Source organism: Python bivittatus, unplaced genomic scaffold, assembly GCF_059951505.1.
Source record: "Python bivittatus isolate LINGU-HERP-01145 unplaced genomic scaffold, Pbiv_v1 ctg000190_np1212, whole genome shotgun sequence".
NCBI classification, from domain to species: Eukaryota; Metazoa; Chordata; class Lepidosauria; order Squamata; family Pythonidae; genus Python; species Python bivittatus.
Genome location: NW_028277042.1, coordinates 5,398,752 through 5,542,471, shown reverse-complemented (window position 1 = coordinate 5,542,471; position 143,720 = coordinate 5,398,752). Strand labels below are relative to the sequence as shown.

Sequence of the window (143,720 nt, the reverse complement as noted above, 5' to 3'; positions counted from 1 at the left end):
GTCTCAACAAGTGGACAACTTTGTAACAGGAGGGGTAGTCCCGTAGATATCCAGGTCATTCAACTTTCCCTCCTCCATGGATTAAGTAAACTACAGTTGTTAACTACAAGTTATTAGGTTGTATTAACATGTTTTTGTTTGTGTATTTGTATAAAACTATTGCAGTAGTTCAAAGCTTTTAATGTAATAAAATTGGTAACTTTAAATAAATCTATATATTTCCATTGCTAAAGTTGGTGATTAGACATAAGTTAGTAGCCTTAGTAATTTAGTTAGTATCTTTTTATGGGAGATAATCACTGGTGGGTTTTTCACACAAATTATCTCCCATAAAAAGATAGTAAACTCAACTAAACTCTGAAGTGACTGAGTGAATGAAAACAACTTTCTTGAAGTACATAGATAGCAATATCTCACAGAATCTTTTGAAGTACACAAATAAGATAATGTAAAGTGAAACCTCATTTTTAGGGACTAATTGTGAAGAAAGGATGTCCCTTATTAGAAATGTTGAGTGTAAAAGTACATTATTTCAGCAAATTTTCACCATGCGTAATGGAATCATTAGGAAAATGACATAAATGGAAGCAGTGTAAATCACAACAAAAATTTGGTCACTTTTATGAGAAATCCATTGTATGGAGGTCAGTTAAACCATGGATGTGTTGTATTGCAAAAAGATGACTGTAGAGCAGACAAGTGTTATTCAAATCAATTATAGTTCTGTTTGCTATTAATTGTGGGCTACAGATATAATTTGGTTTACATAATGATTCCGCAAAATTTCAGTGACATTCATGTCTATGCAATGCTAATTGGTTTCATGCCTTATAATGTTCTATAATACTTCTATCTCAATGAAATCATAATGCATAAAATTGTAATATTGCTCATAACTTATTGTCTTGAAGAAGAACCATGCAACTATCAAAGATGCGGCACAGTTAGACATAATTTGTAAGTAGAATATTACTTTTATATATATATATATATATAGTAAACAGTCTTTTTTCTTTCGTCTAAATCAGTTATTTTTTATAAGCTCTAAATTTGTTTGATGAGATTGATATTTATTTTGTCTGTGATATAATTTTAAAAGCACTTTTACCTTTTTAAAAATACAAGATTATTCTCATTGCACAACAATACAATGTAATGTTTTGGCAGGAGATGGAATAGATTTCTCCAATCCATTGTTGGTAATTAAATTTATCAAGTAAACAATCCCAAAATAAATTGTTATTGCAATTTAAAATCTAAATTCTTAATAGACAAAAGAGGGATTGTTCTTTCTACACCAATTGTTTATTCATTCAGAGATTCTACATTTGAAGTTTGCTTATTCCCACATAATAATGGTCAGAATTACAGGGCATTTTATACCTGCATTTTATATAGTTCATAAGTTTAAGTTTGAATGTTTAGCTAACTGAGAAAACAATTAGCAGACCAGGTTATCTGAGGGGCCACCTCTCCCCGTTTGCATCTGCCCATCCTACCAGATCCAGCAGAGAGGGTATGATATGGGTCTTGTCAGCTGGGGAGCTACTTTTGGCGGGCCCCAGGCGGTGGGCCTTCTCTGCTGTGGCACCTGCTCCATGGAATATCCTTCCCCCAAAAGGGAGGCTGGCTTCATCACTTTTGATTTTTTGCAGGTCCCTCAAAACCTGATTGTGCCATTAGGCCTGGGGACCCCAGGGGACAGTGAATTATTGAGGTGGCTATGTTGTTATTAACATCTCTTCACCTAATATTCCTTCTTTTTTTAGTTTTTTGATGTTTTTAATCATGTGTTTTTAATAATTATTATTAAAAACAGAAATTACAAAACTAAAATATAAAAACTAAAAACAGACAGTTAATAAATACTAAACAATCAATGTTATAATTTGATTGTTTAGTATTTATTAACTATCTGTTTTTAGTTTTGTTGTATGCCACCCAGAATCACTTGTCATGAGATGGGCGGCTATATAAATTTGATAAATAAATAAAATAATTCCCTTGGATTTGATTCTGATTTTTGGCTTGTTCACCTTTTTCAAAAGTTGCATTATCCCCTAATCTAATGACCTCTCAACCTAAAAACACATAGTTCAGTCTTCTGTTGGATGTTATCAAAACTTATTTGTGAGGAAGTACGGACTATTTATAGCCTCAAAGACAATGAGTAAAGAGTAGAGATTAGCTCCCATTAATCTGAAAATATGCTAAATGTAATAAATAGCAATACTGGTATTCCTAAAGTTCCTTTTATAGAGGTAGGGCTTTGTCATGATAACCTTTATTAAGTTAGTAGCCACTCAGTTTGTGATCTTTTTTCTTAGACAACTACACCTATCAAGACAAAAAGATCTGGACTGTTTACCAAATGACTAGAGAAGGTAAGTACCTGCAATAAATAAATAAATAAACTTACCTTCAGTTATTCTGAAAATAACTGACATACTTTGAATATATTGAAATGTCTCCTCATGTTTTGAATTAATATAGTAGAATTCTTTCCATCATGTTATTTTGAAACCTATTTTGAAACAGTGAGAATACTAGGGTTTCTTCTTAACTGTGGTAGTCACATTTTCATTAGTATATCTGATTCATCAACCTTCTATCTTAGTTTTCAGTTCAGTTGCTAGTAAATGAATTAAATGATAAAAAATTGAGTGAATATCCTTACACATTTACACGTGCACCCTCCTTTTAGTGATTCCTACTACACCTGAAAACCAATGTGGTCTAGTAGTTAAGGTTTCGGATTAGGGAGACAAATTTCAAATTCACCCTCAGCTAAGCAGATTCACTAAGTGATGTTACACCAGTCACATACTCTCAGCCCAGGTTTGTGAAGATAAAATGGAGATTTCCATGTAAGCTGCCTTTAGCTTCTGGGAAAAAAGATGGAATATAAATCAAACAAATAAATACATGCTATTGAAAGAAAGTTCACAGCACAAAAACCAGGGCATTAGCCAAAAGATAAGGTGGGTTAAAATCAGGTATGTAATTTTTTTTCCCCATTGTCTAGGCATGCTTAAGGCATTTGCTAACCAGATGTCTCTAACTTTGGTATTCCTTGTAGCAACAGGAATAAAATAAACTGCCTGGAGACTTGTACTTAGTCTTGTGACCGAAGGATAAAACAAGCTTGAGCTTCAGTTGCCTTCCTATCAATCTCATGCATTGACTTGTGCTGATATATCTATGCCAGTATTTCTCAACCTTGGTAACTCGAAGGTGTGTGGACTTCAACTCCCAGAATTCCCCAGCCAGCTGGGAATTGAAGTCCACACACCTTAGAGTTGCCGAGGTAGAGAAACACTGGTCTAAGCTGTGGCTGCTGACTTGTTCTAAAGCAAAATCAGTTGGCATGTGACATTTCAAAGATTGAAATATGAGTTATGTCATTCATCAGCATTCTTCTGCTTGGTAACCTCCTGATGTACTGACAGTTTCTGAGGCACACCAGAAATGTACAGTAGTTCAGAACATCTAGCAATCATCAAGTTGGTGAAAGTTGATTTTCATAAACATGAATGGTCTTGAATCAACTTTATCGTTGTTAAAAGTAATGGAAAATTACAGCCATCAACGTAAAAATCACCTTTTACCTTGTTTTGTAAAAATTATACAAGTGTGTTGAATGACACTTTTTAATATTACTTGCAGGTAATGAAGATTCGGTCATTTTTAACTGGACAAATTTCAAAAGGCAGTTTAAATACACTCTGCTATCAGTTCTGAAAAATGTAAGAATAATCCATGAAAATATTTAGTCTCTAAATTTAAGAGATTATACTTAACCTGTTCTACTAAATCATGTAAATATAAAACAATTTGAAATTAGAGAGAAAACACCTTCATATTTATTTAGAAATAAGCCTTATCTTTTGAACTGGCTATCCTTGCAATGTAAGGAGTACATTGACAAAGTGTAAAATGGGCTTGATCATAATATTCAGAAGTTAATCAGCTATGAAATGTAGCATATACCATTCTGTATGTGAGCTAATAGAACTAGTATTTTAAAAGCAATTTAACTGTGTTCGCTACAGCTGTGCAGTGGTTTGGACACATGGGGGCATAGGTTTAGCACTTCTTAAGCGGTTGCATAAGCTATAGACAGGAGTTCATACATGGTTTTAAACTAAAAGCAAACCCATTATGACTTAGTGTTCTTTGTGAAGCAGGCTATTGTGTTTGTTTTCTCTGTAATGGACATGTGAGAAACAGTTATGTCTGTTTCTGTATACAGTGTTTAATTATGGTGTAAATAAGCCAAATTGCATTTTTCCCTTTCTCTTAAATCAGGCAACTATCAGCTTTAAAGAATGTGAAGACAATGCAGTATGGATTCGAATTGCATGGGGAACACAGTATACAAGGCCTAATCAATACAAGCCAACCTATGTCGTTTACCATTCACAAACTCCTTATGTCTTTATAGCCAATTCTAAGTTTAGGAGTAATGTATCCTTGCTTTTTCAGGTAAATGTACTTTGCATTCTAATTATTTATCTCAGTTCTTTCAACATCATTTTTTGATATAACAAGAATCAATTGATATTTTGGTTTTCTGAACTACTGTATTATATAATGTATACATGCTTAAATATTAATTTATAATTGTAAAATGGGGAGATAATGTAGAAGAGCGAGACATTTCAGTTTCAATTAAAAATTGCCTCCATTTTCATTTGAAGGCTCTGTTGGCTGCTGCCAGTTACAAAAACATCCATGAAATGGACCTCCGAAGCCGTTGTTTAGACTCTCTTAAAGTTATTTTATTTAAAGGATATTGCCAGGTGAGTTTCTTCACTATTCTATTCTGAGCCAAATGTTGGGGTTGTGTTTTTTGTTTTGTTTTAGGCCTGTTTCTAAACTTCCCAATTCATGGGGAATGTGGCTTCTTCAAAGAGATCACATTACAGTTCTACAAAGCTGGACAGTCTCTCAACAAGGTAAATTTAACCCTGTGGGTAGAACTAATGTTTCGTCTTTTGCTTTTTGAAAAATCCCTCAGGACTCAATCAATAGCATAACCATACATGGGATTTTTTACATATTTTATACTACTATTTCAAGTTTAGCAACTGATAAGCATTAATTTTCAGTTTTAACTGGCAGCTCAGCATGTGCACTCTTCAGATGTTATTCTTGAACAGGGAATGTCAACATGCATGTGCAATACAGAGCCATGTGTACTCCCTTATTGCCACCTTCTCCACCTCTGCCCTGCTTCTGCTAGTTAAAGAGATCTTAGCGGCTTCTGTAGGTATTCAGCTAAATGCATAAAAACCTTTCCACAATTCAGATTTGTACGTATCAGTGTGATAAGGTTGAGAATGGAGAAGCAAATGGATTTGCAGATACAAAAATGATGAGGGTAAAGCATACTTTGGGCTTCCATATTCGGTCACGATGTACCAAGATTAATGTATCAACTTGCAGTATTTCTGCACTAGCTCACTGTTTCCTTTTGTTTTTAAAAAAGGAAGTTGCTACACTTAGGGTTTGTTTGTTTGTTTAAATATTTCTAACCATCACTCATAATAAAGGAAAGTACACTAAGTTAACTTTTTGGTATTAATTTTTTTCCTTATTTCTTTCTCAGAACTTTCAGACTTATCTCCCTCGACCTATACAAGAAAAAAACAGTGTTCTGGAAAATGGTATTTAATCTATCTTGTTAATTTGTTTTAAATCAAAACGATTTCTTTAAATTGGAGGCAGATGAACCATGCTCAGTGCCCGGCCATCTCTGTGGAGCTGCCCTTGTCCCCTTGCCACCTAGAGTCGCTTTCTGTGAGATGGGCAGCTATGTAAATGTGACATATAAATAAATAAATACTGAGCATGCACACTGTATCTAATATAGGAAGATTCGGTTTTCCCGTGGGCTGGTTCCTTAACATTTTGACATTTGGGCGTAAATGGAATGTAGAACTATATTGCAGTTTTGAGGTAAGCAAGCTTTCAATGCATTGATGTGTTTGTAACGTGTTTTCCAGTTGATCCAAGGATAATTCTGGAAGACAAACATGAAAAGGACAGAATTCAGAGAGTTAATCGGGAAGCTTTTGGTGATGGTCCTCAGCCAAAGCTAGAATTTGCACAATACAAGGTTAATTTGTACTTCACATAGACATTGGCAATATTTATTTTGGCCTATTTTTACTTACTTACTGCAGATTCCATGAGTATTCTAATTTTCTATGCTTGATTGAATTGATTTCCAGAGACTCTGAGCCATTTACAGTATTAATATCAGAAGATTAAAACAAATCAGTTAATACAACTATAACTAAGGCGTCCAATGTGCCACCATTTGGGGTTGCATGAATTTACTCGTCCTAAAATCCTCTCTCCTAGATCTTACTGGATGGACAGATTCAACTAAAAGAATGTAGTCACTGAGATAGTCAGTCCATGAGCCCTATAGGGCTTTAAAGGTGCCAACCAGCACCTTGAATTGCACCTGGAAACTATCTTGCTTCCACTGCAACACCTGGAGTAGCGGTGTTACATGGGTGAACTTTGGTACAAACACAACTGTCTGGGCCACTGCTTATAGTCGCAGTTGAAGCTTTTGAATGGTCCCTGGGAGCAGCCCCTTGCAATAATTCCGCCATGAGGTGAGAAGCACCTGAGCGACTGCTACTGTTGGCACATAACATCTAGTTATGCAAAGGTCCTCATGGCCACAGCCTCTACCTGCTGTTCAAACGGGCCGCGATCCCTGGCTTCTCAAGTTGTGAGCCAGCTCTATCCCATGCAGTGCTAAAGATGGATTCTCCCTGGATTTAGTCAGCTGCTGAATGCTCAACCACATCGTGTTGGTAGGATTCAGTCTAAGCCTATTTCTCCCTATTCAGACCCTAACAGCCTCCAGTCACCAGGGTTGGGACCTCCACTGCATCTCCTGCTCAGCCAGGGATGAAGATATATTGTTGGGTATTATTAGCATATTGATAAGAGAGAGAAAGAGGATGTCAATCCACTGCAGGGTGAAAGCCTCTTCACTGAAGGTTATGGACCATAATCTATATGCTGGTCTAGTATGGATCAGTAGATAGATTTTCTTTTTTAACTTCCCAATCTAGGACTTCTAATGCAATCAGTAACAATGCTGAATAAATTAGTGTATTTAAATTACAGAATAGTTCCAGTTGTTGTTTTGATTGTGTGCTTGCTTTAAGCCAACCAGACAGTTCTTCCACAAGAGGGCACCCTTTGATTTTTCATGTGCATATTTCTTAACAGTTGTATTTAATATTATAATAATAAATAATGTTTGGATAAAATAGTTACAGCATATGGAAGGAACTCTAAACAGATGCCAAGGAGTTTTTGTTAATCAAATTAACATTGTGATGTATTGTTTTGAAGAAAAGAAAAGTTATTGCAAATTTTGGGAATGTTGACTAAAGTTTTTTATATAAGAATGCTGCATTTTAAAATGTCTTTATAATGAAGCAGTTAAGATACTTGACTTGGATCAGGTCAGGAAGACTGAGGTTCATGTTCCCACTCAGCCATAGAAATCACAGGTAATTTTTGGGTCGGTCCTTTTTTTTTTTTCTTTTAGCTCATCCTAACTCACAGGATTGCTTATGGGGATAAAATTGGGGGAACATAGTATTGTAAGCTCTCTAGCATGTTGGGCCAAAAATAAAGTAAATTTAGGGATTCATGATATAAATATGATTTATTATATTGTTTTATTTATTTGTTAGATGTATATCCCTTCATTTTATCCCCACAACAGCAACCATGTGAGGTAGACTGGGCTGAGAGAGAGGAGCTGGCCCAAAGTTATCCAGTGACTTTCCATGGATAAAGGAGGATTTGAATGTGAGTCTCCCTGGCCCTAGCCCAGGGCCTTAGCTGCCTTACCAGACTGGTCTGTTTACAGTTTCCCTCTGTTTGGCTTACAGCTTGAAACAGTATTTAAAAGTGAAGAAGAAAACAGCATCTTGAATACTAATGAGCCATTTAGATGTATGATCAAATTTTCTAGTCCTCATCTACTAGAAGCACTTAGGTCCCTAGGACCTTCCGGTAAGTATTCCAATTATGGCAGAACCTAGAAGCCATTATTATATCATATTTGTACAGTATAAAAGTGTGGTAAACAGTGATTCTCTTCATAGTGATGTGTACTGTTCAGTTCAGTGCATCCCCTGCCAACTAATTTAGATACACTGTATTTTAAAAATTAGTGTAGGAATGGTTGGGCTAATCCTATATGTCAATTAGACATTTGATAAAAGAAACTATACTATATTGAAATGCTAATATTTTAATTCAGTGATGGTTGATTCATTCCAGTATTAATTAAAATAAGCCAAAAGTCCCTTTTAGGCTGCTCATTACCCTAGCTGTCCCTCAATTCCCAGTGTGAATGAGCAGAGCCTGTTCTCATTCTGGATGGATATCATACCTGAGTTCTTGAATGGGAGTGCCAAAATCTCATGAGTTTTCAACAACTTTAGGCAAGATCTCATGCAAGGTTTGGGACATTTAAAAAAATCATGAGGATGGTAGCTGAAAGTGTCATGTTGCTGATCCTTGCCTGATAACAGATTTTCACCTCAAGCCATTGTGGCATGCTGTTATATATGGATTTGGACAATGCTATTAAGGGATACTAAATCCCTGAACTGTCCTCTGTATGTGCCAAATGTGCTTACAGAGCTATAAAGGATCATATATTACTGATTTTTTTTATTTGATTTTTTTTTTTTAATACTAGGAATAGCAGATGCTCCTCTTTCACCATTACTCACCTGCATCACCCAAAAAGCCAGGAATTATTTTAAAATCAGAGAGAGAAAAGATGTTTTTTCACAAAGCTGTGCAGACCAGTGATACCCTTAAGGTAAATTAAAGAACAAACATTTCTTTCCCTGTTGTTTCATTTTGCTGAGAAGGATGTGGAGTCACCCTCTCCCAAGCTTCCTACATCTTCATATTACTGTATGGTTTGCAGAAAGTTAGAGTTTATAACTTGGAGGGGCCTGTCGACAAGATACTCCCTGTGTTATAACTAGTAGCTTTTCATAGACATGTCACATTCTTCTGAAGCCAACCATACAAAAAAGATTTTAGAAATCGAACGATTCATAGTATTATCTGGGAGATTTCATAAAACAATTATCGGTGTGGAGGTTTGTGTATTCCTAGAATGTAATTAATAAAAGTGGCACAGAAAATGACAATTTGATTTTAAATATTTTAGTTAACTGATGCATGTGAAATAAATAAGCCTATTGATTACATTGTAATAACTGCATGTAATTTTCAGACAAGAGTAGATAATAAAGCTATTCAAGATGACAGCACTCTATGCTGGAGTCAGCCTCTTACAAAATAAGACTATCCCAAGGAAATCCATAAGCAAAGCGAGTGGACAGGAGGAGGAGGAGGAATCTTTTCATCCATCCTTTACTAATCCCTCACTTCACCCTGACTTGTTGAACATAAATTTACTTTCCATACTAGTTTGAAAGGTGAGCATTCTATGTGACATTAAGGAGAAGGCACTTGCCCTTTTTCATGGCCAGCATCAATATGCAGGCCGATATGTTTAAAAAAATGTCTGGGTTTCTCTAGTAGGCTTATTTATATGCCAGTGCAGATGCTACCAGTGTACAATCAATATTGTCTAATTAAAATGAAATACTAACCTAGTTATATAATCCAATTATGTTAACTATTCGTTTTGGAGAAGTTGCTGTGAAGACAGTTGGAATGCACTCTGTAAAAACGTTGCTGGTAGATATTCAATTATACTAAACTGAATTTTAAACTGAAATTTTAGTGAAACGTGTATATTTTTAAATTGTATTGCCTTATATGTACTTGGATATCCATGACAAAAAGGGAATACATGTTAGCTGTGTATTGCAGAATGTCAGGGTTCTGACAATGTAGACAGCTATTTTAAGAAGTTTTTAATTGTCACACCTTTGTAAATATAAATAAAGCTATTTATAAAAATGTGTTTCGCTTTATTCCTGCTACTTTATTCCAAGTATGTGCTGTTGCTTGAGGAGTTTAGTGTGGCATATTGTCCCCTCATCAGTTTTACCTGCATTTTGTCTTAACCACAATTTAACCTGTGGTTGCAGACCTTACACTAAATCAGACTGTTCCATGGTTTAATATATCGTCCAAGCCCCATCTTACTCTTAAATTATTTGTACTTAATTAGAGCCTAAACTAGGTGTGATCTTTACCCATTATGCAATATCTAAAAATTAGTTAAATGTATTATAACATAAGCTACTGGGCAGTGAAGTCTCAAATTCAGAAAATATATTTAGTTGAATACTTTACATCTGAGTTTGAAAAAAATGAGATGGGATGTTAAGTGTTATTGTTGTAAGATGCCTAGAATCTAATGAGTAGGTGGCATAGAAATCTTTATAAATGAATAAAACTTCGCAAGGTTTTTGCTGTAATAGAATTACAAAGATCCTATCCAGTTATATTAATGCTGTTTAGAAAGTGGGCAGTAAGGAAGACCTGTGTCCATTTAACAGATGAATTTAGAATATAAATTCTGATTTTTCACAATAGCTATAGGTTTATAGATGTATTTTGTCCAAATCTTATCTTTTTTTCTTCTTCTTCTCTAAAATGGGAATAATCAAGCTTTAGCTCAAAATGTTAGTGGCTGCAGTTCATGAGTCATGTTAAGTCATGATTCTATATACTGAAAATGTTAGATAATGTTAAATAAAAGTTGGTTGCAACTGCATTCCAGTTGACTTTGTAGTTCAGCAGTTGGAATACTCGTGCTTTGGGCTTGTCCTATTACCCCTGTTTCAGTCTGAAATTAATAGGATTCTTCTGTATTTGGAGTCTGGAATTTATGAAGGCATTGAGAATCATGGAAAATCTAAGGAAGAGGTAGCTAAAATAATTTTCCTTAGACAAAATGTATACCTAATTTGCAGTAGAGGGTTGCTGGTTTTTTTTAAACACGCAAATACGTGGTCGGCAGTTTTGACTTCTGCCTATGATACAAAATGACTTTTCTTAAATTTTATATACAGTATTAGGTCTGTTAAATTAGATCTTATTAATCCTGAAATAATTTGATATTTCTATTGTTTTGGGGTTTTGTTTAACTATGGTCGGTAGTCTGGATCATGGGCTGGGCTGTGTTACCTTGATGTGAAACCAGTCAGTCAGAAGACAAAACGTTCAAATGATGTTGTAATTTCATGCCAATTTCAGAGGAACCTCAGAACACATTAGAAGCAACTTTAAACCCGCATTCTCCCCAGAAACCTGCAAAGTAAAAACCCCGCTCCTCAAAAAAAAAAAAAAAAAAAGAGCCGCCCAAAGTCGTACTAGTGAAATGGGCGGTCCTATAAATCGGGATGGATTGATCGATTGATGCGTCGCAGGCGGTCTCGTTCACAGGCCTGTAGTTGGAACAGTCCCACGTGACAGCAAGCCGGGCGAAAAGGAGGGAGGGCGGGGCTTGTGCCGCTGTTTCCCAAGCGTCCCTCATGAATATGGAAAACGGCGGTCCTAAATATTCAATGAGCCGCCCGACCGGAAGTACCCGACTGGTTGGTTTGGGAACGGCCGCGAGGAACATGGCGGCGGCGGATCCTCCACCTCCTCCTCCGCAGCGGCCGGCTCAGCGCGGGGACCCCGGCCCGGGGCTCGGGCGTCCCCGCCGGCCAGCGCCCCGCGGCGTCCGCGAGCCCCCGGCCAGCCCACGGGAGCTGGTGACGCCCTCCGTGACGGAGCTCTCGCGGGCCGTCCGCAGCAACATCCTGTGTACGGTGCCCGGCTGCGGCAAGGTGCTGCCCAACCCGCCGGCGCTGAGCATGCACCTCGGCAAGGCCCACCGCCTGCAGCAGGTAGGCCTGGCCCGGCCGCGGTGGAGCCGCGCGCGGAGACCCTTTCTGCCTGCCTGCCTGCCTGCCTGCCTGCCTGCCTGCCTGCCTGCCGGGCCCTCCTCCTCCTCCTCCTCTCTGCTCATGATCTGTGCCCCGAATCCTCTCCTCTCCTCTCTTCCCTTCGGTGCGGCCAAGCCCCCGCCTTGCCTCCTCTCGGGTCTCGCTGGGGGCCCTTTGCCAGGTTCCTCTTCCTCCTTTTCTCTCGGGCCTTCCGCGTCAAGGTTTCTTCAACTTTTTCCCCCCAGGAGCTTTTGTCTGTTTGGCTTCAGTTGATCGATATTTACCATAGTAAAGCTGAAAATGGGTGCATCCCCTGCCGCCTCTCAGCATTGTGCAATGGGATTTTAATGTTGTATTATTGTGGAGTCCTTGGGGTTCTCTGAGCTTGGTTCTTTTCTTGCAAACGTTTCATTACCCGGCTGGGTAACATCTTCAGTGCTAAAATGGGATGGGGTTTGCTCCACCAGGCACACAATCAAGCAGCAAACATATGCTAATCAAAGAACTACCAGAGGAGCAAAACAAAACCCCCACCCTTACCAGCACTGGCAAGGCAGGCCACAGCACATAAATAGAGAGCAAACCCCATCCCATTTTAGCCCTGAAGATGTTCCCTAGCCGGGTATTGAAATGTTTGCAAGAAAAGAACCAAGCTCAGAGAACCCCAAGGACTCTACAGTTCAACCCTGAGCTACGCATATTCACCTCTATTAATATTGCATTATTCTCCAACATAGGCTGGCAAATCATTTTGATTTTGAGGACCCTTGAGGGGATCCTGGGGGATCCCCAGGAGTCCTAGGACCATGCTGTTCTTGGTGACCCCTTTCTCGCCTCTATCAGGTCACCTGGGAGACCCCCTCCAGTGTTTTCTTTTGGAAATATCTTTCTCCAGGGATCTTTCAGGGAGAACCTCTCATTCTTCTGGCTCTCCAGGTCAAGTGTTCTTCGGGGGGGGGCTTCTTTCTCCACCATCCAAGAAACTGAACACCTGGGTGCGGTAGGGCCGGCAGAGCACAGCATGGTGGGGGTGGCTGGGGCTTGGCACTGGGGTGACTGGCCCCAGAGCAGAGCTTGAGGCAGCACTCCTTGGTGGTACTGAGCTGAAGAAGAGACCCAGGGGCAGCAGTGGCCAGCTGAGACTACTGAAGGCCCTGGGCCTCTACGTCAGCCCTGGTGCTGCCACCACTGCTGAGGACTGCTGCTGTGTAGGGTGGCCAAAAGGGCAAAGATGAGAGGAGATAGGGGAGTTGAAGAGGAGGCAGTCCCTTACCTTACCAAGACTCAGAGCTGGGAGGGACCAAGCTGGGAATGGCTTGGATCAGGGTGGGTCCTCACCTAACGACCAGTGGGATTCCATTGATGATGGCAACAGGGACTGTCAGGATTGCCCTCACTAAGTGTTGCAGTCACGTGACATCATGGTTTATAACCACATCGCTTAGCAACAGAAATTCTGGTCCTAATTACTGTGATAACTTGAGGACTACCTATACTTATGCACACATATAGATCACCTAAATAGAACTGTTTTGTTGATCAAAATGAAATGTGGAGAATGGTGTTTTAAAGTAATAATAATAATAATATAACATTTAAGCATATACCATACCAAATGTTTTTTGATAGCCCTTTGTGTATTTATAAGTAAACAAGTCCGATAGAGTGCTTTGCAATCTTAAAAGGCTTCTGCCCTTGCTGGTTTGGGTGATGCAAGCAAAGAGGGTGTGAATTTTAGGAAATATTAGGAAAAGATCTGTAGCTGAACCAAAGTACACCTTCCATATACATAAAGGATTAGGCCCAGTTTTGGATAAGAATGATATTAGGGCAAGTTCATACTGGTCACTGTAAACATATAGTCAGTGGTACTGATTTTATGTAAAATAGAATTGATCTTCCTTTTGCACCATAAACAGAAGCCTAAATGCCATTTTGGGCTATTTTGTTTTTAATTGGCTCTTAGCCTAATCTGCTCCATGGGATGGTTCTGAAGGTAAAATAGGGGTATAATGGATCCTGTCATTTGTGCAAATTAAGCAAATCTATAAGAGTTGCTAATCTGTTTATTTTGTGTAATTCTGTATTCACTAGTGAAAGAGAAAAGCAAAGGTACTCCGAAGCCTTCTCCCAAAATGTAGGGATTATGTAAGCTAGTTTTGGACACTTCAGCAAGCATTTCACAAACTCTTCAGCTGTATCTTTATTGTCAAAGGACAAGGAACCCAACACAGAATGTAAGATGGCACAAACTTTATATCTCATCAGATACAGTGATCGAAGGGCTTCCCTGGTTTGATTCACTGGATCATGGTTATGGTTCTACATCTGGTAAAAAAATTCTCCCTAGCTTCAGACTTTATTGATTCTAAATTCAGTTCTTTCACTCTGAACCCATTTAAATGAAATAGTTGGATTTAAGCATTTAGCTTTGTTTGTACTGTGGGATATTTCTATTTTCTATATTATCCTACTTAGGCCTAATAAATAACCCTTGTGTTCAGCATTTCTCAGCCTCAGAAATTTATAGATCATTCTAGTTTTCTTTTAAGATATACATGGAAAAATATGACAATCATGGTTAGATCAGATATTAAACCAATATAAAAGACATAAAACCATGTTTTAAGTTTTAAACTATTTTAATCCTGATGGCTAGAAATCATGACTGTCTGAAGATGTTGTTGCTTATAGTAGCGTACCTAAAAGGAGAGAGATCATGTGGGAATGGAGCAGATGAGCTTTTGATTGGAATTATTTCCCTTAATTGGACTGAAGTTTGAAGTTAAAGACATCAGGAAAAAACTGTCTGTATCTTGGCTTTTTAGCTGAGTTGACCATCAAACAAGAGCTGTCAGTTTTCAGGTCTCTCTTGAGTAATCAAATAATCAGAGTCATTTGAGATGGAATCTACCAAGAATTCCATCTCAATTTTATTTCTGCAAAATAATAGGAACAAATTCTGATGATTATGGACCTTGGATTTAATAATAATATAAAATGTTGAATAACCCAAAATTCAGTTTATTTTCCAGTTCCTTCTAAATTCTAAATATGTGTTTCTTTTTAATAATATGTGCTGCTTCAGGATGGAAAAATATGTCCTGCAATGAGGAAAGATTTGAAAACATCACAGAAATACTACTGCTGTCCAATTGAAGGCTGTCCTAGAGGACCAGAAAGGCCTTTTTCACAGTTTTCTCTTGTAAGGCAGGTATGGAACATAACTACATTATTTAAAGATAAATTAATTGAAGTTACAGTGGATGGAATGCCATCTCAAAGAGTTATGCATTTTTCTGAATTACAATTTTTTATGTGAAAATATTACATTCATATGTATAACAAATCTGCATGCAAATGCCAGATCTAATTGTAAATTAAATACTTACTGTGGGATCAACACATGAAATAAGAGCTACCTTGATTCAAATGAAAGAACAAGCAGCAGAGGCATGAATATTCCAGAAAGTTCATTTTCAGATCCTTAGCATCTTTTGGAATCTAAACTTGTAGGGTGGCAGTGAGTGAACTTTCTGTTAAATAAGTTACAAATCTTTCTTTGGTTATCATGAACCTAAATAAGACGAGTAGAGTTTTGTTCTTGGACTCCAATTATTTTGTGGCATTTAGGTAAACTGTTAAATTTTCTTAAAGTTTCTGTACTGTATAGTTCAAAAATGTACTCAGAATTATTGATAATTATCCATGGTAAACAGGTATGCCTGTTAAGAAATAGGCCTAATCAAAATTAGGGGACCTGATTTGCAAGAAGACCCACTTTTAGTCCCCAACATCTCCAGCTACGTCTTAGAAAGATTTCAGTCTAAAACTCTGGAAATCCAATGGACATCTCCTAACATAGAAAATGCTGAAAGATAATGTGACCCGTGATCTCATTTGTTGTAAGCTGCTTCTCTGTATTCCTACAATTTCAGCACTTTATGAAAATGCACGCTGAAAAGAAGCATAAATGTGATAAATGTACCAATTCATATGGCACTATATGGGATTTGAAGCGGCATATTGCGGAGTGTGGCAAGACTTTCCAGTGCACCTGTGGGTGTCCCTATGCTAGCAGGACAGCATTGTTATCTCACATTTATAGGACACAACATGAGATCCCCATTGAACACAGGTATGGCAACATTTTCCAATGTATATGCATCTATTAAGATGGGGGACTCAGAAGTTGGAGAGGCTCAGTGTTGATATCTGCCAGTGATGGCCCCTCTTCTCTGACTCTTGGTTTCATTACTGCTTATAACACAATGGGCATGTATTTTTCCAGATCTTACATCCAGGTATCAAATAGGCTACCACTAGCTAAGTCTTTAAACTCTCTAATGCTGCACAGTGCTCTGTGTAATTTTCTTATTCCTTAGAAGTGCAAATGTGGCCATTGCTCATGAAGTGCTTCATCAGAATGGTTAGCACATGGGCTTTTGAAGGCTGCATGAGTTAGGGAGAGCATGGGGTTGAAGGCTGTCAAGAGCACAGCACAAACTTTGTATGACATTAATATTATTGGGCCCACAGTTCATTACATACTTGCTGATCAAAGACAGAAATAAAAGTACATTCAGGCTTGCAAGATTGACCAGTCAGGAAGCACACCCAGATGAACTACTTATATTTTATTTTGTAAGGTTACATTAACAGAATCTTGCAGGTCTGAAAGTACGTTTCTCCCCGTCATCTTTACAGCCCAAGAAACTAGGGAGGGTCCCTTCTGAGACGTTTGCCATGCCCACATTCCTTTTGCGGGCTAAGCTGCCTTTTATCTGACCATTCCCCTGCCTGTGGCTCTTCCTGCTGTTTCCCAAGATCATTCTCACATACCATTATAGTGATGGGCTATGTGCTTTCATCTTCCTGAAGTCTTTTTCTTGAATTGGAAGCAACCTGGAGACTGTGCTGCAGTTGAACCGCATTTCTAATGATTTATTCGTGTTTACAGGGATCCACCTAGTAAGAAAAGGAAAACTGAAACTTCACCAACTAATTGCCTGGTGGAAAAAGAAACAGTGAACGAGACCTCAGCCAACATCCACAGCAGATGTACCAGCACTGAAGATTTGGAGACCTCTGAAATCAAATTGGCAGCTTCCTTTGATGATCCCAACCATTCTTATACTACTAAGCAATCACAAGCACAGCCCAGAAATGCACCAAAGTTTCTCTTGCCTAAGCCTAAAGTGGGCTTGGTTAAACTCCCTGTAGTGCAGCTTACCCAGTTGCCTATCTTGGTGTCAGCACCAAGCTCTTCTGTCAAGCCCATTGTAGTGGCTGTGGATGAGAAAGGTTCTGTTATGAGTACTGTTCACTTAATGCCTGTGCCAGTGGGAATTATGATACCTGCACTGGAGACTGAAACCCTTGCACTGAAACCCCTCTCAGCTGTTTCCAGAGCCAAAATGGCAGATGGTACAAAGGCAGTTAGCACAGGCATTCAGGTGAATTTAGGTAAAGCTACTTCACATAATCCGGTCCAAGATTTAGAAGCTCTATGCTATAAAAATGGAATCTGTTCCACAAATGTTCAGACTGACCTGTCGTACATTTCACAGAACTTTGTGCCTTCTGCACCTTGGCCTCCTGATTCCTCAGTGTCCTCTTGTTCTCAGACTGACCTGACTTTCAGTTCCCAAATGTTGCTTCCAGTTAGCGTAGAGACACAAACCCTGTTACCCAGTTCAAAACTGACTTCCTCCATAGCTGCTCAGACAGATGTGCTTGCTCAAGCTTGCTTTCAGTCCTGTGGGATTTCTCGGGAGACTCAGACCAGTAGGTTACAAAAAGGTATTGATGGGAACATACAAATGGACCAGACCGTAACATGCAGCAATCTTTTCAACAGTGTTAGTTCGGTGTTTCCTGATTCAAGCCCAGTGACCCATCCTGGGGGGCCCTTGATGGCAGCGAGCCTGGGTCAGAATTTGCTACAGCAAGGAAACTGCAAAGCTTTGACCCCAGACACAAAGTGTGAGCCCATGATCAGCTTCAGCACACAAAATGGTATTCTTCCCCAGCAAATTATGACAGACAATCAGACCCAAACCATGGAACTACTGAACGATCTTGAAACAATTTTTTCAAATAACTCAGCAGGTCACTCATTGGATAACCGTAGTCTTTTAACAGATACTCACTCCAGTGTTGGCATCGCCTTGAGCTCTGGCCCTACCCAGAATGCAGGAATAGATTTTGATATAGAGGATTTCTTTACAGCCTCCAACATCCAAACTCAAACTGAAGAGGCTGAATTTGGCAGCTTGAACTCTGTGCCAGTTTTGGAGTCACTAGATATTGAAACTCAAACGGATTTATTTTCAGACCATGCTACCCAATCCTATACCTCTCGAGGTAATTCTAATTTCTTAGGCTCAGAAATGTTTGATACGCAGACCCAGACAGACTTAAATTTCTTTTTAGATACTCCCTACCTGCCTTTGGGGAACATCTTGAAGCCCTCTGCCTTTTTGATGAGCGCAGACTCTTCCGATACAGAAACACAAACAGAAATGAAGTGCCCTGAGAGGGATGTGTCTGATCATATGGCAGAAGGCAAAGTCCAGCTGAATAGTGCTGAAACACAAACCATGGATAGCTGCCTTGAAACTCTAGGCAGTTTATTTCTCACCAGCAATGAGACTCAAACCGTTGTGGATGATTTTCTTTTGGCTGACTTGGCCTGGAATACAATGGAGTCACAGTTTAGTTCAGTAGAGACACAAACGTGTGCAGAATTGTGCTCTTTGTTTCAGGGCTCTGATAAAGTAAGCCATTGAGTGCTGTTTGCAGACTTTAGCATCTTTGAGGGTTAAGTTATATCGGGGGGGCGGTGAGGAACACCTGACCCGCGCTAGCTTTGCTGAACGTAACTGACTGTACACAGTTGGCTTACACACCTTGTCAGATTGCAAGGTACTTTCACTGTTACGTATTGTGATTAATTTAAACGCTGTTGCATATGATTACAGTAGTACGTTATGGTTGAACACTTCATAAGGCATCTGCTGCTTGCCTCTGCTGCCCTGAATGACTGTTCATAAACCCAGAGTTCTTAGTTCATCAGTTTTAATCATGTCTGTCATCTGACCTTGATGCTGCTGCTGAAGCTGCCTTCTTTGGGAATAACAGTGGGACTTCTCAGTAAATACAATTCTACCCCGAATTCTAACTCTGTAACTTTCCTTTGTTTTGCTGCCTATACTGGTGTTGGTTGCATCTGTTTACAAGAAGTTTATATCATAGAGGTGTCCAGCGAGTCCTGTGAATTCATTCTTCAGCATATTGATTTGTTACAATCGACCAGTTCTGCAATCATGTCAGTTCCAGTGTTAAATGTAATTTTCTAAGAAAAGCAGCCAAAGTCTATAAACCAGATTTTCTTTAACTTTTGTCTGTGTGTTTCTCACTGCGGGGAAGTAGACAACATTATCTCATAGGCACTGTCAACAAGATATCACACGGTTCATGTTTGGAACAGGTGCAGCTTTTTTTCTGAGGAAATGAGAATTTGTAGCCCGATTTTTTTTTTTAAAAAAAAAGCCTCTTGTGTAATCTCAGCAGGTATCACAGTTTTGGAACTGAACTCAGTAATTCTAAAATCTCTGCCAAGTACAAAAAATGAAAAAAGGCACCCATGCAGAAATGAGAAAGGAATCACCTAAAGGCATGCCGTGAAACTCCTTATTCAGTTGAACGCAGGTTGAATTTAACAGGTCTTCAAAGGCTGCGATTAAAACGTCTTCTGCGCTGTCCGAGGCTGCTGCTTTTCAAACCTTATTTCTGGTGGACTTAATTCTTTCCACCCCACCTTTTAGAGATCCTGCACACTGTTTCTAGAGACACATAGGTCAGCTGATACTGAAATAGTTGCTTCAGAAACACTGATTTAAGACAATTCTTTAGAAAGCCCAGGTTATCAGTTCAACAAAGTCATTTGGTGCATCTACAATACTGGAGGAGAACAGTCTATCAGAGGGCCAGGTGACTCGTATGCAGTTATAGTTCTTTACCAAATATCTCAACACACTATTGGACTACATTGGTGGGGGTGAGTAGATTCTTTGATTTTCTGTCAAACCCTGGATTCTCCAAGTGATTTTATTTATTCTAGCTCTTACACTAATTGGGCAAAATGAAAAGAACTGCTTAACATATTTCTGTTGGGAGGTTTCCACAAAGTTTGGTTTAGGATCAAGAGTTTATTAAAGAGAAATACTACATTTCATTAAATCCCTGCAGGCCTTATTCCCTCTAAAGTTTCTTTAGTTAAGATTGCATATCTCTTTGACAGGCTGCCTTGGAAGAGCCGCTGAACTTCCAAGTTAGTGTAGCCCAGTAGTTGAATCGCTTATCTAATTATTTAAGATAAACAATGGCAAATTGGTAAAAAGTCTGTGTAATTCAGAACTGTGTGGCTCACCCTCCAAAGGATGCTTTCCTTGGCATTGTTTTACATGTGGAAATGAAGAACTCAGATGAGACATAGATTTGTCCAAGTGTCTGACAGCAGAAACGTAATGACAGCGTTAGTACGTAAGCATTGTATATGTGTTTTTACTGTAGATTTGGGAGAAGTCAGGATGTACAACAAAATCATCTAATCTCGCTAAAGCATCGAGCTGACACTTGTGCTTCCAAGCTAGTGCAGTCTAGCTTGCAAAACTATATAGCCCAGTAGTTAGAATTCAGAATGCAATGGCTTTACTGCACGTTTGATAGAAGTGCTAACAGGCTCCCTGGATCTGCCAAATGTGTCTGTGTTTCGATATACCCAAATATGTGTGCATTAATCTGAGTGCCCTTACAGAGCTTTTGCTCAAAAGATCAGATAGCTATCCTGCTATTTAAAAATAGCAGCATTGATTCAGTGGAAATCATGTTGATGTATAATCCGTTCCTTGAGGATTGTTTTAAGGAGCTATTTATAGAAATAAAACTATTTCTGGTACTGGCCAGGTTTTGACTTCTGTGCCCTTTTGGATCCTTTTCAGCTGCTGTGTTAATCAACCCATACATTTGTTCTTAAGGTTGGGGAAAAGGGAGAGTTTCATTCTTCTGTGTTCATTGAGCTAGACTTGTAGTCTATGACTATGACTACAGTCTATGGCCGTATAGCCACAACTCTTGGGTATAGATTTACATATTGTCGCATTTTTTGCTGTCTTGCTTTCTTGTAATAGGTAACCCAAAATGGTTTGGTAAAAAGAAAATGAATTATTTACAAAAAAGACTTGATTCTTGAGTGGGTTGGCAACATCTGATCCTCCAGATGTTGCTGTATTGTAGCTTCCATTATCCCTCACTATTAGCCATGCTGATTAGAACTGAAGGGATTTCAGCAAGATTTGGAGATCACACATTATCAATATCTGCTTTATCAGGTACTAGGAAAAGAAGTTGAGTTTGTTCCAGAAATGGGTATCTTCCATCACTGCACACAGTTTTATACAAGAACATCATCCTTGCGTGAGACTAATAAGAGTTTATTGAAGGGAGTTTGGTGTCTAAACTTCTGCTTCGGCCTTTGGTTTTGTAGTTCTGGAATCATTTCTAGCCATGTGTTGGTCTTACCTTCCAGTGAGAAATATTCTAGACCCCCCCCCCCAAAATCAGTATGATGGTTATATAGGTATTTGGTAAGATCCAAGTGTGCCGTACTTGGTTTCATGGCATATTATCAGGATAGTTTTAGGAAGATAAATTTCTGCAAGCACAAGCCACCTGATCCGAATAGAAGTTTTGATATCATAGGCAATTGTTCCTTTTTCCTGAGCTGTAGTTCATCTTTTTTTCAATTAAAACACCGAGCCCTTAAAAAAAATTGCATTCAATTTATTGTTGACAAAAACAAGCTAAGCATGTCACAACTATTCTTTTGAAATGCCAGCTGATGTTCTGATGTTTGTGGTTTTAATCCTAAATGTTACAGTGTTGAAATACAAGACCTATTTCTTTCCTATTGACGCTCATGTATGGCAGTGGTCTTGTTTGCAGCCGTTGTTTCAATACATGTACATTCCATATAATAAATGCAACTTTTATCCACTCCTAAGTTTAATCTTAAGGGATCTAGTTTTATTTCAATGCATGATCAGAATTAATCAGGGCTAAAACCCTAATTTAATGTTTGTTTAGACATCAAACATGAATACAGTCCTACAAGTTGCTATCCAACCAAGGCTGTAACAAAGAACAGTTGCAAGCAACAACATGATAAATTTTTGCTCCCAAGGTTTTAGTGCTTGCTTTCTCACAGAAAGGAGGGCTATCCCAGATAGTCCCTTCTCCACAGTTTCCAGAGGGCTGTCCCAGATGTTTTAAATATTCGAAGACAGGGCTTCACAGTCACTATATTTAAAATGTGGTAGGGCAAGAGATGGTTAAAAGATAGGAGATGAAGACAGGACCTCTGCAGCCACTGAAAGGAGATGTGGAAAGCAGGTTGGAGAAGTGAAGTGAACAAAAAGTAGAAATCAGCATCTAATGTGTAGGAAGTAACTTTGGGTAATATTTTGGCATGAGAAAACAATGCTGTTGTATTGTTCAGAGGAGGCTTTGAGATCACAGTTAATCCAGCGCAGGATGCAGGATATTACCGTCATGTCCACTTAGGGGCCAGACATTCTTTTCGTTTGTTTGCAAAGTTGCCAGAAGAGTTTTAAGTGTCAGCTATAGACTCCATTTTGATTACACACCTGAAGTGACCTGTAATGCCTGTTCAATTGAACCTCATCCTTCAGTCCTCTGCTTTTGTGAAAACTGACTAGGATGCGATTCTGAGTAAGCCGATTGGGCTCTGGAGGAAGTAACACAGAGGCTCTCCCTGCAGCTCGCATGTCTGAATGCACTTCTGTACAAACACCTTCAGCTTAGAAAGCTGGTTTGTTGGTGAACAGGTTCAACAACTAGCTTTCTATAGACAGGGAGTTATTTAGGGGGAGGAACATTTATTCGATAAAGTGAGCACCCCTCTGCAGGTTGAAATTTAGTCTAGTCAGAAGCTTGCTTTGTTGGGCAATGCCTGTGAACTGTGGGTTTTCACCCATTGCTAAGTGCCTGAGAAGTGATGCATCCACCCAGTTTATCCATTAGAAGTGAGACTTACACTGTCAGCCAGTAACTTTTTTTTTTTTTTTGGTCAGGAAACACTGCAGTTTCATCACCGAGAAGTGGGAGAAGGGATCAGGTGATAGAAAAATTACCAGTAAAATAACAGTTGTGGCCTCTTCCTTTTATTAAAGGGAGTTTTGAGCTCTTGGTGGTGGTGCCCTAGAGGTGACTTCATTTTTGTTTGCTTTTCACTGCTGCTTCCCTTCTGCCAGGTTTTGGGCATGCATTAGTCTTATTTCCCTTTGGGGCTAGAAAAAGAATTGAGTTTGCTGCTTCAGCTTGGGGCTTGGCTTCCTGAAGCTCAGATAGGACTGTAACTGTTAAATCTGTCTGTTGAAATTGCACAAGCTTCTGTTTTTTTATGCTTAGATACAGGCACATCCACCTGGAGCCAGCTCATCAAGATGAATTGCAAAGAGGAAACATCAGATATTCACACAACTATCTGATATTTTAATGCTTTTGACCCAGTGTACAAGTGCAGAGTTTCCTCTTTCACGCTTTTCTCAGTAAAATTGTTAAACTGAACATTTGGTGTGCATTAGAGGTTTACATGTTGTATACATTGCAAATATATTGAGTGTAAGTAGCCCTAGATGAAACTGATTGAGAAGGGCCCCCACTTGCATGTGATGAAATGCGTATTTCCCAAACAAATAAAAATGTTTCTGTCTTAACATACCAAAGTTTTCCTGCCTTTCTTGAAAAAGCGAATGTTATTCCCTAGTACTCATTCTTGTTTATTCTGTATGTGTCTTCTGTAAAAAAAAAAAGGCGGGGGTGGATCTGGAAAGGGAATTAAAACATGTCGGGAGGAGAATATTTGAACACTTGGTCACTAGTCACTATTAAATACTTTTATGGGAATAGTGGCCATTACATTCGCTGGGGACTGAATTCTGTATAGATGTAATAGATGGTATTTTAGAGGAACAGTTATAGCTTTTTGAATGGGGATTCTCTTGTTTTAAATGTTGGGAAGTAATCAGTCATGCTGGCATGTCGTGTAATACAGTGTTCTACTACTTGGGAATTCACGTGTTAGCTAGACGTTTGAGGAGGTACAGTCCCAATATATCTGGAAAACACCATATTAAGGAAGGCTCCTTAAATACCTCAAGGAAGTACTAACCTTACATAAGAACTGCAACTAGATAAATGAATATCAGAGATGTCTGTGAAAAAAATATTTATCATGTTCTTCGGTAAAAATGTTTTCTGATCAAAATCTTCATAGAAATAAAAATGGCCAAACAAAACATCGCTAAGATTCCAGTATTTTCTAGGTATTATTCAAAGATAATGTGCACTATAAAGCAGTTTTATTTTCCACCTTTAAACAGCATCCTCTTGAAAAATGCAAATGCTTGAGATAATTTATCAGTGGAGACATTAATCTACCACATGCATAAACATTTCGTGCATTCTTAACCCCTATTTTCATATTGTTTTCATACAGGTATCCTAGACCTGTACATTTTTATACCATTGTATTAAGCAAAAATATTAATGGAAGCTTTTACAAATCTGTACAGTCTGAATAAGTTAAATATATTTAATTTCTAACAAATTTTAGATTATGATCAACCTGTTTTCACTGTTCAGGAAATTTTGGTATTTTAAAATCCCGTTATTTTCAAGAAGTCCACAGAATATGCTGGGCATTTGGTGGGGCAGAAGGCTATCAGATAACAGTAACGAGGCCATGAGTATCACAGATACGTATGACATCTATACAACTGCCATTGACCTGTATGTCGGGAAAGGAATAAGTAATTCTAAAATATTTTTAATAAGCCCCAAGTGTTAGAAAAATCTCTGTGGTCCTTCAGAACAAGCATGAAAGAGCAACCGAATATAGTGTGTCAAGCCAAGGCTCCCTGTTACCATAAAAAGACTGTTCATGACATGTTTCAACATGCCACATGATGGGTTTAGCGCTGTAATTACCCCAGTGTTGCAAGAACACTCAGGGTTGGCAAGTTACTCTACAGTAGAGTGCCTTATTTATTGGATTCAAGATTTCAGTATGATAATATATTGTAAAGCAAGTGTGCTCTCTCTATTTCTCCCCATTACTGTACCTCACTTAATTGCATAATTCTGTTAACCTGTTTAAGGTGTCTCTCCCTTGCAAAACAAATGCCATTTTCAAGTTAAATTTAGCAGTACAGTCCCTGAGGATTCTGCAGTAATGTCTGAACCGCTGTATTCCATGATTTAGTCTTGGGTTTTTAGCATGCTATAGACTTGGAAGTTTGGCTTCTTCTTGAAGATATTTGGCATAATCGAAACTGAGTTACTGAATTATCCAAACTCTATCCTTTGATGATTAGCTGGGGGGAAAGTGTATTAAGTATAGCAGTTATCTTTCTGAATGGATTCATGATTCATTGAAATTCCATTCAGTGTCTCCTGAGGCATATGGATCTTACAAATGTTTCCATGGAGGAAGAGGCAGGGTTTCCTTCTGCAGTAGCTCCTTGTATCTTGAAGAATACCGCTCACCTCAGCCCTTAAATGAAAGGGGAACTTTTCAAGGGACATGGGAATCTGAAATGTTTCAGCACCCAAGAAGGTGACTGCTTAATGCTTTGGGTTCTACAGCTCTTTGGATTCTCTGATTAATATTGACACCTGCCAGTTATTACTCTCATGTTAATAATTCTGTCAATTAAAAGTCAGGGCCTGCTACTGATGCTGTTGTCCTTGTAAATAATATCTGTGTTTCTGAGGACAATGCAGGGAATTATATTGTGTAGCCAACAGAGTAGCAATGGCTTTGTAATGTATGTTTGTTTTGTTTTTCTGTGCTGTGGAAAGAAGTCACGATTGAGGACAAGACAAAATATGTGAGCATCATGGACAAATCGGAGGCCGGTACATGAGTTTTGTATTTCCTTTTTCACCATATTATCCGTACCTACTTTCTTTTCATTCTTTTCCTTTACTTCTGTAGCAGCATAACGAGGAGAGATGGTTTTGGCTGAAGCACTGCCCCCCTTGTCCGTTCTCTTGACTGCAGCTGCTGTAGGTTTGGAAGGGGGCTCCAGATGCAAATTGATCACACCAGCTTCTGGCCTGAAGACTAACAGTGCATTTAAAGTGATACAGCCCAAGCTGTTGGGAGAATTGCCTTGGATCACTTTTGGCACGCTCAGGACTTCCCGCTCTGGGTGCTGAGAGTACTTGATTTCATATTCCTTTATCGGCAAGGTCCTTTTTTCACCTAGGAATGTCTGAATAGAGTCTAATTTTCCTCTTACCCTTTCTCCCTCGGCATTGGAAGTCATCATTGGGATGTAGCTGTAGGACTTGGTGCAGGAAACTCCAGTCTTTCTGTTGCTTGAGATGGGCTCTTCGTCAATGAATGTGCAGTCCATGGTTGGCTGTGTTACCCACGTCATGTTTTTCTTAAGAGCCTGTGACATATTCTGGTGAGATAGACTTGTTTTAGTTATTCTTGGCTGCTTGCGCTGTTTCTGGATCTTACAGCATGTGAAAGGAGTAGCTCTTCCCCAGCTTTGTTTCTAGTGGAAAAAAGAGGGAGCCTTTTTTATTAGGGTATAGAAACTTTTGGCTGTACCAAAACTATGGTTTTTCAGACCTTAATTTGATGCATTTGGGTAAACTTTAAACTGGACAAAGTTTCAACTTTTGCCATAGTATCTTAAGACATTTCCCCATGCCACAAGGATTTCACTTGAAAAATGCAACCTCTCTACTGCCTTGAAGTTCTATATTGACTAGAACTAGTTGATAGTGGTTAATGGATCTCAAGAAACTGAGGAAATAATAATGTTCTCTTAGTGAGCCCCCAAATTAAGTATGCTAACACAAAGGCCTTACATTAATCACTTGTGTGATTAACTGTATATATAAAATATATCTTTTTGTGTACAAGGATTTTCTCTCCTTGTCCCATGCCATACTACAAATTGCTCTGGACATTTCTCAATTTAGGATTGGTCTCTTTATTTATAGTCAAATACTGAAACCTCTCTGTTTGCTTATTTAATTTTTCCCTAGTTAGTATGGGAGGTTATTGTCAGGAAAAACAAGTCCTCAGCTTTACAGAACTGGTTTCCATCCATAGTCAATGTTCTCAAATTTGTTAATACAGGTAGTCCCATTTAAGAACAAGTTCCATTCCCAAGGTTGTCCTTAAGTCAGATTTGTGTGTAAGCCGGAACAGTATTATTGTATAATACTGTATAAGTAGTATTGTGTAATGAACTTGAACCATTATGCATTTAACTCAAATTTTGCTACAGTAGGCTCCGTTCTTAACTATGGGTCATCTGTAACCCAGGCTTTCTTAACCCGGGAACTACCTATACATCTAAAAAGGAGCTGTAGATTTTGCCATTCTGCATATTGTAGGTTTTTTTCCCCTTTTTTCTTATGTAAGAATGCCTATGGATTCTTTTAAAAACAATAGAAACTCATTTGCTATGTTAAAATCTAGTTAATTTTCAGAATTGAAAAGTGTGTGTGTATACTGCTGAAAGTAAGGCATTTGCTATGGATTGTATATGTAGATTTTAAATAAGTATTTTACTTTAAAATCTAATTAGCTCTGTAGCAACATAAATTGTAAATGTTTTTTGGAGAGCAGGAAAAGAATAATAGGGGCTTCAACTAAACAGTGTTAGGTACCTCTAATTCCCACTGTTTCCATATCATAACAGATGTATGTTTATTTAGAAATCAGTCAAATTGGATGTTTTACACCAAACAAGTCTATAGAAAATTGCCACCTTAAACCCTCTCCCAAAGAAATGAGATATCTAAGCTAATCCTAAACATGCTTTAATCTAGGAGTAAGTCGCACTTTAAATATTCTTTTTGTCAGATCCCCTGATTTTTTTTTATTGTTCATACTAAAAACTATAAACTCTTAAGCTTGGTTCCCTAATTTGGCTTTATTTAATATGTATGTAAAGCAAAACATTTTTTTTCATTTTTTATTTCTGGACAGCTGCTACTATTTTATTTTTCATCTCTCATCCATGATGTCAGTTCAGTTATAATTTCTGACCTTTTTTTTTCCCCCTCAAAAATAGATTATCTCACTCTTGAGATTGCTATGGCCAGTTTTGTAACATACCAAGGGCAGGCCTTGATTTTCCTCGTCAAGTGTAACGTAGGATCTTACTGCTCATTGAGACAGATAGCAAGCATTGTGGCAGATCCCGGAGTATGGTAGCTGCAGTGTCAGCCAGTGCATTTTATCAACCAAGCCTGCATGTTTTCTTTATCCTTTTCTTGGGGTATAACCATGCAACTTTCAAATGGGCATAAGCCCTCCAAGTGCATGCTTCTAAGACTGTATTCATCTCTTTAAACCTAAGAGAAGGGCTTCTTGGCAAGATCTTTCTGAGAATTACTTTAAAGGCTTTCTGACAGCTGATTGAATATAAATGGATCCCCCAAATCAGGGTATTAGAATGAGATTAGGGACTCTTGCAGTTTGATATCCAGAAATCTCATTACCTTCCTGTTATTCCAAATACATCAGGTAAGGTATAAGATAATTATGGCAGTTGTTGACAAGAAAATCTCTTGAACTGAAATACTGAGGAACATGCTGTCATTGTGCATACAGAAAAGTGTTTTATTGAAGCCATCTAGGCTAAAAAACAAGTGTAATTTGGCATGGGAAGAAAAATCCTAAGCAAGGTATCTAAGTCAAAATTACATACAAAATAACCACAACAACAACAACAGAAAGACAAAAAACCCAACATGCAAATATTTTGTTCACATATTGACTTATCTACAAATTGTTTAAACATTTAAATCAGAAGGCAGGTATAAACTAATTTCCTAACAGCACCTAAAAGTGGCTAAGGTTTCTACCTAAAGATGGGAGGGCATTTTTCTAGGTTCTGTTTGGTGAAGCACTGCCCAGTTTGACCCACCAAGATGAGCAGACCTCATAAACCACATATGACAACTTACCAGGCACTTGGCAGTGGTCAAACTTAGGAGCTGCGTTTGTCTCGGAGACTCTTAAGTGTGCAGCTTTAAACCGAGGCAAGATTTGAGTCAAAGACACTTACAAGGGACAAAGCCTATGATCCTGTTGATCCTGCAATGATCCTCCCCACGTATGTGGCCCAATGACTACAGTACAATCTGAATCAGTTTATAGTTACACTCCCTCTTCAGTATCCTAAATGAGCAGGGTGGGTAAGCTTTTAACCATGACAAATATTGCAATGAGGTGTCTCCTGACAGCACAGCACTTCAAGGCTGAGAGTCTGTAAGTTTAACAACATACATTTAAAGTTCTACAGTAATCATTGTTATAGAGTAACAGACCAGCAGACAGTTAATTTTTGTACAGAAGGAGATGTTGCCTCTGACATTGATGATGATAATAATAATAATAAATAATAATAATAATCCAGTCTGCTTAACAGTGAACCTTCAGTATTTGTTCTCGTACGGAGTGCACAAACCAAATATATTAACATCTCAACACTAAATTACAATTTAAGAAGTCAGGTCAGCCTAGAAGGCAATGCTGTTAGTGCAACACGGCTGACCGTTAAGGAAGGGAATAGTCCAGAAAGCAGTGGGATCTCCTGAGATTTTGCCTGATTTCCTTGCTGGCTTCCACTGTAACTCCTGCTTCTAATTTCATTGGCTTTGCTGGCGTGTGTTCCTTTGGCATGCAGGAAACGGGTGCCGTGGAGATGATTGCGTCTTCTCAGCGCAACTGAATTTGTCAAGGTTACACTTTTTCTATCTGGCAAAAAGCCACAGTGCCAGTAGCCCCGATCCAAATTCCTTGAGATGAATGAAGTCTTGGAAAGCCTTGGGACAAAGGAGGCTATCTCATGCATTTTTATTTGCTCCTTCACTGCCTCGCACATGGCGTCTATCCTTGGCTCACACTTTGGCTCCTTGGGTTTAAAAAACTGAGGGCAGGAAACCGTCTCTGCAAAAGCATGGAACATTTTCTCATTTGCCTGGGAATTAACTATCTTACTTTTCTTTGGAGAATTATCCAGGCTGTTTTTGAGAGCTGTATCCTTCAGAGGCGGCAGTACCAGTGACGATTTAGCAGTAATTTCAGGGCCAGCCTGATTACACAGAAGAGACTCGTGGCTCCTCATCTCTTTGCCCTTGACTATTTCTAGACTTTGGTGCTTTCCTGGAGGCAGAATATTATACTCCTTTATTGGCACTGTTTTCTTTTCTACTGGGAATAGCGGATTCTCTTTCATTATAAATAACTTTTTTTCACTTAGAGAAGCTTGGGCTTCTTTGAAGATCATTTTTTTCTTTTCTCCTTGGGACAACTGAATAGAGTGCATTTTGCTATAATCTCTTTCTTTCTTAGGCTCATCGATTGCAGAAGAAGCAGTCGTAGCTGTACTAGAATAAAGCAAAGTCTGTTGTTTTTCTGGAGGGCTACCTGTGGCAGCACTTGCATTGAATTTGAAATCAGATTTCACTTGAACTATTGTCTTGGGCTCTTGTTCCACACCTTGCATCAGATCTAAGCAATAGAGGCATCCATTGACAGACTCACTTGGCCTTGTCTTTCTGGCTCTCTTTTGTAACTGAAGGTAAGCAAAAGGGGCTGTTTTGCTCCAGCTTTGGACCTGAAGAAGCAAAAGGAGGGATACTCAGCAAAAAGGCACGGGGGCAAACACTATTAGGAAATGGCATATCATTAACTAATGAAATTGCTATTTTAAATGATGAAATGACTAGACATGCTGGTAAAGGCACTATGCATTCAAAATGCAAGTCAAGTGTGGAGAAATAGATTCTTTATTTGAAAAGATGCAGTGAGAACGAAGTTCTCAGACCATTCAGAAGCACTTCTCTTTATCCAGTGAAGCGTTTAGCAACCTATTTGGCAGATCTGGAATGAGTCACTGTTCAGGATTTGACAGTGGCTCCAGCATAACGCTCTCGTGACTTTTGTCCTCCCTCTTTCTACTGAAAATCATGCCTATCACCTTGCACCGACACTTTAGGCTCTTCCAGGGAGGAAGGGAAGCACAGTGTCCTTGGAACGTCCCCTGAAAGACTATGCCAAAAGGAAGTGGTTGGATCACCGCACACAACCATTTTTGTTCTCTGGATCACAATCGATGATTTGCCTGTACTATGTCCTCCCTTTCATATACAACTGGAGGAATCTGAAATTGTCCACTGTATTATAAAAATCCAGGGCGCGCTCTGACAGTGTTCAACAATCACAGACTGCTTCTATTTGTATTCATTTGGCTTTTATTAATTTTGTTTGAAATATTTTCATCCCACATTTCAATACGTGGAGCCACTGGCAGTTTAAAAACAACCCCTGTCAAAAAAGATAAAAAATGCTGCCTCAATAAAAGGCACCTCTAGCAATAGCAAAGGGAAACCTATGTCCTTCCTTACAAGCCCAGCAGAACAGTCCTTATATATCTGTTGGGGAAAAAAAGTTTTCAGAATAGATTCCAGACCTGTGTCCCTGGAAATAATATTCTATAGCCAAGAAACTGCTATCTCTCTGTTCACCCTCGTAGCCTCTGAAGTAGGGGGCATCTGAAGCAAAACTTTGTTAATGTTATAATGTTTGGGCAGGATCATATGTGTAAGGGGGTGGACTTCAGATTTCCTAGTCAGAAACTACAAGGGGATGGGGGTGTAATCTTAATTACACATCACCAGTTGAATAGCTTCTATAATGTGGCTAGTCACAGAATGGCTGTCGTAAGGGCCTGGCTGTATGTGGAAGGCAGAATACTTTTTCAAGACATTGTATACAAGGGAGAGACTAGGAGTACTGCTCTAGGTGCTGTAATGGTATGTGAGAAAGACCTTGGGAGACTGAGCGAAGAGACGCTGCCAAGGGAACGGTCAGATAAAAGACGACAAAGCCCACAATTAGACAATGGGCGGGACAACAGGCTCAGAAGAGACCCTCCCTAGTTTCTCAGACTGTAAAGGAGATAGGTGGCAGGGGCAGAATTGCAAATTCTGTCAACGTAGCTTTGCAATAAAGTAGAAATAGCTCATCTAGTTGTGGTTCCTATCTGGTTTACCCCATGAGGCTGACGTCAATCTTGCAAGTATGAAAGTACAATTCTCGCTGCTCTCCCCCAGTCTCCTTTACATTAATCCTTTACAATTAAATCATTCCCGATGGGGACGATTTCCATTTTTTTTTCTGCAGGAGATAAGCTACAAGCATATGGGAACAATAGATTATGACTTATTAGGCTAAGGTAACAACTGAAACAGTTCAAAGGCTTAGTGGCATGTATTGATGGAGTGCATTATTTTTGCACGTTCTTTTTTAAAAGGAAACCCTGCTGATCAACAGTAAGAATTGCTACCCCCTAAATTCTCACTTACTGCTTCCTCCCATCCTGTTCCATTCACACACTCCAGGGGTCTTTCCTCTTGCTCCTTTACACTATTACTGATGCTCAGAAGTGTGTAAATCTGATTCCTCTCCCGCCTCTCATTCGGGTAGATGCAGCAAGTCTCAATTTCCACATTTCTCGTCTTCGTAGTGGCTTTTTCGGAATAGCTCTCACTTTGGTTTTGTCCAGAGGAATTCATAACAGTTGCTGTCACTCCAGGTTGCACGCCTTCTGCCTGCAGGTGGATGATTATGGATTTTATATAAATAAATGAACTAAAACAGGTATTACATTTCTGCTGTTGCTGTTGTTTTAATTGACTGGGTTTTGTTGACGCATAGATTGTCTGCTAACCTTTGTCTGCTTTACTCTGTCTTAATAGCCTCATGGGCTAACAAACGCGCTGAATGATGTTTATCATAGGAGCCTGTTACTCTTGTGTTTCATCTCAAGAAAAATCTATCTAGCACAGTTTAGCTGACTATCCCATAACCCCCCCAGCCACCCCCACCCCTGAGCGATAAAAGGACAGATCTCCTGCCCCCTTTCAGCATTGATGTGGATGAAATAAGGCTTCCTTTCCATGAGTCTGGAAAATCCAAATCCAGGACAGGGACATCCCAAGAAGACCACAGGCCCCTCTTCTGGGCTGGGGACATCCCAAGGTCTTCCTTGCCCCATCCTCCCTTAAACTGACATCCCCACTGTAATGCAAAGCATTGTTCTCGAGGGACAGAGCAAAGCACTGGTTCTGAATGCTTTGGATTGGTCACATCTGGCTCAGCCCTCCTTGTGTTGCTTCTCCCACCTCATTCTTCCTCCTAGCTCAGCGGTCCTCCCTTCCGATGCTTCTGCCCTCCCATCGCAGGAGGGCCTTCAGGGGCAGCCCCTCTTTGACCCTCCAAACCTCCACTGGCCACCTGGCCTTCTCATCCTCCCACATCTTACCACAGCCCCGGGCACAAATGGCAAATCCTTGAACTGATGCCCCCCCTGGTTAGCACTAGGGGAGGGTGGTCCATCGAAGCTGGAGGGTGCCAGGGCAGAACATGTGGAGGGCCACAAGCCCCCTCCCCCCCGTTTCTGGGAGCGTGGCCAGAGGCCCTCTTGCCTTTGAACTCCCTTGCCCTTTGCCCGGGGACTCTTTAGCTCCCCCTTGCTGCGGGGAAGGCACTCTGCACCTGCTCAGGAGCATCCTGTCTTCCGGCGGCTGGAGGGAAAGGGGCCGCATTTTGTCTCCGGCTTTCCTCGGAAGCCGTGCCGGGCGGGGCCGGGGCCGCCGTTGCCTTGGCGGCACTCTTCCCCTGCTCGGGAGCATCTCGTCTCCGGCGGCTTTCTGCGCGCGGCCGGTTAACCGTTATCCCGGCGCCCCCGCTGCCAAGACGGGGCGGCCCTCTGCCCGTGCTCAGAGCCCCGGGAGCCGGGCTGCGCGGGTCGGGGCGCCTCCGTCTTCGGAGGAAGCGGGGGGGGGCGGCGCTCTGCACCCGCCCAGGGGCGGCTCGCCCCCCGGACTCACCCCATAATCCCGCGTGCCGTCCAGCCGATCCTCGAGCTTTGCCCCCTTCCCTTCCCTCCCCGTCCGCAACGCCCGTGTCCCGCCGCCGAGAGCTCCGCCGCCGAGGAGGAGGACGAGGACGAGGACGGGCTCGGCTGGCGTCGTGCGCCGGCGCTGCCGGGGGAGATGGAGCCGCCGATGCGATCACAGTCCCGCGCTGCCCCCCGCCTCTGTCGTCGCCGCGGTCCCCGCCGTTGCCGGGCGACGCGAGCAGCCGACGGGCCAGGAGGAGGGGCCGAGCCCCTCACTGGGGGGGGCTTTCGGAGGCGAGGAGGAGGAGGAGGAGGAGGTCTCCCCCTCCTCATCCTCATCCCCATTCCTTGACGGGGCATCTTCAGAGCGCCTCTTTGCAACCCGGGTAGTCCCGGGCGCCGAAGGATCCGGAGCCCCGGGGTTGGATTAGGAGAGATGGGCGGCTGTCAGGAATCGGGGCTTCAGCTGATCGATGTACCTAGGTCTGCAAATACCCATTTTTTAAAATGCTTTTGTTCTCTGTTTTAGTTTTCCTCTTTTATAATTTTGTGTGCACCCTTTTTTTCCTTAGTTTTTTTTTGGGAGGGAGGGAGGAAGGAAGGATAAGAAGAGAGAGGAAGGGGAGGAGGAAGGGAGATGAGAAAGGAAAGGAGGGAAAGGGAAAGGGAAAGGGAAGGAAAGGAAAGGAAAGGAAAGGAAAGGAAAGGAAAGGAAAGGAAAGGAAAGGAAAGGAAAGGAAAGGAAAGGAAAGGAAAGGAAAGGAAAGGGTGTGCCTTTTAATAAAATGGATTAGCAGGAAAGGAGGCTACCATACCCAATTCTTTGCAACCTGGAAGTCTTATTATTATTGTTGTTATGCCAGCATAATGCTTAATATCATGGTTAAGGTGATGGCCTGGCCCTGGGGGCACCCAGGTTCAAGTTGACCTCCCTTCTGGGCCAGGCAGTCTCCCATGCCAACCTGCCTCTTGGTGGAGTTGGTGTGCCACAGAAAAGGGAGATGTAAATCCCGTAATATACGAAAGACTGATGACCAGTGTTTTTCCACTAAGTTGCAAGTGGAAAATGAGCCAGGTTACAAAAGTTGACCCGGATGCACTAGCTGTGTTTTACACGGAGTTGGTATTCTGAAGAAAATGGACATTCACGCCAGATTGCTTGTTTGCCCCAAGGTATGTCCTATGCAAGTCATTGGGACTTAATCCCAGATTAGCGTTCGTGGCCTACAGTGTCCGAAATCCTTAACCAATTCTAGCTGTAATCCAAGACATGGGGAATACTGTTGCATAGGACTTTACCATTTATTCATTGTATTGCATTTCTGTCCTACTTTCCTTCTAAGGAATTTGAGGTGGTATATAAGGAGTTCTAAATAAAATTATGTGTAACTCTTTAGAATACCCAAAAATGTCTTTAGGATTCCCAGTGATCCAACATGTCCATTTAAAAGCTCTATCATAATTCTACTGACAATCCAAAGGGTTCGAAGTGTCTTAATACTGTACTCAACCCCCAACCTGTTGTCTGCTCTTTTCAGAAAGAGAGAAGTGCCAATGAATCCACTTTATCTCACCACAACCATGTAAGGTAAATGAAATTAGAGAGCAGATTTAGGGCCAAAGTCAATCAGTGAATGTCACGATCGGGGAGAGATGAGAAGATAGTTGATCTGACTTCCCATCCAATCCTAGATCAATACTTCCATTTCATCACCACACGCCAACAAAAATTAGGGTTCACACCCATGTGACATAGACAATGCTTATCATGGTTAGGGCAAAACACTGTTTAGTTTGAGGTTAGAAAAATATATGATTAATGCAGTGATAAATCAACTGTGGGCACAATAAAAGTTGTTTTAACGAGATGGGCGATGACAAACTTGCTATATAAATAAATAAAATATAAATAAATAGTCACCTATAATTGTTAATGTGAAAGTTCTTGTTTTCCAGCTATTTTTTTCCTTGAGCTCATAACTATTAAAAATAAGGACAACCTATATCCAGAGTGAGGGTTTTGTTTTTGTTTTTTTATGGAGAGAAATATAAAGTCATATAAAGGAACAAATAATAACAACAAAAAAGCAACACAATCTGAGTGTCACTATGGTTGACCAAAATGTCAACAAAAGTTGTTTTTTTGTTTTCCCTCTTAAATGGGAGAATAAAAGTACACTATTTCAATCATAAATATTTTCTGGTGAATTTTTTTTTTAATCAATCATTTGATTTTTTTTTTTCGCCCTTCCTGTTTCCTTCTGTAGTTTGCTAAAGCTCCAGCTACTGGGATATCATTTCAAAATTTTCCTTTGTGATTATGAACTCAGCGGCTTTTTACTTTGGTCCACTTATCCCAGGTTTGCCATTCCACTGTCTTAAGTTAAGGGTTTTGTTAAGGAAGGGCTAGATAAATATTGAGATTTTATTATAAATGTTAATTTACTTAGGAAATGCAATTAAACAGATATGTGTCGTTTGGGATCGAGTGTGTCTGAAAATCGCTTTCAGAAAAGTGCAGAATTTAATAGTAATTACAAACTGTGACTATGCGTCATCAAAATAGTGTCACCTAGGAGATGTTAGCTCATCTTTATGTGGGGTTGTGGGCATGGAACATTTCCTTTGAAGGCAGAAAGGGGTTTTGAATGTCTCATTAGAACACTCAGCCTAAGTAACAGTAGGAGTCTGATCAAAGTAAAGCTCCTACTAAATCTTTACTCCCTCTCTTATATGAGCAAGAATTTAATTGCTCCATGACTTTCGTGATTAGCAAAACACAATCCTCGTGAGTTGCAAAAGAGCTTCTCTGGCAGGCAATAAACTATAAAAGTTCTTTCTACCAAAATTGGTTTGAAACGATCGCTTATGTTTCCATCGCTAAAAAGTTTGTAAACTTCTCCTTAACTGATGTAACGGGTTCTGAGCTCTTTATTCTAACTTGCAACATCTGATTATGATATGTACAGACCTAATGTTGAAACAGGAATCGCAGTGGCTTTCTCTCCCACCCATTGACCCCTACTGTCTTCGAGGGGGAAAAAAGAACCTGAATGCAGATTAAAATGACTGCCATTTAAGAAACAAGTTGCACTCCCATAAGCTGAAAGGTATCTGCAGAGGTCAAGAAAGTCAAAATGTTGGACACAGCATGTAATTGAAGCTCTGCCCCTTTTTGTGTGTGTCACGCATGAGGGTGGCGCTTCAGTCGTGCAGTCACGGCTGCCATCTTGACTTTTTTGATCTCTCCTTTGCGTTTACCTCATCAACTTCTGTTCGCAAGAGAGCTAGTCTCAACTTCTATATATGCTCACACGTCACAGCAATCATTATGTAATTATTCAAAAGTGTGAAAAGCCCAGAACTCCATTGGAAAAGTGTAGTTATAAGACAAAACAAGGCAACCCAGGAATTAAAATCAGAAACTAATTTAAAGAACTTTAGTCAACTGGCTGTCATAAACGTTTCATTCAAAGTTACCACCATGACTCTGAATTAAAAGCAAGGCGGTTTGATTAGTTTCATTGCCATTACATGGCCAGGAGTCTGAAGCCCACCTTCATCACACCTACATAGTATGGGTGAGGGTGTGGAGTGACAGAACTTACAGCCCAACATCTGGAGGTCATATCTTCTACACCAGCTTTCTCCAATCGATATGCTCAATATATTGATCAAGGAAAGATGAGAGTTGCTGCCTAATGCTTCTGGAGGGTAACAGATTATAGAAAACTGTTGATAATGTTTACTCAGAAGTAAATCTCACATTCAGCTGTGTTGCTAAGAATCTGGGAATGGGACTGCAGCATAACATTCTCATTCAGCATTCTCCTGATTAAAATAAGTCTGTAGCTGTACTCAAAAATTTGCTCAGCAACAGTGTCTTCTGAACCAGGTTCTCAACATAATGTCCAGTGTTATATTTTCCAATAGTTGGCTTGCAGCATACACAACAGGATAACAATTTCCCTAATCGTGTAAGACTACAGTTTCTGCAAGTCTTGAATACAGGTAGTCCTTGTTTAGTGACCACAATTGGAACCGACAACTTGGTTGTTAAGCAAAATGGTCGCTAAGTGAAACTGTGACCCTGCTTATGATCTTACTTCAGCTTTCCTTTGCTTTACAGACCTGCGAAGGTTGTAAATGCAAGGATTGGCCTTAAAGCTACTTTTTCATCACCGTAGTCACTGAGAAGTTGCTAAATGAGGCAGTCACTAAATGAGGACTACCTCTACCACTGATTGTTCTGAGTAGACTTAAAAGAGGTATGGTCCAAAACATCTGGAGCATGCCAGGTTGGGGAACTTATGAATCAATGAGGAGAGGGAAAGGAGGGAGAACAGATCCTTCATCCTCAATCTCAGACTGCTGGTTTTCCTATCACCCTCTTCTTAATCCTAGACTTTTAACAGAAACATTTCTGCAAAGAAACCAGTTTGGGGAGCAATGGCAAGACTGATATTTACACAGGCAAAGGGGTGTTCCTTGCTTTAGGCAAAACACTAGGTTTCATAATAAAAAGTGGAACCAAACCTTTTAAAACCCCTTGGCTTATCTTCTTTTAGATCTGTTCCTTAAAATCTCCTGCATGTCAGAAGAGAGCCTTTGAGGGGGGGAAAAAATCTAGAAGACCAGATGACTCCACTGGAACAAAAACGTAGCGACTTGTCCTCTGAACCTTTCCACTGAAAGATGTGGCTGCTTATTTATTGCTAGAGGGTCACGGTACTGTAGGCTCAAGACAAGGGGTGCACAATTGTTATTAATAAGGATATGTAATGTCTACTGCAAATCACTGGCTCCCCTAAATGGCTTCTCTCCTAAATGATACATTGCTCCCTTTCCCTCAACATGTTCCCATCAATGCGGTGGGCTACATCAGGAAGAATCCGGGTTGGGAAAGGCCATTCTGAGGTCTTAATAACCCTTTATAAGCCTAGCCATTATTTATATTTTGCACTGAGGGTTATCCTCCCTGGGTCCCAATCTTATGAAGAGAGCTGGGACTGGCAGCAAGCTGTCTCTGCAGTTGTTCTGAGGTTATGGCCACCTGCTATCCTCCAAGACGAACTTCTGCTCACCTGCCAGCAAGGCCGATGGCAGTAGACTGTGGAGTCTAGCCTGAAACATCTGGAAGACATCCAATTGCCTATCATCAGCCGACAGCCATAGAGTTTGCTAGGATTATTCTAGAGCAGTGTTTCTCAATCTCAGCAACTTCCAAGATGTGTGACTGGGGAATTCTGAGAGCTGAAGCCCACACATCTTAAAAGTCGCTGAGGTCAAGTAACATTGCTCTATGGAAGATGTAAAATTTTACACCAAAAGAGAGATCATTTCCAATTCTGTTGTGCTGCTGCTATAGAATGTTTGTTTTAACAATTGCTAGTCATTTTTTTTTTTAAGGCTTCATTTTATGACTTGCTTGGGTTTCCTAGAAACCACTCAAGCTTGAAGAAAGTTTATATAATCTTCTAAATTAAAAAAGCCATAGGAAACTTTGGGGAGGGTGTCAAAAGAATTCAGAGGAAGTTTCTATGAAGTCTTTATTAAATATTGAATTATCCCTCCAATAAATAGAGTAAAATCAAACATATATAGTAAAAATTGAAAGGAAAAAAAAGAGCCATTAGCATAGAATCTTGGAAGAGAAGAGGCATTAAATAACACATGTAATTAGATTTCCTTTCACCTACAATCCCTCCTAAGGGCTACTGTAATTGTTTGTGTGACTTAGCAACGTAAGAGAAAAATTCATATTCTGACAGGTTGAATAACTTGCTAAAATGTTCCTTTCTACTTGAGCAGAATGCTTAAGTGATTCCAATATCCTGTTCACCATTCACAGTTTAAATATATGCACATTATTGGAAATCATTAATCAGCTGGACAATGTTTCTTGAAAAAAGCAATGGCAAACACTTCCATGCCGTTGCTAAGTAAACAACATGCCCAGGGAGTCCCCAGGAGCAAAGCACAATTTGAAAGAGACTTGATGTTTTGTCTCTGGTGACTCAGAGCATCATCCAGATGTGGCTGAGGTGACAGAAAGCGTGTTTCCATCACTGTCTTGGCACAATGATGCCAATCCCACCTTGAATGAAGCTGGCAGAACGGTATTCCACCACTGGCATTTTCTCTGGATCCTCACCACAAATAGAAAGTACCTTAAAACTTTGATACAATGGAACTTGGTCTAGAAGACAAAGTGGACTTTAAAAAAAGAAGAAGAATTCCCCAACAGACTGTCAATTTGCGGGTCTGTCTGTTAAAATCAAGGGTTTGTTGCCTATGGCACTAAATACATCAACTGTATCATGATGCAAATGACGGAGGTTGATGCAGATGATAGAAATCTGGATTTCTGCAACAATTTCCCCCATCCCTCCCCTCCTCCCAGGTTTATCTCTTCCAGAAGAGCTTCCTCGGCAAGGCACAGCTTGCAGGTGCCGAGAAGACGCTGCTTGAAACAAAGAAGTGGTCAGCTTCACCTGCAGCAAGGGGAGAATGTCCTCTCTCGTGGCCAAAGGCTGCAGACCACCTTAGGGGAGCTGCAAAATTGAGGATCTTTTGAGAGAAGTCCTCCAGAACCTCACTCTTAATGCTAGAGCCATCCCGGCCCTAACAGATCTTCCCCCCAGGACAAGAGTCTGTGGGACAGTCCCCCAGTGGTGCATTTATCACACCTGAACGTCCTTTTTCTCTGAATCTGCTCGTGAAAGATCACTAATGAAGACTGTTAAAAGGATCTAGGTGCACAAATCAGGGAATTGGCTTGCAGGATTTCTCCTCATTGAGGAATATACCTGTTTTATCTTTATTCACTGAACTTTCTCAGGAGTGAGAAAGCTGGATAGTAAACATTGTTTTCAGGATCTCTTTCAACTCCCTGCCCCAAAGTACCGGCAAGTTTTTCCTATGATACTTTTACAAAATCCAACTGCTAGAATCATGGCCAGATGGGAAATGACTCAGAAGTGGAAGCAAAACAGCTCTCCTGAAGAAATGCCTCTTATTCAGATGAAAGTCACGTTTTCACTCCCACCAAGCGCCCAGATTTTCTCCCGTTGCCTACGTCACCGCCGTTCAGTTAAAACATACAGGATGGCTGGATTTGCACAACTTCATTAGCCTGCCATAAAACGGGCGGCGCGTGGTTCGGCCTGTCCCACGAACCGGGGCGTCCTTTGCGACAAGGGGTATTAGATCATTTTATCTGTAAACGGGAACTGCGTTTCCTTCTCCCAAGTTTGCCAGCCAACTGCATCACAGGAGGAATTTCCCCTTTCCGGGGGAGCATCAGTGCCACCCTCGTCGCCCACTGCTGCTTAAACCGTCCGAGTCCCATTCCGCGCCCTCTCGCAAAAAGGGAGTCGGGGCTTTCGCCGCACCGGGACCCCCGAGCCCCCAGAGCGGGAGCCACCGCCGGCGATCGCGCGGGATGGCTCCGGCCGAAGCGGAGCAGGCTCGCGCGGCAAGGCCGGTGGGCCGCCGCCACCGAGCCACGCAGGCCCGGCCGCGGAGAGCGGGAGGCTGCTCCTGCGGGGGATTCCCACGCGCCGCCCTCGCCCGGATCCCCGTCTGAAGGACGCGGGGAGGGCAGAGGCGGACGAGCGGCCCGAGCCGGCGAGGGAGGCGGGGGCGGGAGGCAGAGCCGAAGGGGCGGCGAGGCCGGCCCGGCCCGGCGCGCCTCCAGCTGACTGCAGGGCTCCGCGACGTCAGTAGCCGCAGAGGCAGCGGCGGCGGCGGCAGCAGCAGCAGCCCCGGAGCCGCGGCGCGCCGGCGATCGCAGCGCCCGCTCCAGGCCAGCGCTCGGCTCCCGGGGCCCGCTCGACGCTGCTCCCGCGGGGACCCTCACCGAGCGGCTCGCGGCCGCGGGGAGAGGCGCGAGGCGAAGCGAAGCCATGCCCGGCCGAGGAGCGCCGGCAGGAGCCGCTGAGTGACCCGCCGAGGAAGCCCGTCCCGCGGCGCCAGGATGGAGAAGGCCGGCTCGCTGCACGCGTCGGTCCCCACGCCGCCGCCGCGGCTCTACCTCCCGCGGAACTTCAGCTGCAGCGCCTGCCTTTACGGCAGCCTGGCCGAGCAGTGCAAGGGCGGCTGCAGCCCCGAGTTGGAGGCGGTGGAGCCGCTGCCCCTGCCGGCGCCCGCCGCGCCGCCCGTCACCCGCGAAGCCGAGGCGGCCCAGCCGCCGCCGCGCTCGCCCTCGCCGCCCCTGCCCTCGCCGCCGCCGGCCTCCCGAGGCAGGGAGCCGACGCTGCCGCCCGTGCCGCCCAGCCCGACCCTGCGCCGGCGCGCCAAGTCGCTGCCCACGCCGGGCGAGCGGGGCCTCCGGCCGGCCCTGCAGCACAGCCCGTCGCGCCGCAAGACGGTGCGCTTCGCCGACTCGCTGGGGCTGGAGCTGACCGCCGTGCGCCACTTCTGCCAGGCCGACGTGCCGCGGGTGCCGCCGCCGCCCGCGCCGCTCGCCGCCTCGCCGCTGCCGCTGCCGCTGCCGCGCGGCGCCGACCTGCTCAAGACCCGCAAGCCGCCTGCGCTGGGCGAGCTGGAGCCGGTGCTCTTCGGGCCACCGGCGCCCGTCCTGGAGCCGCTCTTCCCGCCGCAGCCCGGCGCGGGCGCGGGCTTCGCGGAGCGCGTGCGGCAGCACAAGGTGCGGCTGGAGTGGGTGCGCCCCGAGGCGGCCGGGCTGCGCGGCGCCGTGCGCGTCCTCAACCTGGCCTACGAGAAGACCGTCTCGGTGCGCTACACGCTCAACCGCTGGGCCAGCTGCAACGAGGTGCCCGCCGCCTACCTGCCGCCGCCCGCCGCCGCCCACGACGGCCAGACGGACCGCTTCGCCTTCCACCTGCCCGTGGGCGCCGGCACCACGCTGCTCGAGTTCGCCGTCCGCTACCGCGTGGCCGATGCCGAGTACTGGGACAACAACGACGGCCACAACTACAAGCTGCGCGGCAGGCAGCGGCCCGACAGCCACGAGCCCGGCGGCGGCGGCGCCTGGATCCACTTCATCTGAGCCGGGCCCGGCTCTGCCTCTCCGGGACTCCCGGCGGGAAAGCAGGTGCCCTCCTTCGACGGGGAGACGGCGGGAGCGCCCCTTGGAGACGGGACCGCGAGGAGGAGCGCGGAAGCGGTGGGCGTGACACCCCCCTCCCCATTTTCATTTTATTGCTAACGTGGAAAGCCGCCCTTCGGATGGCAACTTTGTGCAGACAAATGGTTGCAGAGGTGCGGGTTGACGGGAGCAGCCTTGTCTGGGCTTGGAAACTAAGCTGCGCTTGGTCTGGTTAGCGCTTGGACGGGAGACCACTGGGAATTCCCTTAGAGGTAGGCGAGATGGGGCAATTAACAAACCAGTAGAAGGTAACCTCACCAAAAAGTCACCTGGAGTCAAGCTTGACTCAAGGTTGATTATGTCTTTACTTCCCTTTTGGGGGTGCCTTTTCCAAGAAGTCTGGGGGAGGGGTGGATTGTCCCCTGTTGTCTTTGACTTGTCCCCTAATCAACCTGCAGGAGACCTCTTCCTTTTTCCAGCCCCTTGATTTGCCATTCCAGGGATGCTTAACCCAGAGTAAATCCTATTAAATATCTGACTTCTCCTTGAAATGCCTATTTAGAATGGCAGGGGGAAGCTGGAAACAGCTGCCTTCTGTCTTGGAAGAAAATAAAATTCCTCCATCATGGGAGAATGAAGGCAAGCATTTCTGCCTTCTCCCATACAGGTCCCTTTTCTATGGGAAGGTTTCAAGAGGGAAGGGAGGGGAGATTGTCCCGCTGTGTGACCCTTTTTCTGAACTTGAGATGGTACAGCCCAGGTATCAGTTGCCCAGGTGATTTGAAATTCAAGCCTCTGGTGGAAGCTACCCCTTTGCTTTTTCTTTAAATGAAATCTTCTCTAGATGAAAATCAGGGACCACGATATCCATCACAACCCATAGAATGCCTCCCTCTGATTGGCTGGAGGCTAGTGACATCACAATCCATTTTCCCCTCCTCCCTAAAATATCCTCTTCATCCCCCGCCAAATCTATTGAACCCTTTTTCAAACAAATGGAAAAAGAAACAAATGAAAGTTTGTTCAGCTGAATCAAACAGCTAGCACATCCTTTCTCACCTGAGCTCTCCAGAGGTGTTGGACTTCAGTTCCCATAATCCAAGGACAGCCAGGGTGTCCTTGAAGAGTTGGAAGTCTGACACATCTGAAGAACACTAGAGTGAGGAAGTTGGAGGGAACAGATTTTTTTTAACAAAAAAAAAAAAATGCAGCCAGCAATGGAAAGGGAAAACACACCACCCTGAGTCCTGGATCAGAATGGCTCCGGAAAGGCTGGGGAAGGGCAAAAGATTTCCCGTTTTGCATGCCTGCCCACCCTTCCTTGCAACATCTAGCGTTGGCTGTGTGGAGGACCTCAGCTAACGGTTCTACGCGAAGAAGCTGCGTGGGAACAGCCTCGTCCGTCTCTGTTCTTGCTCCAGTTTGACAGATCTGGGGGGTTGTACTTCTGTTCTGTTGAAGGCTCTGCACCTTCGTGCCTGAAAGGTTATCACTGAGATTTTTTTTCAACATTTGGGAACCTCTGACTTTATTCAAATTCCCACAGCCTTCTCTGTTTCAAGCTGGTCTGGACCATAAGGCCTTGTCTAGTGTTCTCACGGGTATCTTTTCGTCTGCAAATTCTTCCCTTGCTGTCGCTGACTTGTGAGATGTTCCCGATTTATATGTCCACCGCCAGGTGATATTTTCGAAAAGTGTTTGTTTCCAAGTTAAATACAGATGGTCTATATTTTATATTTTGAGAATTATAACTGGGGGAGGGGAAGGGAAAAGAGAAGCTGATTCAAGCTTCCTTTAGAGGAAGAACATGCAACTATTCAGAAATCTGTGTTGTAATGACTGGTAAGGCCTGTTGTTTTTTAGGATATATGTTTCCTCTTTTTTTCTCCCTTGATTGTTATAAAACCTTAAGATCTTAGGCCAAGCTGTAAAGGAGTGAAAATGACTTAATACTATTGTTGAGGAGGTGTTGGGAGCAGACTTGGAAAAACTGACTTCAATTCCTGAGCATTTCTAGGCATAAGAATCAAATTTTGGGTCATCAGTACATGTTTTGGTTTTAAAGAGCTGAAAAATTATTCCATATATCTAAGAAGTTGGATTGCCAAGTAGCTGGAAGTAAGGTAGCTCTGACTGATAACGCTGATCTGCTACATTGGAAAAAAATGTAGAATATCAGAGGACATGTTACTATATATCAGGGTGTTGGCCCTTCAAGGTAAGCCAGGTCAAGAAATAGATACTGCAGAGTTTCCAGAAATGGTTTTTATTGTTGTAGGGCAGAGTGACAGAATCTTGAAAGCCTGACTCAGTTTCTCTTTGCCCCATCTTATATCGAAGAAAATCAAGGCAGGGTTACTATGAGTTTCTTTCTTACTGTTTCTTCTTTCCCGGGACAGAGAACTCTTTTCTGAAATTCCCTCCTTAACAGGTTGCTCATTCCTTCCCCATTCCCAAGCCCAGGTCTACAGTCCTTCACACAGAGCTAAATCTGCTTTTCTGGCTGTCCCTGCATCACGTTCCATGGATGTCTGTTCCAAAATAAATGGTCCTGTGGAACAAGCACGCACACATAAGGGTGCATAGGATTGTAGCCTTTTGGTTTCAGTGACTAATCCTGTTCCTGACAAACAGAAGATAAGCTGGTTCAGATCAGAGGTCTACCTTTCCTTTCTCTGAGTATGTTCAGGTGGCGGCTGGACAGCCATCTGTCAGGGATGCTTGAATTGGGATTCTGGCATTGGCAGGAGGTTAGACTCAGAGGCCTCCATGGTGCCTTTCAGCTGTAGGACCTATTTTATGTCCTATTCTGTCATCTAGTTGGACCTTACATGGCTCCATCAGAAGGGGCAAGACTTAGCGTATTCACTGCGAATTTGTGCTCGACCCCAATCTCTTACTGGGGGAAATATACATAGCCATACTAACTAGTAAGTCTGTGCAAAGTGTTTGGAGGGGCATTCCATGAAGGGAGAGAAGAACCATCTGAAGCTGCTGCTCAAAGCATCAAGGTGACCACATCCCTCAAAAGCTCAGCCATTCAACGTCCTGCCTTGAGCACGCACGCCGCCGATAGCTTTGGTGCCCGTGTCGGTGCAAGCACCTTCGGCAATGTAGACAGATGCTTTGGTCACTCTGCAGCTCCACCCCTCCCCCAAATACATCACACAGGCCATCAATCAGTAGTCACTGATAGCCTTATTCACCCTGATTTTCTCTCATCTCCTTTTAAAACCAGATGAATCAGGTTCTAAGCATCGGAAAAGTGGAGAGGGGGGGCACTTTTTTCCTATCTGGTGTCTCTTAAACAAGCATGGGTTTTTTGGTTTTGGAACTGGAGGATTAAAGAAGAAATCCTCCATGCAATCCACTACTCACACTTAGATTCTTGATGCTGGGACCTAAGGAGCTGAATGTTCGAAATTATTCTTTTCGCAGCCTTGCCTCCTGGATTTGTATATAGGACGTCTGCTGAGGCTTAAGTGTTCACCCTGCAAATACATGACTGAGTCTTTGGCTGTATCCGCATTGGCATTCTTGGTGGGCGTGCTGCTTTGCAAAGATGTGTCTGAATTATTGGACTGCTGTTATTTATCACGGTTGAAGCATCTGTACCCTGAGAATCTCCACTGAATTACGTGGGAAAGGCGTACAGCACATAAATCACAGTGGTAAATTATATAGAAACTTCAGAGAGAAAAGAGAGTTTTGATGTTGGGAAAAAGGATGGAACTAGCATTTCTAATTGGTTTCCTATCGGATGCCGAGCAAAAACCTTTCTATTTGTTTTAAATTCTTGATGGAGGAGGAACACAGAGAAAGAAAGTTCACATTGAATTTTGATATTTTTTCAGCTCTTTTAAACAGGAACTTAAAGATGCAGTGCAGATTGTTTATTTTAGCAGTCTTGTATAATCAGGAGGTGATTAACTTTAATCCTAAAGGTTCAAGTGATGTGCCCCCTTTGTCTTGTGAATTATGAATCAACCTGGAGAAAAAAAGGCCCTATCTTAAATGTTATTTAAATACATTTCCAAATATTGAGAGAATCCTGCCCTCATTTAAGTTCTTTGGGCTACTGCAGTGGACCTGTGTTTTATTGGCTAAATCAGTGTTCCTCAACCTTGGCAGTTTGAAGTTTTCCCAGAAATTCTGGGAATTCTGGGAGTTGAAGTCCACACATCTTCAAGCTGCCAAGATTGAGAAACACTGGGCATAAACCCCTTCCTCAAATGAAAAACTGAAGGAGACAGAGCATGAACCATCAATGCTGTTGGGGACACAGTCCCCCCGTGTCTTGAATTGCCGGAGGTGCCCAAGACACCCTTCAACCATCTGGCTTAGACAAAACTTTCACTGGATTGTTCCCAAGGCCTGTTCATTTTTAGTAAAGAAATCCAATTATTTTTTCAGCAACTTATGGCTTAATACAAAGGTGCAGAAGGAGCCGCATATTTGAGCATAGCTTCGGATTATTGCAAACCATTCTGTGTTTCAATTTTTCAGCATTTATGCTGCTGTCCTCTGGCTGTTCCTTATGGCATTATCACGAGCTGGCAAACTAGAGTACATGGCTAGTGAAGTGTATGTTGCAGGCTTGCATTAAGCTAAGGCCATCTGGGCTGCAAGACTCGTTCTTGTGTAGTAGTTGTCTAGACATTTGCAGCCCAGCCCTAATTCAGCTATAAGCTATTTTGACTACTGCCAATTCCTATCAGGACCAATGTACATTTAGACAGGGAAGGTGTTTATTTTTATATAACAGTGTTTTAATAATTATCAGCTACCTGTGCTGAAAGACATTGAGAATAATGTGTATATATACATATATAGATATCGATATGTATATATCTTACCTTTATATATCCAGATGCTATCTTCAGCTTGCTCAGTTTGAGCCAAACTGGGTAATCAAAACTCTTCATGATCCAGTCTAGCTAATGCATCTCTTCTCTTGTTATCCAAAAGTCTTAAAACATGCTTGCCTATCAAACACATGACGACGATAATATTGCACTAGTCGCTTAATAACCAGCAAAGAGTATTTATGATTTATGCGGCCGCCTCAAATTCCTGGGGTTACAGAATGAGCTTTCTTGCACTGAAGTTAATGCACTTTGATTTGAGGTCTGTCAAGGTTTCCTCACCTTAATCCTGGCATACATTTGCCCCGGCAGGAGGGCGTTACCAAAAAAAGCTAAGATGGTGGTCGCACATAAAAATGGGCAGTTTCCATTGTGCCATTGGGGCTGCCATCTTGACTTTTTTGATTGCTTCGCAGCCTCTTTTTTCCTGCCATCTCCCCACAGTGTTGGCCTCATGTTGTCCCCGGCCCGTGAACGAGGCAAACTTAAGCTGCCCAGGGTTAAAATGCTGTCTTCCCCATCCGAGGGCAGTCTGTAGATATGTCCAATCAATTGGGCTTTGCCATTATCTTGGAAGGAAACTGGATGATTAGAAGTGATGGAGGGCAGACGCAAGTGAGAGAGGGGAGGGATCAGAAGTCAGAATCATAATCTCATGCCAGTATAGTTTCTTTGCCAGTTCAAGGATGACTAGAGATTGTTTCAGCTGGACTGTGGGGAAAGGCTCTGAGTCCCTAAAGCAGTGTTTCTCAACCTTGGGAACTTTAAGACGTGTGAACTTCAACTCCCAGAATTCCCCAGCCAGCTGTGCTGGCTGGGGAATTCTGGGAGTTGAAGTCCACACGTCTTAAAGTTCCCAAGGTTGAGAAACACCGCTCTACAGGCAGATTGCCCAGAAGAAATGGACTGAGTTAATGCACAGACTGTTACTATTGGCTTCTGTTTTGGGGGGCCCTTGCACAAAATTAAGTGCCCTTATTTCCACCCCTTTGCCCACACCGCCAAGGCGCATCTCACATTTCATTCTGAACCCAACCTTATAACCTCCCAAAGAAAGCAGTGTTTTGGGGTTACTGCTATTTCCTTCACCCCCCTGAATCTGCTCAGTTCTAAATCAGCCGCCAAGAAGAGGAGGAATGAGATCAGAAGGATGAGATCGTGGAAGCGGTGATGGAAAATCTTCCCTGGCTAATTTTTGCATATTGTGTCAAAGACGCAAGAGAGGATGGGTGGAGCAGCCTGGTGCTTCGGTTCTAGCTTTAGCCACGTTCCTAAAAGATTTTCCGAATGCCACTGGGATTATGTGCACATGAAACTTTATAGAGGAAGGGTAGAAATAGATACCTTTGGGGAATTTGTGGCTTCTGATTTGACAAGTGCTTAAGCTTCTGTTTTAATTGCATCGAAGAGTTGATGTCCCCCCCCCATTTCATCCCATTAGTAGCTGAAGAATGTTCTGATCTCTTAACAATTACTTGTTCTAGATCTTGATCTCCTGGGGAATCTCTAATTAGTAAGTTAACTGATAGGATTGCTGATAAACCCCATCTGTTCTTAGCACGTGCTTAGACTTTATGCATCAACCTTTTAAAGACTTTAGCTCTGGGTGTGTGAATCATGATTATTTTCTACAGATGTACTGAAATGCGCCCGCAACCATGGCTAGCTAGAGTTTATGCAGTTTCCTAAGTACTGAATTGCTCTGCTTTGAGGGACCGAAATGTTCCACCAGGAGGCGGGAGCATCGCTCGCGGCACTTCAGCAGCATCAGAGTTTGATTAGCAAACGTTGACGCGCTGAGAAAAAGCACTTTCCCAAATGAGCTTTGCTGAACGTGTCACTGTAGTCTGGGTGTCATCAGTCATTAGCCAAGGTCCCTGTCTCGCCACAGCCAAACGTTTTATACACTGAGAACTCCTTAAAGAGCAAGACGTGCGTGTGATTTGTTGGATCAAACCCACATTGACTTCGTCGGACACGGAAGCGAGGCATTTTTTCTTGTGAACCAAAGGTGCATAGTACTAGCATAAAACAAATATTCTCTTTTCTCTCTCTCTTTCTCTATGCCCCCCTCTTGATGGGAGCGTGGGTGTTTTTAAATGCTGTATATTTTTAGAAAAACAATCTGTTGTATTGGGCCCTTAGTGTATGCAAACCAGCGGACTCCTCTTGTCCTTTTTTAGCAACCTCAGACTGACTTTTCCCCAAAGCAATATTAAAAGCAGTGGTTACAGATTTCTGCCTGGATTACGTGTTAAATCCAAATGTGGCTTACATGTTTGTTGCTTAGCATGTCGAGTCCAGTTGGCCAGTTCAGATGGCCTGACATTCTGGGTTCTGTGGTTTAATGTGCTTGGTGATCCTTCAATAATCACCTATCTTGATCTGTAAAGGCACTTTATATTTCAGAAAGCACCAGGCTTACAGGAAGTTTACTAGGGATTCTTCAGTGGAAAAACAGTAAGGCGGGGAGCAAGCTTGAGTGGGGGGAGTTGTCCCATGTTATACAGTCTTTGACGTGTTATAGCTTTATCTGTGGGATCTGCAGTAGGAGGACGAATGCTAGAATGGATAACCATAGCTTTAAAAAGTTTCACCCAGATGCAAACCCCTGATTCTAGCATCCTTTCCCGGTCAGATGCCAACTCCCTGAGTATCCAGCTTGCAGGTGGCCGAACTAGAATTTCCCACTTCATCCGAATTGGAACATAATGGTTAACTGTTTTAAAATAAGTGAGGATATTTAGCAATGCTTTGAAAATGGCTTCACGGCATTTTTTTTTTCCTCCAAAAAAGTTTTACCCCTCATCTCTGGTTTCTGATAAGGAGTAATAAACACGAAGAAGTCTTTTTGATTTATCTCCGACTGAGAAGGAAAGCAAAGGAGGCGCGTTTGTTTCTCGGCCAAAAGAGTCAAGATGTCCTTCTTCAAATGCATTAGGTGATCCAGGGCACGCCATCCAAGCCCTCTGCCATATGTGGGTGTGCAGCAGATTTTGAGGAGATCAAATATAAAAGAAAAACCCAAATCCTTCTCCCCATCTTTGCATATGATAAGCTTCTTATTTTTAGCTTTGCCTTTTTTGTCTTCCGAAATGAAAACTGCTTGCTGTGTGTAGAAAAACAACCAATTTATGGAAGATGCTACGTCCAATGAAAGAGAAAAGGTTGCTCTGTAGAGAAAGTTTCCAATCGGTTCAGGGCTCAGATAATGGTGTTGGCTTTTCCCTTCTAAGCCAGATGAAATGCCAATCTAGGAGTATCATTGAAATGAGTGGCTCACCTGGAGGTAATAGCTATAATGCTAAATATCAATTGCTCTTGAATTTGAGGTGCATACCTGACAGATCCATAAAAATGGTTGCAAATGGATAAGTTTGTACCCACATAGACGCTCTTGCCTATAAATGGTCAAATGGAGAAATGAGCGCTCATGCGTAATGCTGTTCTTTTCTCTTTTGGATCAGTGTTTCTCAACCTTAGCTTTAGATGAAGCCTACCAGCAAAAATCTGCTAAATATAGGTGTGTCCAAAGACATTCTAAATTTGCAGTAAATTCAGATCATTTAGGTGTTTTCTAAGGATAATCATTACAGTATTATAATAATATTGGATCTGTCTTTTAAACAGTTCCTTTAAATCAAAGGTTTGTTTTGTTCTACTGTACATCTTCGTACAAGATATTAAAATGAGACCCACCATTTGCTAGCCCTTTCCTTCCCTCTGTGTTTTCAAAAAGCCTAATGGGTTGTTAAATTTTTCATGTTATCGCTGTAACAAATGTTGTAGGGATAACTGTTTGTGCTTTACATGTCCATTAACTATGTACTGGGCTTAGGAAAGAATAATGTGAATATTATATCATCTTATATATTTGTGCAGATCTTACATAAATGTAATCAAGTTCTAGTTTTTTAAGGTTTTCTGCAGAGTTTATTTTATGGAAGTGGTTTGCTCTTATGCTGCATTGGCACTCTCAGTTGGAGTTTCTCTCTTGCACATGTTGAAGCATTAAAAAAGCATTCACTGAAGAACATAGCTTCTCCATTTTTGCACGGCTCTTTAGCAAAACTTGAATAAATGTATTGTATGTTTGTCTTGTGGGCAATCTGTGTTGTGGGAAAGCCTGAATTTTAAGCCACTCACCTTGTACCTCATCGCAAATGACATGTACACGAGCACTTCCAAAGAGCATTTCCTTTTTTTCCCCCCCTTCCTTTTTTGTGGTTTGTACAACATGGTAATGCTTGGGCTTTGTTTGGTTTAGAAACTGCCCCAAAGTACCTCCTGTTTTGAATAAAAACACGTTCATACCAGGAATTTCTCTATGCAATAAGCTGTCCATTTCTTCTGCGTGTATTTTGATTTTGGTTTAGAGGAGGAAAAACGAAAACATGAAAAGATGATGCAGATGATGCAGATGAGCACTTTATAAGGCTGCAAGCCTGTATGTGAGGATACATGAGGATAAATCCCAGTTAACTTGTTGGGAATGTTAGCTTCTGAGTAAATAAGTGTAAGTTTATTGTGACTTCTGTTGGAGGAATGATAAATTTGTGTCATTTCTGTTCTGAGCCACTTTGCAGCAAAAGATCTACAAACGTTAATAGCAGTGCAATCAGTCTTCATCCCAAGGTGGAATCAGCTGGCTTCCACTGGAAGAAGAAATTTTGAGCAAAACTGGATAAAAGCCTTTCTGTAACAAAAATCCATTGCCCGGATCAGGATATTTGACTTTTAGAGTAAGGATTTATAGTGAAGTTATACTGTAAGTATGATCTGGAGACCAAAACATATATGATTAACATGATTAATAATATCTAACTCATTTATATGGGATAAAGAAGGGGTTTTTTTCCCCCCTTTAGAAAATTAGTAAAGAAAAACCAGTCCAGTTGTGGCAGTCTGTTCAGTGGAAGAGAACTTACTTATTACTAATTTTTCAGATTAATATTGCAATCCTGTCTTTAATCATGCAGCTAAACCCTATTGATTTAATGGAGGCAAGATAGATTGGATACATTCATTTCACTTCTGCATATTCAATTTCAGACTGGGGTCATGTTCAGCCTTTTGAAATAGTTTAAACGTACACCTCCACCTGCTTGGTTTTTTTTTTTCACTAATCACTAAGATTACAATCTATACGTTTTAGAGGGATTTGCATAGGAAACTGTCTTGTGGATTGTACCCACGCTTGCTAGTTCTCAGAGAATAACTTACTTAAAAACACATCCGTGCTGTGATAATGTAACTTGGTTATTTAATTCCACTCACCGTATTCAACATTATTTCTTACCTGCTGTGTGTCTTGATTCTGTAATGTTTAGATTTCAAGCATCGGTTGATCGTTTTTTTCTGATTTTGTTTTCTTTCTAAAAAAAGGGTTTCATGTCATTTTATATTAATGTCTTTTACTTTTTCTGAAGCCAGTGAATATCAGTGTGATACCTTGCCTTATGACAATATTACATGTCTTGTCTAAAAATGTTATCCAGGTTGTCCTAGTACACTGAAAAATATATTTGTAAGTATGTAATTACTAAATGTCATTAAAAACTGGTGCAAAATAGAATATGACAATGAACAAAAAAATTTTGTGTGCAGTCAACTTAAAGGAAAATCTGTCTTCCAGTCGCACAGCCATGGGCTAAAATTGTTATACATTGGCTAAAATTGTCATAAATTATTGACAATGGAGATTCTAGTGGTACATTAACTCTTGCTTGATTTCTCCCAGCACTGCAAATAGCTAAGCAAATCAAGAAGCCACGCCAATCTGCTTCACTTGGAATCTAAACCAGGATTTGGATATGTTTGTCACTTTCCTAAGAAGCCAGGCTTTAAAGCCAATTTTATTCTTGTTTTCCCATTTCCTGGCTTGTTTCAGAGCCCCTCAGGTAGAATGGAATACGCCGTGGTTCCCCATGTTGGAAAATGAGTATGGATCATTTCCAGTTGAATTTGCACCAGCAGTCAACCCCAATACCCACTTCAGAGCAAGCACACGCATCACTCAATACAACTAGCAAAAATGATAGCTTGATATTTATTTATTAAACATTGGCAAACATCAAAAACAAGGAACAGGCAAAATGGGATAAAAGCAAGGGGAAAGAGACACGAACAGGCAAGAGAGAAAAGAGCAGAGGTCTTAAGATTGCCGATTCACGTTGTCTATATTCCTGCTCCAGAACAGGGTTCCTCAATCTCAGCAACTTTAAAATGGGTGGACTTCAACATGCTGGCTGGGGAATTCTGGGAGTTGAAGTCCACCCATCTTAAAGTTGCTGAGGTTGAGGAACCCTGCCCCAGAATTTTTCAAGAGCCACCAGAAATAATACTGTGGATAATTAGTGTGGACAGCCCCAAAGGGATTGGCCCTTGGTTATTCCAGCTGCAACCCTTTTAAGTACATAACAGCATCAGAACAGAAATGGAAAAGAAAACACCAGGCCATCCGCCTAGTCTGCACGCAGAAGAAATAATTCAGTGGATGAGAGATGATGTACCCAACATTCCAGAACGATAATGCACTGCAATTTTGCTTTATCATGAGAAGCAAATCAGGTCATTCTCTCTTGGGGTAGCCGATGACTAACCGGGGATTATTCCCAAGATGGAAAGATTGCTCTCTGCAGCAGAAGGCTTGCCAAATGCATCATTTAGGTCTCCTGTAGAGCCTTGTGCCAAGGATGCAAAAAGGTCTCTTTCACAGGCCGGTGCATGCTGAAATTCTTGTTTTGCTGAAAGAACAGACTAACAAAAAGCCAATCAGACACAACCAGAACCCTGTGCTAAGGTTGCCTTAAATTATTTAAATATTGCCTTTATTTTGTAAGTGCAACTTGCAACCAACTTGAAGTGGTGATGTATAAGTTTTAGCCACCCAGGTTAATCCTTCTTGATTGGTTTCTCTAGTGTCCCTTCTCCTGCTGTAAGCCACTGAGTGTGCTCAGTGCTCTTTGGATTGTGCAAGGGTTCCCCACTAGACAGGAGCCCTCAAGACAGTTCAGTAATTCTTCCAAATTTGGGGGTCCCCCAAGCCTGTCGATCTCTCCCTCTGTTTATGGAGAGTGCCATTTTATTTTCACCGCAATCTGTATTCTTGAGAATGGGTTCGCAATAGGGTACCTATTCCACTTTTCTCTGCATATGCAAAATCAAGAAACAGCGACTCTGGAGTTAGAGCACCAGCTTTTTAAGCAGAAGATCTGGCCTTCCATCTCCAGCATATCCTGGAAAAAAATCCTGCTCAAAATATCAGCCAGCGCTGACAATTCTGGGCCAGTTGGATCAACAGCCTGATAATCATTTTCTATATTCAAGAATTAAGTAAAGCATAGTTTTAACAATTGATAACCAATTATGAAAAGGATGTTCTCTTAGTTCTGTTCTTCTCAACCCTGATTTCTTTCTTTAGGAAAGCATACATGGGCATTCATGGGGGGGGCAAGATATTGGCTGCGACTGCATGATTGAACCCCACCTCTGTTTTATGTGCATCACAGACACCCCTGCAGAGACCCTTGAAAATATAAACAAGAAAAAGGTCAATATGGTATAGCTCTCCATTTTAGATCAGGTTTTATCTCATGCTTAAATAATAAGATACTTGACTACGCTAGGTTTGATCCATTAAAATTTTTTTTTGACATTTAAACTTATTCCAGTGATGATCTAAACATTGGTTTCTTCTGTTTCAAATCCCAGCCGTCATTTTGATTTTTTTCAGAGTATAGGCAAACTGCAATTCATATCTGCTTTCTCTTTGTTCAGACGCAGTGATTCTGGAGGTCTGACGGCCTCCAGATCAACAGCTGGGACATCCATTCAGGCATCTGAGCAAGTCACGCTGAACACACAGCTGCTGACTCCAAATTCTTCAACCATGAAAAGTTATAGTATGTTGACTCATTAAGTGCATTAAACCACAGTTAAAGGTTCCTGAAGTGAAGCATGTATTCAAATGACCCGTCTATTCGAGGGGCTTTGTAAGGCATGAACCAGTGTGTATATACGTACAACACTGAGAGACCACATTTAATATTCCCAGCATGTAGCTTTTCCATCTTCCAAGGTTTCCTCTTTTGTTTCCATACAATTCACATATTACTCAAAGCTTTGTTTGGTTTGGGCTTTGCCATGCTATATGAAGCCCAAGTGGGTGGTAGCATTTCACCAACCTTGGCTGGTCTTGGAAAACTAAGCAGGGTCAGATCTGGCTAAGAATTGGATGGGAGAGCAGTGGGAAACCCAGGGCTGCAGTTGAGACTAGGAAGTTGGACAACTCATCCTAGAACACAACATACTTGTTCAAGAAAGTGACATGGACTATCCCGTTAGCCATTGTGGTTCATAAATTATGGCTTAGCTTGTTTGCTACCCTAGAATTTTGCATATCTGGCAAAAAAAAAACAACAACCCTACAATGGCTTAGTCCAATGAATGAACATAACCTGACTTTATTGCAACAAATAACAAGAATTATAAGCTACAAAAAGAGAATTATAAGCAGAGCCAGTGCGATGAACCAGGAGTTTCTGCAGGGCGGTCCAAAAAAGTCAAGATCATGGTGATAACCATATGATCGAAACCCACCTTTTATATGTGAGTTGTGCCATCATGACTTTTGACCCTCTGCTTGTGGACACACCAACTATGAACAGACAGGGTGTGTTGCCTGCTTTCGAACAGCCTGGGGCAAACTTTCAGTTTTTCTTCCCCATTACTGAAAGCAGCAGCATCAGCCCCCTTGGAACAGGCCTGTCTTGGAAACCTCAGTCTTAACTCTTACTTTCCTGTAACGCAGCTTTTTAAAAAAGATGGCAAAAGATCAAAGCCATATACCACCACCACCCACCCACCACCCTCGGTAAAGAGTCGTTCAGCGAGATGGGCGGTGACAAATTTGAAATATAAATAAATATAAATGAAGTTTGCTGCTCTGAGCAGCGCCGAAAGCAGAAATGGCTGGTGCAATGGCTTAACCAGCCACTGAAACAGCTGAGCAAATTCTGCGATTCATCCTCTGCAATAACACAAGATGATTATTCTTTCAAGGTTATTATTATTAGTATTATTGGCCTGGTTCTTCTCCTTCCCCAGCCCCCTTTTGCTTCTTTTGTGGATTGGCGCTTTGTAATCAAAAAGCCTTTGATCATATTCCCATGTTCAACTTGTTCTGTGCTTCATTCAAAGCCAATGTTTGCATTTTGTGGCCCCATTCTCAGCTGGCCCCCCTCCCCCTCCCCCCATTTTATGGTCTGTTTGCTCTGCATAGCAGTTGGCAGAACCCGAGGACCTTTGGAGATATTGAGGGCGGGGGGAGATGATCTCCCCCAACAACCTTCCACCCCCGGCATGTAGTTTTCTAAACATTTATCTTCCAGCCTTTTCCTCTCGCGGTTCACTTCCAAATATGGAAAACAGCAAAAGCCAATGGTGGATTGGGGTTAGAAGACATTGTAGTGGGTGTTTTAAAAACGTCAGTGAGATGAACGCAGTTTCTCAGTCAGTGCACACTGTTTGCACCCAACGAATAAAATCTACTTCCTCATCAACGTGCTCAGGTTTTTACGGGTGAGACCAAATTTGCACTCTCTTCTGAAGGCACAAGAAGAGTTTGGATGCAGTTCTCCGTACACTTGAATCAGCTGTTCATTCCTTGTCGGTTTTATATCCAAGTCAGGCCTAGATGGGGTTGGGCTTTTTCGCTGCCTGCTTTTGAAACTCTCACTGTTGCTAAAGAGTGAGATTTAACAGGGGGAAAAATCAGAAGGATCAACTTGGGAAACAAATCCTTTCCTCTCCCTCCATGGGAGTGGGGGAGCAGAGGTGCCATTTTTAGATTGGGAAATGATGCTCTTGGTTAACATCTGAGCAAGTCTCGGTGGCCTCTGTTGCACACAGCGATAAAGATCCTTCCAACTCCTGGTGACCTCATGGATACACCTATATAGGTTTATTGGCAGCAAGATATGAGGGATTTTCAACTGCCTTCTTCCCAACCTAGCTTCTAGTCCTGGGACATGCTAGCAGTCTCCCATCTACATTTTAGCAGACCTGACCCTGTTTAGCTCCTTCAAGATTAGCCAGGTACTTTCTCTTGGCAAATAGCATGGATGTGTGTTGTGTGTCTGTGTGTGTGTGTGTATTTCATGGCTATCCTTAGTAATGAGAAATTCAAAGAGTGGCGCTACTCAAGTCAACTTCCCTTGTGCAAGACAACATTACAGTCTTGTAGCATCTATTATCGTTGTTTGCAAATAAAGAAATATATAACCAGCCTAAAATCAGGCAAATTCCCTACAAGGGGGGGAAAGTATATATGGGGTGTCCACGGGAGGGATAAACAAGAATCAAGATGGCAGCCACAACGCCACTCCTTTTGATGTGCATCGGACCCACTTAAAAGGGGGCAAGGCTTCGCCTGTGCTGTTGTAGCTGCCATTCTGAATTTTTTTGACCTGACCCACAGATGCCCTGAGGATATAACGACAGGCAGCCGACAGAGATTCCCCGCACTTGGAGATGCTTTGCTTTCAGCCCATCTCTCTGGCTTGAATTTTTGAACAGCCAGCCCCCTCGAAAAGCTGCTTTTCTTGTTTTTGTTTTTCGTAAGCCCCCTGCCGAGGCTGCCCCCAGATTGCATTCCCTGCGGGCAGATTTCCTATTCTGAAAAACATCTATTGCCATTAAAAGAACATTAAAGTTCTTTGTCAAGGCACTGATTCCCATCAAAGGACACTTTAGGCAAAAACCAGTAGCAATACAGTAATCAGATTACCCAAACTCATAACAATATTTTAAAGTGAAATGGGCCCGCTGTGGTCCATTGCTGAAAAAGCCTGACTCATAAGCAAAATAACAAATGTTATCTACTCAGGAAAAGCCAATTATTCTTCCGTAATTCTTTCCCAACTCCTCTAGCTTTTTTCTTCCAAATAACAAGAGATGTATGCTTTGGGGGAGACGTGTTGTAATGTGGAGATGAAACCACTGGATTTACGCCAAAAGGATCTGGGTTTAAATCCCAAGTACAAAGTTCACGATCCTTGGACAGTCACAGTCTAATTTACTCATTGCGTTTAATTATGGTTTGGTTAACTGATGGGCCAAATAAACCACAACATACTAGATTCACACATTGTGCTGTGACTTAAATCATTGTTTACCAACCAGTATCTGGCCTTAGGGCTGTAATAAACGTGTGTGTGTGTGTGTGTTTACGAACCAGCATAGCTGGGATCACTCCCTTAGCCAAATCCAAGCCATATTGTAGCTTGGTTTAATGCTATGGGTGATCTCAACTGCTGTCTCTAAGCTTTGTTGCCAAAGCTTCTGTTCAGCGTTTTCTATTTTCAGGACATTTAAGAATCGATGAAAACGCTAGGAGACTAAAACAGCCTACAATGTTAATGGATAAATTAAAACACTAAAAGCACTAAAGAGCATCACTGCCAGCATTGGATGAGCTGCAAAGGGCTTGACCCTGAAACTTGACCCTCTTTGAGCAGTGAAGCTAAGCACGTACAGAAACTTTGTGAGCATTCAGTTCTGTCTCCTTCAATAGCTTCCATCTAGTATGGTAGCCCACCTTGAAGAAGGCCAGATGGAAGAGGCCTCCAATAACCAACTTTCTGCTTGGTTTTCTGGCAAGAGATGACACTTGAAAGATTATTTTCTCATTAGGGATAATTAAGTTGGAGTATAAAACCCAGCAACTTCATAGGAAGAAGTTTGGCTAGCATTTCTCACTATAGAAAAGATCTACTCCTAGCACACCTGTAGTATAATGGTGAAGGTACAGTTAGTCGTCACTTAACAACAGTAATTGGGACCAGAATTTCCACCACTAAGCAATGCGGTTGTAAAGCCTGATGTCACGTGACCACACCACTTACGACGGCAGTTCCAGCAGTTCCTGGTTACCATCATTAAGCGAATCACTGCGGGTCATTAAGCGAAGACCTCACGTGACTGCTGGCAGGGAAGAGGTCGCAAATTGCAATCCCATGACTGTGGGATGCTGTGATAGTCAGAAATCCAGGCCGGTTGTTGAGCTCCCAGATCACGATCGTGTGACTGTGGGGGCAAGGTGAAGACCAGAATTTCGATGACTGGTCATAAGCACCACTTGTTCAGCACCTTTGAAAGTTGTTAACCGAGGACCACCTGTATTGGGTTAGAAACAAGGCAACCAGGTTAAAGTCCTCCTTCAGCCACAGAAGCTCCCTGGGGGATTTTGGGCCAGTCCCTCTCAGCCCAAGAGCTAGACTAGTGTAGTAGGGAAGGTGGTGGACCAAGAGCAGGGAGACCCAATTCAAGTCCACCCTCAGCCATGGAAGATCCCTGTAGGACTTTGGGCCAGTCCTTTCTCCTTGAACCCAACCCACCTAAAGGGCTGTTGCTGTGGGGAAAAAAATGGTGGTGGGTGAGTTAGGTACGGTGCCTTCAAAATATAAATCCCAGTCCTTTGGCAGAAGCAAAAGGAGAACACGGGTATGACAGAATTAAGTGAAATGCATGATGGGGAAGGGCTATAGCATACAAAGCTGCCTGGGTTTCATGCTTATTCCATCTGTAACTTTGGAGGGAGAATAAAAAGTGTTTTTAAAGACTAACAGAAACTAAAAAAAACTGCAGCTGGATTATCTCGCAAGCTCATGAAAGGTGGACAACATTCCTAGCTTCCAAGCAGCATATGAAGAATGAACTGGTCTGATATTCTGGTTATCTGGAAGAAATCTGAATTTCTCACTATACTAAGCCCAAAGGGGATTTGCGTGTTTTGGCTCAGTATGTCACGATAACCCAAGCAATTAAGGTTTATTCAACAAGCCCTTATGGAACAAGCCATATCTTAAGACAAGACGAGCAATAAATAAATTGTGCATTGCTACTTTACTCACTGGGTGAAAAGGTAGGGAAGCCAACTCCCCTCCCGAATCCAACTGTGTCATGCCCAAACTAACCTACTTATTTAGCTTGGGATACCACAAAACAGTTTCTTTTTTAGAGAATTAAAAAAAAACAAGAATAAGGCTAACAAGAAGCTGCTGCCTTTCAAGTTGCCTGAGGTGGCCGTCTTTGTCTAATGACAGGGACAGCCCTATCAAGATGATTGGTAAGAAATATAGACGAAAGTGAGAAAAAATAAATAAATTACACTAAGTCCAAAATTGCACACCATCCGGAGTCACTCTGTGTGAGATGGGTGGCCATATAGATTTGACAAATAAATAAATAGGGAAGGGATGTCTCCTTTCCTACATGGCTTTCTCCGTGCCCCTTTTTCTTTTTTAAACAAGAAATCTTATTCTTGCTCGATTCATAAATCAAAAGTTCTGCTTAATTGCTGTATCGCATTCTCTTACTAATTCGCTTTGAGACTCTTCTTTCTTTGCACCCTCTTTTGAACAAGCAATAAACCAGAGCCATCTATTTTAACTCGTTTAGATTCTATTTTCTTTTCTTCTTCGGTTACATAATCAGCTATCTATATTTTTAATGAAGGTGCGGACGGAGAAGGAGAAACCTTGACTACCAGCTCCTTGGAGGAACTGCTGCAATTATTTCAGGCTGCTGAAATAATTAGCTTAGTGGTGTGCTAACTCTTGAATGGGGACCTTCTGCTTTTGAAGTATGTCTTTGATGCAGGAACACAGCTAGCAGAAGCAGACAAATGTGAAAAAGTCATATGTCTAGCTTGCAGCTCAGGGCCGCCCTTAAATAAAACCTGGAGTAAGTCACGTTAGACAGATCAGGGCAAGTTTACAAAAGCTGTTTCCTTCTTTGAATCAATACTGGTATAACCTCAAAGCGCTGCCTAATTCATGTAGCAAATTCTAAAGTTGGGCCAGAGGTAATATATTAATCTTATAGGGTTTTTTTTAAGTAAATATAACGTACGCTGCCTTGACATGCTTATTCCTGCTTCACACGTGTCTCTATCCTGAATCCCTTCTCTAAATGGTTGACTTTGCTGCAAAATCCGGGCTAAAAAAATGTGCACAACTATTAGATGGTAGCAAAGAGAAACAGGCTTTCCCAACACTACCCTAATCCAACCCTAACCCTAACAGGCCCTGGGAGCATGAAGAAGAGGCAGGACAGTAACAAAAAAGATTTCTGTAATAGTATGTGGGAAAGGCCTTGGAAGACTGGGCCAAGAGATGCTGCTAAGGGAATGATCAGATAAGAGACAGCATAGCCCAGAGCTGGATAGTGGGTAGGGCAAGAGGCTCAGAAGTGACCTTCCCTTGTTTCTTGGGCTGCAAAGGAGACCAGGGGGAGCAGGGAGAGAATTGTACTTTCAGACTTGCAAGATCCTGTCAATTTAGCTTTACAATAAAGTAGAATTCACTCATCTGGTTGTGATTCCTGTCTGGTTTGCCCCGTGAGACCAACATCAGTCTTGCAAGTCTGAAAGTATAATTCTTCCCCCCATCTCCTTTACAACCCAAGAAACTAGGAAGGGTCTCTTCTGAGCCTCTTGCCCCACCCACTATCCCATTGTGGGCTATGCTGTCTCTTATCTGACCATTCCCTAGGCAGCATCTCTGGGTCCTGTCTCCCAAGGTCTTTCCCATATACCATTACAAATTTCTCCTGAATTGTCTATCAACCTGAAAGACACCATTTGAACCTGCCTGGCCAGGTAAGTTCCCTCCTGAAGAAAACACTACCAGAATTAATATGACATTAAAAACCAAGGGGCTACTTGCATGCAACATGCTGATTATAGCTTGTTTTAATCTTGGTTAGTTTTCTCTGAGGCCTAGCCTATTGTGTTAATCAGCCCATTTGATTAATTTACATTTCAGTGTACTGTCCACCTCATCCCTCCAGTTGGTTGTTTTAGTAATCAGCATGCTGAACAAACAACCAATGATTACTAGTATGATTTGAGAATAATTTCTATCACTCTAATAGCCAATGTATATGAAAAGTGCTGGTAGAACTGAAGCCAAACTAAGCTAGTGAAAAATAAAATATCTACATGTTTGCGCAACTGGGGGTGTCAAAAAAAGTCAAGATGGCATCTGTGAATATGCAATTGAAGTCCTACATGTTTTTTTACATGCGTCATGTCCATGACACACGTAAAAAGGGTGCAGGACTTCAATTGTGTGATTACAGCCACCACCTTGACTTTTTTGACCCCTCCCTATTGGTGCTCTTGAAAACTCATAGGTACAAAACAAGACTGAGAATCTTTACAATAAACCTCAACCCACCGAGGACCAGAAGAATGAAAACGCAGCTGATGGTGGGAAAGGTCTAACTGGAATATTTATGGTAGGAGAAAGTTATGCAGTCACACTTTCCTAGAAGCAAAAAAGTTGGAGAAAGACTTGGAGGTCATTAGATCTGATTCCCTATTCCATACAGAAATCCAGAGCAGAGACTCTTCACAACAAATGGGTCCTTCAGCAGAAAAATTCCAGATGGACAACATGGTCACTTTACCAAGTGATTGGTTCACTGTTCATTATAGGTCCGGCTTGCATTATGTTTTGATATTAGTATTGCAGGACTTTGACTACTTCAACTTCCTGATTGGAAAACCAGTGTACGAAAAGCTACATCAAGCCCAAATTGCACCAGAGCTCTCAAGACGGATGTTTTGTCTGCTTGCTTTTACTTCATCTGAACATGGGTTGCTTTTCAGTTGCATGAAAATCATTTTTTTTCAGACTGATGTCTTTGGACTGCTAAGTTTTACGAATCAAGTGGGAAACAGTGACCACGTCACTGCTAAGAGAATCAGTGAAGCAGAAAGGAAAATAATGGTTTCCTCAGTTCTTAATAGGGACTTGCATTAGATGATATCTCTTGGATTCTACTTGTAGCTCTTCTTCTTCTAGTACAATAAAAAGACCTGGCCTATAAAAACAGCTTTTAAGCAGAACATTGCTAACTTCTGGGTTTAGGAGGTAAACAAGCCTGGGCTCAGTAAATATTTGGATGAGAGATGACCAGGAAGTCCCAGGGCAATAGGCTAGACCAGGAAGTGGAAAAATATTCAGATGAACCCAGTGACAAGCCCCTTTCATATTGCTGCCAAGAAAATTTCATGGGTGTCCATGAAGTCACCTGAGTTGAGCTCAAATGGAAGGAAACTTAGCTATTTACCTTGCCTAACCTATTGGTGGGAGCTGGTCCCCTCCAGATATTTTGGACTTCAGCTCCCATCCGATGCATCCATGTGTCCAGTGCCAAGGATTTATGGAAGTTATGGCCCCAGACATCCTTTCCATGTCACTCTTCACCCTGGCTGTGTCTCTCCCAAAGCCCCAGCTCAGTCTCTGTTTCTATCCTTGGACCTCTGCCAGGGATAAAACATGGAAGGCTTTATATTTCCACTGGAAAGATTGCCAGCCTTTCTCAGCCCATCCCAGTGATGCATGGCTTGTCTCCGTGTCCTTTAAATGTCGGTTTCAATTACTCTGCTGTGATTGTGCACCGGAGATTGGAGGCTGAGAGGATCGTAAATCTCATGGTGCTCAAAGGATAAACGAGGAAAAGAGAGCCTTTTTCTCCTTCGAGCTCCTGACCCAGAGGCACCAAACTGAGATGGGGCCATAGTTGTCCCACCCGGTGGGAAAGACATCGAGATGCCCTGCCTTCAAAGCTGCAATAATTGGCTTACCTTTAATGGAATCCGAGATGAAGGGAAGCTGTCTTGGCCCTCCCGATGACCCTGCTAACAAGGGAGGGGCACCATCTATCCTGCACCAACCGCTACACATTCTCTCTCCTTTGGGTGTGGGACTGGAAGGGTCTGTGGGAATGACCTGGGAGACAGGAGGGAGAACTGCAGACTGGACAACCGGCAGGTAAAAGGTATCTCGGCCCACAGAAGGAAAAGGGGCGTGGGAAGCGTCTCAGAAGGGACCCTCCCTAGTTTTCCAGGGAGTAAAGGAAAGGAGGGGAGAAATACATTCAGTCTTGCAAGACTCGGTTAATGTAACCTGACAATAAAGATAGAGCTAGTACTCCAGGTTGTGCTTCTTGTCCAGACTACCTCGCAGGGCTAACAGCGATGCTGCTTAGGATGCAGCGCATCCTAAAAAGGTTTCAGGCAATCTTCCCCAGGAAGATTTGCAGTACAAGGTTGGCACAGATTATCTATCCTATTTCCTCCTGGGCTCTAACGTATACATTATTAGCAGAACTGCTAAGTTTATAGACAAGGCAGTTCAGCTAAGGAGCCGTTATATTGAACAGATCGGGGTATCATGTAAAGGCAATGTATGTATCTGAATGTTGATTCTTCGTATTTAGCACACATGTATTTTATTATTATATTTTCTTTTACCTATTTTATCCTGGAAATAGACCTTGTATTTTACCTTTATTTTTTAATATGGTCGTAAGACTAATCAATCAATAAACTACCTATCTATCTACAAGATTAGTAAACAGTTGTGCTGTAGTGCTGTGTACAAAGCAGCCCCCCCTTTACCCCATTTGTCTCTCTCCCACAAAATACGGGGTGTGCTTGTTCCCCTATAGACCTTTGCAGTAACGCCAACCAAGTTTTGGGTTCTCTGATGCTGAATATAATTTCACAGTTATAGTAACTCAGGGTCTTGGGAGTTTGGTCAATCTGTGCAAGCTGCTGGGAGGGTTTTTTTTTTTTAATTGCAGCAGCATGGAAATATGTTTAATAAATGAATAAAATCTCCTGTGCACTTGTCGCCTGCCCTGGAAAAGCTGACGTCACTTGGAAAAGGTGGGTTGTGTTCGATGGTAAACAACAAATCACGCGCATTATTAAGAAGATGCAAGATAATGTTGGTAACCCTGGGCCAATAGATACCTCTTGGCAGGCTTCCATTTAAGAAGAGCAAAAAGAAAATAAATGTCTTTAAACTAGAGCAGGAGTCCATATAACTGTGAGGGCAGGGGGCACCTTTAACATTTTAAGTGCATCGTAGGGGTGCTTTCACAAAATATCCAAATATCCAAATATTCAGCCAAATATCCAAAAATCAGGTAGGACAAGGTACCTTGTGGGGGGAGGTTCTACATCAGCTTCTCCTTAGATTCGTGTTTGCAAGCATCGCATTGGGGACATGGAGCACAAGACATTGCCAGTGACAACGGAAGAGACATTACAGTCCCTGCTGTGACATCAGTGAGTCGTCTGCGGTCTTGGACAGTCATTTATCATCCTGGCCAGGAGGTCTGGGCTAGCAGATGCAGGCAGGCAGGAAAAAGCTCGTCCTTGATTGTCCAGACTCAGACTCTGCTTCTAGCCAGAAAAGGCCGTAAGCAACAAATCCATCAGCGGAGGAAAAAAAAAGGAAAGAAGAACAGAAGAGCAGCCTAAAATGCAACCCAAAACCGAAGAGAACGAACCCAGCAAGTTAAAAATAAATTCAGCTCACCTTTTAGCAAGCCAGACAACCAGCCACGTCAGACAGATGTTTCCTCGCTAGGCTGTTTTGTACCACCATGTACCCCAAGGGATGGTTTTTCTCCGTCGGATGATACTCCGTATGTGCTAAAAGCTCTGAATTAGCAAGAGAGTTGCCTTTAGTTCCTTTACACAGATCCATTGATCCTAGATTACACTTATTGTCAACACCGTCGAAGGAGAGCCGTGTTAGTCTTTGGTTCAAAACACCAGGAGGAGTGCATGGCAGCACCTTTCGTGTCTAACAAATGTTCTTAAAAGGTTGCCGTTGCAACTCACTTCATCAGATGCAATGAAGTGGCTAGACTGATGGAGGGTTTAGGGTTTAGGTAGCAGGGCAAGGAGGGGAAGGCAGGTTGGTTATGTAGATACAGATGACACGTGAGCTGAAGCTCATGAAAGCTTTGCCTTTTAATAAAACATGTTAGTCAGAAAAGGGGCTTCTAGACTCCCCCTCTTATATCAGTGGATGCTTGTTTTTCTTTTGGTTTTAGGGCCAGAAAGAACAAAAAATGAAAGAAGGAGGACTGTTTTTCAACACACTCCATGGGAAGCTACTTGGAAATAATAGTTGTGTCAGCTGCGTCTGTTATTTTCCCAGCGAGTGTTTTGCAGCCGAGCGATTGAAAATTAAGGTTATCGAAGGGAAGATGTTTCCTTCAGACTGACTTCATGGGAAGCCCACGCGTTCCAGCAGATGGGTGAGCCCTGAATCTTAGCTGAGCAGGCCAGTGCTAAAAGATTTTGCGAAAGGAACTTTGGGGATCATTCTTTCATTCCACTTAACCTTTCCTTTGTTAGCATTTTACCCCAGGGCGCATAGCCTGAAGTCCTCAAAACCCTGAGATGTCCAGAACCCTTCCAAAACTGCCACCAAATATAATTTTTAAAGTATGACCCATCCCATGGGGATGAATCACGTCATGTCTTTCACCATCGAAATGATTTGCAGTTCCTTGTAAACATACATTAAATTGATGGTCCATTTTATGAATTGCAGCCTCTTCCTGCAGACCATAAAAGGACAGGTTTCTCTCCAAATGCACTCGACTCCTAGTAATGCTGCAGATTGATAAAAATGGTGTAGTTGTGACTCATCATTGTTTTCTGATCTATTTCATCTCTAAATTAAGGTTTTTTGGAAGAAATAAATGTTTCCACATGGTTGGGCAATGCAGCCTTGTTTTTGTGATAGATAGATAGATAGATAGATAGATAGATAGATAGATAGATAGATAGATAGATAGATAGATAGATAGGTAGGTAGGTAGGTAGGTAGGTAGGTAGGTAGGTAGGTAGGTAGATAGATAGATAGATAGATAGATAGATAGATAGATAGATAGATAGATAGATAGATAGATAGATAGATAGATAGATAGATAGATAGATAGATAGATAGTAGGTGGGTGGGTGGGTGGGTGGGTGGGTGGGTGGGTGGGTGGGTGGATGATAGGATAGAGATAGAGATAGAGATAGAGGCTGATGGCTTTTCTTTAACCTATTTAGTCTTTTAGAAAAGAAAAAACATTAAAGAGTTCCAAAATTGTTCTGTTGTTCATTGTGGATACTGTCCAGTAGATTCCCATCAAAACTGCAGACTTTTCTCATGATGGATATGTGCCTTTCTACCTCTGTGCCTCTGTGTGTGTCTGCATGCGAGAGAAAATTAATGGTGGAATGACACATGAAACAGCACCAAGGTTTTTAAAACTGATTTGTCAAATAAGTAGGTCAGACATGAAACTAAGCCACCTGGGTTTACATTTTGCAGCAAGTTTACATACACATTATATATAGTTAATTGTGAATCAGACCCAAATCAAACTTTATAATGGTCAGCACAGTAAGATTATTATTGTTGTTGTTGCTGCTGTTAATATAACAGTAATAATAATAATAATAATCACATTAATGTGGATCCAGCTATTGTGGTTGGTAAAATATGTCCAAGCCTAGACAGTGGTGGTTTATTTAATAAACCACAATGAAATAAGCGCTAGCTTAGCATGATATATGGACCTGGTCATTATACAGAGAACTTCCTTTGCCTTCTCCAGGAAGTAAATATGGGGACTATGTAAGACTCGCAAAATAAATGTGTACAGAAATCAAAACTGGATGTTGTGGCAACAAAGCTGCCCTGAAATTTCTCCAAAGATATTCTTAATATATGACCTTGTGTCGCAACCTTGGGTAACACTACACAGCTGCACGCCCTTGATGCATTCCAGACTCCGTGGGATTAAACACAGACATTAGGATGTCAAGTAGTAACTTCTGTTGCTGCTTGGAGTCTGAATTGTGTGTTCACCCATGTGCACTGTTCTCCCACCCTTCCCCATGCAGATGCCCTCTAGATACATTGAGCTATTGGGGGAATTCTGGGAGTTGTAGTCCCAACACATCTGGGAGGTGCCACCTTGAAGAATACCACCTTAGGCACATGATGGCTGCTTAGCAAGCCAGCAGTGCCCTCTGCTGGAGGGATCCAGTACCTGCTTTCTTTCCAGAGGTTGCCTTCCTGGCTACTGAAAGTATGGTGGGCATGTAATGGAAGTCACAATGGAGTCATTACAGGCCTGATGTCACTTCCTCCCTCACCCCTCCTTGCAGAAGTCTGAGACTGGGTTTAGCCCATTCTCAGGGCCTTTTCTCACTTGTATTTTCTCAATACCACCCATCTGGGGTCAGCAGAAAACCAAACTGGCATGAAATGTGCTGCCCCCATTGCCAGCCCCCTTTTGCCTCCATTTCTTTTGCTTCAGTGACTGCAAGTAAGAGATTCCCCTCCCTTATACACCTTGAGGCTCCCTTTGAATGGAGCTGCAATAAAGGGGGAAATGCGACTTCACCGTCAGTGCAGCTAAAGATGGCTTAAGCCCGCTCACTCTTGGGTTTTTCCATGCTGCAGCCTTAAGCTGCTTGTCTCCTGTGCCTAAACTGGTCAGAGATGAAACCAGCCTCCCTTTCTGGATTTCAACCACTGAAAGGCTGATGTTATGTCCTGGCCATACCTACTATAGCCCCCAGTTGGTAAATTCCTGTTTCTTTGTCTCACCTGGACTGGCAAAAAGAGACATTATCACTTCTCCTGTCTCTTGGGGAAGAAGGGGAAAGTGGCAGAACTCTGGTCAATTTTACCTGGTTAAAAAAATAAGGCAGATACATCCTTTTATTGTTTCATCAGGGAAGAGGAAGAGGAAAAAGAAGAAGAGCAGGAGCAGTAACCAAAGTCATGATATCCTGTGTGGTTAATGCTTTTGCTTTCTCTTAAACAAAGGTACCTCTAAAGGGGTTTAACCCTCTTAAATGAGGAAGCAGGGAAAATTCTTTCCTGCACAGCCACCCACGTGCCTGGACCAGATTTACACACATTTTTATTAGTACTTCTGTGAGAGACCACCAGAACTATGGATTGGACTGGGAAGTCAAAAACCTTAATCCAAGTTTGCTAAATGATCAAAGGAGTTTTTGTTTTTTTCAAAGGAGGAAGAGGCCACAATCCAAAAATGAGGGATCTGAGAAGCAACACGCTCTTTCTGCGAGATGCACAAGTTTCATTAAATTCTACAGGTGATGCTTACTCTTCTCACCCAAAAACACACGCAAGAGTACAAAACACAGCTCAGACAACTGCAGTAGGGACCAGCTACTCAATGCTGCCAAGAGTCATTATCTAGGACTCTCCAGAATGTACTACTTGGGATTATCAACAAAAGTAATGCTTCAGCCTAAGTCAGTGTTGTCCAAACTTGGCCACTTTAAGATGAGTGGACTTCAACTCCCAGAATTCCCCAGCCAGCATGGCTGGCTGGGGAATTCTGGAAGTTGAAGTCCACTCATCTTAAAGTGGCCAAGTTTGGACAATACTGGCCTAAGTAGTGGGTGATAATAATCTTGAACAGTATTATTTATTACCAAGGTGTTGGACTAGGAACAAAGAGATCCTGGTTCTAGTCTCCTTTCAGTCACAGCAGTTCATTGGCCAGTTCCTCCTTTCAGCCAAAAGCCAGTGTGGTATAGTGCAGACGATGGACTAGGAGCAGGGAGACCCAGGTTCTCATCCCATGAAAGCTCCCTGGGGGATTTGGGGCCAGTTACTCTCTCAGCCCATCCTACCTCACAAGGAAAGAACAGGGCTTGTACTGGGCTTGGAAATATAAAAATTAAAAAATACTAAATAGAATCCAGATCTTACTGAACTTCAATTCCCAACTTCCTAGAAAGCAAAGCCAGTGGTGAAGGATGCTGGAATTGGAGCTTGGCAACATCTGGAGGACAAGCTTGTCTATTGCTGTTCTAAGGTCACTGTGCTCTGGGCACAACTGGGATCCTGCACATACAGTGGCTGATCCATTTTGCTAGGTCTATGACAAAGCTGCCATTCACAAGATTACTTCCTCCAATCCAGAACTTCTAGTAATCTTAGTTCACATCCTAAGATAGGGTCATCTGCAGGAGGGGTCAAAACAGTCAATACATCTGAGGAGCATGGCTTTGACCACACCAGCAGAGCTATCATCTTGACGTTTTGGACACTCCTCTGCAGACATCCCTGGCCCTACACCAGTTTGTGCCTCCCCCATTCCAGTCTTGCTAAATTGCAACTCCTAGAAGACCTATCACCATGGCCATGGCTGAGGGATGCTGGGAATTGTAGTTTAGCAATATACATAGGCTGGCTCCCCCTTGCTTTGAACATTTATTGCAGATCCCCAGCAAACCCAACCTACTCCATTTCACAACTGGAGAAATATTAAGAAGAGCTTTCCCCAAGCTGGTGTCTTCCAGATGCACCATATTGGAGACACTGGATCCCTATCTGGCAGGGGAAGGTTGGCTTTGAGCAATTATGCAGCTGCTGAGATTGACTTCCTAACTTTCCACTAAATCATAAAGGTAAAAAACCCAAACTCAGTCTTTTCACCACTTAACTATTAATCCTATGAAGAGGCTACAAAAGGAACAACAAACACACTTGGTAAAGTCAGGATTTTTTATTAACTTCTCTTATCTTATCTGCTGCAAGGCAGGAAGCTTCTGCTGGAGAAGATCTCCACGCCTCCACCCCAGCACTTGCACTTCAAACCATGAAATCCAGCTCTGCTCTAATCTTTGAGGACTTTCACTAATACCAAAGGCAACACGGCAGCTTTTGGATGACCAAAAACTGACTGAAAACAGATGCCCTGGGAGGAATGGTGGAAAGAAAAGGAAGAAAATCTGTACAAATAAAAAGCACAATGTGTGGTGGAATTAAGGCTGTTGCATCATTTTCCAGGTCTATCTTATCAACAGTCTGGGTTCATTTTAGGAACAAAGGTCATTCTACCCCAGAAGGAATTATGGACTTCGAACTTTGACATCATGGAATTATATTCATTAGGATGGAAGGGAGGAAAGTCAAAACTACTCATGACGCTGCCTAGTAAGAGAAGCTACAAATGTTTTGATTTACAGACATTTGTGGACAATGTTTAGCGCAATTCGAAGAAAGGCAGTGCTTTTCTCCTTGAAAACTTCCTCAACCAGCTGCTGCGCCAACTTCTCTTTGTGCCACTAATTTAGGACAATCTACATCGAAGAAAGCAGTTGGTACTGGCTCAACTTAGCACCTTCTAGCTACTCCTCAATGGATTTGATGTATTTCTCATACGCATCTTCACTCAAGAGGTCTTCGAGTTCAGAAGGATTATCCACAGTCATCTTGATAAGCCAACCTGCGAGCCAAAAAACAAATCTGGTTAAAAAAAAAAAAGCACAGGATATCCAGGTCTCCTGTAGTTCTAGTGAATGCTATTCTTAGTTCCAGTGGCTTGTAGTCTTAACTTTAATGCTTATCCAACAACACTCTGTTGGTAAGTTCCAATATTATCATTGCAATATTCTGTAAAATATCATTCAGAATCCTTTGGAAAACAGGAATGCATTCTCTTACCATCTTGGTAACAAGATTTGTTGACAAGCCCTGGATTATCAGCAAGGGCAGTGTTAATTTCTGTGACTTCTCCCGTGACGGGAGAGTAGACTTCACTAGCAGCCTTCACGCTTTCCAAAGCCCCAAATTCATCTGAAACATAAAACAGGAAAGACATTGGTGCAGGAATCCAAAAATGAGAGTCTGCGTTCGCACGACATGGTCTTAACTATAAATTTGCAGCTGCATGACCCAAGCAATCCAGCTGAGCTTCTCCTATCAACAGACGCTCCTAGTACCTTAGCAAGATGTTCACTCTCTATCTGCTTAATATTTTTTCCTCTTTGGTGGCAGTGCTTGGAAAGAGTTTAAGGGCTGCACCCATTTGGAGGCCAGGGGGTACATACAGCCTTGCTAAATGATCATAGAGGTCTACATTTAGTTCTGCTCTTCAAAAGACTTTCTGATATGTTTTCCTAAAGCAATTATCATTTCAGAAATAGCAGTCTTTCAAAACCTGTTTTTCCTGCCACCTGGTAAGGCAAGAGGTGGTTGGGGGGGGGGGGGGGGCTGCTGTTCAAAGGAAACAAAAATCTTTTGGGCACATCTGTATCCTTAAAAAAAACCCCTAAAGTAACTGTATTTCTCCAAGGATGACATTACTGCTTAATGTAACATTTACCTTTGGGGGAGACAAGAGTTTTTTTGACATTAAAAATGCTTACCCTGTTTGTTCAGCTTTGTTCCAATTTCTGGAAGACTGCAATAAACAACATCCCCTAATGCTTCCTGAAATGAAAAGTTCTTGCATCAGCAATGGTTCAGAGAAGTGCAAAAGGTTGGGCCAAGCTAAGCATCCCACAGTAGAATTTAAGCAGAAAGCAAGTCCACCACCCTCCCAGTCAGTTTGTGCCAACCAGCCAGGCCAGCCCCAAGACCTGACCCCAAATATGAGAAGCTTTCTTACACTTCTCATTTTGTCCCTGAGAAAGTCTTTGAACACCCTTCTCTAACAGGGCAACCTCCAGAACTGCAACCTGCAGAATTCCTCACCAATCTGACTGAGAATTCTGGACCCCAGCAGAGGGTGTTCAGAGCAACCAGAGGGTGTTTTCACAAACATAAGAACAGCAGCTGACATTAGGAGAGGGCTGCTAACCCATTTGGACAATGTCAGGTTGACTTTGAAATGCTGACATAATAAAATAGCCTTGAGTCTGCCTGGAGGAGTGATAAAGGAAGGGAAAAGCAGCTGGGAAATCTCTCAGGCTCCTATGCGCCCCTTCCCATGTGCAATTAATTGGACAGAGTTCTGTGCCCTAGCTGGTGCAGAGAAAGCACCAAGTCCACTCCTCCAATGCATTTACTGGTCACATTCAAATGGCAGAACCAGAATTAATCTAACATGGTAAGATTTCAGGTGGTAGGCACTTTGGGGATTTTAGCTACATCACAGGTGCTCCTACAAAATATCAGCCATGATGGGTGTATCCTAACTTCAGACCTGGGTGCACAACCACATTTTCAATGGCTTGCAGAACTCTTGTAGGGTAGGAACTCTGTGAATCCCTGGGAGGATAATGCTCCAGAGGGCAGATGCTGCAATAGAGAAGGCATAATTCTGAAGGCATATGCTGTTGCATTTTGGACCAGTTGTAGCTTCCAATGGTTCTTCAAGGGCAGACCCCTGTAGAGTACCTTGCAGTAGTCCAGCCATGAAGTGAGTAGGCATGACTGACTGTGTGAAAGACCTCGCATTCTAGCAATGGATACAACTGGCACACAATTGGATACGACTGTGCAAAGGCCCTCCTGGCCACAGCTGCCACCTGCTCTTTGAGCGGCAGTTGTGAGTCCAAAAGAATTCCCAAGTTGCACACTATTCTCAAATGGGGTAGTGCCATCCTATGCTGGTGACTTTAGCTACTCCCACTTAGAGAACGACCCAAGCAGAGGCCACAACATGGAAGAGAAGTGTGGCAGGCTCAGCAACAATGTAAACTAGATGAGTGACCCTTATGAGCAGAAATAGCATTTTCTGAGATGGGGAAGACTAAAAATTCAATTTTCATGTATTTCATATCTCAAAATGGCAGGAAACTAGGCCACCAACACCCATCGGCAAGGCCAATGGGAACTCCAAGAAGTTGTCCATGCGGTATCACTTCCTTGAAGTCAACATCTGCTGTTGAACATTGAAGATTCTGAAGGGTCTGCATAGATACAGAGGTAGTGACTGTAACAAGCAGAGAGGGGAACTCATCTTCTGTTCAAAGTTGCTTTTTTTTATATAGATGGGGAATGGAATCGCTGCTCTCCTGTGAGGCAACCAAGCTCTTGCCAATTTTCTGACACACCAAGTGGAAAGCAGACAAAAGAATGGCCACAGCATTCATTTCAAATGGGAAAAGTTCTTATACGTAGAACAAAAAGTAAATGTAAAGTATATACATGAGGTCTACCAGAATGTCTTCATCTCTTAGATTCCTGCTTAGTGAATTCACAACTTCATCAAATATCCAGAAGAGGAGCCACAAGACTCCCAGAATTTCCAACCCAAGATGTGCCTTAGGTTGCACAGACCCCTCAAACATATCTCTCCCATCTCCCAGATAATCACTCCTTTGACCACAATTGTCAAGAATTAACTGCATCACTGTCACCAGTTTAAGATGACAGCACACCAAAAAATCTGCCCTGAAAACCCTAAAATGGGATTTGCATAGTTAAGGGGGAAATAAGCAGGATATTTTGGCCCTATCCATGGGACTGGGACAGCCTCACCTAGTTTGGATCATTGTCCAGCCAACTGAAGCCTTCATGCTCTTCACTAAATTGTTAAGAATTGCTCCTGGTTATCTAAAGGTTGCTCGGCCCTCTCTTACATTATAAATATATTTTCTCCAACGAACCAAAGAGAAACTAATAGAAGTTTTCAGCCACAACTCCCCTCAGGTCCTAAGTTTATTGGACTAAGGCCAAACCAACAAGGCAGGAAAAGGGCAGCTAGAACTGTCAATCATGTTTTCTGGGCAGGCTTTGAGGTCCAAGTCCACAGTTCAGCTTTGCAGGCAGAAATGGCAATCAGGACAATCCAGAAATCAAAGAGCAAGGTCAACCGACAATGCCAAGAACCAGGAAGGGGGGAAACAGTACCTGTGCAAAGTTGCTAATTCCTATGGTTCCAACACCGTTTTCAACGGATATCCATTCATGCTTGTCTGTGAACCGACGAGCTAAAAAAACCCAAATGGGTCAGTTTTAAGACATTCTATTTTCAAATCCTTCTGCAATCCTACCTTACGTCCTTCTAATATAAACCCCAAACTGAAACTACAGTTAGGAGACCCATTTTTATTGTAAATGTAGTGTAAATGGTAAATGATTATTTTTATTTATTCATACCTGCTTAGGTTATACTTCAGTGCATTCCCTGTCCGATCAAAGCCAAACTTCCAACCCACGCTGGACCTGGGTTTTGCTTTCTACAGTAGGCATACTTTTATTCTCCTTCCGCACTTACATTATGTACCTATAGACATGCTGCATTATTATGCAATATTATTATAAATAATATAACTATTAGTAATATGCAAAGGCCTAGCTCCCTTGAGAAGGCTCTCATGCTGGGAAAGGTGGAAGGAAAGAGATGAAGGGGACAACCAGCAACAAGGTAGATGGATTTGATTAGAGTAGCGATGGGGGCACCATTGGAAGAACTGAAGGACCAGGTCGGGGGCAGATCATCCTGGAGGAGGCCCTCATCCCACTGACTTTCCAGAAGGCCTTGAAGACATGGCTTTGCATTATGCCTGGGGATCCAGTGGAGGCATGGAGCCTGCAACACGGCTGCATTGTTTGTAATGTATGGACTGTGCTCTCCCACAGATTATGTTTTATTATTTTTATTATTTAAATTTTTTTTTTGTTATTTGTATTTGTTTGTTTTAGCTGAGTGAGCTGCCCCGAATCACATATGCAAGATGAGTGGCTACAGAAATTGAATAAATAAACCTCTATGTGGTCTCTGGAAGTCAAAATTGACTCGATGGCACATACTTGATCAATCAATCAATCAATTTGTAAAAACTGCCAAATCTTATGCAAAGGCACACATTTCAATCATATTGGTAGAAATGGACAAATAGGGCAGTAAATAGAGAAAGCAAACAAGCAAGCAGAGATTTTGTTCTCCTGACACAATCACACTTCCAACCAACACCACCTTTTTCTTATAGGCCACTTCACTGTCCCACCCTCTTCTCTTTGCACTGCCTTCTTTCCAGCTGATACTCAAGATTCCACAACTACCGAGCACGCTCAGTTCTCCCTGGACCAATTTACAGGAGATACCACGGGCATCTCTTCGGTGGATTTTATTGCAAAAATAATAATATAACAATATCCTATCTAGCTAACTCACAGAATGTGTTTGTCTTTATAGAATCACAGAGTTGGGAGGGGCCATTTGGATGATCAAGCCCAACCCCATCAATGCTGGAAGCCAAATGAAAGCGTCCCTGAGAAATTGCAATCCAACCTCTGTTTGAACATCTCCAGAAATGGAGAGACCACCACCTCCCTTAATATGGTTGGAAGACCTGAAAGACCAGGTTAGGGACAAATCATCATGGAGAAAATCTGTCTACCATATGTGGTTGCTAGGAGTCAACAGCAACTTGAGGGTATATAACCAATCAACCACTGTCAAACTGGCCTTACTATGAGTACCGTTGTCCAAACTTTGAATCAGAATCTGGTTCCCTGTACCTTGAAGGAAAAACCCATGACTGTCTTCTAGAACAATAGTGGATAGATCACGCTGCCTTCTGTACATCTCCCTTCCAAACTTGGAAAGTCCTAGCAAGTCTTCTCTCATGGGTCATTCCTAAAACCTGAATATTTCCAATTCTCTCAGTCTCTGTACTTCTAGGTTTGGATCCACTCCAGCTCAGGCTACTGGATGCAGGGACAAGGAGCCACAAAGGTGGTCTATGTGCTTACATCTTGCACGAGCGCAAGCCAGCATTGTTCATCAAGCCCAGTTAATGCCCTGGGATCTGCAACCAGCCCCCTTTTGATTTTCAACCACCTCACCGAATACTTTGAAATCCCAGTTCACCTGCCAGTGACATGCTATAAATTGAGAGAAAGTCGTCATCATCATCATCATTTCTCCAACAGGTCCTCTGCACACCTGCTGGGTAGGAGGCAGCCTAGAACTCAGGGGTATTTATTGGAAAGTCAAATAAAAAATGCTACAATGCACACTTAATAGTTGCGGTCACATAAGGTTTCCTGGGTTGAAAGGCTAAAGATTACATTCACTCAACACCAGAAGCTTAATTAGTCTTGACTCTGGAGGTGGGTCGAAGGCTTAGTACAGTCTGGGATTAATTTGTTATTCCACCTATTGCACAACGCCAGAAAACGGGCCCGTTCAGTAAAGGAACTTACTGGGGTGCTGCCAGCGCCGGAAAGCGAGGGCCCTACTTTCCAAGAAGCGGGCTTCGTTTCGGAGTCACGAGAAGCCTAATCCAATTCTCGGGATTCCCAGAAGCGGCTCCAAATGAGCGGGGCAGCAGGCGCCCTGGGCACCCGGCCTGGCGGGCTCCGCGGCCCTTCGCTCCGAGTCAGCGCGCCCAGAACGGGGCCGGGCGGCAAGCGCTGCCCGGGAAGCGGAGGGGCCTCCCCGCAAGGCGCGCGCCGTCTCCAGCCCAGAGAAGGCGGCGCCTCCTCGCCGGGGAGACCTGCCCGCCTGGGCTTTCGGGCAGCGGCCCGGTCTCCCGAAGGCAGGCGCCGGGGCGAAGCGAGAAGGCGGCCACGCAGGCTCGCCCCGCCGCGCTTTTACGCACGCCGCCTCCTCGCCATGGCGCAGGAGAGCTTCGGCTCCCCGGCGCGGCGTCCTTCTCGCCCTCCGCCCCTTCCCGCCACCCGGCCGCGACTCACCGGCGAGCAGCAACGCAGGGCTCGTGCTGAGCCGCCGGGCCGGGCCGGCCTGGAGGCCGGGGGCGCCGCGGCGGCTGCTGCTGCTGCCGCTGGGCCAGGCGAGCAGGGAGCCGCCGGGCCGGAAGGAACCCCGCGGCCCGGCCGCTGCGCCGAGCCCGACCCGCCGCAGCGCTCGCCACGCCGTCGCCGCCACTGCCATCGCGGGGCCGCTCCGCGGAGAGGCGGCCCGGGCCGGAGGGCAAAAGCAGCCGGGGAAGAGGAGGGGAGGGAGGAGGCGGGCCTTCCCGGCCCGAGGGGCCTGGCCTGGCCTGGCCGGGCGAGGGAAAGGACGCCGCGCCGGGCGGAGCCGCTGCGGAGAGGCTCTTCCCCCTTACCCCGTGCGGTGCGCCCCGGGGCGGTGGGACTCCAACGCCCCTTCCCAGCCTGCGGGAGAGAAGAAGCGGGGGAGCTGCCCTCTGGGGAGCGGCCGGTGGGGAAGGTGGGAGCAGGTCCCGGGACTGAATCTCCGACCGGAGAGATTTTCTCCTGGGGGCTGCAGAGAAGAGCAACCGAGAGGGACAGAATCAGCCGCAAAAGCAGCTCCCTTTTTGTCAGGGAGGACGACCCCTGGCCGGCTTTCCCGGGGCTCGCGGGGGAAGCTCAGCAAAGTTGGATCTGCTTTGGACCAGGATGGAAAGCTCAGAGCTGTGCGCAGGATGGGGACCTTGGCAAGGATGATGGCCAACCCGGCCGGTTAAGCCGCTGGAAAACTGCACGAATACAGACGCCACGAGTCAAGGTCGACCTCAGAGCGCGAGGCTCGTCTTCAGCACTGACAAATCTTTTTTACTTAAACTGTATCGCTCCTTAGCAGCTTTCGTTTTTTAAAGCGCTCCCCCGCTCTTCCCCAGTAGATAGCAACATGTGCGTTTTTCCTTAGAAGACTTAGAATTCAGACTGAATAAACATCCATTTTTGTTTTCTGGAAAGTATGCTGGAATCCCCAGATGGAGTGTTTTGGGGAGTTGTTCAGAACAGAGAAAAGATGGGTGGGACGTGCATGAAGCACTTCTTACCCTCCTTTCCAATACTGTACATCCTTTCCCCCGAAGAGGGGAGTTTTGTGTCGTTTTTTACATGTTGTAATTCTATTTACCAGGCCTGTGGTGGAAAATGTCTTACCTAAAGGACTGATTCAGCTTTTCTCCTTTATCACTTCAATTTTTAGGGCCTTCCGCTCATACATGATGACTTCTGTAGCCATAGAAACACTTCCAAAGGGGACATTTTGTAGGAATATGAGACATGTCAATTCCAAATGGGTAGCAAGTTTCTAATTTTAAATTAATTGAACCCCAGTTATGCTTTAATACTTAACATTTATTATACCACAGTGAGGAATAATGACAGGAAACAGCCATGCACATGCTAAAAAGGAAATCAGTTGTACGTAGCTTAAGAAAGTATTTCTATATCTCTGGAGCACTGAGCGACGTATATTCTCTTCTATTGCATTTCTACATCTATTGGCAAGACTCAGGAATGCAGATTCAATGAAGGTTGGATCTTACAGGTTGAAGCATTTGATTCCTAAAATGGGGTCCTGTTTTCTACCATAGCATTTCACAAACCCAGAATTCACAACATTTAAAAGTAACCACGTCTGCTAGCAATTCACATAGGAAGCAAAATCTTGGCCAAGCCATCATATGTTGTTCACGGCTTCTTTCAGCTGCTTGCCACAAGCTGGAGGGCAGTCATTTTTACATTTAATTCCAAGAAAACTGCACATTTTCTTCAGCATGAGGTCCACTATCTCCTCTTCTTCTGAAGCCTTAAAAAAAGATACAGAAATGTTATGAGTGGTATGTAATAACACTGGATTGCTAGAAAGAGAACAGAGTCTCAGAAAATCACATTTAGCATTATAGCTCACTACTGAACAATTCCCAGGAGCCTCTGACAGTTGATTCCAACCTTACTTTTACAGCTTCATGGACAAAAAATAGTATTTTCAGCTTTATCTAGTATCTACAGCCAGATGGTTATGAACTGTTCTCATTTTTCAAGTGAGGAATTGATGCTTGAGGGAATTGAAGAAGGAACGTCATCCCATAACTCTGGTTGAAAAGATGTTTTAATCTAGAGTTACCAGTATAAAACACAAGCTTGGAGAATATACTTGCTTGATAGTTTCAGATGAGAAGATAAACACACGCATCCGTCAGACGCTTCCATCCTGTACCTGAGGCTGAGTTAGCCAGGGGATCCTAGACTGGAGCTCACATTTGTACACAAGGTGCTGCATTTAATCAGTTTTCTAAAATGCTATTATAGCAACTGTTAAGCATTATTATATGCATTACAATCCAATATCCATTGTATTTAGGATGGGAGCATTAAATACACCGTGCAAATGGGGGGGAAATAGAGGAGGATCTCAAAAGGAAAGGCTGCCTGCCTGTCTTCTTCCTCCCTTCCTTTGTAACCTCGATAGCAACTCCGGTTAGTATCTTTTTTATTATTTATTGAACAGGTTTGGATCACAGTCCAAAGCTTTTCACTAATCTGTAATATCTTGCAGAAAGCCAAGCTCTCTTTGCTGATTCTGTCCTCAATTTCACTGCCTGCTCTTGCTGCAGAACCCAGTCTAGTCAATTTCAGAATCCTTTAGTCAATTTCATAGACCATCCAAAACCGGTTTGATTGTCCAAGCTTATGCCAATAGCACATATCTCCCTTAATACAGCAACCCACAGCTTCTGTCAACTGAAGGGTCATGCCAGCAATGTACAGCTTCTATCAATCAAAGGCCACGCTCCACAGAGGGCAATGTAGGGCTCCATTTTGGAGAGATTTCAGGAGCTGGAAGGTGGGAACTAGAGGACTGAACCATTCATTCATTCATTCATTCATTCATTCATCCATCCATCCATCCATCCATCCATCCATCCATCCATCCATCCATCTATCTATCTATCTATCTATCTATCTATCTATCTATCTATCTATCTATCTATCTATCTATCTATCAAATTTGTCACCGCCCATGTCATTGAAATGACTCTGGGCAGTTTAGAGGAAAAAATAAAATTGGTTAAAATACAATATAAAACAGACCTAATAATAAATAGCTTCCAAGCAAGATGGAAAGTTGGGGAATAACTTTCCCTGGCTAATGCCATCTGCAAAGACATCCTCTTTCCCGCTTTAAAAAAAAAGCTCAAAATGCAAGGAAGAACCCCAAAAGGATGCTGGCATGATGCGTGAGGTCGTTTTGGGCATACCTTTTGCATTCTTTCTTTTTTTAATAGTAATTTTATTAAAGATGGCCTTATGCTTAATTGGAGAAGGGACAAGGAAGGGCTGCAGTGGGGTGGCAATGATGCCAACTGGGCAAAGCTGCATCGAGATTGAATTTTCCATTTTTATGGCTTTTTAAGAAAGGCTTTTGAACTTTTCTATTTACAACTGGACTATATCTATTTTCAGCCATGCACTATTTTTTGTTTCATGGTTTCCTTCACAAAATGTCAGAAAACCATACTGCCAGTCTGTGACAGTTCCACCAACCACACTTGGTAGGAGAGTTGCAGAAGACTCCAGGGGCCACCAGAATACAGTTCGGGAGTTTCTCCTGTCTCCTTTAAACACTGAGATGCTATGAACAAACCTGATAATGTTTCTGCTCCTCGCTGAAAGCAACCAGGATTACAGAAATGAAGAGGTTCAACACCACGAATGTCATAAAAATTATGCAAGAACCGATTAAGAAGGACCCCAAGATAGGATTGTAATCCAAGACCTGAAATTCAAGGAATATGATTACTGTATGGAAAAAATTAAAAACTGCTTTTATAAAGCCACTTACAAACGTTGTACAGAACAGTAGCTCACACAAGCTGCTTCTGAACAGGATGCTACCTTGTATACATTGAATAGAGCTGTTTCAATATTTATGAATTTATTTACCTGTACTATTTTTACTTTTAACATCAGTAAAGCAATATTTTTGGTCTGGCCTAACAATTAGTAAAAATTGTTTTTAAATCCAAAGAATCATTATCCATTCTAATAACAAGAATAAGCTAGCACAGCATTCTCTAACCAGGTTATCTTCCCATGTATGAATTTCATCTCCCAGAATTCTCAACAGTGGCCACGGTGGCTGGGAAATTCTGCGATCTGAAGTCCAAACATTTGCAGAATACTCAAGTTGGGGAGGGTTAATGGTATACTAGGTCCAATCCTTTGCAACTGCATGCAAAAGTAAGCTTTACTGTATGTGGTAAGCATGCATAGATTTGCCCCCCAAATTAGTATATGTTTCAATTTTGATTTTTTTTTCTGTGACATGTTTCTCTCTCTCAGATTTAAATTATAGGTTCCTACTCATCAAGATCAGTCCGCATACTGTATCTCCATACTCTAAACAAAATAAACATTGGTTTGATCTTTTCATTTGATTGACCTTATTTATAAGGTATGATACCTCTTCATAGTTGAAGATTCCTAACTGAAGACTGACCATGGTCTCAGCAGAATCAAACAGAGTCTTGTATGAATTCAGCTTCCAGCCATATATTAGATTTGTCTGCATTTAAAACAAATAATATTTTTTTTAAAAAACCTTAGATGTTAGGCACTTTATTTTCTGCTCATACTGCTCATTTTTTTATTCAGACAAGAAGATGCTCTGGGAGGATGGAGCAAGTCTGAACCATTTTGCTGGGAAATGCTTCTGATTAATTAAGAGTCAAGGCAAATATAATCCCACGTAATAGGGGTTGAAGTGTTTAACCAGCTTTCCCTCAGTTATGGAAGCGCCCTCGTGGACTTTGAGCCAGCTACTCTGTCTCAGCCCAATCAACCTAGTTGTTGCAGGGAAAAGTTGGAGGAAAAAATGCTATTTATGCATCCTGAGTTCCTGGAGGAAAGGTAAGATGTAAAACTAATGAATGGATGAAATTAATGAATAATGAAGAAAGAGCTCTTAGTGGACTGGTGAACAGGAAACTCAAGTAAGATACCTACTGCCATTAAGCAGTTTTTTGACACACACACACACACACACACACACACACACCCGCTGCTCAAATTTGATCTGGTATGGACAAAACATGGACTAATTCTGCCCATAATAGCCTCAAACATGAGGACCAAGAGGACCATTCCCCAACACATTGTCTCATGGATATCTTGCAGTTTAACTTCCATAGGCTCAGAATGGGGTCCTAATATCCAGTTCTGCTCAGGATTTGAAGTTTGGGGGAAATGGTGCTGGTGAAAAAATGCCCTTTTTATTACTACTGTAGAGTTCTCTGCTTTATGAACCACCTATGTAGATGCTATATAAATTGAATAAACACACAAGGAGGCTCAGCCTGGTTGAGTACAGCCCCCAGACTACTCACAGCAATGGAATAAGCCAGGAACATGATTATAATCACGGTGGCAAATCCTGATATGTCCCCCCAGGCTCTCCGCAAGGTGGAGGTGATCATGTTCAACTTGGGGTTGAGTCTCAACAGGTGCCAGAGTTTCACAGTGGAAAGAAGCACCAGGAAAGCAATCAGATAGCCCAGGACTGCATCCACCGTTGCAGTTTGATTGAAGCTCACAAACCTAAGAAGATTCAGGGATTGTAATAAGCTGGCATGTGGCAGTGGTTAGGGCAGCCTTGGCACCTTGGCTCTGGGAGTTGCCATTCCAATCTATCTGGAGGACATTGGGGAGGGAAATGGAGTTGGAGAATTGGGCCAGAATTGGAGGAATATAGGTTTAGATTCTCAGTTAGTCGCAAGCCAGACTAGATGATCCTGAATTAATCATTCTCTTCCTGATTTTCTCATCCTAATCTATCCTAGGTCTTTCTTCCTAGAAGTAAAACTCAGCAATTGATTATTGGCTTATGTTTGGTTCACTTTTATAAGCGTTGTGAAGAAATTCTTTCCTGCATTTACTTTAAAAACATTCTCATTCAGCCTGACCGGAAGAGAAATTAATTTTCTGTTAATTAATTCATTTTTTAACTTCAAAGAGGAAAAATAATGATTTTTTTTTTTTGGTTAATGACCGAGTATGGGGTTGTGCACAGAACAAAGTTGCAGCATTGCTGGCTGGGGTGTGTGAAAGTCCTGTCTTTTATGATACAATCCTCTTTCCAAGCACCTGCAACCTCCCTGGCTTCTAACATTTCAACCATATCATAGTGGAAGACATTTGGAGAGAGCTTCTTCCATTTTTTTCCCAGCCAAGAAGCAAGAGGAGCCAAGGACGCTGCACGTGGTGGAAAGACACCAGCAACAAGCAAAACAAAACAAAAATCACCAAGAGAAACTCTGCCACCCCTTTTGCCGAAGAAGGAAACTGGAGGAAATATTTTAGTTTGTATATATAACACACATGCACGTGAATGCTTACTTAATGTGTTTGTAAATCCTAACAACCCTGTCTTTTAAAAGAAAAGGTCTTGCTCCTGAATCAAGATATTAGCAAATTCTCCTCCTCTCTAGCATTTAGAAAGTGCCAGGACATCAAGCATACTCATTCTTATGCTCCTGGTAGTAAGTGATGTCTCTTAAGCCCAAGATCATCCGCCTTACAAAAACCGACAGGGCGCTCCAGCTGATCAAGATGATGGCCAACTCCAACAGATTCCATTTGCTGTGGAAGTAATTCCATTTCAGAGCCCGCAGGAGTTTTCCCTGTTGGAAGAAGATATTCAGGTCTCAACAGTACAATGTGTGAGCAAGGGGGGCGGGGGGCGGGGGGAAGGCAATATTTATAACTCACTAGAGTACAATACAATCTCATTTAGATGATTATCTATAGACAACTGCAGATGTAATAGGTCAGGTTTATTTATTTATACGTATTTTCCATCTTCCATTTTTTTTGCAAACAAAGCCAATCGTCACGCTGTTTTCACAAAACAGTTAAGGGACTGGGACTGGGTAGATGGGGAATACAAGTTGTACCACCACAAAAATGATGCTTGAACACTGCAGAATGATTCCATTGCCAAGGATATGATTATGTTCTGCAGAAAATACCGCGCTGTCATGCAGCACTTCGAAGACTGACACATTCATTCTTGCTTAAACTTCCACGGCTCACAGTTCGTCTTATCCAAATATAAAGCATTACTCTTTAGAGTACCACAAAATTCTCTACTGCATTTGCAGAACTCTATTATTTTGATACTGGTTTTAGGATTCGTGCCCAGTGGCTTTTTGACTGAATTCAGATTAATTCATTTAACTGAGTCGTTACAAGAAGGTTAACTCATTTCATTCATATGTATTTATTTTAATGATATCGAAAGGGTTTTTATTTTTTTAGTGGAATGCACTTGATTGCTGGGCTTCCCATAAACACAGCCTTTCGAAAAGATCTTAAGGGTTAGTCTGGTGAAGAGCACATCTGGTGACAAATGTCGACAAGGAAACCACACCCTTCCTTTGGCAGGTAGCTCTGAAGCTAAATCTATGATTATTTGTCAGTTCAATTTCTTAGCTCAGATCTTTTTTATATGCATAGCTGTGATCCCACTGTGTAGGGAGCCTGGCATAGTGACATCACTATGCAGGGCTCCCCTTTGCTTGCTGGCAAAAAACAGGCCAGCCAGTCCATCTGGCTTGTTTTCTGCCAGTAACTGGCAACTGCCGGGCAAGATCAGACTGGCTACAACCTGCTGTTGGGCTGTATTTTGCTTGCAAGTTATCATCAATTGATTGATTGCTACCCTGTTTGGATTTTTCAAAAACTTTTTTGGAAATTAGATTATGCCAGTTGCCTTCACTGGCTATAGAGCAGATACTCGTGACCAGGAACCTGGATCAGTTTGGTACTCAAGCAATTGCAGGCCTTCCATCCAACCTAGCAGGGCTCTTCTTACCTGCTCCACCATGTAGTAGATAACAAAGAGGAAATAAATTATTTCTGCTGCGACAACAAAGATATGTAGACCATCGGTGTACGGATAAAGCCGGATACTCTGCAATTCAGCCCGTGGAAAGAAAGCCCCTGTAAAATCAAAGCAGGAGTTAGCTCTAAGGAGACATTCTGTCCTTCAGGCTGTAGGACTTACATGGCTCCAGCCACTTTTCACGCCCCCGGCAGCTTCATGATCATGCTGCCAAACAAACAAACAAACCACACTGTCAGATATCCTTAATGCATCCTTTTCTTTAACCCCCAAGTGGCAGTATTTTTTTTAAGGAGTGATGACATCCCAGAGGGAATTCCCCAGCTGCCCTAGCAGCTATAAAAAGATTGTCCATTCCTTGTGGAAGATACTAAAAGCAAGGATGTGAGAAAGCGCACTGAGCTGAAGAGATATAAAATAAAAATTGGTATCCAGGCTATTTGGTTTGTGCAGAAACTTGATTGGGGTTATCAGTAACAAGGCATGCAGATGGAATGAATGTACCTAATTCCTTTGGCCTTGAAAAGTTTATTCTACGATTTTGCTAGAGTTGAAAACTACCCTGCAAACTGTCTTGTCATGTGAAAGCGGAGATCAATGACAGACTTTGGCCTAGTTAACAGCAGCGCTCACGTGGGCAAAGCCCTTCCCTGCCTCCAGGTCTCAGTCAAATGCAGTCTTGTTTCAATGTTTTTTTCTGTGTATGCTATCCCACGTGCAGGCAATAATTGTGCAACAGGACTGCTCCGGTCATGCATATTGTAAGTGTAATTAAAGCAGCAGGATTCTCACGTGCAACCCTACATAGACCAAATGCTGTGGGCTGGCTATGTAGTAGTTTCACCTTGGGCTTTAGCTGGACTAAAAGCATTAGAGAATGTCAGGAAGCTCTTGGCATCATGCGAGGAGAAGAAAAAGGAGCATAGGTGGGTGCCACATTAGCATTCTGCATGCTCCGAAGCATTCTTTGGAGAAAGAATCCACAGCATTACACAGCCCTAACCCCAAAACCCAAGGAAGGTCCTTGAAGGAAGTAAGACTGTAAGGGACTGTGGGAAAGGACTTCCATACTTGCAAGATTCTGTCAATGTAGCTTTGCAATAAAATAAAATTAGGTCACCTGGTTGTGATTCCTATCTGTAAGTAAATCAGTTTATTGTTGTAACCACAGGTCATAACATAGGAATGCCATAAAATACAATAAAATAACAATGAACAGTGAAATTATAGAAGAGAGTAATAGAAGGAGTATTCGATGTAAAAAGGTTACAACAAAATAAACCAAAGCTTCAACAACTTAAGTATTTTTTTCTAAGTTTAAATGACAGCAGAGCAAACATAGCAACTGGGTTGCTGATGGCTGGAAACACACCTGCAAGAGGACAGTTTAGTTTTTCAAGGTCAGAGCCCTTGAGTTCATCTGCCATTAATAATTTGGCCCGGATCTCATTGTAAATGGGACAGTGGAGGACACAATGGATAAAGTCCTCTACTTGACCAACCCCACAAGGATAGAGACGTTGTTCGACAGGGAGCTTACAAAATATCCCTTTGAGATATGCAGAGGACATGGTCTGGAGGCGAAGAGATGTTCAAGCCCTTCTCAGTGAAGCACTGGTTATGTTAACCAGGTTCTGGGAGACACTCCTATGTTTTTTATAATGGTGATCCCAAGATGAAAATTTGGATGATTGTACTACAGTAGCTTCTTTATTAGCATCCCTTTCAAAAAGCCAATCTAATCTAATATTGCCTCTATTCCAAGATCTAAGTTCTCCCAAAGGTGGTAGGGAACACATTTGTAGAATGGGTGACAAAAGTTTAGTCCACTGATTAATGGCTGTGTAATGGAGTTTGCCAAGATGGGGTTCTTGAAGGCTTTCTAGTTTCTTATAGTGCCCCAACAGTGTAAGATGTATTCTAATAGCAATGTAAGGTAGCCTTACCTCCATCCTTCAGTAGGCAGCAGGGGTGCCCTGGGGGAGGCCCAAGAGCTTTCTTATGAAGTTGTTTTGGACTACTTCCAATTGGACAATGACCTTCTTATCCCACCCCTAAGTCTCAGCCCCATACAGCATCTGGGCTATCACCTTGACTTGAAATATTTTAAGTGCAGGGGCTGACAATTGCCCTCCTTTAGAATAAAAAAAAATTGTCAGAATAGCACCTACTGTACACTGGACAGTTGCCAAGACAAGATATAAGTGTGCTTTCCTATCTGGTTTACCTCGTGAGGCCAACATCAGTCTTGCAAGTCCAAAAGTACAATTCTCCCCCATCTCCTTTACTGCCCAAGAAACTAGGGAGGGTCTCTTCTGAACCTCTTGCCCTACCCTCTATCCAGCTGTGGGCTATGCTGTCTCTTATCTGACCATTCCCTTGGCAGTGTCTCTTGGCCCAGTCTCCCAAGGTTTTTCCCACTTTCCATTATACTCACATACTTCAATTGACCATGATGTCTCTGAGAATGAACTGTGAATCAAAAAGACCTTGATTCAATTGTTTAAATTATCCAGGATTTCCATATGTAGCCATAGCCAAAAAATCTCCTTTCAGCCTCAAACGGCTTCTCTATATTTTACAAAAGGGATGGGCAATCCTCTGGCTAATTGTGGCCCTTGACAGCATTAGGCACCCAGGTCTCCTAAATTATCACATAGGCTACATAGGCTCTGGTCTAAGACCTCCAGCTCTCACCTAAGGCGTTGGTTTCAAACATGAGGCTTACGATGCAGAACAGGTTCACATTTGCATTGTAGACGGTGAACTCAACAAACACAGCTCTTGTAAAGCTATCCAGCCAAGTGTTATCAAGCAAATATTGGAGAATTCTACCAAAATATAAATGAATGGACAATTAGTCACTCGTACAATATTGCAGCCTTACGCATGTTAAAATGTGACCAGTTGGGGCAAGAATTAGCAATGCCCAATCTAGGCAGGAAGGAACATCAAAAAGGAAAAAGTCCTTACCCCATTAATTCCAAAATTACTTTCAGTCCAGCACATTTGTAGTTCCCTTTTACTCAGTTAAGGTTAGGACATTTACTTATTTTATTATTCATTTAAAAGACTGATTGATTTAAAATGTGTGCTCCTAGAACAGCTCATGTTACACCTCTGCTCTGTGAGCTGCATTGGTTGCCAGTTTGTTTCCAGGTCCAATTCAAGGTGCTGGTTTTAACCTTTAAAGCCCTTCATGGTATGGGGCCGTGTTATCTGAGGGACTGTATCTCCCCGATTATATCAGTCCGCCCCATCAGATCTAGCAGAGAAGGCATGCTGAGGGTACCATCAGCTAGGGACATACATTTGGTGGGTCCCAGGCATCGGACCTTCTCTGCTGGGCGCCTGCCTTGTGAAACGTCTTCCTGATATTAGATTAGCTCCATCCCTTTTGACCTTCTGGAAGTCCCTCAAGACCTGGTTATGTCACCAGGCCTGGGACTCCCAGGAATCCAGAGACATGCTTAGATGGCTCTATTGTTGAGTCAACTATCCTTATTCTCTCTTGCCTAGGGTTTGTATATTTGTTTTTTTATCACAGTTATCTTTTAATATTGATCTTTGTATTTTTTTTATACTGATTGTTTATGTATGTGTTGTTCTTATGGATTCTTATAAGCCACCCAGAGTCGCTTTTCTGTGAGATGGGCGGCTACACAAATTTGATAAATAAATAAATAAATAAATAAATAAATAAATATTTGAACTGAATAAATTTTCCAGTGTGTACACAGATGTCAAGTATTCAGTTTGAGACAGCTGCACAAAAAACCTGACACCCCCCCCCCAGTAATGAGTTTCTTATGCCTGTCAGCCCCACAAATGTGAAAGATAACAGTACCCAGAATCCAATGTTTCTCAATCTTGACAACTTCCAGGTGTGAGAACGTCAATTCCCAGAATTCCAGATTTGAATAGAGAAAGGTGATTTGGGGTGTGCTTGTGCCCGATGCTGTTCCTGGTGTCAAAGTTCTCTCTTTCCCTGGTTTTGTGTCATACCAGGAAAACATCTGCTCCATTTAAGAGCCAACAGGTAGGAAGGACACATTTCCATCCACTCCCAACTCATCCTTTCCCCTTCAAATCCAGATGCTGCTTTGCCCTAATAACAGTTAGGCCAACAAAACTCACATAACAGAAAGAGGTTACCTTGAGGCATTGGTGGAATCCATCCCCAAGTGAACAATGTAGCCCCCACCTCTGTAAACAGCCAGTTTGCCCCAGATGGGGTGTCCTCTCAACCTTGCCTGGCTCTGATACTGCCAAACTGAATGCAACTCTGAAGAATTATCGAGGGAAGACCCATTCCAGTTGATACCATAGTCTCCTATGTCTTCTGTGTCAAAGGAATAGGCTGCATGACATTCTCTAACAGTCATCTCTAAGCTCGGAGCAATGGGGCAGGAGTTGCCCTTGACCCTCACTTGACGAATCCGAGCACTGCCCACCAGCTTGGAGTTGCCGTCTGTGATGAAACCTTTGGAGGATTTGAGAAGAAAAGAGTGTTTGCATATGCCGTTCTGTCTGTACTCATTGACAGAGCTTCAAAGTAATTTCCCCCCTTCCCAATTGCTTAGCTGAAAACCAAGGACTGAAAACATGGTGCCTTATCCCCAGAGGTCATGATTCCCCCAACTGTACATGGAGAGTTCCCCCATTGGGGGGAGATGGGCAGTTGAAAAATTTAATAAATAAATAAATATGTGCGTCTGTGGTTTTGCTGAAATCTTGCAAATCATCTAATTCCAGAAAATGTTGGCATTCCTGTATAGGATTGAAGACCTTGGGAATGAGATCCCCCAAATCTTATGAGATCTGTCTGATGAACTCACAAGGTTTCAGTCATATGAATGCTTGTAGAAACTACTCTAGATATTCCAGAATATATGGGTATGCTGCTGCTGACTTCCAGTTTAACCTAAGCATTTAAGAGAAAAAACCAATGATTCACCTCAATTATTAGAGTTTGAACTACATTTTGGCCATTACAAATATATTTTGGCTACTCCTTCCTTCCTGTGGAAGGAAGCAGTGGGAGCAGGAGTGACTTCGAACTTCCTGCCAGCCTCCCCGTTGATCTTCCTTGTGGGAAACTGGCAGGGAACATTGGAAATCCTTCCTTCCTTCCTTCCTTCCTTCCTTCCTTCCTTCCTTCCTTCCTTCCTTCCTTCCTTCCTTCCTTCCTTCCTTCCTTCCTTCCTTCCGCCATTATTGAGTGATAATGCCCAGCCCCTCAAAAGTTTGCCGACCTGTAGCATAAACACTGAATTACCCTACCAACAAAAAGTATCTGTAAAAATTCAGGAGACTCTTCTACTAAAGAGACCTGCCTCCTTGCTGGATCTTATGATAACAGTTAGAAAGAAAATCCACCTAAAACTACATGGGGATAAAAGGTAGTTCAGTTGTTAGAATTTTTGTAACCCCATCCCGTTTATCTCAATAAATCTTGCTAAAGAAGAACTCTATGAGAAGGGTGCTTAGAAAAAATATTCATTTTGAGTTTTAGACAGCTGCCAAAGAGCCTGACTATATGATTATACCTTCATATGGCCCATATAGGTTGCCAATTAAGGTGGTTCTTGCCCACTTGAAGAAGTCCTGATAACTTAAAATCTCTTGGAATCCTTCGGTGAAGCTGTTCTCAATATGTTTGTTGAGATAATAGGAGTTTGGATCACGCTGTCCATAGGCCACCAGGAGCAACATCCACAAGAATCCCAAATAGGCTGAAGAAAAGATGCCAGACATGAAAACAAGTTATATTTCCAAGTCACAGACTGGTGCTGGGTGAAACCATTACATGATTATTATTTTTTTTTTAATCCTAGCTCAGGATGATTCTGTTGTCTAAGACTTGCTAACACATTCAAATCAGGGATTCTGACTAATTGTGCTTCCTAACCTTTTATGCACCTTCTCACCCCACAAACACTCAGTCAGCCAGATGTCAACAATAGACAGCAAAAAGAATCACAGTTCCTGGTGGCAATTTTCAAAATAAATAAAAAATTAAGTGGATGGGAGATAAGAGTAAGAGGAGGCCAAAAGGATCTAGACGCACTCACTAGCCTTGCAAAATCAGGTTTTAATCTGAAGCTTCCTTTCCTCCACCAGTCTTTTCAGAATACAAACATAAAAAATACCCAATATTTCCTGAATCAGGGCAAATGCTTTCTGCTCCTTGATACGGTCAGACTTCATTTTCGCAATGTCAGTAGCAGGAGGAGGCTGGTAGATGTTATTTCCACTGTCTCTACGCATCCCAAAGATAGGGTTTGGATCACCTTCCCAGAAAAAGACAGAGCAGATGATTAACTGTTCTAGAATGTCCTAGTTGGAAACAGCAGAAAAGAGAGAACACTTGGAGATCCATCTAGTAGATAAAGGTTAACTCTATCCTCTAAGATGGAATCCATGGACATATTCATCCAGTTTTATTGGCAAGCATCAGAAACACTTTCTTATTTCTGCCTTATTTTTCAGCCTCCCAGTCTATCTACTAGAGCAGAGTTTCTCAACCTTGGGAAATTTAAGATGCTGGCTGGGGAATTCTGGGAGATGAAGTCCACGCATCTTAAAGTTCCCATGGTTGAGAAACCCTGTACAAGAGGCTAGGGCAAGAAACTGAAACTTAGAATTTAAAAAATTCAAAGTAGGTACTATGTTACAGTCTTTTGCAGAAAAGGAAACCCCAAGAATCTTGTGGCATTTCAAAGATGAACAAATTTATTTTCACAATACATTTTCACAGATTTCAATCTGCTTTATCAAATGCTTGCAGTGAAGTCCCACAAAAGGGCCTTTTTTATATTCTCATATCTTAGGATGGTAAGAGAAAGGGGAGAAAATGGAAGAGAGGGGAGAGAATTGCCTAGAAAAAAAAATTATCTGAGAAAAAAACATCATCTGAAGATACATTACTTCCGTACAAAAATCCAGTTTTGGCTGTTTGCAATTCCCCCCCACCCCCCAAAACTACTGCAATTCCCCTCTCTCCCATTTACTGCAATTTCCTGTTCCCAATTTACATGACCTTTTTTATGCTGAGGGCCACATGATGAAAAGTGGGAGAAGTCCAGATAAACACATGAGTAGGGCCAGAAGAAAAACTATTTTCAATTTGATTTATATCCAGTTAATATTAGATTCATGGAACATAGTTAACATACTTACCTGCATGTCATTCGTAATTCCCCCCTTCTATTACATTATAAAATATTATTCAATGGCTAATTCTGGGAGGGTTCTGGAGACCACACATAATCTCTAAGAATTCTGGAGTGCTGGTCATGCAATCTAGTCATAAAAGAATGATAGTCCTCTACTGTCTGGGAAGTTTGAAAAATCAGCATGGTTGCAAACTTGATTTTTTTCTAGACAGCTCAGTAAGCATGCAATGCTACCCAGATGTAATCCAGTTGTCCCCAATGAGTTATCCAACAGATATGCTGCAATGGCAACTTCCAAATTGGCAGTTGGAACCCACCTAGAGAATGCAGTCTTAGAGAAAGCTGATCTGCTCAGAAGGAAAGGAGAAAGATTGCCCCAGGTGGTCAAAAATAAAAAGAAATATGAAGAGAAATAATAAAAAATACGAGGTTTATTTTAAAAAGCCCTACAGGTAATAGCACATGTGTGCACGTATGCACACAGGGTTGTCCAGGGACAAACCTTGCACCTTCATTTAATAATATATCACAAAACTATAAATATACAAATATATCCAGACTTAATTCATTCAGTTATTAACTGAATTGGAGCTACTTCCAGATAAGTATGTACATCATTCTTAAATACTATACTATGGAATAAATTATATTTAACCTAGTGGGATTTATCTCCAATATGTATAAGACATTCTTTTGTCCTAATACATTATTGACCCTGATACTTAATATTTTTTAAAAAATATTAATCAACCACTGATCTTATTTATTCTTCTTGTTGACTGTATAATTCTCTGAAGTGAAGATACTCCTTTGATGCCCTTATTTTATGCTGAATTCAATTTGCATGCAACTTGCTTTGAGCTGTTATTGAAAAGGAAAGCAGTATTAAAATACATCTTCATTACAGATTTCAAAGCCCCAACAGAAAAGCTAAATGTTTAGAGAGGCAAAATAAATGGAGACTTACCTAGCGCTTCAGATTACAGGCCAAAAAACAATAAAAAATAAGAAAGAGATGGATAGCTAGATAGATAAGTAGATATCAAGCAAAACAAATGAGCCTGCGCTCATCATAGCTATTGAGAGGGAAAGGAGGAGAGAAAATGTTCAACTTAAGAGGAGATAAAAATAGATAATCAGAAAAAAAAGGCCTAAATGGTGCTGTGATTTGCCCTTCAAAGACAGTAGGAGAGCTGGAGGATGGCCAGGATGGTTTGAAATGTATTTGTTTTCTCGTGAAACCAAAGTTGCAAAAAAGAGCTTTTCATGGAAAAACAGACATTCCAGAATCATATCGTTAAGGGGTGCGCACCCAAGGAATTTTGTTATCCCCAGTCTTAGAATAATTGTTGTGGTACTAAGGTTGGGAGAGATCTTTATTCAGTTCTAATCTTGCGGTAAATTGATCTGATTTGATCTTTTTGGTCCTCTATTCAAACTAAAGCCGAGTTATCCTTTCAATCTGCACTCCATGGAAGTTTGCACTAACCCCAAAATGACGGACGTTGAGGAAATCTGCCCAAAGATCTATATATTCGTGCAAATTATGTGCAGTTGTTCATTTGAATAGGAAATTGTGGAAGACTGCACAGCAACAAAAATGCAAACAGTATATACAGTATTTGGAGAAACACGGACCACAATCTGTAATATTTTCCTGCATTTGTTTTTCATCTGTTTCCATTGCCACAACATGGCAACCTGAGGGCCACACGGCAGAATATTGTTTAGTGCTTATTTACTATAGCATGCTAATAAAGAGATTGCGGTTAAGTTTCAAGAAGTTGTGGGTTGTGTGGCAGGTGTCTGACAGTAGATGGAAAGTTGTCGTGCTTTGAAAAGGGGGAAAGGACTGGTTTTGAGATGTCCAGAAACCATTGAGTGACTTTGTTATGAGACCACCTGCAACCCTAGTGTAATCTAAAGATAATTCACATAGTAAAATGCACAACCCTAAGGTAGAAATTATAGAAAATGTAGAACACGTTAAATTATTATAGGACATTAGTATGGAATCAAGTGCGTCTGTGCAACGAAGTAACCAATCATGTTTTTTTACATGCCTACTTCCCTATTTTTGAAAAGTATAAAGATTGACGTAAAACTTTACTCAGGGTTCCTCTCCTTGGAGAGACGGGACCCTTTTGGCTGAAATGCTTCAATAAAAAGAATAAAAGGATTCCCTGACTCGGTGTGTTGATTGGACCTTGCGTGCCGGGTAGACAAACCTGCCACTCTTTTGTGGCCAACAAACCCAAATCTGTAAATGGAATAATGAGAAACAAAGGAACCAAAATGGACAAACTTAGAAAAATAAGATGACAGAAGCTAAAACTGATATAATCATCTCTCCCATCCATCTCCTTACCACTCCTGTTTGCAGGCATAATTCAAAATATCAGCAATTACTTCCAAAATCTCAACAGCATAATTCAGGAGACAGCCACCTGTTACCCTCCAGACATTTTGGACTTCAATTCCCACGAGCACCGGAAAGCATGGCAAATGGCAAATATAAGAAATATAGTCCAAACATCTGGAGCACTTTTGATTGTCTGTCCATGGCTTAGATCCAGGATAGCTCAGAGACTACCACCTCTATAGTACTGTCCACTACTAAAAATCTGAATGATAGACTATTCTCTGTGTTCTACTTTTGATGGAAATACCATAGAGTTGAATAGAACAAGGATGACTTTTTGGTGCTCATGCCCAGACTGTGAGGCATCTTATCGCAAGAGATGTATCTCAGCATTTTCCATGCTGGTTTTCATTCGCTGTTGGAGACATTTTTTGTTCCGGCAAACTTCTCCTTTGTGAAACAGACATTCTGTGGTTTAATGACTGGCATTCTTTTTATCAATTGCTTTTATTTTTGCCTTGTTCAAGTTGGATATTACCTCCCCAGATGTTACTACATTAGAGCTTCCAGTATCCCTCACCAGGAGCTGCTAGAAACTGAAGTTCAGCTTTATCTGGAAAGCCATAGATTCTCTGCTCCAGGTCTCAATGAATTAAATAGATTACCTGAGACAGACAATGGACCATCAATAGATGTGTTCTCCTCATCTTCCTGTTCCACCTTTTTCAGAACCAGAGCAAAGAAAGCAGCAAATCCAAGAACCTAGAAAGGAAGGGTGCAAGTCTGAAGACAACTTTGACTGAGATGTTTGGGCCCACATCCACATACTACCTTTCCATATCCTACTGCCCCTTTTGCATTAGCCAAAAAAGAGGCAACATCCATTTTGTTTTCCAAGTGGAGACAGAACATTAGTCTAGTTCCTGAATTAACCCACTTTCCTCATTTTGCCCAATACATAAACTATATAACTATATAACTAATAAAATGAACTATAAATTAATCAAAATGGCAGGGTCTGCAGGATATGCTAACTCACAAAAGAATCATTATCAAGGTTGAAACTAGCCAAGCTTAGCATGTTATAGGAATGCATTTGCTACATCTTTGTCAGATGTGGTTAAGGAGTGATGCATGAAGACAACCATATAGTGCAACCACATATCTATATTGTAATTGGCCTCCTTCCATATTGCACATGCCCCTGGTTGCACTAGTGCACTGGGGTACAATGGACTATATATAGAAAACTCCAGGTCCTGTCTTCCATGGAGAAATGTGGATTTTTCTGCCCACCCATTTCACAGCCAACTGAAACACATCTTCTGGCCCATTGCTCCTGTGCTTGTGAGCATTTTCTCTTCAAAGACCACCCGTCACTCAGTTCATGTTTCAAAGCACATCCATCTTTGGGAGTCAAGCAAGATGAGCAGAAGCATAGTGGCAATAAAGGACTTTGGGGATAACTTTCAAATCAAACAACTTTTGATATGGCAAGGCTCATAACTGGATCTTCCTAAATAGAGTTGGGGCCACGTCCTACTTCACAGAGGGATCGTGGTTGTCCAGTAAGGGGACACATGAAAGCCAGCGATGACCCATGGACCATAACATACCTGCATCAGGCACCATGATGCAAATTCCATAATCAAGTCCTTTGCATGATAATGTCCTGATGTAGATTTCATCATTCTGACATCATTGTGGCTTGTTACAGGTGCCTCTCTTTGAATGTTGTCCAGCCCAAATCCGTTTCAAAAGAGAAAGAACTTTATACAAGACAACAGTAGGGATCTTGAGTTTGCCTTTTGCCAGCTGACCAACCAGACACCCAGATCACCTGGTCAATGTCTTATCCTCTACTTAAATTATAGTTAGTATAACTGTTACTGCTGTCCTGTTGTCCTGATTTTTAAATATTTTGATACATTGCCAGTCTATGCTTGTGATATTATTTTATGGTTATTGACATTATTGTCATTATTATCTCACTGTCCTTTTTTGGTTTTTACTTGGTGCAATCTTATGACTTTAAATTCTGTTCTGTACCTCTCTCTGGGATGGTGGTTCTAGTGATAAGCAAGCAACACGTCTGATAAATCAATTATTTTAAAATTGCATCGAGGCATGCAGATTAGGCACACAACATTTATGTAAATACAGGTGAGACGCATTCCCTCATTTTCAGCGATGTGCTAAAACACATGAGAAAAAGATACCTTTAATGGCTGGGTGATGAAGAGGCTTTCAAAAAAAGAGATGGCCATGGAAATCAGCCATTTGATGGAGTTATCCTTGCCATAATGCAGTCCATACAGCATCGTGAAAAAACCAGACACTCCACTGGTGAGGATCACCAGGAACCAGCCGACAAATACGGCCCACCAAGGTAAGCCTTTAGATGTCAATTCCTTCTTACTATCTCCTGGAGGGCTTGGAGTTGGCGAGTTCCTAGAGAAGCAAAGAAAATGGGTAGCGCCAGTGCTGAATGCCATTGTCAAGGATTTTTTTTCTTCATTTTATCCCATAACAACTCTGAGAATTGGCTGAGCTAAGAAAAAGTGCCTGGCTCAAAGTCCCCCAGGAAGCTTCCAGGGCTGCGTGAGGCACTAGAACTGGGGTCTTCCTGCTCCTGGTCCAACACCTTCACCTCTAAACCACACTGGCTCTTTTTAAACAATTGCCTATAAAACAGGTTTTGCTGATTCTTCCAGGCTCAAAGAAAACATGACTTAGGATTCTTCAGGCAGCATTTAACAACATAAAAACAACTGTACAGAATAAACAGGAAGTCAGTGATCAACAAAAAAGGAGGTAGCACAAACAAGAACCTAAATAAAATGAACATAAGACTCTAATTGTTTTATTGACCATTCTTGTAAAGTGCAAAGGTAGGTTCCATTTTTAAATAGTTTTGGATAAATTTGGATATATTCTCTTTTATTGGAATTTTGGATAAGGCAGAAGTCACGATGTAGAATGTCTTCTAGATCTAACAATTGAAACTTCATTGTCCAAGGCTATCACAATTCAATGTAAAATATCACTTTATTTATTATCAAAGTTTAAATACATCAAACATATAAGCAAAAAGGTATAAAACCTACAGATACCATATTAAAATAATATTCATACATTACCTATAGCCTAAAAACAAATAAATGATATGAGATTATGGAGTCCTTGGTGCTCTCTGGTTGTTGTTTGAAGAAGTTTCATGACCTAACTAGGTAACATCATAGGCACTGATGATGTTACCTACTTGGGTAATGAAATGTCTGCACGAAAACAACCAAGCTCAGAGAACACCAAGGACTCCACAGTTCAACCCTGAGCTACAGATATTCTCTTCTATTGGATATGAGAGGTAAAATATCAAATAAATGCTGGCCAAGGATGTAATGGTACTTAGAATTCAAATCTTCTTTGCTGCCCATTCAGATTTTGCAACTTCTAATTAACAGGCAGATCATTGATCAAGCCAAATATTTTTTTTATTTTATTTGTTTATATTTCAAATTTGTCACTGCCCATCTCACTGCTGAGCAACTATATGTAATTTCTCTGTAAATATATATATTTACAGATATATAGATATAGATATAGATCAACAAATATCACTCGCAACGAATATCATGATGGAGGTTTATGTAATATGATCATATTTAAGTAAAGTATAAGCAAGTTCTGAATAATTAGAGTAACCACTATGGTCCAGTATGGAGACCAGCAGATAAGGAATTTCAAAGATTGGGTTAAAGTCACTCTTCTGCCATACAATACCACATGGCCTTGGATAAATTAATCTCAGTTTTCTTTTGCCCACAGCTGTACAATGGGCATAGCTGACCTCTTTTGAAAGAGGAAGGAAGGAAGAAAGGAAGGAAGGAAGGAAGGAAGGAAGGAAGGAAGGAAGGAAGGAAGGAAGGAAGGAAGGAAGGAAGAAAGAAAGAAAGAAAGAAAGAAAGGGAGGAGAAAAAGGGAGAAAAAGGGAGAAAGAGAGAGAAAGAAAGGAAAAAAGAAAAGGATGCCTGTAAATCATTTGGCAAGCCAATAAGGGATGAGTGCAAGCTAGTGCCGAAGTCCTGGATGTTGTGTAGTAGGTGCACTATTTTACCTCTCACTGTCGGGCATTGCAGAGCAGAGCTGACTTTCCAGAAAATGTTTCATGTGCTGAACCTGCCTAACCGCCTGGGTGTAGCTCTGCGGGTCTGGGAATCGGTGAGGCCCTAGCAGTTCCAGTTCAAGCTCCACGTGCTGCAGCTGGGCACAGAGGCACCGTTTGTAGTCCCAGTGCTTCAGCCTTTCCCCCGTCCCTCTCTCCGGGGTTGGCGTCCTTCTCTTTTCTGAGGAAGGGAGGGAGGTGGGAAAGAAAAAAAGGAGGGAGGGAGGGAGGGAAGGAAGGAAGGAAGGAAGGAAGGAAGGAAGGAAGGAAGGAAGGAAGGAAGGAAGGAAGGAAGGAAGGAAGGAAGGAAGGAAGGAAGGAAGGAAGGAAGGAAATATATCTGGAAATTATGAAAACGTATCACTGTCCTGAAATTCTATATAAAAGTGCTTGAGAGCAAACTCCACCGACTTAATTTTGCATGCAACACATGTCATATTGTCCCGATTTGCGAAAGACTCGGTTCACTGTAGGAGAGGAGGCAGTGCACAAAGTCACCTGAATATTCCTGCCTGTGAAACAAGTGGGAAGAATAACCAGCTCTAATATCACCACCACTGAATGAGATTATTTTTTAAATTGGCTAATATTGCCTTGCGTTTATTAGCTTCTCTTTCTCAAAAGGCCTTTGGAAGATCCCAAGAAGCTAGGGATACAGTAAGAAGACACTGTCTTCTCCCTATATTTCACATCCATTAAATACACACACACACACACACACATATATACACACACGTATGTATGTATGTATGTATGTATTCTGCATATTCTTTGTCCATTAAGTTCAAGAGTCAGTAATCAGGAACATGTGGAAGAACCTGAAACTCTGAAATACTTCTTGTACTGTAATATTGTGTGTGCTGCTCAGAGTCACAAGCATGAGACGGGCAGCTATATAAATTTAACAAATATTATCATTTATTTATATTCTGGCTCACTTTAGGGGAAAATATTGATCCATCTGATAACTACCAATTAAATCAATTAACTGAAATGAAAGTTTGGATGGCCCCCCTTCATGTGACTGCCTAAGGCATCTGTCCCCACTGACGCCCTGAGGGAAGTCAAAAAAGTCAAGATGGTGGCCATAACTGGGCAATTGAAGCCAAACCCTTTCTTGGTGACTCTGTAAACAAAGTGAAGCTTCAGTTGTGTCATCACATCCTCCATCTTGACTTTTTTGATCCTCCCCAGCTGTTTTTCCTGATATACAACTTTTCCAATATGCATCCCGTATTCAGGACCCTTTTGCAGATATCCATCTCAAATATAAGGTACTCCCCATTCCAGAAAATAGGAACATTCATAAGAATTTCCTACCAGCCAGGCGAGATTCTGTTTTGAGGGCATCATCCCTTTACCTTATAGGAATCATGCCATATCTGAAATTGCCGTGTATGACTTACCTTGCAAATCCACCAACCCGAGGGTAATGATAATTGGGTCATCCTTCTTTTTGCTCTCGTCATAAAATTCCTCTCCCACCCTGTTCTGCTGACAGATAATGTCCTCCACCAAGGCCAGCAGCTTGTTAATATCAGTCGATTTACTGAAATCAGGATCCGAGGAAGGTAAAGGGGCCTTAAGTGTTTTGAACAGGGAATTGGCAATCCGCCTAATATCCTGGGTAAAATTGACAAGAGGATGATAGTAAAAAATGGGATTGGTCAGAATCATGGGGACGCCACTCGCATTCCTTCCATACAGAGAACAAACCACATTTTCTTATTTTCTTCTAAAGCAAGGTTACATAACCTATTTTGGGTGAGATCTTTGACCTTACAACATTGTGCCGGGAGACCTCCTCCAGAAATGGGATGAAGCCAGGAGAAAAATTCCAAAACTCTCTAAAATCCAGTCCTCTGGGGGGGGGGGGGGGAATCTAATTTTCCCCCAAACTATTCAGGGACTTTAAAAAGTTAAACTTACACTTTCAAAAGGGCAAGCTTTCTAAAACAACAGTTTTCCTGACATTTGAGTGCCAAATAAGACCATCACATTTTGGTGGCAATGGAGATGGGAGTTCAAGGAGCCCCCAAGACTGTTGGTGGTAGGACAGCATTCCCACCTCAGATTGTCTAATTCTAACCTAAACAAAGCTGAAACCCCTCAAAAGTATTTAGGGACTTCATTTTTTATTCTTGTGTTAAATGCATAACCCACTTTTCTTCCAGGAGCTCAAGCCACTCTATAGAGCACTCTTTCTTCCAGTTTTTGTCACAACAACTCCATGGGACAGGTTGGGCTGAGAGACACTAGCCCAAAGTCACCTAGTGAGCTTCCATAGTTGAGTTGGATTTGAACCTGGGTCTCCCAGGTCGTAGTCTAATGCCAAATTCCATTTTCCTCCATTGGAAAGGAGTGCAAATTGAAAAATGCAGAGAGGGACCTACCTGAGACTCTGCCAGTTAGAAATAGTATCATTGGGCCAGGTAGGCAGCCGGAAAATAGGGTGCTCCCTTAGAGTAGACTATTTGCCCATAGAGTCCAGTGCTGTCTGCTCTGACTGGCAGAGGTTTCCAGACAGTAGTCTCACTCCTCAATAATGCTGGCCCTACTGTTAGGCAGACCGCAATCATAATAGCAGGGTTCTAATAAAATCATATGGGCATTCAGCTTCTTGTTTTTAAAGTTATTATCATATTTGAACAGCCAATGATGGGGAGACATACTTGTGGGGTAGTTCCCTTCTTGGGGCTTGGATGCCATGTTCCATGACTTAGATGTATGTGAGCATCATTTTCTGCTCTGCCATAGAAAGCAAAATGTCTTAGGCTGTTCTTGCTCATCATTCACTACTTGAGCCTCCTATCTGAGATGGGATCTCTTGCATGAGTCAAGCAGTAGCCTCGCTTGCCATAAATAATGTTGGGTATTCCCATGACTTGCCTTGATCACAGCCTCAGCAGTGAGTGACACACTTGGGGGAGATTGATGGGGAGGAGAAGGCAGATCAGGGGACACACGCCCGCTTTTCCCCGGCTTCTGCTCTTTCTTAAGCTGAGGACGGATATTCCTGAAGATCTGGACAATGAGCAAGTTGATGGGAAACATCAGGAGGGAGCTTTCAAACCCAATCATCACTTCTTGCCATGTGAATTCTATCTTGCCTGGTGAGATCAAGTGGAAAAGAAGTGTCACACGCTTGGCTAGTTTTGGCTTAATCTATTTTTGCAACTTCTACTAGGGCTTTATAATGCTAATAAGACACCTTCATCTTGGTTCCATTCAGGTGCACCAGATTATGACTTATGTCCACATTAATGGAGCATTTGGCCACGTTGTGTGGGAGTCATATGAATTATAATCCAGAATAAGTAGATGGCTTGAAGAAAACTAGAGTATTATTCTAACAGAATTGTGTGGCTTCAGGTCTTTAAACATGGATTCTACTGACAAATGTCTAGGGTTAACAGTAGTTCCTTTGAAGATAAATGAGATACTTAGCTATGTTGGGACTCCAGCCACCTTGACCTTTGACTGTAATGCCTGATAATTCTGAGAATTGTAGTTCCAATATATCTGAAAGGTACATGATTTGGGAATAATGGTCTCAACCCATCCTACCTACTCTTCACTCTCTTAACTTTCTTTTCAACAGTCATTGGGAACATCCACCTCACCATCTCCTCTAACTGCCCTTCCCTGTTCTCTTCCATTCCTCCTTTATCTTCATATACCAGACTCTGCATCTCCTCTTGGTCCCCTCCAAATACAAACCACAAACAGGATCCAGTATTAGAAACATATTTCACCTACAAATGGCAGGTTCTGTAGCTCTTACTCTAATACTTCAGTATGGAGCCAAACCATCACATTTCATATCCACATTGTAGAACAGCCTCAGCAAAGCATTTATGGGGCTGGTTTCATACAGGTTAAGCATTTTGTAAGCTTTTCCCCCAGCATCTTTACAACAGTCATTTAAGATAGGTCAGTATGGTTTTTGATAAGAAGAGGGATCAAGAAAATGTCTTCAAGGTGCCACCAGTTCCAAAGCAAGAAGAAGGATCAGATTGAGAATTTGTTCTCAGTGACTAGATTTCCATATTCAGCCAGCCATCTTAACTCCTCTAGTCGCCATTTCTACTGTATTCCAAAGCAGTGAAGCTGTGATGCTATTACCTAAATCCATTTTCTGATCTGCTGGATCCTTGGGCACCCCCCAAAACATGATGCTGGTCAACATGGTGCACAGAAGAAGCGAGAAGCAACAGGACACTCTCTGGGCTCGTGTAAAAGAGCTGCGTGGACAACGGTTGAAAATGGAGTACCAGATATGGCCATCACGAAAGCCTCTGGAGGTCTTCATAAAAAACAGATTGCTGAAGAGAAGTGAAAGAGATCAGAGGGGATCATGAGAAGCCAAAACAATAACAAGCAAACAATTTATCTTTTGGCAGCTCTGGAAACTATTGTGGTGACTATTAGCTCTTCTTAGAGCCAGTTGTTAAGCATCAGGCTAGAAACTGGGAGACTGTGAGTTCTAGTCCTGCCTTAGGCACAAAGCCAGCTGGGTGACCTTGGGCCAGTCACTCTCTCTCAGCACTAGGAAGAAGCAGGCAAGGGCCAACCACTTCTGAAAACTTGCCAAGAAAACTGCAGATAGTCACTAGGAGTCAACACTGATTCAAACATACCTGAACTGCTTCATGTCTTGTTCAGTGGCCACAGGGAACACTTTATCTAGGACACAATCTCCAACATCAATGGCCAGCCAAGAGTTACAAAGAAAATACCACTTTTGATCAGTGGCCACATCATGGACTAGAACGCGATTCACATACCTGAGTGAAAAATATAAAAGAAATGATATAGTGAGGTTCATACAATGTAGTAAGCAATGATTGGTTTAAACAATCGTTTGTTAGCAAGGCAAAGTAGTCTGGTTTCCATATCATGCTAACCATTATTTACATATCAGAATAACTAGGTTGATACAAAGTGTGAACTTAGCCTATAGACTTGGGACATTTTTACCCACCCACTCCCCAATAAATTGACTTCAAACTGTCTTGCAGTCTTGTGCATAACTGTTCTTAATATAGTAGATTGGCAACTGGCCAACATGTTCTGGCCACAAACTGTTTTTAGACTCACTTAGTAGAAAGCACTAATATTTCACTTCTTACATGAGGATACTCTTAACACCAAGCTACATTAATTTTTCAACTGGATGCTTTCCAGATGTCATGGTCTACCATTCCCATGGGGTTATCCGGGCTAGAAAGGGAAGATAGAATTGTAATCCAACATATTTGACAGCCCCTTAAAATTGGTGTGGCTGGGAATCCTAAATTAAAATAGAAGACCCCTTCCTTGAAACTTCAGGAAAGAGAAAGATTTTGTTTATTCATTTATTTATTTGTTAAATGTATATGGCCGCCCATCTCACATCTGGGACTCCGAGTGGTTTACAAAGTTCAAAACACAAAACAGTACAAACAATAACCAGAAATATAACAACAAAATCATCCAAAACATTCAAAACTATAAAAACTATTTTAAAAGATGTCCTCTTTGCAAACATTCCTTTTTCTGTTCCATCTCTCAGCCTCTTACGTACCAGGAAGGGCTGGCTCCTGAATTGTCATGCCACAGTCTGATACTCTGTAGTTCCCCCAGGGGAAAAAGGGTACACAGAAGAAAGACATCCACACCCCCTCGCTCAAAGACTGGGGTATCAGGGTCCACCAAATGGTGTGGTTCACTCTCTCCTTCCTGGGCATACAAGGTGAGAGTCACCTGGAATGGAAAGGATATGTAAGAATTGCTTCAGTTCCTCATTTATTTCATTTGCATACTGTATGCAGTGTTCATAGCTGTCTACCGCTAATTCCTGTTCTTCTTCCTTCTAGCAAGTCATGAGTGTCTGAGGATCAAACAAGAATATACTGTGTAGATAGGTTTCTCATTTTATTAATATTTTATTTTATTAATATTTAATGGAGAATGCAGTGAGTAGGAAAGGAAGGCTTAGTTTTTGTAATCTAGTCTGATCAGAATGTGGCCCTCCACCAATCTATGGCTTGGAGATTTAAGAGAATGTTCTCTTTGGTGCTGATGTAGACTTAGGACAAATAAGAGCTGCGGCTCTTTCAAGCAACAAGATCCAGGACTTCATTGCTACCTTGGAAGTTGTAGCTGCACCTCGGCGATGCCCAGTATAAACGGTCACCAGATATCGATATTGAGCAAAAGGATCATTATCTTCCAAGACTGTTATCTTCACCTAGAGAGAAGTAATACAACTTCAGGAATGACAAGGTGATGATGAATAGAACTATGTAAATGAACAAAGAAAGATTCCTTGCTAGATCAATGTCTGCAGGTTTTAAAAATGTACACTGTTCAAGCTCTACAGAATCAGAATCAGAATTAACAAGGAGATGATCCTCCTCAGGAGAAGGTTCATGAATGGCAAACATGTCAGGGTATCATCTTGTAAGTTCTGTAATGGTTCAGCCTCTCTTTACAAGCAAAAGAACATTCTTCGTATTGTAAAAGAAACAAATGCTGGGCAGACACTATGTACAACTTACTTTGGCATCATCTTGGATGTCTTTTCTTCTCGCCCAGATCAGAACCAGAAGGTAGGCGAGGAAGATGCAGCCTACGGTTGTCACCACGACGGGATTGTCCACAAAAGTGGCAAACAGCTCCACAGTTTTGCTGACATCAATGGTGTTTGGCAGTACAAAGAAAGAGCTTCCAAAGAAGGTCAGGTGGTTACAGAGACACTGAGTATCCCCAGGGGTTGTTTTGGGGCCAACCTGCAAGCCAAGGAACAGATGTCCTTTTGAGCTCTATCTCTATCCCATCTGTACAGTCACAAACCTCAAGTAGAAGTTTGAGATTTTTTTTCACATCTGTTAGTGTGGCAGGTGAAGTGCCCAGCTGGAAGAAAGTGGTTAGATCTGTGCCAAAGTCATGGACTGTTTTTTAGGGAAGGCAGATAACACAGCACAACACCAAGAGTACATAGGGAGACAAGGGGGAAATGCTAAAATGTACCTGTAAAGTAACACAGACATGCCTTAGATGTAGAATATAAAAAGAGAAAGGATAAGGAGAGAAGGGGGTGTGTATATTTCAGATGCTGCAGGACATGCTCCTGGAGAAGATGTAATCTGGTTAATGTGGAATGGAATGGAGAAATGACCCAACCTGTCAAGTCTGGAGATTCCAGCCCTGGGACATGAAGGAAGATCAGGAGAAAAAGCCTGGAATGGCTTGCGAGAGTGTGGAAAGACCAGGATGTTGGAGTGTGGTGTGTGTATGGAGATTTTGGAGCATTGCGAGTTAAAGGCCTTGTTTGGCAGCAAGACCACCAGGAGAAAACTCAGAGACATTCCAGTATCAGTAATTGAGATAAGGAGCAGGAGATGAAGCCATAATAAATTACAAGCAGGAAATGAGGGAAAGAGACACGAGAGGGAGGAAAACTAAGCAGGTTAAGACTTGATTTCTTTTATTATATTTCTTACACCTTTTGTACATACATAGAAACACGTACTGGTTTGTGAATAATACTTTCACTTGTATATATTATTAAATCACACTACTTTATTGGTACAAGCATCACAGGGTCCAGAATAAAATCCCTGATTTGTTTATCTATTGGTTGTGTGGATGCATCTGTATCAGTTCCTATCATGACCACCCCCCCTCCCCACCATTGACAGTCAGGCTTTTCCTTGGAGGCTATGAATTAAACAGTCTCACAAGAATCCAGAAACTTCTGTGAAGGTCATTTTATTACAGAAAAGCCAAAAAGCCATTATGAAAGAATTCCAGTGACTGGATTGTAAGCTCTGTTCATGCAGTTAAGCTTCAACTTTCTTGTGCCTCTGTCTCCAGACCACGCTACATAAAGGACTAGACATGATTCTCTTTTGGGCAAATGAAACACTTTCTATTTATTCCTAGTTTCAATAAAATCAATTTAATATCAGTGGTTTATTTTTGACTCAGAGGGAACTAAGTTTTACAAAACAACAGTTGTCCATAACCTTCTCCAGAAATGTTAGGAATATGACTCCCAGAATTCAAAAATTGCAGTCCCAGTATATCTAAAAGGTCTCACATTAGGGAAGAATGTTGCATAACAATAAATCTTCAATATGCCAATATTTCTACTTCTCTCTACTTACATGGCATCCATAGCTATTCCAACTCCTTTGGTGCTCATCCCAGAACACACATTGGGACACAAAGCAAGTGATGGAGATGTTCATTTCACTAGAAGCAAGGAAGTCCAGTTCTGTTTCTGGTCTCACTACAAAATAATAAATTCCTTCTCCAAAAATCAGGTCTTCTGGGTGAAGCACCCAGGAATATATCTCATCTGGGTTGCCAAAAAACAAACAAACAAACCAATGCAAAGATAGTTAGTTGTGTTTTTTTCACAAGTCCAAATTCTATATTAAAAATCATCAAAGCCACGCAACAGTTACAAAATAATTTACAGGCTTTTGGATTCTACAGAGACCAAATTTGGTGCCCCTTGAGTTGACTGCATCTGGCATTGAGAACTAAGGAAGAAAATAATCGGATACAGCCATGTCGTGATCAGGTAAATGCTTGAATAAATCCCAGTTTTCTGGGTTGCTCCTGTGATTTGAGCAGTGGGTTGATATGCAGAACTGTAGCACAAAGAGAATGAAGATAAATACAATCACCAGTTTATAAATGCAGATCAATTTTAGCACCGCATTGGAGAGCATTAGCTGATTAGGAAACTAGTCTTAGAACATACAGAATTGTTTTGAAGTCTCTTGTATGTTATACCAACAAGGATTGGGCAAAAAGCCTTGTTTTTACATCACTTCAAGCCAGAGGCTTCCAACCTTTTGGGGATGGTAGACATGTTTGGAATATGAGATTGACAAAATGGATGCCATGAGAACATGATGAAATACAAAGCACTGATCTACCAGAATATTACTTGTCATCATCTCTAGGCCCCTCTCCCCCAAGATGTTCACTCTTTACCCTATTATCTTTTGTCATTTTGAGGGCAGTTGGGCACATTTCAAACATAACATTCATCCACCCATCACCTTTATTTTCTAATGAATCTTAAGGGGTCGATTTTAGGCTGGAGGTATTCTTGAAAATAAAGATGACACTGAAAGTTAACACTTTGATTTATAGAATGCCGATTTCCTATTTTTAATTAAATGTAAAAAAAAAAAAATCAGGCAGGGCAAGAAGGCAGGGGGATACAAAGGGCACATTGACATCCTCAAACCCCATGTTGAGGATCATAGAACTATGTCATAATGCAGTGCAGTTTAATATATAGTTTTTGACTTAGTTGCATGATCCAAGCCATTATGAGTGAATATTATGACTTACTCAACAAAGCATGATTGACCAAGGCATAAAAATGTGCAACCTCTGAGAGTCACTTAATTTTACCTCTGGCATCTCTGTTGTGAGGAAGATGTGCCATCAGTTCATGATCAGTCTCATTGGGAAGATAATCATATCCCAAATAAAGGATAAGTGGAACATTTTGATCCATCTCCAGGTAGATCACTAGAGATGAGTTTACTGAAGTCACATTGACTTGAACAGCTGTGAAATTTCCCAGATTCAATACATTCTTGTCATCTTGGGTTGCAGAACTCCTGGGTAACATTATCTATGATTAAAGTCAAGCAATTAGCTTTGGAAATCCATTCATACCTTGAGAACCTTTAAAATAAATCACAACTATTTACATGCAAGGATAACACTGACTATAGCTTTACTGCGCAATTTACTCCAACTTTTTATAAAAGTTAAGGGACAGATAGAAAGAGAAGGTGCTTCTGTCTTCTAAATACTGAAGAATGGAGGAGAGAGTGGATATTCTGAGGAAGAGAAAATGGAGGGATGTGAAGGGATGTAGAGCACAGTTAGAATATATGGAAGGGAAGGCTTCCAAAAAATCTTTCTCAACGCTGGTATTACTACCAGTTTAATAGAAAAACTGTAGAAGAAGAGCAAGCAGAATCCATCAGGAGACACAGACAGATTTGTCTTCAACATCTGAAACTCCCTAAGGGGTGGGAGGCAAGCAGAGCAGAAAAATTACCTCAATATCTTCCATAAGGTCATGCACTGGAATGACTAGCCCATCTAGGCTGGTGAGAGTGAGGCCCCCAACGGTTCCATGGATATCAAGTGAGTCACTTGAGGAAAAGGGGTTCACCGAGAAGCTCACCATCTGCAAGAAGGGATACTTAATGGTCAGGATTTCTTCAGATCTATGCTACATCAGACTTAAAAAATCAGATTCCAGTGTAAGGATTCCATTCAATCAGAAACTCAGCAACAATAAGGCAGATGACGAGAAGTGAGTTTAGCATTCCCATTTTGTAAACTCAGCTTTAAAAAAACCTTTCCTTTCCCTATCCATCCATATTCTGCCTTTCCTTTCCTTTCCTTTCCTTTCCTTTCCTTTCCTTTCCTTTCCTTTCCTTTCCTTTCCTTTCCTTTCCTTTCCTTTCCTTTCCTTTCCTTTCCTTTCCTTTCCTCTTTATTTCCCAGGTAGAAGGGGAGATCCAATTTGAAATAGTGGCTAAATCCACCAGGTTAGAAACCAGGAGACTGTGAGTTCTAGTCCTGCCTTAGGCACAAAACCACCTGGGTGACCTTGGGCCAGTCCCTCTCTCCCAGCCCTAGGAAGGAGGCAATGGCAAACCACTTCCAAAATCTTGCCAAGAACTCTGCAGGGACTTGTCCAGGCAGTCACCAGGACTCAACACTGACTCGAAGGCATCAAAGAAAAAAAGAAGAAGGGGAGGTCATATGGACCATCACTGTCATGTCAGCATTTACATTATGATTAAAAATGAAGAGACATCTCAAGACCAGAAGAAAACCCATTCCCAGAACAAAGAAAGTCCCAATGAAGGTGCAGACTTGCCCTGATGTCCACTGTCTCGTCACTGTCTCCCAAGATGCTGAGAGAAGAGGCAGAGGGGAGCGTGAAAGCGGCAGAACTGGAATTGGAGATCTTAATGGCCGTGCTGTTGACGTTTTCCGTCTGCAACCTTTTCAGAGAAGGATCAGAAAACATGAAAGGTGAGAAGACAGACTGAAAAGCAAACACAGAGACCCTAAATGGCATGCTGCATCGGGTGAAATGGCTAAATTTGTGAGGAACAGCTCCTCTGTGGATCTTCCTGTATGCATCCTTAAAAGTAGAAATAAGAAACAAGTGAGAAACTGGGTTCATAAGCCTTTGCTGTTTGACTTTGGGTTTGATGTAATACATTGAGGGGCCTAGATAATATTGTTGTAAACCATGGTTAGTGGTTTAACATGACCTGCAAATCCAGGGGGAGGGAGGGAGGAAGGGAGGAAAGGGCAAGAGAGAGGAAGGAAGGAAGGAAGGAAGGAAGGAAGGAAGGAAGGAAGGAAGGAAGGAAGGAAGGAAGGAAGGAAGGAAGGAAGGAAGGAAGGAAGGAAGGAAGGAAGGAAGGTGGGCACTATACTATCAGGTGAGACCAGAAAGGACAGGTATTAGATAAACCTTGGTTTTCTTCCTGGCATCTCCAGCTTGAGGAGCCTAAACAGAAGATCTAGGAAATCATTCTGAGAAGCAACTTCTAGAAAGATTAAAAAATGCTAAGCTATAGTAAAATCAGTTTATACTGGGCTTAATACAGTGCATGAACGCAGTAATGAAGGAAAGGAATTTATGAAAGAAGCTAGGACTTTTTTTTTTTTTTTGCAACTAGACACCATTAAGAAACTTAGCTTGTTTTAACGTGGCGTCTTTTTATGTCAGGATTCAGAACCCTGTTTTATAATTCCAACCCTAATCTACTGCTTCCTAATGTAAATTAAATTGGAAGTTGCCTGTCACATGTCCATTGACTTTCTGATGCTTTAACAATGGATTTCCCTTGGGGAAAAAAAGAACAAACTATGTTTTGGGGGCATGGTGGATGGGATTGCTTTGCTGACCACCAAAAGTGGTTTATGTAGCAGTACCATATCTGGGCTGCCAAAATCTCAAGGAGCACTAGATGGCAGCAAGGGGTTAGACTTTTCTATATTTCTTTGCTGCCCCCTGATGGTCATAAGAAAGTTTGCAACCCAGATATGGTATCCCTTGCCTAGGCCAGTGTTTCTCAACCTCTGAACTTTAAAATGGATGGACTTCAACTCCCAGAATTCCCCAGCCAGCCATGCTGGCTAGGGAATTCTGGGAGTTGAAGTCCACACATCTTAAAGTTACCAAGGTTGAGAAACACTGTTCTAGTATATCTTTCCTAACTGAAATGAAAAAAAAAAAATTGAGATACAGAAAAAAATCTTTTTTTAGGTGTTGTGGATTACCTGTTGATATACATAGATGCAGAAGGAGCTGTTAGCACCAAAGGCTCACTGTCAGGCAATTTTCCAAAAAGGAGAGCACTCTGAAGGTTTTCAACAGTAGTTATGAGTTCTTGCGGTACTGAATTCTATGGCAGAAGAAATAAACTCAGTTCTGTGAGAGTCCTTTATATCAGGTAGAACCGGGGGCCCCAAAGGTATTCCAATGGGCACCAATGTCCCAGCATCCACCTTCCCTAATGCCCATCAACCTGTCTATTCCACAGGACATGGTTTTAAAAATTGGATGCTTTCAATCATTTACAAAGTGGGAAGTGGGAATGCTTCACAGTAAATTACTACCCTCCAGTGTCACTGAACGTGCTTGGAAGATCTCTTAGAAAGTAAATTCAACCTGCGACTTGGTGAAAAGACCTCATCTGGCACACATTATTTTTTTTTTGAGAGGACCCACAACATGCTCTCAAATTGCCTAAAGGCTTCCCAGCTCCTTTGCCATCATTCTTCTGTGGCATTGAGAAGCCCCTGTGAGCTGCAGAAGTGCAACCCCAGCATTTTAGCAGGCCTTTTTCTCAAAAACTGTGGCCCTGGTTGCATGTTGCCATAATGGCTGACCTGAAAGAAGGGGAAAATAATTTCTAAACATGCTGCAGAAACAGAATGCTGAACTTCTGGCAAGAGAGAGAGAGGTATGTGTATGTATGTATGTATGTATGTATGTAATGTATTTATATACATTTATATACATTTATATACATACATATATCAAATTTGTCACCATCCATCTTGTTAAAAAATGACTCTGGGCGGTTTATAGAAAAGATAAATATGAATTAAAAATACAATAAAACAGTAGTCCTAAATAAATAATAAGTATATTCCAAGGATTGATGGTAACTAGAGAGTATTACACTCGAGGAGTGTCAACAGGGCGCAAGCCACCACCAGGGTTGGTTAAAACTCTTCTTGCCCCACGCAAGCTGGCAAAGCCAAGTCTTTAGTTCTTTCCAGAAAGCCGGAAGGGTAGGGGCCTGCTGTACCTCTGGGGGGAGAATATTCCAGAGGGCGGGGCAATGGCAGAGAAGGCTCTCCTCCTGGGCCCCGCCAGCCGACATTCTGTTGCTGATGGGGTCTGCAACATGCCCTCTCTGCCTGACCAAGTAGGATGGGTTGATGTAATGGGGGTGAGAGGTTCCTCAGGTAACCCAAGTTCATTTTATGGCTGCTTGAGCTGTAAGTTGGTGGAAGGTGAGAGTTCCCATAAATGGTGAACAGGACTTCCAGCAAGACTTGCAGAAGCATGTAAATGCAAGGCAACACACCTGCTTGGCCACACCCTCACCTGGGCCATCTCGGGGACAGAAGCTTCCTCTGTTCCATTCTGCACAGTAGCTTCAAGGACGTTGCTAACTGCACTGAAAAGGTAGCTGGCAGCTTCCTTGCGCTTTAGATGATCTTCTCCATCTTCTGGGTCCACCATCAGTAAGGACTCACTGACACTCTTCAGAGTATGACTAGCTTCCACCTGGATAGAAAAAGAGGTCCCTAAGCATCCCACCACCTTTGTCCCCAAGCCGGAGGTGAAAACAGGAAAGATCCATCCATCTCTGGTTTCAGGCAATTTCCATCTGGCTATTATTGTCCAATCCTGCCACGTTGATAATTAATGCTTTACTCTAATTCTAATAAATAAATCTGTCCATTCCCTCTTGGTTCCCCCCCCCCCGCCTTTTCCCCCTTTTGCAGGCTGTGGAATTCAAGTGTTTTCTGGAATGACCCACATTCAGCTTCTCCCATCCTCTTTACGTTCTTGGTTGCTTTATCCAGAGATCAGAAAGTACCCTCTTGGCTGGCTGCTCACCTGTGCAGAAGAAGAAAGCTCTTCACTCCTGTATGTGATTTCTTTGAGCACTTCCGACATCTTGAGGGCTGTCTGCATCGAGGTGACATTAACCACTGAAAGGGTTGTCAGCATTAGCTCTCTAAGCTTGAGAGACAAGGAGAGACCATTAGAGGACAGTAAGGACACTGAGGCACAGAACAACAGAGGAATCCATTCTTCACTGCAAGGATGTTAAAACAGCTGGTGGCCACCTTAACATCTCCACAAGTGAATCCTCTTCCTTCCAAAGTAATCAGTTCTACTCTAATACCTCTTACTATTCGGATATTACTCCAAACACCTTGCCTAGATTTCCTTCCTGCTATTTCTACCTATTGATTCTAGTTAGAAGAGTTAAATCTGTCTCATTTGATTTTCTTTTGTATTATTTTCCCAGTGTTAAGTTGCCTCCAGCCCAGTTTTGCATCAGATTGCAGTTTTTGGTTTTTAACCTCTACACTAAAAAGTGTAGACACCTGTATTCATATATATTCCCCTGAATATTATCTTTCTGAACATATTTTTCTCAATGTAGACATTTTTATGAGATTTCTCTCAATCACACATTTCTGTTTACATTTTTCTTCATATATTTCTTGATAAATGATCCTTAGCAATATTGTGTGTTTTGTGCATTGTCCTAATAAAGATAAGGGTTTGTTGTTTGTCAAGGAGGTACACAATTTGTATATATTTCTCTGAACATTCACTCTGTGTGTGCATTTTTCTCAGTATCTACACTTTCATGCACATTTCTCTTTAATAAACACATTGTTGGGTGCATCTTTTTCCTAATATGTTTTTTTAAAAATAATCTTTTCCAGGGTAATGTTCTTCTATGCCTTATTTTAAAAAATGTATGCATTTTTAGTGTCTCCTTCACTAATACCTGGAGCCATCTAGAGTCTATTAAGGATTGGGCAGGGATAAATCTCATAGATAAAAGAATTATCATCATCATCACAGCCAGATGTGTTCCTAGTACATGCTGGGAATTTTGAGAGCTGTATTCCCATCACATCTGGAATCTGCAGGTATAAGAACTGAGATACTGATTCCAGAAGAGCGAATCCCAACCTTGCCCTCCAGAACAACCGATAGCTACATTGCCCCAGCTTTGCAGAAAAGCCTTTCAGAAATTTGAACACCCATTCTGATGTCTCTCCTTTCTTCTCCAGGCCAAACATCCCCATATACTTCATTTATTCCTTGCAAGGTTTGAATTCCAGACCCCCCTCTCTTTTCTGAACATGCCTCAGACCCAAATTAATGCATCCAACAGCTCCAGATAATCTTGCCACTAATGAGGGCTGGTGGACAACGTGGTCCAGCAACATACAGGAAAAGCAGGGGTTCCCCAGCTCCATGAAATTTTCAATGGCCTTCTTTCCCTGACAAAGACCAATTTCATCATAAAACAGCAGAGCTGTTAAGCCTTTGTTATAAAATTTTAAATGGCTTCTCATTATTAAATATAGATCAAGACTTGTCTGATAAAGTTATACTCACACAACAACACACTCTGGTTACCAGTTTGACTGATTTTCTGGGCCTGTACAATCCAGTGAACCTTAAAATAGTCTCTGGCCTGGGTTCACACATCAGGCTACCACCTCACCCCCCCCCAAAAAACCCCCCATAATCAATGTTAAAATTAACCAATATCATGTTGCATGAATGTAGTCACCAGGTTTCTAATGGACGGTCTAAATATGTTAAAAGTCTCCATCATGTTTAGCAACAGATTTGTTTACAACCATCTCATTGTCTCCTTCTACTTTTTAACAACAGCTGGCTGTATATATGATATTCCAGTTCAACCAATGGCTTCCCCAGTATGAAAATGGATTATTATGACCCTTAAGTTGCTTTCCATAACTGAATTGTACAGCTATTGCTTCTAGAACATTGGCTTCTGAATTCAGCCTGACTGGAGCAAATGGTTCTGAAAAGGGAGCTCGATAAAGCCAACCTCTTTCCGTGTATCTGTCTGCAGAGATGAATTAAAGGTTGTTTCTTTTGTTTCTTGATTAAGAACAGAAGATACCGACTTGTACAGCTGAAAGAGGGACATGCTGTTGTTCTCTCCTTTTAGGATGCTGTTTGATTTTTCCAAAATCATGGCCTGCAAAGTTTGGTTCCCACTGTTTATATCATCAGGTTGAACCTGGCAAAACAAGATTGCTTTCAAAAAAACAGTCAGAGTTTTCTATCCATCCTTCATTTTTACTACTCAGAGTCATTGAGAGTTGGGTGGCGTACAAGTTTAATAAATAATAATAATAATAATAATAATAATAATTATTATTATTATTATTATTATCACCATCATCATCACCAACACACTTTCTGGGCTTCTGGCCTAACTCAGTAAGCAAATGAAGCCAATTGTGAGTCTATTCAAGAAACCATTACAGGTAATCCTCATTTAGTGACCATAATTGGGACCAGCAACTCGGTTGTTAAGTGAAGCAGTTGCTATGAGAAGCCACAACTGTTCTTATGATTTTACTTCAGCTTTCCAGTGCTTTACAGACCTGCAAAGGTCGTAAATGTAAGGATTGGTCACAAAGTTACTTTTTCATCACCATTGTAACTACAAATGGTCACTAAATGAGGCAGTCACTAAACAAGGACTGCCTGTGTTAAACAAACAAGCCTCTGTTGGGGAACTTTTCTGATCACCCAGACAATACAATATGCTTTCTGAACATAAAAGCATTACCAATTTCTGGGGGAGAAATGGCAAACTGAAGACAGCTAAAAGCAGAGCCAACAACCGTGGTGGAATGAAGAGTCAGCGAGTATACCGGCTCTTCATAATTCTACTCTGGATAAGGAGAGGACTTGGGATCACCCACAAGTACCCCAGACAATTGCCCCAACAAGTAGACCACAAGACAGCAATCTCCGGCAGGTTTAGAGCTTTGGGAGATAAGGGAATAGTCATCTTGCTCAAACTTCAGTCAGCACTTTTAAAAGGACACTGGGTTCACATACTTCCTTTTCTAATCATTTTCAGAAATCGCTTGTTAATTGCTTTTTAGCTATGAGAAACCTTTAGCTATGAGAAACCTTTGGATCAACAAGTTTGAAAACACTGGGTGAGTTTTCTTCAATCCTTAGTGAAAGATGTTTTAAATACAAGTTTAAGGACTTTAATTTTTTTTTTTTAATGAACAGCAAAACAGTGATTAGAACTTTGATTTTGGGAAGTTACAAACAGGTTAAGGTCCAGATAAATTTGAAATAAAATTTTGGAATTAATTATAAGAATCTTCCCTGTCAGAAAATGTTGTTGTTTTGAATTCTTTGGAAAAAAAACATGATAGGATGGGACTTTGAAGATTGGACATTAGAGGGAACTAGAAGGAACTAAAGATTGCAATTAAAGTAGAGGAACACTTAAATTTTACTTACAAATACAGAATGAAGCAAAATATTTTAACATTGGACATACTGAAGGAGATTTTTGAACAATGGACTCAGAAGTTAATTTTAAGAGTGTCTGCCTCTATAGATAGACTGTGATTAAAAGATGTTATTGAAGAGGAACTAGTTTTGCCTGACAAGATTGAGGCTGATCTGAATGTGGATTTAAAAATGATAGGCTACAAGAATGATATGGAGAAAGATGCTACACTGGACATACAAAAGAAACTGACTGATGTCTTAATAATTAAAAGGGATATACAAATAACAAACCAAGAGAGTGACCTGGATAAGTGTCCTATATTGGATTTACAAAACAGGCTTTTTAAAGTTTTGAAGAATCTCGTGAGAAGAGACAAAGAAAAAATGAAAAGAAATTAAGTTCTATAACATTATTTGAATGGACTAAAGATTAAGATTGCTAGAAGTAAAAGGAAGGAATATAAAGTTGGTTTATTTGATCAGGGTTAAAATAGTTAAGTTGTTATCTCTGGTAACCCTTAATGGACTTTTGCTGACATCAGGACTGAAATGACAAGATTTTAAGGATTTGTTTATAGATAAGGGATGAGATATGGGAAGAAGAGGTCATTTGTTGTATTCTAAGAGAAGGTGATAAGTTACTAAAATTGTTTATACTTGTTGTGATGAAGGGGGGGAGTCATTTCTTTATATATTTCTTTTCTTTTCTTCACTATATTCTTTTTTCTTTCTTTTCTATTTTTCTTTCTAATTTTTCCTTTTCTGCAGCTTCTATTTTTTCTTTTTATTCTTTTCTTTTTCATTTTTACTGTTGCAATTGTAATTTTAAATAAAATTACTATAAAAAAAAGAAAAGCTGACAACTTTGAAGTTTAAATGACAAATAACAATTTAAAAAAGATTCATTTCATGAACATGAAGGTGTTATGAACGTTAAAAGAAAGTGCCAATTTAGAAAAAATCAAAAAGTTGGTTTAAATCATTCCTTTCTCCTTTTCCCTGATAGTAAAGTCTATGAACACAAAAGCAAAAACCTGGTAACACAAGCAATGTCATCACTCACCCTGACGGTGGCATTTGTATAAACAATATGGCCATAATTATTGGTCACGGCAATTTTAATCTGTAGAAGAAAGTCATTGTCTTCTTCTCCCAGTGGAAGGTAGACCAAGGGTAGACCTGGATCTTGTCCACAGTGAAGAAGTGAATCTGAAAGGAACAAGAGGGAGGGCAGTGGACTCAGACTGGAAGACGGCACTGACCAACTGAAAAACAACGTTTCCTTAACCAAGGGATGGTTAACAAACCAATCTGTGTGCCTTTAAATTGTAGTTTATCAGCTATTCTACATGCCTAATCATTGACCAGAAGAACACATTATTGATTCATCCAAGGAAACATCAGTTAGCATACAGAACTTCCCAGTTAGAGATTTGGATTTGCATAATTGCACTAAACCATAATGCTATTAAGTCAGGAGGGGACACCAAATTCCAGAAATGAAAACATGGCTGGAATCTTGTAAGACTGTGAAATCCCATCAGCCAAATCTTGTGCAAGCTTCTGTGAGGATGTTCAGGTTTCATGTATTCTCATCTGAAATCTCATGAGATTTCATGAGAGAATGATAAAATCTCGCATGATGAAATGTTTTCATGAGATATTAGGCCATTTAAAATGTTTGAATTCCACAGACAATATCTAGGAGAGTTGTGGGATTCTTGTGGCACTCAAAAGCACTAATTGCCAACCCCCAAACAAAGCTATATAACATTATGGCTTTGCAAGATAGGTGAATGAGGCCACTGCCTATCATTGGGAGGCTCAATATGCTAACCACATTCAAGCACATGTGTTAATTAAACCAGCTTTATGACTTAGCTTCATGTGTGAACTGGTCAAGTGAGTTCAAGAGAAACCTAAACCCAACAATTATTTTAAGTTGCTTACCTTATGTAGGGATTCCCAATCATCTAAACTTTCTGAAACTTTTTGAAACTATGTATACTACCCCTACCCATACTGGCAAACTGAGCTACTATACATCTTTTGAGGGATACCATCTAATCATAATTATTCAGCCAGCAGATCCCAGCAGCCAGTCTTTGTCCACCTAATCTGAGTGCATTGGTTCAGCCAATGGATATTTTCAGAGAAATCCTTCTGACTCAAAGGCTGACACCTGATCTGGTTGATGCAGAGTCCTTCCCCCACCTGCATCTCATAATGCTTCTGGTTTCTCCGATCCTTAAATACTATCTGGGAAGTAACTTTTCTCTGTTTGAAGCAAGCATCTCCTGCTGGTGCTTTGAAAGGATAGACAATTGTCCTGTCCTGGAACTGACCCTTGCTGAAGCCTAAAGATCTTTCTCCACTGCTGAGCTGAAGTGCTCTCCATCCATCTTTGAACTGGCAGAAAGCTATCCTGGAATTAAATATGTTGTCCCCATTGCTGACGCCTCCCCCGTCTCAACTGTCTCTGTTCTCATCACTTTCAACCACCAGACTTACCTCCAAAGCCCAACCAAGAAGACATACCTTGTAGTTGATTTCCACTGTTGTCAAAATAAGGGAGAAAATACTACTGGGCCACTAATACAACTAAGAATGACTTAACCCTGTCTTGCCCATATGGGGACATGACAGAAAACAAGAATTTAGTCGCAAAAATACCTTCAGTGTAACATCCTAATCACTAACTCTTACTTGGCTCCACGTAGAAGCAGTATGTGAATGAAGGGCTGTCAGTTGGACGGCACTGGTCCAACAGGCAGGAAGAGTGGCAGGAGATTGAGAAGCTGGTGAGCACTGATCCTTGAGGAGGAGATACAGAACATTCTGGGGCTACTGGAGGAGGTACAGAGCTGACGATGTAGGTTTCTTCTCCATATTTGTTCTCACTTATGGCTAGAACATTTAGAAACAAGAGGTCAAGAACTGGTTTACTGTAATGAGAAATGGGCACTAAAATGAGCACTTGGTCTTTCTCAGTCAAATACTGTACACGTGTCTTTGCTAAAGAACAGGTTATTCTATGGCAGTCTCAGACATTGCTCTTCCCATCTCACAATTCCTTTCTTGACCTTTTTTACATGTTATTACTTATTTCAGCTGAATTGCAGGGTTTACAGGTTAAGATAAAGCTATTTAAAATGTTGGTGTCAACTTTTGAAAAAGGAACTTGGGACCTGAGTACCTTTAAAAAGATAGTCTCCAAGTTACCAGCGAGAATAAATTTTGCTCAGTACTGGAAGAAAGAGACAATTCCAATAATAGCTCATTGGGAACTTCAGCATGGGGAATATGCAGCAATGTTAAAACTAACAGTATATATACACAATGGAAGTTAAACCAAATTTAAGCAAGAATGGTTCCCATATATACCACACATTATGCAGCATGGCAAATTTAAACACTTACAGTCTGGCTTCTAAGGGGGCCTAAGTGTCTACAAATATTGTAAATTAGCCGATGCATAAAAAGGGGAAAGTCCAAAACCCAATCATTCTTTTTTTAATTTCCTTTTTCCTTTTTTGTCAGCTGGAGTTGCCTTCTGGTGAACCTGGTAGAGCATATGATTTTTGCACAAATTTTTACTATTCTCTCTTCTAAGGAGGAGTTCTAGGTAGTGTTATTTTAATAACAAGAGCAAGATAATAAATACTTGGAGCAGTTCACAAGTGTAAAATAAGTCATTAACAGCACATTGTTGCAACAATTAACAACGTAACACTAAAAACTGCCAGTTTAAACAACCACTAATTAATTTCAACAGAACATCCAAATTCTAGTAGCCAATACCTGTTGCTTTGATTTGAAAGGCTTCCCCTTGGGATTGCAAGAACGAGCTGTTCAGGACAAGAACTTCTGTATCGTTCTGAAGAAAAGTGAGTGAACTTTGTGGGAAACCATTTAAGTTACAGCCTGGAGGAAGCATGTTGGGCTGAGGGAAAAAAATCAGATGAAAGTCAAAGAAAAATAGGGATTAAAAAAATATCCGTTTTCTAGTAACCATAATCTCTTCCAGACACATTATGTCCTTGGTATGACGGTTTGCTTCATCTCATCCTCAGATGGTGAAATTAAGTTCTTCCTTCTTAAATATCATTTTAGAAAGAACATAATCAGCATTTGTTTGGCTCATACATTTTTCTGTTAAGTCCTCGATATTCACATGGGATACATTTTAATAGCAAGCATGTTTTGGAATGATAGCGTTAGATTATTAAAAGAGGGGCTTTTTAAAACTAAAACTAAAGTCCTCTCCAGCAAAAATGAGGCCTCAAGAGGGAGGAAAACACACAGAATTAAAAGGAAAAAGAAAATATTGCATGCATCCAGGTCATTCTGGGAAGTGCTGCCAAGAGATAGCTGCCTTCAAGAAACACTCTACACACCAGTGGAGCATATGGGACATTTTGTGGAGAGAAGAGGAAAAGAAACTAAGAGCCCACCCTATTCTGAACATTAGATTGATAGTTTTCTAGAAAAGATAAAAGTTAGGTGTGCTATTTTCCTGTCTGTAATCATGGATTTGCTAGAAGTGAAGGTCTAAAATCTGCTCCCTGCAAAATTACATAATAACGTTCTTTATAACCCTACTTGGATAATCTGATTTGTCCATATCTCTTGAATGTTATTTGTTCTCAGATGGAACATTATTCTCTACAAAATATTCTTTTTCAGAGTGTGTAGGACATGTGCATACATGAAATTTCTGACGTGGTCATACATAGCCTTACCTTTCTTTGGAAGGTGTGATCTAAATACCACTTGTAAAGTACAGGGTTGGAGTCTTCCCTCATTGAGACTCTAAGCATAACATCTTCAGTGATATTCACAGGGTTGCAATTCCTCTCACAGCTATGAGGAACCAAAAGAAAATGGCATTTAGTGAAATAAAAAGAAGTGTCTCCTGAGAAAATTAATGGGTCCTACCAAATGGGTTCTAAAATTTGCGGCACAAGGATATCCTCAGGAGGGCAACTTGGTTTCTAAACTGTTCTTCCGTTGAGCAGCTTTTTCCAAGAGGTAGTGTATAGCTGATCCCTCTTAGCAACATAAAAATTCAATTTTCAGTTTAATTTTTAGTAGTTCACACTCTAAATATGGTTTGGTTTTACAAGCATAAAAGAAAAAAATCTTGGAGCTGGTGTTTTAGTAGTCTAACTGGAAGCACAACAGCAAAGAATGCTAGTCAATATTGTAACTTGTCAGTTCAGAGAGAGGTTTGCATCATCATTAATACAAAGACATTTCAAACCAAGGCACTTAATTTGGGCTACTTATTTGACAGTCACAAACCACAGCCTCTTAATTCAAGCATCGTGTGATTTAGACATCTTGTTAATATGTAATTTGTTTTAACCATGATTTGTTGAATAAGTCACAATGGCTGGGTCTATGCATCACATTAAATCATAAACCAAAATCAAAAATCAAATCATGGGAAAATAAGGTAATCATGGGACCTTAATAGCAGATCAGCACATCAGTCATGTGTTTCAATTTAGCATTTAGGCCTTGTCCAGTAGAACAAAGTCAAATGAACTGCCTTAGTCCAATTTGTGAAGCCAAAAAGGGATGGACTGTAATCCATGAATTTCAGGGTCTGCATGCACAATAATAATTGGGCATCCAGAAGGGTGTCCCATTCTTTTACAATCACATGGCTTAGCTTTCTAAAGAGGTTTCTCCACCATCCAATGTAAGGAATAATAATGCAAGGTTGCAACACCTGATTTGCAGGCTCAGATCTCGTTTTGCCGTGATGTACAAACATTGTTCATCCTGCTTCTCCTCTTTCTCTGGGGTTTTGACTGTAACCTTCACTGTCACTGCAGAGCTGGCAGGAGGCAAGCAGTTGGGGGGGATCTGGATCTCTCTTTGTACGGTGTCGATAGACTGCTGCTGCACACATTCATCCCACTGAGGCCAGCAGAACCCTGCAAAGTTTTCAGTTTTCAAGCAAGTTATTTGCACTTTCTCATCTACCCTAGAACCAGGACAAACATGGTCCTGTGCATCTTGAGTTACCTCAGAGCTGAAGTCATTGGTTCTGTGTTTTAAAAAAACAGAGTTTGCCCAACATAATAGAGAGATGGACAGGGCCAGATTAAGGCCAATTGATGCCTAAGAACAGCCCAACAATGGTGCCCCTTGGCTCTTCCGTTGCTGAACTGACAAGGCATTAAGACTTGATAAGTGCTGAAAAGTCTAGTGTGGCAGTGAAAGAGTTAAGAGTATGATAGCTAAGGGAAAAAACTGTGATGTCCACCTTCCCTTGGTGCCCTAAACATGGGCTTATCTTATTCAGGGCTGGAAACAGATGAATTTCTCCTTTCAAGAATCAGAATGTCCTTCCTGCAAAAACCGTAAAGCATCACACCATTGTTCCCCTTTCCAGAACTCCATGCTCAGCTCATTACAGAATTTCCACTTTTCTGGCCCTCCTTTTCCTGAGGTACTCCGCAAATTCCTTCCAAAATCCCACCACTCTCTTTTCCTTCTTAGACCATTTGTGTTCCTTATTAGGACATACTATATCTGGCCTGAAAAATCCAGATGGCCACTGGACAAGCCCATGCTGGCTGGGGAATTCTGGGAGCTGAAGCCCACATGACTTAAAGTTGCTAAGGTTGAGAAACACTGCTCCAAAGATTGCTGAACTTCAGCTTGAAGTTGCCTTAGGAAAAAGGGTCAGTTACAGGAAAGATGTTGGGAGTTACAGGGCCCCAGGCTGGTAATCTTTCGCTTAGAACTTTTCTTTCTTATTGTAAAGAGCTTGAGAAATAAGGCAAGGAAACACACACACACACACATACACACACACACTTACCACAAGACCAACTGAAGAGCGAATTGTTGCTGTCCACCTCAGGCCAACCCAGGATAACTGTTGCAAAGATGCCAGCATGGCGGCTGGGTGAAATATATATCCTATTTTTCCCCTTGTCGTCCTGAAGCAACAGGAATGCTAGGAATCAGGACAGAAACATCCCTCTGCAAAGTATTTTATCAGTGGCAGTAGATGCTTCCAGACCTCCTTGTTTAAAGACATAACTGAATAACATAACTAAATAGCATAACTTAATAAATAACATAACTAACATACTATAGCTAACATAAATAAATAACATCCACAACATCAACAGAGAACCAGTTTGGTGTGGTGCTGGCCTAGAAACCAGGATGCTGTGAGTTCTAAGTCTCCTTTCGGCATGAAAGCGAGCTGGGTGACTTTGGACCAGTCCTCTCTCTCAGCCCCACCCACCTCACAGAGTTGTTGTTGTGGGGAAAATAGGAGGCAGGAGGATTAGGTATGCTCACCGCCTTGAGTTATATATAAAAAAGGGAGGATAAAACTATCAACCTCATCATCATTATCTCCTTAATGACACTTGGAAAGGAACCTACAACCATTTTTATCTTGCCTTAGTAAAGACTTCCAGATGTGCTGGGACTACAGCTTTCATCATCCTCAACAACAGCAACAACAAAGAGCAATTGCTCATGGTGTCTGAAGAAGGTAAAAGCTTTTAGTCCCAACACTTTCAGAAGACACTAAGTTCGAGAAGCTTACGTTGGCATCGTTAGTCCCATTTTATAAGCCAGGAATTAAGGTTGAGAGAGATGGACTTTCCCAAAATGTTTACCCAGCCTCTCTGCAGACCAAAGCTATTTGACTCCAAAGCTTTTTAATGACATATGTTTTACTGTTTCGTTGGACAATTTTCTTATCTACAGTCTCCGAGTTTTACTGAAGGGAAGCCTCAACATCTTTTAAGTAAAAACAATGGCAATAAATATGATTCTGTAATTCTCTGCATCATTCAATCCATTAACTCCTTTTTTTTTTTTTTTTTTTATGCTAAGACAAGATTTATTGTGAATCCTTCTTGTCTTGAATAGCTGCCGTTCCTGCCCTTATAAGTCCAGCTATGAAACAAACTTTGTTCCTTTGGTGAAGACATTTTTTTAAGGGTAGAAATCGGATATCTTTTTCTAGCCAGTCACCACTGCTTTATTTATTTATTATCCTCTAAAGACTATGAAGGGATCCCAGTAAAATGATCAGGGCTGAATTGGGGGACCTTTTTGGGGTGGGGGAGAAGTTTCCAGCCCTGCACTCCAGGGCACAGTCCAGAAAGCAACAATCATACAGATGTAATGTAAGGATTGAGGTAAAACCCAGAATCTTGGAAATTGCAAAAGGAATGTCCAGTCTTTATTTATCAGTGACTTCATTAAGGTGGAATCTCTTTGAATGGTTTGAATTTCTTCTTCCCAAGCTTTATTGCAGCCCAGACTAAGCCTCCCTCTATAGATAAGCTACTAACAAACTCCTCTCCCATTGGTTGGTTGTTTGTATCTGACATCCTGTTACTTTCCCAGCCTCCCCATGATCTCTCACAGAGGGATAAGTTTAGATAAGTTTAAATAAACCAGTTGAGGACTGCACATCAGGCAAACTCTGATTTAAATCACTTGTGGGATTCAGGTTCATCACTCAATAAAAAAAGAAAAGAAAATCATTCATGTGTAGAAATTACCCCAATGGGCCAATGTGATCTTGAGGAATCAGATAAGATTCAACAGTTTTGAACTGCACTTGCCAGTTTAATTCAGAAATCTGATTTGATTCGGAGGTTTAATCAAACAGCTTTCACACTGAAGGGATACCCTATAAAATAGCTCTAGGAAGCCTAGCAGAATCAGAACTGTCTCCAACTTATTTTAATAAACAATCTGGAAAATTACATCATCACATTGCAGGGTTAAGCAGCATGGGAAGGATTCTAAAAACAGAGATGGGGGACTATGTGCTGTTCCAGGAATGGGATGCTATTTTAGGACCACAGACTCCTTTTGCCATCACTAATCAGTCAACATAGCCCTGGTTTGAAGTTGGTTTGCTTATGGCTACATTTTCAGGCTAGGCAACAAAGAAGTAGCAAATCTCCTGCGTTCAGGTGAGCTGAGTCCTAAACTAATGTTTCTCAGTTCTCCCCTTTAAGGGGTTAGAGTAGTGTTTCTCAATCTTAGCAACTTTAAGATGGGTGGACTTCAACTCCCAGAATTCCCCAGCCAGCCACGCTGGCTGGGGAATTCTGGGAGTTGAAGTCCACCCATCTTAAAGTTGCCAAGATTGAGAAACACTGGGTTAGAGGCCACAGCTGCAAATAGTACATTGTTCACTGCACGATTAGTCTGTTTTAATATGACTCCCAAATAGCATCATTGAAATATCGCTAAGATTAATTTTTGAGCTATCTATCCCCTCTATACTCTTTCTGAATGTACCTCCTTTTCTTCAAAGTCTTGCCAATACTCACAACTCTTCTTTTACCATTTGTGCTGGATTGCTCTTCATCCACCAGAGGATCTGTTCAATGCCAAGAACACAGGAGAAGTTTGAAACATCACCAGTCAACATAGGACTGAATTGCTCTCTATAAAGCATGGACCCACCCATTTTATATTAAAGATGACTAAAAATAGTTTCTAGAAAGACTGGATTTGGATATGTTAAAAAGAAAGGAAGATTTCAATTGGAAAAGTTTTGGTTCCATGGTTGCTAAATCTAGACTTCTTCTGTCCTAAAAAATTTTCATCACTCGATCTTGGGAGCACAGAACAGTATATATAAATTGAAGGGGAAGTAAAGTTGATCCTAAAATTTCCCATTGCTTTGTTAAACAGTTTTATCCTACCCAGTCACTGCACTGCACGATCAAGGATCCATGATTACCTTTTTTATGAGAACTGTTAGACACTGTGACAGCTCCAGCATCAACGCTCATGTTGGAGAAGGCATTCATCGCAAACACTTTGACCAGAAAAGTACCTGAAAAGAACACATAGCAAAAAAAAAAAAAAATTAATAAGATTCACAATTAAAGATGAATCTTGAACATTCAAAGATGAGCTTGGCTGGGTAGAAGGTCTTGGTATTTCAGAGGTCTAGATAGGATGGATGGCAGAGACTCTGGCAAGGCAGAAATAAGCCTTATGGATGAAAAAGTCTGTCTGATTGCAAAAGTTTGCGATTAAGCTTGGAAGGATGTGAATGAATGAACTTTTCATCCCAAATATCTGACAACCAAGCACACTGGATATTTTGGCCAATCTCAGCAAGCTACCCTTTTTCTCCTGTTATGACTGAATTTCTGATATCTTCTGCTTCTTCTTTTCACTCCCATCTCATGGTTCAGCAATCAGCAACAAAAAGAGAAGCATTCAGAAAGCCAGAAAACACTAGTAATTGGCAATATCCTTCCTGCCAAGTATGGATCTCGGCAGTTGGCCAACAATGCCACGCCAGGGGCTTTCTGAAAGTAAGACTGGTAAAATGTTGATTAGCTGGCTATGCCTGATGGAAACTGAAACAAGATTTTCATATTTTGATCAAGACACTTCAGAGTTTGTTCCCTTTCTTAACCCTAACCCTCACTTACCCTTTTTAACATGGTGCTTCACCTTTGTATATATTACTTAGAGGGTTGGGCTAGGAATGAGAAACTTGGGTTTAGCTTCATTAATGGAAATCCCCTCACTGACTATGCTAGACACTCTCTTTCAGGAAGGAAACTTGGGAGTAATGTGTTTGGTGCCTTGAATACTTGGATGAAAGGTAGCATATAAATCAAACAGATATAGAGAGAGTCTATTGCGTTACAATACCTTCAGAATTCACTGGGATTGTATAGATTTCAGACTTTCCTTCAAGGAAGTCTTTCAGGTGGGAAAATGTTTCATTCATCCCGGTCACTTCAAATCTCACTTTTTCAGGAGAACCGCAATGTACAGAGACTTTGATTTCCAGGTCTTCTCCTAATTCCAAGGAGTCAGAAGTTAACATGGCTTGGAGACCAGAAATTGGCTCAACTAAGTGAACAGTAAGGATTTCTATGACCTCTGAATCTGTGGTGTTGCTGGTGGCAACTATTTCAAGGGAATGCACCCCAGGACCAATCATCCGTTGAGATACCCCATCCAAGGTCAGATTATGAGGAACAGTTCCTATTTTTGTGCTTGACTCCATCACAGTCTTGTTATCACTTAGTACAGTGTAGGTTACTTCAGTACCTGAAAGACAAAAAAAATTCCAAAATCACTTAAAGGTAGTGTCAATTGTAACAAACTCTATATGCCTTCATTATACAAATGAATTTGCTTATTTAGCATATTTATACAGTAGTTGTTATACACATACACAAATACTGTGCTATATGTATTAAATAAATGCATTTGGATGGATAGACAGACAGACAGACAGTGGTCATGCTGGCTGAAGATAAAGGGAATTGCAGTCCAACATATCTAGAGGCATCTGTGAGAAAAAACAGCTTTACAATATAAGATAGCAATTCTAATATCCCTTAGAGAATGCAGCCTTTTTCAATGGGTGTATAAAAATGGAAAGAATGTGGTTTATTTCCCCCCATCCTTTTTTTATTCCTTTTGTTATGCTGTACATTTCAGTTGTAAGCCTGAGGGTAGAGTCTCTCCCTTTGAATTCACCTCTTAATTATTTATATGCCATTCCTGCTGAAGAATGTAGCCTAAATGCTTTAAACAAATCAGAAGATCCCTTGGACCTGCATTGGGAGAGAAAACTTATGGAGAGCCTTAGAATTGGCAATGAAGATATCAAAGTGGTGGATAGTTTCTGCCTTTTAACTGTCAACAGTAAAGGAAACAGAAGTCAAGACATATGAGCACTTGGGAGAGCAGTCATGAAGGGCTTGGAGAAGATATTCAGAGGCCATGATGTGTCTATACCTATAAAGATCAGAATCGTGCAAGCCATAGGATTCCCTGTGATACTATATGGAAGTGAAAGTTGGACTTTGAAGAAGCAGAATAGGAAGAGTACTGATGCTTTTGAGCTTTGGTGTTGGAGAAGACTCCTGAGAATACCACGGACACCCAAGAAAGCAAACAAATGGATCATCGAACAAATCAACCCAGAGTTCTCACTTGAGGCACAAATGACCAGGCTGAAATTATTATACTTTGGGCACATTATGTAAAGACCTATATCTCTGGAAAAGGCTCTAATGCTGGAAAAGGGGGAAGGAAAGAAAAGAAGAGGATGACCAACAGCAAGGTAGACAGACTCAGTTATAGTGGCAATGAGTGCATGGTTGGAAGACCTGAAAGACCAGGTTAGGGACAGATCATCATGGAGAAAATCTATCTATGTAGTTGCTAAGAGTTGAAAATGACTTGATGACACATAATCAATCAATCAAGTAGCCGTTAAGATCTGATTCCCAATAGGCACTTTGAAATATGCAGGATGCAAACGTGGCACTTGTTTGCAACTCTCTAAAGCAACCATATATTTTCTGAGTTTCTGGCACCCACCAATCACCTTGCTAAGATAAGCATTTTAAATCATCTTTACGTAAGAATTTTCTCTCATTCTTATTTCCTTTTTAATTGCCGTTTTTGCCTACCTTCCTGAAGAAAGCAAGCGCACGCAAACCCTTTATATTTGTCATCAGATCTTTTTTTTACATCTTAATAAGAAATGTTGTTGCAAGTGGCCAAAAAACCAAAATGGCTGCTCCTCCTTCCAGTCTATGAACAAACATGAACTTAGTTGGCAGCTCATCCTACTGCTCTCAGATTGCCAGAGACAATCTGTCCAATTTTCCCTGCTGGTAGAGTTGGCCCTGATTTCAGAATTATAAGCGTTTTTTCAAGAGTATTTTTCTTTGTAGAAAAGATTTGGATGCTTTCAGGAATTATTCTGATTAGCAGAGGTCTATCTTATGCACTGGGAAGGTATATTGTTTGAATGGCTACTGGAAGACAGAGGCTATACCAACCTCCATCAAGTTCTACTTGAATCCATAATGGTTCCTCATAAAGGGTCCTGCAGTGAGAGCTGTTCCCCGCTTCATATTTGTTGAAGCACCCGGTCACAGTGAGCTTATCCATTTTATCTTGAACAGTGATGAGTTTTTGAGCAGTTACATGCCACTCGCTGGTAGTGCATTCCACAAAGACGGTGAACTCGCCCGGCACTGTATAGCAATGAGTCACATTGCTGTGCAAGCTGTAAACACAAACTAGGACAAATTATCAGCAGATCAAGAGATTTACAGCAAGGCATTGAAAACTGTAATACGTTGGTTCTAGGTCCAGACTGGCCAGATATCACTTCTTCTAGGACATTTAGGGATGAGATGGGAGTCAAAAAAATCAAGACAGTTGGCTGTGACTATGCAATCAAAGCCCTGTCCTTTTTTACATGGGTACGGTGGTGCACTGGCTGGGAAGACGGGAATGGTTGTCTAAACACATCCAGAGGTGATCACTTTGGCAAAGCCCGCTCTTGAGTCTCATTGACTCTTAGATGCAACTGCAATTTCTTAAAAGTGGAGTCCTCGGGGTTCTCCGAGCTTGGTTGTTTTCCTGCAAACATTTTGTTACCCGGCTAGGTAACGTCTTCAGTGCTAGAAGGGAGTGGGGTTTGCTCTCTGTTTATATACAGTAGTTTGCCATGTCAGTGTTGGAGGGGGTGGGGGTGGAGGCACAGTTCCACAGTTCAACCCGGAGCTACATATATTTTCTTCTATTCCTTAAAAGTCTCTGCCTCATTTTCTCCAAAAGCTTCCACTGACCTCGGAGGGTAGTAGGGATCAACCGTGTTTCCATCTCCCATGCTGATTATGCAGGAGAGGTTTCCAGAGTACGGTGACAGGAGCCACTTCAAGGAGATGGTGACATTTTCCAATACAAAACTGGTCTCTGTCACCGCCAACTGCAAGCCTGTAAAAGAGCACAGAGAATGCCATCCCCTTGTGGATCCAGTGAAAACTCAAGACCTTCTCAAATCTTTATTTCACTCACCAAATGGGATCAAATATTCTCCATAAAAATTATAACCATTTCAATCATAACAAGGAAACCTGTGAAACAAAAGCTAACATTATCAACACTGTACTCTCATGTTAAGCCTCCGAGATCTTTACAGAAGAGCCCTCAGTGTTAAGACTGAGCCTGCAAGCAAAGAAGTGAAACTATAATAGAATATTAAATAGAATAATATAAAGGTAAAATGATGACGAATGTATTGCAATACTAAATGTTTTGGTGTAGACTCCAATAATATGAGTATTATATAAAAATATAGGAAGAGTTCTCATCTAATCCAGTATTCATTCATTTATGATCACAGATCAGATAGAAATAAAATATCAATCATAAAATGCAAAGTGTACAATTAACATTTTCAGCTAATTACCTGGAATCAGCTTTTCCAGCTCAGTAGGAAGTTCAGACAAGAATTATTTTCAAAGGGTAAAATGATTTGTTTGGTTTCAGCTTTGCTGTCTACTTAAGGTGATTTTGAAAAACATTAAAATCCAGCTTTTTCACCATTAAAAATAATGCCCAGGCAAGAACCCAACATTTGCAGGAATCTGAACAACTCTGTAAATTATTATAGGCTGGCAGCAAGTTGGGAAATACTGGCTCACGTGTCTCTGTATCTCAGAGATCTCGTTGCTTGCTGCTGGAAAAAACAGACAGCTGGCTGGCATTTTCAAAACTGGGTTTCTACACAGATTTCACTAACCAACTCTGGCCTCCCTGGACTGTGGGTAGAAATGGTGACTGCTTACCTTCCATACACTGGTATTGGACAGACAGGTAGCTTCCCAAACCTGGACAAGGGTCCCCAAAAAAGGTTCCATCGGCTGCAACTTGACATGCTTGGAGCCCGTGGCATTGCCCTGCAAAGATTAAGATGACCACTTGAATTAATACTGCAAAACAGACAGGGCATAGTTTTAAGACTGAGTAATTTAGACCCTGGATCAGGGTGCCAAAAATGCAGTCCTGCACATGCAGAGTTAGACACACACATACCCCATTGATTTCAGTTTCTCATTTTTGTAGATGGATGGATAGATAAATGTAGACAGGAAGGTACGTAGGCAGGAATGGATGGATAGATGATAGATACATAGACAGACAGAGAGACAGACAGATAATAGATAGATAGATATAGATAGATAGATGTAGATAGGAAGTTAGATAGGGATGGATGGATGGATGGATGGATGGATGGATGGATGGATGGATGGATGGATGGATGGATGCAAAGATAGATAGATAGATAGATAGATAGATAGATAGATAGATAGATAGATAGATAGATAGAGATGGATGGATGGATGGATGGATGGATGGATGGATGGATGGATGGATGGATGGATGATAGAGAGATAGATCGATAGACAGATCAATAGACAGATAGACAAAGATGTGTCTGTGTGTGTATTACTACACACACGTCAAAAGAACACTGAGCTGGGCTAATGATGTAAATACAGATAATCCCCAGTTTAAGTTCTGTTCCCAAGATCTGTCCTTAAGTTGAATTTGTATATAAGCTGGTATTATACAATAATACTGTACAAGTACTATTGTATAATTAACTCTAATCATTGTGTATTTAACTCAAATTTTGCTACAATAGGCTCTGTTCTTAACTATGGGTAACCAGGCATTCTTAACCCAGGGACTACCTGTGTACACTTTATCCATTTAAAAAGTTCTTCTCATTTAATTCTTTTTTCCCCATTTTACACCCAATTTTCCTTCCTACCCTCTTATGTCTTCATTTGTTTCAATGCCTTCAAAGGAAAACTCATTTATACTCCCTAGGGCCTAGAACAAGTGGTAGCACCTAGCCAACTTTAGCAGATCTCAAAAAAGCTAAGCAGAATTGGATTTGTTAGCATCTGGACTGGTGAGAGACCATCAGGGAATGCTTGGGCTGTAGGCTAGACCAGGAAGCTGTAAAACCATCCAGACTGAAGGCAAAAGCATTTCAATATAGTTGTCAAGAAAACTACATGGACATGTTCACGAGATCGCAGTGAGTCAAACTTGACTCAAGGTAGTCTTTACTGTTACCTTTTTAGGCTTCCAAAGGCTTACCTGCAACTTCATCTTTTACGCTAATCCAACTACATTCTTCTTCGTCATCAAACTCCAGGGGAGTCTCAAGGACACAATAGTGAGGAGTTTTCCGCCCGTAGAAGCTGTCTCCGATCTGAATGACTTCTCCTGATCCACACTGCACTGTGGCATTGGAGTTGTCACAAGCAATACTGTGGCCTGATTCTGGACAATAAGGAATAATGAAAGCAACCTGAGGTTTCTTTACCTTCTAATGCAGCTTCTCTAATGAGGTGCCCTCCGGATATGTTGGACTTCAGTATGTGAAATTCCAAAGACAGCCAAAGACCAGGCTACCTGGGAATTATGGGAGTTGAATTCCAGAACATCTGCTGGGCTAAGTTGGGAAAGCTTTCCTTAACTGGTCCACTTGGGAGTAATAGATAGGGCTGCTGAAGCTGGAAGACACCAAGTCTGTGTCAGTTTTGTGCTGCTTTGTAGCACAATTTCTCACAGTTCATGGTTTATGAGAAAGGATCAGGGCCAGAAATGTTGTTAGCCACTACTCCCAGCAGTCCAGCAGCCTTAACAAGCATAGATGTTGGTAAAGAATGCTAGGAATTGTCTTTCAGCCCCATGTGGATGGCCAACAAGACAGAAAGGTTGAAGCTGTTGCAGTGATGAATGAATGAGTAATTTTTATTACAAGTCAGAGATCCATCAAGCAAGCCAAAATAAAAACAATAAATGAAAATACTGTAAAATGAGATAAGAACAATACAACCCTCTAATAATCTACACAATATAACCAGTAATCAGCTGCAGATTAATGTGCCATTAGCAAAGCATGGGTTCCGTAGGTTGAAAATGCAAATTTAGTGACAGCTTGCATTGTTTTAGAGTCTTTCTCTGCCAGGAGTTTCACATAATGTTCATCTGGTTGCCTGGGAAATGGCCTAATGAGGGGGGTGAGGAGTTGCTACGAGTATCGTTATAGACATTAAAATGGAGTGACATGTGGGTCAGTCATTCAATGTTCTCAGACTGGCAGGGGGAAATCTTTTCTGCACAGGCAGCTTTCTGAAACTTGCCCTCCAGAATAGCTGATGGCAAGATGTCAAACCACAATAATGTAAAGGTCCTACAGAATATATTAACTGTGAGCTAATCACGATATTGGGCTGGTCTGAAACTCTAGGCCAGGGCACTAAATTGGCATCTCTTGGAAATAAACCTCCATTGGTTCTCTTCTCCCACAAAAGCACACATTTAAACAAAAAGGCTAAATGTAGCCACCATTTTTATTTTCAGTGAGCGCCTTAACTAGTCCCACATGCATTTTTGTGAAGAAAGATGAGCCATTTTTCTGTTCGTTTATTTCTTCTGATTAAAAGAATCTTTACAAATTTAAAATCAGTGGAGATAGAGGAATGGCAGGTACCCAGAGACGTACCTATGGACATCATGTTGCCTGCCACCCATCATGTTGCCTCTAAGACCTTGGGCAGACTGCTGGTCAGAGAAAGCACGGCTGGGCTACAAACTAAAACCATCAGGGAAGGCTGTAGCTTAGAGCATGTCCAAAATACCAGCATCTCTGGGAAAGATGCTTGTTGCAGACATGGAAAACTCTGCTGTTCAGTGCAGTCCACACTGAGCTTAACAGACAAATAGAATCATTCAGCATGGTTCTAGGTTCATGCTTGTCCAATCAGCCCTGAGTTCTTACATGCAATTGTAGAAGAGGCGTCAGAGAACTTTCCTCCATAACTGCCACCTCCTGCCCCAGCTAACTGCTGCAACTTACTAGGGCAGAGATAGGAATTGCTCTCCATTGCCTTGGCCATCTTTTAGAAAGGAAGCACAGGCTGACCACACTGCATTGGACACTGATGCAGGCAGAAATCCGCTCCATCTAACTTGCCCTTTTGCCATCTCTTATGCTTGGTTTTACATCCCTAGGCAGCAAAAGCTTAGCAATCAAACGTTAGCCATTATAATCTAGATGGTTTTCTGTGTGTCCTAAAAGGCACGGGTGTGGGTTCAGTTACTTACCGAACTCACAGATAAAGTCAAACTCCTGGCTACAGTTCTCAGTTACTCCCCACTGGTAGCCAGCATTCTTCAGGATATAACCACACGATGATGCAAAGACCGAGGGCGGATCTTGGAACCACTTGCTGTAGGTGATGTTCGAAGTATCCAGCCAAATCATGGATCCTGCACAGAAAGAAACTGATATAGCAAATACAGGCACCACAACATATTTCATATGCCGCAAACAGAAGTGTCCATCAAGATCTCCTTCCTTGCCAGCAATAGCAGAGTGAGGTTGGATCTCAGAATACATGTCCCTGCAACCCAAGGATCACCCAGGAGATCCCTCAAAATGTAGTGGGTGATCAGGATAGCAAACAAGCCAGTGTTGATCCCTTGGCTACCATGGCAATGTTGTACCCACTGGGCTGCTGTTTCTTGCCATAGCATCTTTTTAATAAGAGAATTTAGCAAAATGGCTAAGATACCTCTTCCATCAAGTTTGTAATCATTCATTGATTTTAATTCTGAGTTTAATATTTTAAACTGGCATTTTTGCTTTTAAAGCTGTGAGCCACCTTAGATGCTTATGTAAGTAGATAGGTGGCTCTCAGGGCAATCTGTCAATCAGGAACAGCTCTGCCATGCCTTGTTCCCTTCTGATATGCACCTCGATAACTGCACATCTTAGCCCTCTTCTCCCCACCCACCTCAATATCAGCACATTCATTGCCATGCTGAAAAGGCAATCTATGCCATGGTTGAGATATGTGCAGGAACTCTGCATTATTAAGAACATTTGTGGACACGCTAACCTGGAAGAACAGATTTCTCCAGTCTGGTGCCCTCCAGACACATATGAATACAGTTTATTGAGAATTGGCATCCTATCCATCTGGAAGGCAGATCATGAAAGGTTGGCCTCCCTGATTCTTCCCATTTTATCTTCACAACAGCTGGATGAGGTCAGTTAGGCTGAGAGTGAGTGGTCCAAAATCATTCAGCAAGTCTGATACCTGAGCAGACTTGGTCCCAAAGTTGTTGAAAAGCTAAGCAGGTGGGACCAGGGTAGTATTTGAGTGGGAGACAACTAGAGCATCATAGATTCTAAACTAGTTAGGAAGTTAAAAAGAGAAAAGGAAGGAAGGAAGGAAGGAAGGAAGGAAGGAAGGAAGGAAGGAAGGAAGGAAGGAAGGAAGGAAGGAAGGAAGGAAGGAAGGAAGGACCACTTCTGTAGTGTTGCCAAGAAAATTACTTAGATATGTTCATGAAGTCACCAGAATCTGAGCTTCTCATTCCCTTTACAATTTACCTTTCAAGTCTATATCTAGGATTCCATCCACAACCTGCTATACACACAACTGTCCTCAATTTTTCTTACCTTCATTAGTTTCATTTGAAGAGGTATAGGTTATACCGATCCACCACTCCTTGTCCTCAGAGATGTGTTCCTCCAAGAATGTTTGAGTCTCTTCATTCCCAATAAAGGCCAAATGGCCACCTCCTCTTTCACACCAGCTCTGAGCACTTGTGAATGTGCGTTGGAGTCTCACAAATTCATAGCATGAGTGATTGAAAGCCACTTGATACTTCGAACAAGGAATCTCTTCTGCAAGGGATAAGTCCTCTGCTGTAGACCAGGAAATCAGGAGTATGAAAATTATACTAAGAAGATGCATGACTGGATCAACAGTTGATTAGGCTACATTGAGAGACGGAGCCCACCACCAATTCACCACACTTTTTGACTTGGTTTTGTAAACCTATTTCTCTGTTTTCCACCTCTTTTCCTATTGCCTGCAATCTGCAAAACCTTTTGCTTCCAATTTTCTAAAAAATGAAGCTTCTGTGAGTGGTCAGAAAAAAATGACCTGGTGCTAATAATGGACCAATGGATTTGAAAAGGGCCATTGTGCAAATGTCTGTTACAAATCAAAAGAACAAACAGCGAGCTTTAATGAATACATTTCCATGTGAACCAAGAAGATTACATTGATAAGTGTGCACATTAGCCTTATGGCAACCACAGATAAAAGACCCAGTAAAAGAAGCTATTGTATTTTTAGGTGCTGGGCATTTTACTGCAAAATAAGAATTTAAAAACCCAGAACGTTGACTCATCACTGTAATCAGCCAGAAATTCAGTATCCATAGTGAGGTGCTGACATACACTATATGTGTCATGTGAGAGACACATATAACAATTCCAACAATCTTTAAACATTGTGAACGAAGGTGTGTGGAAATTAGATGCACATCCATAGAGACAGACAGTACACATCAAATTCCTGGAGAGTTTAGAAATAAGAAACTTTGTTCCACCACCTCCTAGTATCTCTTCAACCAGCAAATGCATTAACCATTCTAAGAATCATTGTGATGAAAGAGATGGATGGATGAAAATAGGAGTATTGTCTCAAGACTGGCAAAAACCTTTCAGTAAGAACTAGTCTGAGAAAACACACCTACTGTTTCAAGTCTGACAATAAATTGTCACCTTGCCCACCTTGGCTAACCGAAGTAGGATTGGACCTGGTTAGTACTTGAATGGGACAGCACTAGGAAATCCCAAGGTTGTGGGCTACATTAGGAAGCTGAAAAAGAATTCCAGAAAAAGGCAGTGACAAATAACTATCATATTGCTGCCATTAAAACTCCATAGATGTGTCCACTTAGCCATAAAAAGTCAAGTTTAACTTGAGCAAGTCTGCCATATCTATCTCTGTCTGTCTGTCCGTCCGTCCATCCACCCATCCACCCATCCACCCATCCACCCACCCACCCATCCATCCATCCATCCATCCATCCATCCATCCATCCATCCATCCATCCATTCATAGTTACACCAAGCTTTCTTTTCTCAGCAATATAATCTTGGGGGTAAAGTCATTTTATTGTCACTAAATTGAAATTACTGTGTTGGAACTCCCAGCTAATCTCCAGATAGATGCCAATTTTCCTTTGGTCTTCTCTAGGGCTACCAGATCTTGATGAGTGGTTACAGAGTGGCCATCAGGATTTTTTATAGGCCATATATGTTAGCACTAGTCATCCCCTGAAATAAAGTTTCGCTAGCTGCAAAGTAAAATATATGATCTCTTTTTGCAGTGGTGAAGCAACCTTACGAAGATCGGCTTGAGAGTAAGCTTCATTCAACCTAAAATATATTATTTCTGAGCCAAGCAAGATTGTGTTCAGACTGACAAGTGACCTGAATACCCCATTAGTAGCTAGCAGAACCTTAAGCTTTCATGTGTTTTGAAAACAACAGTACATAAAAAGCTATGGGTAGCTATCTGAATGTGTTTATGTTCTGAGTATGTCTCCACCTTGTTGGGTTCCTTGTTGCTGCAAAATGCCAAGCAGCTTTTCTGGGTGTTTTCTGGTAATATTTTACCATTGTCAGAAACCAGTGGCTCCCAGCCAACCACTTCTGCTACTTATAGTTGTCACTATTTTGAGCTGAGAGAGCGGGACTGGCCCAAAGTCACCCAGCTGGCTTTCATGCCTAAGGCAGGACTAGAACTCCCAGTCTCCTGCTTTACTGGAGCCTTCACTAGTAGACCAGACTGGCTCAGATGTTATACTATATTACATGGAATATTTAATATTATACTTTAAATAATATTAAAGTATCATTTATATTCCATTTGGTAGCTTGGAACCAAAGCTTTCCAATTTCAGGACTAGTGTTCTTTACCTTATATTTGTAAATTATCTTATGCTGGTCAATGACCATAATAAAGACTTTGATTTGAAAAAGCTGCAGTGTTGGGAAGTCCTAATCATGGTTACAGATAATAACCTAGTCTATTCCCTTCTTCCTTTTTCTTAGTCATTTTTCTCTCTTCAATGATTCCCCAGCCAAGAAGTCGTGGGGGGAAATAAAAAAAGTCAAGATGGCCACCATGACTACACAACCAAAGCCCATACCATTTTTAACATGCATCACATCTGCATAAAAAGAGATGGAGCTTTGACCACATTGTCATGGATGCCAGCTCTCTATTATTTTCTCAGTTAAACTTTGATTGGCTATCTTACCTAGGGTACAGCTATATTAGTAAATTAGTATATTATACTAATACTACTAATACTAATTATACTAATACATAATATTATTATGTATTAATCTCTTAGTTTTATTTAGGAAAATGATGTCTAAGCTAGCTCATACTGGTATCCAGTAAATATGCCAGCTGAGATTGATGGGAATTGTTTCCAAAATTTTGGAGGACCACAAGTCAGTAAAGCAATGACAGTCATATATCTTTGGCCAGTGCCTCACGTTTATACATTACCTGTTTCTGAAATTTATTAGTCTAAAATGATCATCCATCAGAACTCCCTGGAAACCTCAAGAAATGGCCTTCTGCTATTCCTTCACCCTCTATGCCATGATAGGAACCTCCAGATGATTGGCAAGCCACATGTCCCAGCAATATTGTCCAACAACATTGAGATATAGTGCGGTGGTTTCCAGAGGAAGAAATGGCAGATGAAAATGACTCCAAAAAGCAGAGCTAACAAGTGCAGTGGAATGAAGAACCTGCAAGTAGACTGATAATTCCTCTCTGGAGAAGGAGAGGACTTAAGATTGCCCACAAGTGCTCCAGACAGCTGCTCCTCATCAGGAGACCACTAGATAGCAGTCTCTGGTGGGTTTTGAGCACTGGGAGACGAGGGAATAGCCATCTTGTTCAAACCGCAGTCAGTGCCTTTGAAAGGACACTAAGTTTGCATACTTCCTTTTCTAATCACTTTCAGAAAAGGTATTGTTAACTGCTTTTCAGCTATTAGGAACCTTTGGATCGACATTTGACAGCACCAGGACAGTTTCCCTTCAATCCTTAGCAAAAGAAAGTTTTAAGTACAAGTTCAAGAATTTACATTTTTTTTTTTTAATAAACAGGCAATTAAAACTTCGATTTTAGAAAGTTACAAATGGACTAAGGGTCCACATAAATTTGAAATAAGATTATGGAATGAATTATAAAGAATCCTTCCAATGGAAAAATGTTTTTGTTTTGAATTTAAAAAAAAAACAAAAGATAAAATTTTAAAAATTGGGCACTAGAGGGAACTAGAGGGAGCTAAAGATTACAATTAAAGGAGAAGAACACATAAACTCAACTTACAATTACAGAATGAAACAAAAAAATCTAACATTGGACAAATTGAAGGATATTTTTGAACAATGGACTCAGAAGTTAATTTTAATAGTGTCAATAGAGACATCTGCTTCTATGGAGAAACTGTGTCTAAAAGATGTTATGGAAGAGGAACAGGTTCTACCTGGCAAGATTGAGATTGAGTTGAATGTGGATTACAAATGACAGGCTACAAGAATGACATGGAAAAAGATGTTATACCGGACATACAAAAGAAACTGGCTGATGTCTTAATAATGAAAAGAGATATACAAATGACAAACTAAAAGAGTGACCTGGGTAATTTTCCTATATTGGATTTACAAAAGAGGCTTTTTAAGGTTTTGAAGAATCTCGTGAGAAGGGACAAAGAAAAAAATAACAAGAAATCAAACTCTATGACAATATTTGAATGGACTAAATATTAAGATTGCTAGTAGTAAAAGGAAGGAATATAAAGTTGGTTTATTTGATCAAGGTTAAAATAGATATGTTGTTATCTCTGGTAACCCTTAATGGACTTTTGCTGACACCAAGACTGAAATGATGAGGCTTTATGGATTTCCTTATAAGAGATGGGATATTAGAAGAGATCATTTCTTGTATTTTAAGAGAAGGTGATACGTTACTAAAATTGTTGTGATGAAGGTGGGCAGTCCCTTCTTTATATATTTTTTCTTCACTATATTCTTTTTTCTTTCTTTCCTCTTTCTCTTTTTTCCTTTTTTCCTTTCTTTTCTGCACCTTCTTTCTTTTTATTCTTCTACTTTTTTTTAGTTTGTATTAGTTTTTTACTGTTGTGATTATAATCTTTAATAAAATTACTACCAGGGAGAGAATGAGAGAGAGAGTGGTATAGTGGTTTAGATGTCAGACCACATCCAGAGATGCCACCCTGAATGGAAATCATTCAATGACCTTGCCCAGTTACTGTCTCTTAGTACAATCTATCCCCAGGGCTGAAATTATACACTAGAAGCCACACTAAATGCTGGAGAAAAGGGTAGATAGAAATCTAAACAATAAATCAATGAATAAATAAATATATGCTGGGATACACTGGGATACAAAATACATCGTAGCTCAGCAGCGTCTGGAAGACTAGTCATTCCCAGCCCCAGGGTCTTCCCCATCACTAGTTTGCTTTTCCTCCATCTCACAGAACAGTAACTGCCAACCAACCGTAGGTCATAAGAAAGACAATGAGGGGATTATGACACATGCTATGACAACTGTCTCCTTGAAGGCAGTTCAACAGCAGAGCCAGTCTTCACTAAACAGAAAGGGCTAGGTGATGGGCAAGACAGAGGCTGGCTCTCTATCCAAGTGGCAATGTAGATTTGAATTCATAACCCTAATAGCACCAGAAAGGAATAAGCCTTTAACTTTTGGGCAGAGATGAGTTCTGTTTTATGATACCTATTTCCTGATACCAATAAATAGGCAGTCAGTCCAGCTGGTGCCATGCAGCTAACCAGGTGAGTATTATTATTATTATTATTATTATTATTATTATTATTATTATTATTATTATTAATACTACTACTACTACTACTACTATTACTATTTCATCAAGGAATTGATTGATTGATTTTGATTGATTGATTGATTGATTGATTATGTGTCATCAAGTCATTTTCAACTCCTGGCAACCACACAGATAGATTTTTCTCCAAGATCTTCTCCAGATTTTCTCCATCAACGAATAACATAGCACAAAGAACAGACAAAAAGAAAGAGAAACACATCTTTGACAGATGCTCTTTGAAAATGTGAGCTCCAACCAGGAATCTAGGATTTTTCCAAGTAACATTATAAGATATATGTGCCAACAAAATGGTATGGTTTTTTCCCCCAAATCTACAGCTGTAAGCCAAAATATTTAGTTCTGGTGAGAATGCATTTAATCGGTTTGTTATTCTGCCTGACTTGTCAAGGACTATATGAATGATTTTTCAGCATATTGTTATTGTTCTTGTTCTTGTTGTTATTTTGGTTAATGAAGGGGAAAAGGAAAGAGAGGATGGAAATACTTAAGCAGTCAGCTTTTATCCCAATTTTATTTGTGTGTTTGGTAATATAAACATGAATATTTATATTAACATATTTGGTTCACGACTAACTTTTATATTAATAAAAGTTTATATTAACTTTTCCTCCAGAAATTATCTCTCATTGACTTTCTTCATCTTAGTACCAAGGATTATGCCACCAATGTTTGTTGATTTTTAAGGATCCGAAAACAATTGGAGAAACTGAATACGAAATGATGCTTTTCATGTTAACTCATTCCAAGGAGAAAATGATTCTGATATCCTGATTTTTATTCTTTATGCAAGTAGGTAAGTAGGCAGGGTTTTTCTTAAGAGAACTACTATTTTCCTACTGTTAAGTGTTGACAGTTAATTAAAGGTAAAGAAGATGAGCGTCATCAAGATATGGCTGAAAAGATGGCAGTAAATTATGAGACAGATATATATAAGATAATAAGTTGTGCATTGTGGATAAGACAGAAAAAAATGCAATTGAATAAGGTAAGAATCAAAATAATTTAAAAAGATGGTTGCGCCTATGCTCCTTTTGTTTAGCAGTTATGTTTACAGATGGGAAATATTACCTCTTTTAACCTGCCAACATTATTGCAGAGCTATAAACTATTGAGACTGGAAACAAAATAACAGTATTTTAATTACCAACGGCCATTACATTAATTAAGCAATTGTTTACAACAATACACATTGCCTACTGATCTCAAAAATAGGAGGTAAGGATTTTCTATTCTCATATCTGAAAAGTGTTTCTCAATATTTTCTTGAAGTCTTAATGGTTGTGTTGTACTCATATAACTAACTGCTGCTTTATTACTGAATGACAAGAAAACTCTGTTTTATTACATTTTCTGTGTATTGTGATGTTTGTTGACAGCCTACTTGGAAATGATTAATGGACAGGTAGAATAGGAATATCTGTCATCAATTAATTATGCTGCTTCCTGGAGCCATTTTTTAAAAAAAGAACCATTGGAAACCGAACAAATATTGTGAAGCTCCTACAACAGGATTCTGAACAGTAAATCTTATTTTTTTTAAAAAAAAAAATTGCAGGTAAGCAATGTGCTGACTTTCTTAGGAAATTGGCAGTGATCATTTAAGATTTATTTTCGGCTTGGTGGGAGAAGAATGAAGTTGAGACGTCTGT

At 41.4% G+C, this 143,720-nt stretch overlaps 6 protein-coding genes across 10 annotated transcripts in view; 3 read left to right on the top strand and 3 right to left on the bottom strand.

Annotated features, from left to right (window-relative positions):
- CENPN (centromere protein N) overlaps positions 1 to 10,001 on the top strand; it is a 13,983-nt gene extending 3,982 nt beyond the window's left edge. For 4 of the 5 annotated variants that reach the window (XM_007422547.3, XM_088135987.1, XM_088135986.1 and 1 more), the window contains 9 exons: positions 912 to 957; positions 2,328 to 2,384; positions 3,667 to 3,746; positions 4,309 to 4,485; positions 4,701 to 4,802; positions 5,612 to 5,669; positions 6,009 to 6,121; positions 7,935 to 8,058; positions 8,753 to 10,001. In XM_007422547.3, the coding sequence (XP_007422609.1) occupies positions 912 to 957; positions 2,328 to 2,384; positions 3,667 to 3,746; positions 4,309 to 4,485; positions 4,701 to 4,802; positions 5,612 to 5,669; positions 6,009 to 6,121; positions 7,935 to 8,058; positions 8,753 to 8,868 (873 nt within the window). In that variant the 3' untranslated portion in view covers positions 8,869 to 10,001. The remainder of the gene's footprint in view (positions 1 to 911; positions 958 to 2,327; positions 2,385 to 3,666; positions 3,747 to 4,308; positions 4,486 to 4,700; positions 4,803 to 5,611; positions 5,670 to 6,008; positions 6,122 to 7,934; positions 8,059 to 8,752) is intronic. The other variant, XM_088135985.1, reaches the window with a different exon arrangement.
- Positions 10,002 to 11,575: 1,574 nt separating this feature from the next.
- Positions 11,576 to 19,319, top strand: ATMIN (ATM interactor). Its single transcript, XM_088135983.1, has 4 exons — positions 11,576 to 11,882; positions 15,010 to 15,135; positions 15,860 to 16,059; positions 16,882 to 19,319. Exons 1-4 carry the CDS (start codon positions 11,613 to 11,615, stop codon positions 18,710 to 18,712), a joined length of 2,427 nt encoding a protein of 808 aa, XP_087992109.1. The 5' UTR covers positions 11,576 to 11,612; the 3' UTR covers positions 18,713 to 19,319.
- Positions 19,320 to 28,607: 9,288 nt separating this feature from the next.
- Positions 28,608 to 32,725, bottom strand: CUNH16orf46 (chromosome unknown C16orf46 homolog). Its single transcript, XM_025177751.2, has 2 exons — positions 32,415 to 32,725; positions 28,608 to 30,664 (listed from the first exon to the last, which is right to left on the bottom strand). The coding sequence occupies exons 1-2, from the start codon at positions 32,622 to 32,624 to the stop codon at positions 29,555 to 29,557; spliced, it is 1,320 nt and encodes a 439-aa protein (XP_025033519.2). The 5' UTR covers positions 32,625 to 32,725; the 3' UTR covers positions 28,608 to 29,554.
- An 8,953-nt stretch (positions 32,726 to 41,678) lies between these two features.
- LOC148216476 (protein phosphatase 1 regulatory subunit 3E-like) lies at positions 41,679 to 48,637 on the top strand. Its single transcript, XM_088135982.1, has one exon. The coding sequence runs from the start codon at positions 41,931 to 41,933 to the stop codon at positions 42,963 to 42,965; it is 1,035 nt and encodes a 344-aa protein (XP_087992108.1). The 5' UTR covers positions 41,679 to 41,930; the 3' UTR covers positions 42,966 to 48,637.
- Positions 48,638 to 71,281: 22,644 nt separating this feature from the next.
- On the bottom strand, positions 71,282 to 78,446 carry GCSH (glycine cleavage system protein H). Its single transcript, XM_088135981.1, has 5 exons — positions 78,166 to 78,446; positions 75,373 to 75,452; positions 72,942 to 73,005; positions 72,238 to 72,369; positions 71,282 to 72,019 (listed from the first exon to the last, which is right to left on the bottom strand). The coding sequence occupies exons 1-5, from the start codon at positions 78,362 to 78,364 to the stop codon at positions 71,922 to 71,924; spliced, it is 573 nt and encodes a 190-aa protein (XP_087992107.1). The 5' UTR covers positions 78,365 to 78,446; the 3' UTR covers positions 71,282 to 71,921.
- Positions 78,447 to 79,533: 1,087 nt separating this feature from the next.
- On the bottom strand, positions 79,534 to 137,524 carry LOC103057253 (polycystin-1-like protein 2). The gene is made up of 44 exons (XM_088136379.1): positions 137,497 to 137,524; positions 136,754 to 137,002; positions 135,391 to 135,555; positions 133,375 to 133,560; positions 132,051 to 132,161; positions 131,049 to 131,196; positions 130,251 to 130,480; positions 128,095 to 128,499; positions 127,163 to 127,258; positions 126,747 to 126,796; positions 124,250 to 124,370; positions 123,149 to 123,356; positions 122,154 to 122,274; positions 121,213 to 121,354; positions 120,180 to 120,318; positions 118,475 to 118,655; positions 116,045 to 116,164; positions 113,977 to 114,102; positions 113,452 to 113,640; positions 112,119 to 112,243; positions 110,698 to 110,824; positions 109,864 to 109,995; positions 109,203 to 109,428; positions 107,933 to 108,126; positions 106,322 to 106,552; positions 105,910 to 106,011; positions 105,346 to 105,524; positions 104,420 to 104,566; positions 103,905 to 104,104; positions 102,669 to 102,889; positions 101,186 to 101,402; positions 99,732 to 99,960; positions 97,834 to 98,065; positions 96,280 to 96,376; positions 92,227 to 92,367; positions 91,624 to 91,809; positions 90,230 to 90,557; positions 88,772 to 88,905; positions 86,045 to 86,172; positions 84,691 to 84,851; positions 83,559 to 83,769; positions 82,637 to 82,738; positions 81,818 to 81,949; positions 79,534 to 79,978 (listed from the first exon to the last, which is right to left on the bottom strand). The coding sequence occupies exons 1-44, from the start codon at positions 137,522 to 137,524 to the stop codon at positions 79,850 to 79,852; spliced, it is 7,326 nt and encodes a 2,441-aa protein (XP_087992505.1). The 3' UTR covers positions 79,534 to 79,849.
- Between the last annotated feature and the right edge of the window lie 6,196 nt (positions 137,525 to 143,720).

Coding starts and splice junctions, on each gene's coding strand:
- LOC103057253 (XM_088136379.1), bottom strand. CDS start 137,524: ATGGATACTGAATTTCTGGCTGATTACA. Junction 88,906..90,229: donor GATTCCACCAATGCCTCAAG/GTAACCTCTTTC, acceptor ATATTTTGGTAG/AATTCTCCAATATTTGCTTG. Junction 83,770..84,690: donor TACCAGGAGCATAAGAATGA/GTATGCTTGATG, acceptor GAATCTTCTTAG/GTTTGTGAGCTTCAATCAAA.
- CUNH16orf46 (XM_025177751.2), bottom strand. CDS start 32,624: ATGAATTCCTCTGGACAAAACCAAAGTGAGAGCTATTCCGAAAAAGCC. Junction 30,665..32,414: donor GAACAGGATGGGAGGAAGCA/GTAAGTGAGAAT, acceptor TTGCTTCTTCAG/GTCCAAAGCTGGAGCAAAAC.
- LOC148216476 (XM_088135982.1), top strand. CDS start 41,931: ATGGAGAAGGCCGGCTCGCTGCACGCGTCGGTCCCCACGCCGCCGCCG.
- ATMIN (XM_088135983.1), top strand. CDS start 11,613: ATGGCGGCGGCGGATCCTCCACCTCCTCCTCCGCAGCGGCCGGCTCAG. Junction 15,136..15,859: donor AGTTTTCTCTTGTAAGGCAG/GTATGGAACATA, acceptor CTACAATTTCAG/CACTTTATGAAAATGCACGC. Junction 16,060..16,881: donor GAGATCCCCATTGAACACAG/GTATGGCAACAT, acceptor TCGTGTTTACAG/GGATCCACCTAGTAAGAAAA.
- GCSH (XM_088135981.1), bottom strand. CDS start 78,364: ATGGCAGTGGCGGCGACGGCGTGGCGAGCGCTGCGGCGGGTCGGGCTC. Junction 75,453..78,165: donor CCCTGCGTTGCTGCTCGCCG/GTGAGTCGCGGC, acceptor GGGTTTTTTTAG/CTCGTCGGTTCACAGACAAG. Junction 72,020..72,237: donor CAAATCTTGTTACCAAGATG/GTAAGAGAATGC, acceptor TTTGGCTCGCAG/GTTGGCTTATCAAGATGACT.